The sequence below is a fragment of the Triticum urartu genome, chromosome 7A (assembly GCF_056163025.1).
Source record: "Triticum urartu cultivar PI428250 chromosome 7A, HENAU_Tu73, whole genome shotgun sequence".
NCBI lineage: Eukaryota > Viridiplantae > Streptophyta > Magnoliopsida > Poales > Poaceae > Triticum > Triticum urartu.
The window spans coordinates 33,513,980-33,658,158 of NC_141879.1; the positions used below are offsets into that span (position 1 = coordinate 33,513,980).

At 44.9% G+C, this 144,179-nt stretch overlaps 5 protein-coding genes, 1 long non-coding RNA gene and 2 pseudogenes across 25 annotated transcripts; 6 read left to right on the forward strand and 2 right to left on the reverse strand.

The window, feature by feature from the left end:
* Positions 1–21,139: 21,139 nt before the first annotated feature.
* Positions 21,140–37,412, forward strand: LOC125523325 (uncharacterized). Of its 20 annotated transcripts, XR_007290184.2 has the most exons (13): positions 21,140–21,625; positions 22,097–22,231; positions 22,447–22,539; positions 22,674–22,833; positions 23,735–23,868; positions 26,494–26,612; positions 26,731–26,885; positions 27,977–28,110; positions 28,185–28,275; positions 30,879–30,977; positions 31,491–31,576; positions 32,306–32,377; positions 32,446–37,412. It is a non-coding gene; the product is annotated as an uncharacterized LOC125523325 (long non-coding RNA). The 20 variants fall into 20 exon arrangements; XR_007290188.2 differs by having other exon boundaries at positions 28,185–31,576; positions 32,446–36,913; positions 37,042–37,412; XR_007290192.2 differs by having other exon boundaries at positions 28,185–31,576; positions 32,446–34,857; positions 36,914–37,412.
* A 24,891-nt stretch (positions 37,413–62,303) lies between these two features.
* LOC125518198 (chaperone protein ClpB1-like) lies at positions 62,304–64,795 on the forward strand (annotated as a pseudogene).
* A 1,660-nt stretch (positions 64,796–66,455) lies between these two features.
* Positions 66,456–68,459, forward strand: LOC125518200 (chaperone protein ClpB1-like). The gene is made up of 6 exons (XM_087531657.1): positions 66,456–66,870; positions 66,959–67,065; positions 67,169–67,506; positions 67,589–67,847; positions 67,923–68,120; positions 68,250–68,459. Exons 1-6 carry the CDS (start codon positions 66,456–66,458, stop codon positions 68,457–68,459), a joined length of 1,527 nt encoding a protein of 508 aa, XP_087387783.1.
* Positions 68,460–88,323: 19,864 nt separating this feature from the next.
* On the reverse strand, positions 88,324–88,866 carry LOC147957353 (uncharacterized). Its single transcript, XM_087531658.1, has one exon. It carries the CDS (start codon positions 88,864–88,866, stop codon positions 88,324–88,326), a length of 543 nt encoding a protein of 180 aa, XP_087387784.1.
* A 3,704-nt stretch (positions 88,867–92,570) lies between these two features.
* On the forward strand, positions 92,571–93,923 carry LOC125518206 (uncharacterized). Its single transcript, XM_048683127.1, has one exon. The coding sequence runs from the start codon at positions 92,571–92,573 to the stop codon at positions 93,921–93,923; it is 1,353 nt and encodes a 450-aa protein (XP_048539084.1).
* Positions 93,924–95,008: 1,085 nt separating this feature from the next.
* Positions 95,009–96,150, reverse strand: LOC125517948 (protein LATERAL BRANCHING OXIDOREDUCTASE 1-like; annotated as a pseudogene).
* A 36,294-nt stretch (positions 96,151–132,444) lies between these two features.
* LOC147957354 (chaperone protein dnaJ GFA2, mitochondrial-like) lies at positions 132,445–137,827 on the forward strand. The gene is made up of 17 exons (XM_087532456.1): positions 132,445–132,641; positions 132,715–132,789; positions 132,868–132,959; positions 133,552–133,635; positions 133,729–133,767; positions 134,039–134,161; positions 134,636–134,686; positions 134,764–134,851; positions 134,962–135,026; positions 135,121–135,195; positions 135,729–135,801; positions 135,892–135,983; positions 136,071–136,142; positions 136,521–136,577; positions 136,672–136,720; positions 137,216–137,282; positions 137,355–137,827. Exons 1-17 carry the CDS (start codon positions 132,527–132,529, stop codon positions 137,455–137,457), a joined length of 1,320 nt encoding a protein of 439 aa, XP_087388582.1. The 5' UTR covers positions 132,445–132,526; the 3' UTR covers positions 137,458–137,827.
* Positions 137,828–138,173: 346 nt separating this feature from the next.
* Positions 138,174–139,496, forward strand: LOC147957355 (folic acid binding / transferase). Its single transcript, XM_087532457.1, has 2 exons — positions 138,174–138,737; positions 138,845–139,496. Exons 1-2 carry the CDS (start codon positions 138,347–138,349, stop codon positions 139,369–139,371), a joined length of 918 nt encoding a protein of 305 aa, XP_087388583.1. The 5' UTR covers positions 138,174–138,346; the 3' UTR covers positions 139,372–139,496.
* Positions 139,497–144,179: the final 4,683 nt, after the last annotated feature.

The window sequence follows — 144,179 nt, forward strand, 5'->3', positions numbered from 1 at the left end:
CTGGCGGCCGAAGACCCTCCACGCCTTGTACGCGGCAATGCCCGCCGGCCTCTCCATGTCCTCGCCTGCGCCATGCTCTAAGCTAGTTTCTACCGGAATGAACCTCTCGTGCACTGCCCACAACACAGCAGCGGATTTCACGAGCGCATCAATCAACCAAATAAATAATCGTGGCACGAGTTTGGATTTCAAACGAACTACTCGGGACAGAAACCCATGGATTGGGCAAAGGCAAGACGAACCAAAACAACAAATCCACCGAGAGATTCCAGATCTTAATCGCGCATGCTCTAGCTAGCTAGTACCGGAATGAATCTCGTCATCCAGGATCCACTCCTTGCACAACCTCATGGCTTGCTCGACCGCTGCCTTGCTGAGCAGCTGGCGGCCGAAGACCCTCCACGCCTTGTACGCGGCAATGCCCGCCGGCCTCTCCATGTCCTCGCCTGCGCCATGCTCTAAGCTAGTTTCTACCGGAATGAACCTCTCGTGCACTGCCCACAACACAGCAGCGGATTTCACGAGCGCATCAATCAACCAAATAAATAATCGTGGCACGAGTTTGGATTTCAAACGAACTACTCGGGACAGAAACCCATGGATTGGGCAAAGGCAAGACGAACCAAAACAACAAATCCACCGAGAGATTCCAGATCTTAATCGCGCATGCTCTAGCTAGCTAGTACCGGAATGAATCTCGGCATCCAGGATCCACTCCTTGCACAACCTCATGGCTTGCTCGACCGCTGCCTTGCTGAGCAGCTGGCGGCCGAAGACCCTCCACGCCTTGTACGCGGCAATGCCCGCCGGCCTCTCCATGTCCTCGCCTGCGCCATGCTCTAAGCTAGTTTCTACCGGAATGAACCTCTCGTGCACTGCCCACAACACAGCAGCGGATTTCACGAGCGCATCAATCAACCAAATAAATAATCGTGGCACGAGTTTGGATTTCAAACGAACTACTCGGGACAGAAACCCATGGATTGGGCAAAGGCAAGACGAACCAAAACAACAAATCCACCGAGAGATTCCAGATCTTAATCGCGCATGCTCTAGCTAGCTAGTACCGGAATGAATCTCGTCATCCAGGATCCACTCCTTGCACAACCTCATGGCTTGCTCGACCGCTGCCTTGCTGAGCAGCTGGCGGCCGAAGACCCTCCACGCCTTGTACGCGGCAATGCCCGCCGCCCTCTCCATGTCCTCGCCTGCGCCATGCTCTAAGCTAGTTTCTACCGGAATGAACCTCTCGTGCACTGCCCACAACACAGCAGCGGATTTCACGAGCGCATCAATCAACCAAATAAATAATCGTGGCACGAGTTTGGATTTCAAACGAACTACTCGGGACAGAAACCCATGGATTGGGCAAAGGCAAGACGAACCAAAACAACAAATCCACCGAGAGATTCCAGATCTTAATCGCGCATGCTCTAGCTAGCTAGTACCGGAATGAATCTCGTCATCCAGGATCCACTCCTTGCACAACCTCATGGCTTGCTCGACCGCTGCCTTGCTGAGCAGCTGGCGGCCGAAGACCCTCCACGCCTTGTACGCGGCAATGCCCGCCGCCCTCTCCATGTCCTCGCCTGCGCCATGCTCTAAGCTAGTTTCTACCGGAATGAACCTCTCGTGCACTGCCCACAACACAGCAGCGGATTTCACGAGCGCATCAATCAACCAAATAAATAATCGTGGCACGAGTTTGGATTTCAAACGAACTACTCGGGACAGAAACCCATGGATTGGGCAAAGGCAAGACGAACCAAAACAACAAATCCACCGAGAGATTCCAGATCTTAATCGCGCATGCTCTAGCTAGCTAGTACCGGAATGAATCTCGTCATCCAGGATCCACTCCTTGCACAACCTCATGGCTTGCTCGACCGCTGCCTTGCTGAGCAGCTGGCGGCCGAAGACCCTCCACGCCTTGTACGCGGCAATGCCCGCCGCCCTCTCCATGTCCTCGCCTGCGCCATGCTCTAAGCTAGTTTCTACCGGAATGAACCTCTCGTGCACTGCCCACAACACAGCAGCGGATTTCACGAGCGCATCAATCAACCAAATAAATAATCGTGGCACGAGTTTGGATTTCAAACGAACTACTCGGGACAGAAACCCATGGATTGGGCAAAGGCAAGACGAACCAAAACAACAAATCCACCGAGAGATTCCAGATCTTAATCGCGCATGCTCTAGCTAGCTAGTACCGGAATGAATCTCGTCATCCAGGATCCACTCCTTGCACAACCTCATGGCTTGCTCGACCGCTGCCTTGCTGAGCAGCTGGCGGCCGAAGACCCTCCACGCCTTGTACGCGGCAATGCCCGCCGGCCTCTCCATGTCCTCGCCTGCGCCATGCTCTAAGCTAGTTTCTACCGGAATGAACCTCTCGTGCACTGCCCACAACACAGCAGCGGATTTCACGAGCGCATCAATCAACCAAATAAATAATCGTGGCACGAGTTTGGATTTCAAACGAACTACTCGGGACAGAAACCCATGGATTGGGCAAAGGCAAGACGAACCAAAACAACAAATCCACCGAGAGATTCCAGATCTTAATCGCGCATGCTCTAGCTAGCTAGTACCGGAATGAATCTCGTCATCCAGGATCCACTCCTTGCACAACCTCATGGCTTGCTCGACCGCTGCCTTGCTGAGCAGCTGGCGGCCGAAGACCCTCCACGCCTTGTACGCGGCAATGCCCGCCGGCCTCTCCATGTCCTCGCCTGCGCCATGCTCTAAGCTAGTTTCTACCGGAATGAACCTCTCGTGCACTGCCCACAACACAGCAGCGGATTTCAAGAGCGCATCAATCAACCAAATAAATAATCGTGGCACGAGTTTGGATTTCAAACGAACTACTCGGGACAGAAACCCATGGATTGGGCAAAGGCAAGACGAACCAAAACAACAAATCCACCGAGAGATTCCAGATCTTAATCGCGCATGCTCTAGCTAGCTAGTACCGGAATGAATCTCGTCATCCAGGATCCACTCCTTGCACAACCTCATGGCTTGCTCGACCGCTGCCTTGCTGAGCAGCTGGCGGCCGAAGACCCTCCACGCCTTGTACGCGGCAATGCCCGCCGGCCTCTCCATGTCCTCGCCTGCGCCATGCTCTAAGCTAGTTTCTACCGGAATGAACCTCTCGTGCACTGCCCACAACACAGCAGCGGATTTCACGAGCGCATCAATCAACCAAATAAATAATCGTGGCACGAGTTTGGATTTCAAACGAACTATTCGGGACAGAAACCCATGGATTGGGCAAAGGCAAGATGAACCAAAACAACAAATCCACCGAGAGATTCCAGATCTTAATCGCGCATGCTCTAGCTAGCTAGTACCGGAATGAATCTCGTCATCCAGAATCTCGCACTGCCCACAAATAAATAAAACGACACAGTAGCGGATTTAACGACCGCATCAATCATCATCCAGATAAATAAATCGTGACACGGGTTTGGAATTCCACCCAACTACTCGAGACAGACAGAAAACCGCAAAGGTGAGAGGAATCGAAACAATCAACCAACAGCGCGAGGAGCAGTGCTCCTCCTACTACTACGTAGCTAGATCCAACCGCCACGAATCCGGCAACCGAGAGAGCAAAACCACCAGAAAATCGAAACCAAGCGCGACTTAGAGAGCCTCTGTTCGTCGATCTCCATACGCGGGCGCAGCACCACCCGGATCCACGCACGCACGCGGATGAGAAGGGAGCGGTGCATCTACCTGCTGAGGCCTTTCGCCGCGGCGCAGGGCGGGCGTGGGCGTGGCCGCGGCCGCGCGGTGCAGGGGAGGGAGGGAGGGAGGGAGGGGAGGAGCGTGGTGAGGCCCGAGCGTGTGGCGTTGGGCGGAGCGTGTGACGGGCGAGGGTGCTGCCTTCCCGTGCGAGACGGGGGCCATTAAATAGAGGCCGTGGGCCTGCTCGCAGCCGACGGATCCGCCCCGATCGGACGGCTCTCCGCTGGCCGCCCAGCTGGCGTGACCCGACGGTGCACCGCAGCGAATCTAGTTGGATCTCCCGTCCCGCGCGGACGCCCCCATTCTCTCTCTTTTTTTTTCTTTTTTACTTTCGCTCATAATCATTACACTGTGCACTTCCTCATTTATTATAACCGGCTAAGCTAATTCATCCGTCATTCAAAACTACCAACATGGAATAAGTTGGAGGAACCTTTTCTTTGGATTAGGTTCCATATAGAGAAACAATAATAAAAGTTTACAATCCACTCAAAACTCTTTATTACATTCTTATTATGCACCAAGCTATTACTAGACAAAGGAACATATGTTTTAGCCTTGAGTTGGCTCTGGTTTTTAGGATTCTCGTATTCTCCAATTAATACGAATCGGACGCTGAGTTTTGCGGATTCGTATTGTTTACACAATCCTATATTTTGCATATACAACCCTATCATAATCATGTGTTTTTTTCCTATTAACTGTTTTTCAAATCAAGTGAACCAAAAGAGCCCCAAGTTTCCCATTTTCCTCATCCTCGCACGGCGTTCCCCGCTTCATAAACTGACGCCTCACTAGTTTTGATTTTTTTTCCGATATTATATATCATATACCTTCCTCGATTCACTCCTAAATCACGTGCCCCTCCCACCCCCACACACACCGCCCCTGGCTTGCACTACTTCACTCTTGCACTCCCTACCACGCCACTGCGCCAAGATCGCTCTCGTCTCGCACGCTAGAACTGCCGCCATGTTGCCCCGCTGTCGTTGCCACCTTCTTGGTTGACCTCATCGTCATGCCCAACAATTTTTAAGAATTGTTGTCCATGGGCTTGGTATAGGTTTTGTCGCTGGGTCATTGTCAGATTGCACATGATATGCACTTCCTAATTGTGTGTCAATTTGCATAATCTAGATTTATTCTACAACCGTCAATGAAACAACACATGATATATACGCACATCAAAGCATTTTTACATGCATGCACCCTTCCAACTACGCGTCATTGGGAACAATATATGTTCATCATGCGGGCATTGTCGAACTAGACATGATATGCAGTACAACACATGTGTGCACGCATGAACCATTTCAACGCCGCAGGCATAGGCATGCGTGCATGTACCCTTTAATTTCATCTCCCACTCATGCATGGGCATGCTTGCATGTGCCCCTTCAACTCCATTCCAACGGTCCTTGCATGCATAACTAATTTTGGATGCATAGTGGTATACGCTATTGTGAAAAGTAATGATGATTCAATAAATATGAATAGACTGTCACTGATTTAATGTACATGACTTTCTATAAAGTGTGTGGTGAAGTTGGTCTATATTTGACAAATAACTAACAAGTAAACTACTTGATAAACTAGGTAGAAGTTGTACAGTTGGATTTTTCATCAAAAATAGTTTCATCAGAGATCATATATTTTTAAATGCCATTTATTTTCTAGCATTTAAAAATAAATAATACTGAGTGGTTACATCTGAGAGATTTTTTTTTCAATATAAAAAATATCATCCAACTTTATGAACTAAAGTTAGATTTTTGCTTTTTCCCCGGAATAGCGTACGAGCAATTTACTAGTCTTCGATGAAATTTGAGAGAGAGAGAGAGAGAGAGAGAGAGAGAGTTGGTATCTAAATATATATTGCACAGAATAAAAACTCATTACTCATTACTTAAGATTTAAACAATGTTAGAAATATAATGAGACATGGGAAAACATAAGTCTTACAAAAAGGTTGAACATGACATAATTAAACAGCATGCGATTTAGTGAAATCCAAAATCCACTTAGAGTGAACTTCATGTTGCTTTGATGTTCGACGCATGGATTTCTCATTTTTCTTTACCCTCTTGTCTTTATTTTGTATTAACCTCCCTCCACCCTCTCATATAATCTACATTTATATTGTTCCAACGTCGACATATATCCGTTGTCGATGTTACACTTAAACAACTCAACGTAGCATAAGTAGTTTGTAAATACACGCTTCGTGGTGAATGTCAAGTTAGAGGAACATGCACTGGCAATATTATCTTTGGGCTACTAGTATCACCCTGAACACCAATGATCCACAACTTCGGTAGATGACATCAAGATCACCCCCAACATGGTGGATGGGTGAACCTACATAATATTACATCATTGTGCATCCATTGCTGGACCACACATGATATGCACAATAACGCAAGTATACATGCGTGCATGCATCAACCCAATTACGTATCAATGGGCACATAATAAGTTTATCGTGTGTCTATTGTTGGGCTACACATGATATGCATGTCATGTATACATGCATGCAAGCACCCTTCCAACTACGTGCCGACAGGCATCGTATAGGCTAATCGTATGTCCATTGTCGGACTACTCATAATACACACACGTTTCAATTGTTTATCAATGGGTATAGTATAGCTTTGTTGTGCAACTGTCGTCGGACTACACATGATATGACGTTGGGGCATGTGTGTCTATACATGCATGCACCCTTCCAACTACTTGTCGGCATGCAGTAGCTTTGTAGCTAATGCAACCAATGTTAGACGACATAGTATAGCTTCATTGTGCAGCCGTCGTCACCACACATAATATGCACACTAGTGCATGTATACAAGCATGCACCTTTCCAACCATATTATACCAGTTCACACCTAATTAGGACATGCACGTCCTAATTAGGTGTGAACCGGTATAATATGGTTTTGTAATGTAGCCGTAGACGAAACTAAAAATAGTGCTACTAAGAACAAAAAAGGAGGTGGTAAAAGGGCAAAGTCAAGCTCAGTTCTGAAAAGTCTGCATTGTTGCAAGTGTCCACATCTTGAAGCATCTAAGAATATGTGTCCTATATATACATGATAGCCTAGCAAAGAACACAAGAAGCAAAAGATGTCCTCTGTCGAAGAACACAAGAAGCAAACAGAAGCTGGATTGCACTCATGTGCCGAAAATGTGAGAGATGAATTGTTGCTTTTTGGAGCACTATGCATACGTGAACCTTGTTGTTTAGCTGATGCCACTACATGTTGCATTATACTATGTTGACTTGTGTAGGCCTTGCTTTTGGGTGGTTCATATACATATGTGAACCTAGCTATTTAGTTTAGATGATGGATTTGTACTCCTATGAACTAATTTACTGATATTTGGAACTATACTGCTAGTCTGATGCCATTATTGTGCATACTAATGTCAAAAATATTTGTGTAATTCTGTGTGATGTCGGATTACACATGCTATTCACATCCTACTTGCGTATCAATGGGCATATATAGTATAGCTTTGTTGTGCAACCCTCATCAGACTACACATTATATGCAAGCCACCGCATATATAAATGCATGCATCCTTCAGACTATGAGTTAGCCGACAGGATGTAGGTTTACCGTGTGGCCAGTATCGGATTACGTACTATAGTTTCATTGTGCAGTTGTGATTGTGCTACACATAATATGAACACTAGCACCTGTATACATGCATGCACTCTTCCAACTACGTGTTGATGGGCTTGGTATAGGTTCATCTAGTTGTCATTATCAAATTACACATGATATGCACATCCTAATTGTGTGTCAATTGGCATAGTCAAGCTATGTTCCGCCACCATCATGAGAACTACGCATGATATGCAAGTGAGTGCAAGTATACTTGCATTGATGCACCCTACCAACCATGTGTCAATGGGAAAAATTACTAGTTCATCATGCAACATTGTTGAACAACGCATGATATGGATGCCCGAATGCATGTCCACATGCACAATACAACACTTGTTGTGTATTCATTGTAGGACTACACATGATATGCACGTCAACACATTTATGCATGCATCTATACTTTCAACTATATATCGACAAGCATAGTATACCTTCAACATGAAGCTATCATCAGACTACACATGATATGCACTAGATGTTGGAAATATGCCCTAGAGGCAATAATAAATTGATTATTATTATATTTCCTTGTTCATGATAATCGTTTATTATCCATGCTATAATTGTATTGATAGGAAACTCAGATACATGTGTGGATACATAGACAACACCATGTCCCTAGTAAGCCTCTAGTTGACTAGCTCGTTGATCAATAGATGGTTACGGTTTCCTGACCATGGACATTGGATGTCATTGATAACGGGATCACATCATTAGGAGAATGATGTGATGGACAAGACCCAATCCTAAGCCTAGCAAAAGATCATGTAGTTCGTATGCTAAAGCTTTTCTAATGTCAAGTATCATTTCCTTAGACCATGAGATTGTGCAACTCCCGGATACCGTAGGAGTGCTTTGGGTGTACCAAACGTCACAATGTAACTGGGTGACTATAAAGGTGCACTACGGGTATCTCCGAAAGTGTCTGTTGGGTTGGCACGAATCGAGACTGGGATTTGTCACTCCGTGTAAACGGAGAGGTATCTCTGGGCCCACTCGGTAGGACATCATCATAATGTGCACAATGTGATCAAGGAGTTTATCACGGGATGATGTGTTACAGAACGAGTAAAGAGACTTGCCGGTAACGAGATTGAACAAGGTATCGGGATACCGACGATCGAATCTCGGGCAAGTATCGTACCGCTAGACAAAGGGAATTGTATACGGGATTGATTAAGTCCTTGACATCGTGGTTCATCCGATGAGATCATCGTGGAACATGTAGGATCCAACATGGGTATCCAGATCCCGCTGTTGGTTATTGACCGGAGAGTCATCTCGGTCATGTCTGCATGTCTCCCGAACCCGTAGGGTCTACACACTTAAGGTTCAGTGACGCTAGGGTTATAGAGATATTAGTATGCGGTAACCCGAAAGTTGTTCGGAGTCCCGGATGAGATCCCGGACGTCACGAGGAGTTTTGAAATGGTCCGGAGGTAAAGAATTATATATAGGAAGTGCTATTTCGGCCATCGGGACAAGTTTCGGGGTCACCGGTATTGTACCGGGACCATCGGAAGGGTCCCGGGGGTCCACCTGCCCCGGAGGGCCACATGGGCTGTAGGGGGTGCGCCTTGGCCTACATGGGCCAAGGGCACCAGCCCCTAGAGGCCCATGCGCCAAAGGGACAAGAGGAGGGGAGAGTCCTAAAGGGGGAAGGCACCTTCGAGGTGCCTTGGGGAGGATGGACTCCTCCCCCCCTTGGCCGCACCCTTCCTTGGAGGAAGGGGCAAGGCTGCGCCCTCCCCCTCTCCCTTGGCCCTATATATAGTGGGGGGAAGGGAGGGCAACCATACCTAAGCCCTGGCGCCTCCCTCTCCCTCCCATGACACATCTCCCTCCTCCCGCAGCGCTTGGCGAAGCCCTGTTGGAATCCCGCTACTTCCACCACCACGCCGTCGTGCTGCTGGATCTCCATCAACCTCTCCTTCCCCCTTGCTGGATCAAGAAGGAGGAGACGTCGCTGCTCCATACGTGTGTTGAACGCGGAGGTGCCGTCCGTTCGGCGCTAGGATCATCGGTGATTTGGATCACGACGAGTACGACTCCATCAACCCCGTTCTCTTGAACGCTTCCGCGCGCGATCTACAAGGGTATGTAGATCCACTCCTCCCTCGTTGCTAGATGACTCCATAGATAGATCTTGGTGACACGTAGGAAAATTTTGAATTTATGCTACGTTCCCCAACAGTGGCATCATGAGCTAGGTCTATGCGTAGTTTCTATGCACGAGTAGAACACAAAGTAGTTGTGGGAGTTGATTTTGTTCAATATGCTTACCGTTACTAGTTCAATCTTGATTCGGCGGCATTGTGGGATGAAGCGGCCTGGACCGACCTTACACGTACTCTTACATGAGACTGGTTCCACCGACTGACATCCACTAGTTGCATAAGGTGGCTAGCGGGTGTCTGTCTCTCCCACTTTAGTCGGATCGGATTCGATGAAAAGGGTCCTTATGAAGGGTAAATAGCAATTGGCATATCACGTTGTGGTTTTTGCGTAGGTAAGAAACGTTCTTGCTAGAAACCCATAGCAGCCACGTAAAACATGCAAACAACAATTAAAGGACGTCTAACTTGTTTTTGCAGGGTTTGCTATGTGATGTGATATGGCCAAAAGGATGTGATGAATGATATATGTGATGTATGAGATTGATCATGTTCTTGTAATAGGAATCACGACTTGCATGTCGATGAGTATGACAACCGGCAGGAGCCATAGGAGTTGTCTTAATTTATTTATGACCTGCGTGTCAACATAAACGTCATGTAATTACTTTACTTTATTGCTAACCGTTAGCTATAGTAGTAGAAGTAATAGTTGACGAGACAACTTCATGAAGACACGATGATAGAGATCATGATGATGGAGATCATGGTGTCATGCCGGTGACAATATGATCATGGAGCCCCAAGATGGAGATCAAAGGAGCTATATGATATTGGCCATATCATGTCACTATTATTTGATTGCATGTGATGTTTATCATGTTTATACATCTTATTTGCTTAGAACGACGGTAGTAAATAAGATGATCCCTCATTAAAATTTCAAGAAAGTGTTCCCCCTAACTATGCACCGTTGCGACAGTTCGTTGTTTCGAAGCACCACGTGATGATCGGGTGTGATAGATTCTAACGTTCACATACAACGGGTGTAAGACAGATTTACACACGCAAAACACTTAGGTTGAATTGACGAGCCTAGCATGTGTACAGACATGGCCTCGGAACACAAGAGACCGAAAGGTCGAGCATGAGTCGTATGGTAGATACGATCAACATGAAGATGTTCACTGATGTTGACTAGTCCGTCTCACGTGATGATCGGACACGGCCTAGTTGACTCGGATCATGTAATCACTTAGATGACTGGAGGGATGTCTATCTGAGTGGGAGTTCATAAGATGAACTTAATTATCCTGAACATAGTCAAAAGGTCTTCGCAAATTATGTCGTAGCTCGCGCTATAGTTCTACTGTTTAGATATGTTCCTAGAGAAAATTTAGTTGAAAGTTGATAGTAGCAATTATGCAGACTAGGTCCGTAAACCGAGGATTGTCCTCATTGCTTCATAGAAGGCTTATGTCCTTAATACACCGCTCAGTGTGCTGAACCTCGAACGTTGTCTGTGGATGTTGCGAACATCTGACATACACATTTTGATAACTACGTGATAGTTCAGTTAACCGGTTTAGAGTTGAGGCACCGAAGACATTTTGAAACGTCGCGAGACATATGAGATGTTTCGAGGGCTGAAATTGGGATTTCAGGCTCGTGCCCACGTCAAGAGGTATAAGACCTCCGACGATTTTCTTAGCCTGCAAACTAAGGGATAAAAGCTCAATTGTTGAGCTTGTGCTCAGATTGTCTGAGTACAACAATCATTTGAATCGAGTGGGAGTTGATCTTCCAGATAAGATAGTGATGTTTCTCCGAAGTCATTACCACCAAGCTGCTAGAGCTTCGTGATGAACTATAATATATCAGGGACATATATGATGATCCTTGAGATATTCGCGATGTTTGACACCAAAGTAGAAATCAAGAAGGAGCATCAATTGTTGATGGTTGGTGAAACCACTAGTTTCAAGAAGGGCAAGGGTAAGAAGGGATACTTCATGAAACAGCAATTCAGCTGCTGATCTAGTGAAGAGACCCAAGGTTGAACCCAAACCCGATACTAAGTGCTTCTGTAATAAGGGGAACAACCACTGGAGCAGAATTACCCTAGATACTTGGTAGATGAGAAGGCTGGCAAGGTCGATAGAAGTATATTGGATATACATTGTGTTAATGTGTACTTTACTAGTACTCCTAGTAGCACCAGGGTATTAGATACCGGTTCGGTTGCTAAGTGTTAGTAACTCAAAATAAAAGCTACGGAATAAACGGAGACTAGCTAAAGGTGAGATGACGATATGTGTTGGAAGTATTTCCAAGGTTTATCAAATATCGTACGCTCCCTCTACCATCGAGATTGGTATTAAAACCTAAATAATTGTTATTTGGTGTTTGCGTTGAGCATAGACATGACTGGATTATGTCTATCGCAATACGGTTATTCATTTAAGGAGAATAATGGTTACTCTGTTTATTTGAATAATACCTTCAATGGTCTTGCACCTAAAATGAATGGTTCATTGAATCTCGATCATAGTGATACACATGTTCATGCCAAAAGATATAAGATAGTAATGATAGTACCACCTACTTGTGGCACTGCCACGTAAGTCATATCGGTATAAAACGCATGAAGAAGCTCCATGTTGATGGATCTTTGGGCTCACTCGTTTTTGAAAAGTTTGAGGCATGCGAACCATGTCTATTGGTGTATATGCATGAAGAAACTCCATGCAAATGGAGCGTTTGGACTCACTTGATTTTGAATCACTTGAGACATGCAAATCATACCACATGGGCAAGATGACTGAAAGCCTCGTTTTCAGTAAAATGGAACTAGAAAGCAACTTGTTGGAAGTAATACATTTTGATGTGTGCAGTCCAATGAGTGCTGAGGCATGTAGTGGATATCGTTATGTTCTTACTTCACAGATGATTTGAGTAGATGTTGAGTATATTTACTTGATGAATCACGGGTCTGAATTATTGAAAGGTTCAAGTAATTTCAGGGTGAAGTTGAAAGATCGTCGTGACAAGAGGATAAAATATCTATGATATGATCATAGAGATGAATATCTGAATTACGAGTTTGGCACAAAATTAAGACATTGTGGAAATTGTTTCACAACTAATACAGCCTGGAACACCATAGTGTGATGGTGTGTCCGAACATCATAACTGCACCCTATTGGATATGAATGCATACCATGATGTCTCTTATCGAATTACCACGATAGTTTATGGGTTAGGCATTAGAGACAACCACATTCACTTTAAATAGGGCACCACGTAATTCCGATGAGATGACACCGTATGAACTATGGTTTAGAGAAACCTAAGCTGTCATTTCTTAAAAGTTTGGGGCTGCGACGCTTATGTGAAAAAGTTTCAGGCTGATAAGCTCGAACCCAAAGCGGATAAATGCATCTTCATAGGACACCCAAAACAGTTGGGTATACCTCCTGTCTCAGATCCGAAAGCAATAAGGGATTGTTTCTAGAATCGGGTCCTTTCACGAGGAAAAGTTTCTCTCGAAAGAATTGAGTGGGAGGATGGTGGAGACTTGATGAGGTTATTGAACCGTCTCTTCAACTAGTGTGTGGCAGAGCATAGGGAGTTGTTCCTGTGGCACCTACACCAATTGAAGTGGAAGCTTATGATAGTGATCATGAAACTTCAGATCAAGTCACTACCAAACCTCGTGGGATGACAAGGATGCATACTACTTCAGAGTGGTACGTAATGCTGTCTTGGAAGTCATGTTGCTAGACAACAATGAACCTATGAGCTATGGAGAAGCGATGGTGGGCCCGGATTCCGATAAATGGCTCGAGGCCATAAAATCCGAGAGAGGATCCATGTATGAAAACAAAGTGTAGACTTTGGCAGAACAGCTCGATGGTCGTAAGGCTGTTGAGTGCAGATGGATTTTAAAAGGAAGACGGACAATGATGGTAAATGTCACCATTAAGAAAGCTCGACTTGTCGTTAAGATGTTTTCCGACAAGTTCAAGGAGTTGACTACGATGAGACTTTCTCACTCGTAGCGATGCTAAGAGTCTGTTGGAATTATATTAGCGATTACTGCATTATTTATGAAATCTTGCAGATAGGATGTCAAAACATTGTTTCCTCGACGTTTTTTTAGGAAAGGTTGTATGTGATACAAACCGGAAGGTTTTGTCAATCCTGAAAGATGCTAATAAGTATGCAAAGCTCCAGCAATCCTTCTAGGGACTAGAGTAAGCATCTCGGAGTTGGAATGTATGCTTTGATAAGATGATCAAAGTTTTGGGTGTATACAAAGTTTATGAGAAACTTGTATTTCCAAAGGAGTGGGAGCACTATAGAATTTCTGATAAATATATGTTGACATATTGTTGATCAGAAATGACGTAGAATTTCTGGAAAGCATATAGGGTTATTTGGAAAGTATTTTTCAATGGAAAGCCTGGATTAAGCTACTTGAACATTGAGCATCAAGATCTATAAGGATAGATCAAAATTCTTAATGGTACTTTCAAATGAGCACATACCTTGACATGATCTTGAAGGTGTTCAAGATGGATCAGTCAAAGAAGGAGTTCTTGCCTGAGTTGTAAGGTATGAATTTAAGACTTAAAGCTCGACCACGGCAGAAGAAAGAGGAAGGACGAAGGTCGTTCCCTATGCTTTTATCATAGGCTCTCTACAGTATGCTATGCTGTGTACCGCACCTGAAGTGTGCCTTGCCATGAGTCAGTCAAGGGGTACAAGAGTGATCCAAGAATGGATCACAAGACAGCGGTCAAAGTTATCCTTAGTAACTAGTGGACTAAGGAATTTTCTCGATTATGGAGGTGGTAAAAGAGTTCGTCGCAAAGGGTTACGCCGATGCAAACTTTGACACTAATCCAGATTATTCTGAATAGTAAACTGGATTTGTATAGTAGAACAGTTGTTTGGAATAGCTCCAAATGTAGCGTAGTAGTTGCATCTACAAGATGACATAGAAATTTGCGAAGTACATACGGATCTGAATGTTGCAGACCCGTTGACTAAAACCTCTCTCACAAGCAAAACATGATCAAACCCAGAACTCATTGAGTCTTAATCACATGATGATGTGAACTAGTTTAGTGACACTAGTAAACTCTTTGGATGTTGGTCACATGGCGATGTGACCTATGAGTGTTAATCACATGACGATGTGAACTAGATTATTGACTCTAGTGCAAGTGGGAGACTGTTGGAAATATGCCCTAGAGGCAATAATAAATTGATTATTATTATATTTTCTTGTTCATGATAATCGTTTATTATCCATGCTATAATTTTATTGATAGGAAACTCAGATACATGTGTGGATACATAGACAACACCATGTCCCTAGTAAGCCTCTAGTTGACTAGCTCGTTGATCAATAGATGGTTACAGTTTCCTGACCATGGACATTGGATGTCATTGATAACGGGATCACATCATTAGGAGAATGATGTGATGGACAAGACCCGATCCTAAGCCTAGCAAAAGATCATGTAGTTCATATGCTAAAGCTTTTCTAATGTCAAGTATCATTTCCTTAGACCATGAGATTGTGCAACTCCCGAATACCGTAGGAGTGCTTTGGGTGTACCAAACGTCACAACGTAACTGGGTGACTATAAAGGTGCACTACGGGTATCTCCGAAAGTGTCTGTTGGGTTGGCACGAATCGAGACTGGGATTTGTCACTCCGTGTAAACGGAGAGGTATCTCTGGGCCCACTCGGTAGGACATCATCATAATGTGCACAATGTGATCAAGGAGTTTATCACGGGATGATGTGTTACGGAACGAGTAAAGAGACTTGCCGGTAACGAGATTGAATAAGGTATCGGGATACCGACGATCGAATCTCGGGCAAGTATCGTACCGCTAGACAGAGGGAATTGTATACGGGATTGATTAAGTCCTTGACATCGTGGTTCATCCGATGAGTTCATCGTGGAACATGTGGGAGCCAACATGGGTATCCAGATCCCGCTGTTGGTTATTGACCGGAGAGTCATCTCGGTCATGTCTGCATGTCTCCCGAACCCGTAGGGTCTACACACTTAAGGTTCAGTGACGTTAGGGTTATAGAGATATTAGTATGCGGTAACCCGAAAGTTGTTCGGAGTCCCGGATGAGATCCCGGACGTCACGAGGAGTTCCGGAATGGTCCGGAGGTAAAGAATTATATATAGGAAGTGCTATTTCGGCCATCGGGACAAGTTTCGGGGTCACCGGTATTGTACCGGGACCATCGAAAGGGTCCCGGGGGTCCACCGGGTGGGGCCACCTGCCCCGGGGGGGGCACATGGGCTGTAGGGGGTGCGCCTTGGCCTACATGGGCCAAGGGCACCAGCCCCTAGAGGCCCATGCGCCAAAGGGACAAGAGGAGGGGAGAGTCCTAAAGGGGGAAGGCACCTTCGAGGTGCCTTGGGGAGGATGGACTCCTCCCCCCCTTGGCCGCACCCTTCCTTGGAGGAAGGGGCAAGGCTGCGCCCTCCCCCTCTCCCTTGGCCCTATATATAGTGGGGGGAAGGGAGGGCAACCATACCTAAGCCCTGGCGCCTCCCTCTCCCTCCCATGACACATCTCCCTCCTCCCGCAGCGCTTGGCGAAGCCCTGTTGGAAATCCCGCTACTTCCACCACCACGCCGTCATGCTGCTGGATCTCCATCAACCTCTCCTTCCCCCTTGTTGGATCAAGAAGGAGGAGACGTCGCTGCTCCGTACGTGTGTTGAACGCGGAGGTGCCGTCCGTTCGGCGCTAGGATCATCGGTGATTTGGATCACGACGAGTATGACTCCATCAACCCCGTTCTCTTGAACGCTTCCGCGCGCGATCTACAAGGGTATGTAGATCCACTCCTCCCTCGTTGCTAGATGACTCCATAGATAGATCTTGGTGACACGTAGAAAAATTTTGAATTTATGCTACGTTCCCCAACACTAGAACACATGTGCGCATGCATGCATGCATGCATGCACCCTTCAGTAAACTAGACATGCATGTACCATTTCAGCTCACTTCCAACGGTCTTGCATGTATAATTATTTTTGGGTGCATAGTAGCACGCACTCTTGTGAAATGTAATAATTATTTAATAAATATCAGTAGACTGTCATCGATTAAATATACATGACTTCCTCTAATGTGTGTGGTAAATTTGATCTATATTTGATAAATAACTAACAATAGAAATGTACTGTTGGATTCTACATAGAAAATAGTTTCATCGGAGGTAATATATTTTAAATGCCATTTATTTTCTAACATTTATAAATAAAATAATAATAAAGGGTTATATCTAAGAGATTTATTTAGTATCTAAAATATCATCCAACTTTAACATGAAGTTATATTTTTGTTTGTTCCCGTAGCAGCGTACAAACAATAACTAGTCTTAGATGAAATTTAATATCTTTTGTATGGATTATGTTCCACAAGACATGTTGGAGGTTTGATTTCTAAATATACCTTGTATACAATATAATTTCGTTACTTAAGATTCAAACTATGTTAGAGATTTACTGAAATAGAAAAACATGAATTTTAACATAAAAAGTAAACATGATGTGATTTAGTGAAACTCAAAATCCACTTAGAGTGCACTGCATGTTTCCTTGATCTTCGAGCATGATTCCTATACCATTTTGTCTTTAATTTCTCTTAATCCCCCTCCACCAATATACATATTGTTTTTTTAGGAACATATACATATTGTTCTAGTGTCCAGAGAGATCGGTGTTGATGTTACAATTGCACAAGTCAGACAAAGCCTATGTAGTGTGTAGATACCCGCTCTTGGCCCAAATGCCAAGTTGGCAGAGCATGCAGTTACAACACCAATGATCTTCAACTTTGATAGTTTACATCGAAGCGACCTCCAGCATGGTGGTTGTGTGAATAGACATAATGTAGCTTCATTGTGCATCCATCATTGCTCCACACATGATATGCACGTCAACACTAGTACTGCCTGCATGCATCATTTCAGTTACGTGTCAATGGGCATAATGTAAATTTATCGTGTGTACAGATACACATGTCCCAATTGTGCGTCGATGAGCATACAATGTTGTTGTGCACTAGTCTTCAGACTACACATGATATGCATGGCATGTATACATGCATGCATGCATGCACCCTTCCAACTACGTGCCGATGGGCATAATATAGGTTCTTCGTGTGGACATTGTCGTACTACACCTGATATGCACGTTCCAATTGTGTGTCAATGGGCATAGTATATATTTATTGCGCAACCGCCTTTGGAGTACAAATTATATGCATGTCAACACATGTATATATGCATGCATGCACCCTTTGTCTGCGGACAGAGTAGAGTTTGTCGTCCGTCCATTGTCGGATGACATAATATAGTTTCTTGTACAACCATCGTCAGACTACACATGATATGCATGCTACCGTAGGTATACATGCATTCCTACCTCCAACTATGTGTCAACAGGCATACACAATCAAATTACACATTATATGCACATCCTAATTATGCGTTAATTGACATTTACATGTGAAATCATTCAATTGTATTATTTATCTGTGCACATCATGTTGTGTCTCATTTTATTGCATCTGTTTGCCTATTGCATTACTCTCATCATAGTTAAACCTGTGATTTCCCAAGCTAGTACTGTTATCAATGCTTTCATCGAAGAATATGCTTCAAACGAAGAAGATTGATTCAGCCCATTTCCTTCTTTACACTTTTCCGCTGCTGTCATTGGGGTCGGTTTCAAAACATTCAAAAGAATTTATTAATCTCCCATTCACCCCCCTTTGGTCGATATACTCTCGGTCCTAATAGGCAACAACAAGAGCCAAGAGGTAGCGGGAGCAGCAGCAAGCGGTGGTGGACCTTGAACAACGCGACATGGGCGGCGGCGGCGCCGTGACTGTCCACTCTGCCGCACGGGGAAAGCCAGAGGAGCGGCAGGTTAGGCATGCAGGGGAAGCTGAGCATGGCGTTGAATGTGGGGGAAGAAGAAAAAAAGTGAAAAAAATATGAGAGATTAACTGGTGGGCCTATCTTCCACCTAAGCATATTGTCCATGTAGGCATGCCAAATCAGCTTGACATGTGGGTCTCACTCGTCAGTTCCATTGTTAGACGCGGCTCAGTTTCGAATTAGTGTGATGTGTTTCTCACTTGTTGTAGGGTTGGTGGTTTTTTGTGGTTTTCGGCAAAAAAGTGGTAAAGGAGTAGCCTAGCCACAAATATGATGGTTTTAAGCAATTTAGGCCTTCCACTATGTAACTGATGCCCAATGCATTAAAATACTACTGGCTGGGCAGCGATGCCCTGAAGATTTTATTTGGCACCAGTCGCGCAATGTTGCATTAGTAGTCTGACAAAAAAAGGGACCCGGATGCTCTATTCACGTGAGTTTCCTCAGCCTAGTTAGATCTCTGCAGTGGGCCATGAGCTGATTGTTTATTGCTTTCTACATTTGGCACCGGCTGGGCGTCAGAACAGCTACTTGCTTTGGTTCCCTGAATTTTGTTATGGCATCTGCTGGAGTATGGAGGGCATTGGTGCCAAATAAACCAAAAGTAGATTTTGCACCGCTTTTGGCCTCCATAGTGGAGGGCCTTAGAGCATCTCTAGCAGACCCTATAAATCTCGCAAACCCGCATAAGTCCGGCGAGTATACGGGTTTGGCCCAATTTTCTAGCCAGAACAGAGCCCGTATACCCGTAAATTTTTTACCGCGGCCTGCTTCGGCGGTCGCCGCGAACCCGAGCGCGAGCGTCGTGTCCGCTCGGACGTCGTGAGGAAGCGCGGGGCCAAGAAGTGGACGAACCAGTGCCTCTCGCCGCCGTCGAGGTTCCTCCGTTGCGATACGGAGGAGTACGACTGTCAGCAGGCCGCGGGCTCCTCAGTCGCGGGGTCCTCCGCCACCGGCTCGAGGTCTGCCGCGTGGCTCACCCGTGCAGCGAGCTCTTCCTCTTTCGGCGCGAGGCTTCTCCCCGTGAAGAGGGAGTGGTCGGAGGAGCCGGAGGAGCCCGAGGAGATCGTGCGCCACGGCGTCATCGGGCCCGAGGACTTCGTCGCCGATGTCGACGCGGTCGCGGCCGCCATTGCCGAACGCAGCTTGCGCGAGGAGGCAGAGCGCCGGTGCCACGACGAGGAGCTCGAAGCCCTCGTGCTCCAGCAGGCGGTCGCGACGAACCTTGCTGCCAAGGAGAAGGACGATGAGTGGCGGCGCATCCGCGAGGAGCAGAGGAAGAAGTACATCGACCTCAGCAGCTCCGACGAGGAGGATTGAGCTCCTCCACCACGTCGTCCATGGCCGCGAGCTCGCCGCCGTGAGATCCCCACCCCCCTTAGGGCATCTCCAGCCGTTGGCCCCCCAGGAGGGGCAAAAAATCGCCCCCTGGGGGCGCGCCGGCGCAAAACCGCGCACTGGGGGCGTGATGCCCCCCAGTCGCGGCGCCCACGTGTTTTTAAAAAATTCAAATACGGCGCAAACAGGACTGAAATTTAACGCAAACATCGGCGAGTTCGTTCAAACTTAAACATATTTTACAAAAAAAGAAAAAAACTTGCGCGGGCTACCCCCGCCGTCTCCCTCGCCGCCCGCCCACGCGGTTTACATGCCGATCTCCGCACGCCGCGCCGCCCCGGTGGGTGGTGGTGGCACCGGCACGCCGCCGGCGCTGATCCTCCAAGCCCCGGGCACCCGCATGTCCGGCGGGACTGGGTACTCGGCCTCGAAAAGGAGGCGAGCCTCGTGCTCGTGGAGATGGCGGCGGCCGAAGCCGTTCGCCGCCGCGCCGTCGCCTGGGAAGCGCTCGGCCATGGGTTCTGGAGACGGCGAGAGAGAGGAGAGGGAGGAACGACGATGGCGAGAGAGGAGAGGGAGGAACGGCGACGGCGAGAGAGCACGAGTCGCCGAGTGCGCTGGGGCGCGTCTTATATAGCCCGAGGCGCCGCCCCGTGTGCGAGCCGCCGTGAGCATGCGTGGCGGGCGAGGGAGGGCGAGGGACGCACGTCATCCGGCCTTCACTGCGCCGCCCGTGAGCATCAATGGCGCAGGCTGACCGGTGCGGCAGCGCGGCAGCTTTGGCATTGATTCGCCGCGGGAAACGAGGCGATGAGGACGACGAAGGGGCGAGAAGAGGGTAGAGTCGCTGACGCGGCGGGCCCGCGGCTGTTTCGCGCCAAAACAGTTCGCCCCGGCGCCCCCGGGCGCCCCCATCGCGCCGGGTTCGGCCTGGGTCCGCCGGCACTGTTTTCGGCCCAAGCTGGCGAAAATCGGGCTCCTGGGGGCGCGACTGGGCCGTTTTTTCGACGGCGGCGCGAAAAAATCGCCTGGGGAGGCCTTCCTGGGGGCGCGGCTGGAGATGCCCTTAGTACTAGTAGTGAATGTAGTATGTAGTAAGAACTAGTGTTTGTAATGAATTAATCTTTGATCATGTAGTATATGCAGTATGTGATGAACTACTATGGTTGCAATTTCTCCGGCGAAACTTTTTTTCTTCAAATTATGCAGTTTCATATACGGTTTCTGTTCTGCCACGTACGTTTTTGATCCATAAACGAGATCTTCGTTGAAATGTAAACGGCTTATGCGGGTGGGGATTTTGCGGGGTCCGCTAGGATGCTCTTACTCGCACAGAGGACGTATAGCACTATAGCCTCTCCCCGAGCTCATCCCAGCCGTTTGATCAAATCCAACGGCCGTGGTCGCCCCAACGCGGAACACAAGTGAGCCCAAGGCCATTTTCTTTACGTCCCGATTTTTCCGTCCGTGACGCGACAGCGTGGCGGCGCGGCGCGGCGCACGGGACCCCATGGCGGCGGCGCGGCTCCGTTGGCCGGAGGAGCGTGCAGCGGACTCGCACCGTGCGCTGCTCCGTCGAACGGCGCCGACCACGTTGCACGCGCATGGGCTTGAGGTGCGGAGCGGTCGGGAGATGGCGGTGGCGCGGCGCCGTACTTGAGGAAGCTGACGACGACGTGAATGGCAAGGCCGCCCTTCGCGTCTCTGTCTGTAAAGGTTGCGGGTTGTGCGGAAACCATCGACGCGACGAGCGTAGGTGAGCATCCCGAGCCCTCTGCTCTGGTGAATTTTCATTCGGGTTCGGGATTTTGGGGGAAAACTAAGGTTAGGGTTTAGAAATTGGGGAAAACTTTTAGGGTTTCGTCAAATGTCGTGCAATTCCCGTCCTTCTACATTCTGTTGGAGCCCAACGGTGCCAATTTATCATGAACTTAATTCGGATTAAGAACATTCAAGCGGAAACAATTTATTCCTAAACATGATTAATTAGCTCTAACAGAGACTATTAGAGTTTAACTTGAGCATTAACTTTAACTAACATAATCATTAGTATTAACCGGGCAGAACCAATAAATGGAGCACAAAATTATCACTTGATTAGGTCTTAACCAGGAAGACCATTAGCATATATTTTACTGGTCAGTACAGCATGATTAGTAGAAAAAAATTAACCCCTAAAAAGATAAGTAGTTAACGTTGACCTTTATGAACAACTATGATTACCCAGACAGGTGTATCCGTCATTTGCCGCCGGATTCCTTCCGCCTCAGCCAGGACCTTGTGTGCCCTTCTCTGATGTTGTGAAATGTTAACTCATGCATGCCGACAGCCGCCACCATGCTCCAGCTGCCTCAGGCTTCAGGTAGCCTCTCTGTTCTTCTTTTTTCTCTACCTTACTTTGCACTTGCTCTGCTCTGACATTGTGTCAAGTAGATGATTATATTCTTAAAATTTTAACTTACCGATTGGAGTCTTCTTATACTATTTAATCTGAATGCTTGATTCTTCAGTTCGACTTCACCACAGAGATATATGCCTCGCATTTGTTACCATCATTTTGCCTGTGTGTCTTTTCAGGGTGATGAATTAGTCAAGCTATTAAATGGCAGCGACGTTCCTCACACACGCTTCCAATGCAGAATTGCTGGCAGGGCCATCATCACCTATGTCGTAAGTATTTCTTGCATCCACTATAAGTTGCTCAAACATTAGCTATTAATGATGAATAGGGATTTTTTCTCTCCTTTTTTGGTTAGTTGACTTGATTCAGATGGACTCAAGAATTGTGTGCTTTCACGGTATAGATGAACTGCTACTACAAGCCCTCAAGAGGAGGAGGTGAAGATGGAGCGCAATGGTGGCGGTCTTGGCCTTGCTCTCGCTATTATGGCTGCCATCTGGCTTCTCTGCCGCATCGTTGTTTTTGCCAGCAGCGGCGGCTCTTTGCTGTCGATTGATCGCATGGTAACTCCACTTCATTCCCAGATGTTCTTGCTCAGTTCAGTATGTCCTCACAAGCAGCAATGATTGTGATGTTGTTTTGTGGCTCTGCCTGCCTTCCTGTTTAGATTTGAACTTACAACACATGAAATTAATACTGTTTTGTTTGTTCATGAGCAAACAATAGGATTTGGTTGCAGATTTGTTTTCCTTTATTTTGTTCAATAGTTTTGGGTCAAGATTCAAGGATTGGGATGGATAAGAGTCTGCTGTTTCAGGATTCTGTATGTGAAAAATGAGATTTTATGGTAATTCATTTGTCAGTCTGAATGCGGATGTTCAATAATAAAATGTTAGATATGAAAAATCTTTCATTAGATAGTACAGTTTGTGAATTAAATGAACACCCGATGTTACAGTGTGAACTAGCTAATGTCATAAGCCGTGCGTTAAAATAGAGTTCTGAACTTATGTGTATATAGCACAGAGAACATATAAAGTTATGAACACTGCTTAGTTCAACTGGTTCCTAAACTAATCAGTAAGTTTATCCAGGGATTTACATGTCTTCCTTTTAGATTGATTTAAATTGATGACAACAGAATGTCCTTTTTGTTTTTTCTCTTCCTTGTGCATACCTTCAGAAGATAAAAAATACACCCGTGGCTGGCGTTTGAATTGCCTTCATGTCATTCTTACAAATGATGCTCCTGCTTCATAGTCATGTTTGTACAATAACTCTTTAGTCAAGCTCATATTACTGACAACTTTACATCATGTCCCTAAAATCTTCTGTTTATCCCATGGGAATCTTTTGCATCATGTATGTTCCAGAATAGGCATCTGGACTTGTGATTTTTTTGAATCTGGTTTTAGTGATGACTTTCACCATCAGCCGTTTAATTGCTCTGCTAAGTTTCCTCAGCGGCATTCAAGGAGATGCCTGGTGGCAGTTGTTGCCGATGCAGCTATGCGCCATTGTCCTTTCATTGCTCCATGTTGATGGGCCCTCAGAGGTGGCCAATTGTGGGTGACAGGTGGCCATAAGCACAATAGAAGGTGAGCATTGCATGATTGATTGAGTATTCATTGATGGATTTGATTGTTTCTTTCTGGAACCTTCAGTGATTGTTAACCACGATCAGTTTTTGAGTATCAGTGGCTGGTAGATTTTTGTTGGTAGCTTTCACAATTGAATAAGTATTGTTATTCTGTATGCTTACACTTATCCATGAGCATTAATAACTTAGAAATAGTTATGATACTACTAAATTCTCTGTTCAAATTAAACTTTATCATAGATAGATGAAAGATGATCTGATTTGACATGGTATCATTATTTTTATGGCAGTATGATTATTCATCTAAGTTGAGTACCAAAATTGACATACTATAAGCATCCTTAAGAGCCTGATTCTTTGGAATCACAACGTTTCAAAAAATGCATAGGTATTGTTTGTCCATTCGTTGTGCATTATACCATTCACTTGCTGACTAGCCATTCATTTTGCATATAATCTATTGGTTGCTTCACTTGAGTAAACAAGACTCTCAAGGGTTTTTCTCTCAGATCTACATTTCCCTAATAGTTCTATGTATTTCATACAGTCGAGTATACCAATTCTCAATAAAAATCATGGAACCTTCTAGCTAATTATTGATTCCAGGGTCCCTTTTTCTTATAACTGTTACTCTTCCATGTTGTTTCCAACAACAAAGTACTTTTTTGGCGGAAAGAGGAAAATTAGGATTTCAATGCAGCCTACATTGTTCAACCTGTTTTTCTTCTAAAAGCAGTAATTTACATTGCATTTACAAACTTGCGGGCCCAGTTTAGGGTAACCGAGGACAACTTTTTTTAAAAGATTATGTTGTCTTTTAAAACTGAAGTTCCTACTGCATTTTTTATGATACAAATAGAATACCTTGATAGCTGGCCGGCGATGGAAATGGATTGTTCTCCCTTTGTCCAGTGCAAATGAAGCTTTTACAGGAAGTGCATAGTATCTACAGGAGATCAGAGGTGTCGACGATTCTATTTCCAAGACAGAATTTCCCTACTAAAATTATAACCATAGTTCTTTTGTTTATTTGAATTGATAAATAGTCCTTGAAGCGCAGAAGCCTAGAGTATGTTTCAATCACACAGTGTTTCGTTCTGAAAAGAATTTCAAACTGCAGCCCGTATATGCTTTGATGAAGGATTTGACACAATTTTTTTCAAATATAATCTGCAGTTATCATGTTGCATAAATTGTCTGAATTTGAGTTTAAACGTCAGCATGAGATTGCTGGGTATATGTACGAGACCATTTACTGTACTAAAACTACATGCGTCCTATTGCCTCCCCTTGGCATGTTATGCTCTAATGTATGTGTTATAGGAGAATGAATTATTGCAAGATTTAGCAAAATCGAGACACAATGGTTTCTACAAGAAGGCAACATAAGGACTTTTCTGAAGCCCTAGTCAAAAAGTTAAGCGAAACCTCAATTGGTAAGAGGAGTAAACACCTCTTCTTTAGCCATTCAAAACATCGAATTGGTTGGCTCGCGCAAAATTTGGACGAGATTTGTCACGGGCGTGGCGTGTGCCCTGCTTTTTCAGTGCTTTTAATTGTCTGTAATTGGAGATGATTAGGAGACAGGACCTTACCAATGAGGAGAAGGTTTTTTGCTCATCTTTATCATCCTCGTCATCTGGCACACCATGTTTCTCATCCTCTCCTGCTGCCTAGTTAAGCTTCCTGAATTTCGTTCTAACTTCTTCATCGGCAACCTTCCCTTTTCCTGCAACTCCTTGACCCTTCCATACTGCCTCCGATGTCCACACATTTTCCCTCCGCCAGCCATCTCCCTCAACTGTGGTGTACAGTCAAATGCTGGTCCTGCTGCCAGACTCTGACTGGGAATACAACCAGAGGTGGGCAGGTTCACTAATGGGCTACCCTGAACCGCCCCGAATTGTTCGCTCTTGCCAGTGAATGCCAACCGGAAGACAAATCCTTAGTCCTCACCCCCGAATTAAGCAGAGTAGGAAGCTATCTGTGATTTGGATTCCAGTTGATCCAAGCGCAAACGGGATCTGCCCCTAGAGGATTGGTAGGTTGCCCCCAGGTGGAAGTGAGGTGGACGCCGGTGGTGAGGTGCTCAGGAATAGGTGGATTTGGTGGAAAGCTCTAGATCGTCCTCGTGTCCGTCCCAAGATTTCGGTCAACCTTGGTCAAAGCATTCCATCCTCTCTGATCATTGACTATCCCAGCTGTGTTCTATTAAGTGTGAAATTATATCCTTTATATGCAATGAATCCGACCGATGCATTTTGTTACTTTTGGGGCGAGATCATGAAATTTGCCTGTTTGCAGCTATATACATGCTAAGATGTGTATTGCATTTTTATTTCAAAGGGAACAGGCCAAACCAAGCTGCACATTTATATTTGTATAAATGTTTGAAATCAATCTCGGGGAACTTTAGTTTTGTGTGGAAACCTAGAAAGGTATCTTTGGCGCCTGCCAAGCTATCAACTGACAAGAGGTTGCCCATGCTCTTGATAATGAAATATTATTTGCCAGCATAGGTTCTTTTAATTATCAGAAGAGGGTTCTAATTGTTGTTAGTGTGGGGGTGGGGGTGCATTTGTAATGGTTCATTATTTATAGAAGGGGTTAAATTGCTTTGTAGGCACCACGCAGAGCTAGAAGAGGATGCTGGCCGGCAGACCACCTCTCTTGCCGTCAAGGGCACCATTCAGCCGCCTTTTTTTTTTTTTTTTGCTTCAGAGGCTTCTTGTGCTGCTACAGGTTTCTGTTTCTTATCCACTCTCCCATTGCAGTGTAGGTTCATGTTTCTGGATTTTTATTTCTTCCTTTCGGTGAGCGGGTGAGCTAATTTGGCTATTTTCCTCTTGGTATGTTGTAGTAACTGGATGCTTTAAAGGATTTGAATGGAGTTCATTCTAGGTGGGTGTGCAAATCAGCAGCCTGCTGCCATGTCTTTTCTTGCCGGAACCCCCCGCTGCTGGATGCTCCCCTCCCGTCCTGGCACGGCAAGGCACATCTGCCTCTTGTGTGAAGGTAACCAAAGGCCATCTTTGCCTCTTCTTCACCTTTCCTCTCTGTTTTTTGTTAGACTTGTCGTGGTTAGTGCATTTATCATTCCTTCCTATCAATTGATTGAACAGCTCTGGTACATGAGATTGCAGAGCAAACTCCATTTTTGTATTAATTAGAAACAAAAGATGCTTCTAATTTTCCTTTTTATTGTTTTGTCGGTTACAAAGGCGCTCAGATGTTCTGGTCGTCCTTTATGTTCAGATGGTCCGTTAATTTATACTTTCTTAAAGGTGCAGACAATGTAGTCGTATTTTTTTCCTTTTTCTGTTGCCATGGGAAAATAATATGCGAGGACAGAATACATAAAGCAATTCTGACAGTGTGAGCCATAATTATATAAGACAGAAAATTGAATATATTCCAACAATCATCACCATAGCAAAATAAAGCATCTCCTAGATTCAAAGAACCATGTGTAATCCCATTGTTGAACTTCATAAATCACAGGATTTTCTACAATCATCTGTGATGTAGTTCGCTGGTATATTTTAGCTGTGGGCACTGATTGAATGATGAGAGGCCAACCATGGTCTGCTTTCAGATGCTCACCAATTTCTCCTGTGTGTTGCACCTACAGAACTTTCCTCTAGTAACAGAAAGATCTGCATGCTATCCAACTGCCTCTGAAAGTGCTCTGCTTGAGAATTTGTTTTCTGGTAACTCTACTCTCTTCAGTCCAGATATTTTACTTAACTGACAAAATTGCCTTTTTAATTAAGGTTTCCTTGGAGGCAAGACTCCGAGGCTCATCAAGAAGTAGGAACATGAAAGCGAAGTTCTCCTGTTAGTGCCACGTTAACTAAGCCAAGCTGCACGCCGAGTTGTAAATTAGAGATCACAAACGCTGTAGCATTTACATATCCTTTTGCATTGTTTACTAGCCAACCAAGCGCACAAGTATTAAGCTAATGCAATTACATGTCAATATGCAAGTATGTCATGTCTTGAACCCTCTAGCAATATGTGGATTTTGCTATTATATAGTGAACTTGAACCTGCTACCTTGATTGTACCTATATCACATGATTGCTCCTCTGTTTGATGAGCCTCAGAGAGTCGCTGGGAGAAGACAACAAGGATGACTCTGTCCATATTCCAGGTCGCTCTTCCTGCCGTGCCCTGCCTCAGTTCACGTTTGCATCCTGAGGCGATTTCTGAGCTATCGGGTTCTTGATTTCGTGCACAGGTGGGGATTGCCTCAGTTCACGCTTGCATGCTTAGGCGATTTCTGAGCTTACGAGTTATTGATTTCGTGCGCAGGTGGGGATTGCGTTGCCCTGTGGAACGGGTTCCCGTACCTCCTCTGTGCCGAGGCTGGTTGCTACCCCTGCTCGTGGCCGGCGGCTGCAAGGTGAGTTGATTTGTTGGTTTGTTCATGGCCTGGTTCTACCTGGCTCCTATTGTTCTTCCCTTGTCTACTATTTCGATTGGTAGAGAGTTGTCTCGAGCATAAAACCAGGATAATCATTGAGAGACATACCATGGAGTGTTGATGGTGTAAATCTGGACAGTTGTGTCGTCTGAAACAAGAATTTGGCCACAAATCGTGTTGCTGCGAATCTCATCTTTCCTTTGTGAAGTCTGGTCATTCTTCCTCAAATTGGATTGTTCGCAATGTTCTGCAGCTAGGACTAGCTCGTGCAGGCTGACCCTTTGATTCTAGTAGGTGTTCAAATAGTGTCATATCTCATATGTCAATGGCTTCTAGGTGCAGACCCTCAGTATTAGGTGCTGTATGTAGGAATTGTACATCGATGGAAGTATATGATGGTGCAACTCGCATTTAGCCCATAAGCAGACCTTTAGAGTGTGATGTTTTATCTTATAGGCATTTATCAAAGCTAGCCCTGCTGCTTGGGTAAATTCCGAGTGTTACGTGAAGTACACTGGGGCTAGACACTGTTGATTTTTGCCTTACCCTGGTTTGCCGGTCTCTGTTTGCTTATCTGGTACAGTGTCACCGAAATATCCGACCCGAAGCCAACCTCTCCTTCTAGATGGCCCCAGTATCCACCGCTAATCTCTCATCTCACCTTTTCTCAGAGAGAGAGAGAGAGAGGGAGAGAGACGCCTCCACCGGTCGGAAGGCCGTTCGATGTCCGAGAGAAAGGGCGGAAGGCCGTTCCCCGGCCAACACAGATCCATCCCTCGCCGCTCTACAGCCGCCGTTTAATGCCCTCCCTATACCTTCCCGGTGGTGCCCAGCTGCTCCCCCCCTCCTCTTTCACCATCCTGGGCAAAAGGAGGCCCAGGCGCAGCAGTTGTGGCCGTGGTCTGGTCAAGATGGCGCCATGGTCCATGCTATGGACGAGGAGCTATGGGACGAGGCCGTCTCCCCTTCTCCTCTTTTGCGTGATTTGGGTCAGAAGCCTTTAATCTTCTCCGATTTGGTCGCTCCAATGGTCCAGCCTCTGCTTTGGTCGATCGTTTAGCTCATGACCCTGTGCTTTATTTTGTCTGTCCTCAAATTATGATTTTGTATCATATATGTGTCCTGCTTCCTTCAAAATTGTGGATTCCGAAATTTATGATTTATTTTCCGAATTTGATATTGTCGATGCTTATCGTCATCATCCAGTTGGATTAGGAACCGCGATGATGTCCAGTGCAGTTTCCGATTCATAATTTTATGATCTCTGTATATTCATGCGGTCATGCCTAAATCTGTATATTGTGCCATTGAACGTTTCACATTATTTCTATACCATGGGACAGTAGGAAACTAAGTGCACAAGTGGGAAGATTACTGCTCAGTATTGTAGCCTTTATGTATGTTTTAGTCATACTTTCCCAACAATGAAGTGAATGCTGATAATTCTGAAGTATATTAACTTCAATCTAAGGCTGGTTCCAGCATTAGGATAAAGAAATGCTCTGCAACAGATTGGTAATTGTGAATATACACTCGCTGGAAGATACCTTGAGAATTCATCATGTGTAGTGCTTTACTTTGTTGAGTCCACTTTTAGTTTAGCACTAATTAACTAACTCTTTGGTGCTCAGTTACCTCCGTGTAAATAGATATGGCTTCATCCTGTTAGCTGCTTTCCTGGGCGAATTGCTCCTTGTATTAGTTACATCATGTAACCTATACATCATAGTTCATTCTTGATTTTAGTTCAGTTTCTGGTTTCGTATTATGATGGTTTGACCTGCATCATGCCTTTATGAAATATGTACATGAGAATATGGATGTCATCTAATAAATTAAATTAGATTTTTATATGGAGTAATATTGGTACACTAAGCGTTATTGCTTGATAAAGAACTGTTGCATGTGGCGGAAGCTACAGCAATGCCACCATACTGTACATGGCTCAAATCTTGAAATTCTTGGCTGCGTGCCACACCTGGTCTTTAAAAATCATGTCTTAAGGTTGAGCAATTTCAGTTTGAGAAACCTACTTGGTGTTCTTGCATTTCCTGATATATTTGACAAACTTCTGTTGTGGCGAGTTTACGATGGGTTTCAATTTGGTGTAGTGATCAATCACTGATGTCATATATTTATAACAGAGGGGGGAAATGAATACTTATCAAAAAGTTCCTTTTGCATAAAGCAGTTTTTGGGAGATTTGGGAGTACAAATGCCTAATTCTAATCTATAGAGCCAACGAGACCCGTAAACATTCTCAAACTAATGTTTCATATTAAAAGACAAATTGATCGTGATTTCAGTCGAGTGTACATGTTGCACGAGAATGACATACTAAAATGTTGAGCAAACCGAGGCTGGTGGTTTCTATGCAAAACGAAGCTCTCCCCCTGAATCATTCTTTACTTCTATTTTCCTGTAGCAATTTTTGTACATGTATGTAGTTCCAAGGTGCAGATAGTTAGCATTTGGCTTTCTCTACTATCGTTTGTCTTTTTATATCTTACCCCATTTTACATCAGTAATTATAGGAGAAGTTTATCATTAAGAATCACACTAATTAATTGGGTTTACTTTAGGCACGATCACACAAGAAATCTATGTTGATTACAGGAAAGGCATGCTCATTTGTTCTCAGTACTGTTTTGATTTTTCTACAAACAATTGGCTTTGTACAGGTAATTGATATAACCTACACAATTGGGTTGTATAAGAATCAGGTTGCTACACTATACTCCAGTGCCTTTCTGTTCAATTTTCTGTTTGATTACTGCATCTTTCATCTTTTCTAATATTAGGCGATTATGCTGGGTCATTTGTGGCATGCTCTTCTCTCTTTGCATAGTGGAAATACTTTTTGATTACCATTAGAATAGGAGATCACGCAAAGATGTATGCCAAGTTCTTATTATCATCTAGCTATTGGTTCCTATCGATATTCATGTCAAATCTTGACAAGATATTTATTGTTGTGATTCAAGTAAGTAGGGGTGCAAATTTAAAGCCATCATCTGGCCCTCCTTAGTTCAAATAAATGAACTAAAATTTCAAGTTAAATCATGCATTATTTAAATAGTTTCTACTTTGAGCTCTTCAAATTTTATGGAGATACTCTCTCAAATTTTGTTGTGTCCAGCAAGAATGAAAAAAAAATGTTCTTAACTGCATTTTCTTCCTGCCTTTGATTTCAGACAATGTGCATATATATCTTAGGATTCTCGAACCAGTGACAATGTGGAAGGCACATCCTTCGGTGCTTAGATATGCAACTTTTGAGGTAATATTCACTTCGATATTTGTGGTTACTTTCTTTCTAATATAGACACAAATCACTATGTATCTTCAACGGTAATGTTGGAGGTTGAAAGCCTGAAACAAATGGCTTGAGCTTCTAGACTTTTAGTACTATAATTTGCAATTAAACTATATTCTACAAACTTAAATTGGTTGCAAAGATGCAATCGATTTAACTTAGATTGATCCATGTGTTTCCTTTACCCTGTTTTATAGTCAAAATTTCACCAAAATAATGTTAACATAATTACTGTGAAGTAGTCAAGCAGTGAGAACTCATATGACATAGCCATTACTACCTTTTCGCGTGTGCAAAATGTGATACAACTGTCCTTAAAACAGAAATTGGTAGCGAATATATGGCAAGTTTACCCTTGGATTGATTCATGTGTTCACTTTAGCTGTTCTCTAATGAAGATTTGCCGAACAAGAACTGGTGATTTATACGTATAAGGAATTATCATACAACTATTCTGAAATACCAAAATGCTGGGAATTTATCTTCCATTTTAGACCATTCCCCTGTTTAGTTTACTCTGCTCTGTACTGCAGAATTAAAAAAAGCGCAGTCTTCAGTGCCTTGTATGCTATAAACGTGCGATAGACCTATTCTGAAATCTTAAAAATGTGATCTAGCTATTCTGAAAACTTAAATTGGTGACAAAGATGCACTAGATTTAGCTTAGATTAATTCATGTGTTTCCTTTACCAGTCTCTGCAGTGAAGATTTCGCAGAACACGCATTAGGGATTATCGACATACAGAAAATTGTCACATCATTACTGTGAGTTAATCAGATCTTGAGAATTAATATAACACATCCATTGGTCTAGTTTAATGTTCATTTTGCAGAACTGCGGCAAAGATTAGCAGCGAGTGCGAGGACGTCGTCCGATGCTCGGGAAACGCTGCGGGAGTTCGCCTGTTCGGAGTTGTAGAGTGCAACCACGACCTCTTCCCTGCCAGCACCCGATCTAGCGTCGTTCGTCCCACGACGGCGAGATCCAGTTCCCCTGTGGCCTCTTCCTTCGGCCTTGGTTGACAAAAAGCAGTAAGAAATCCTCACATTTCCAAATTTCTTTGCTACAATTCAATTACCTCTTCTCACCGTGCAAATTTAAGAAACTCAACAACACATTCTGAAGTGTTGTTTGTTGATCAACTGGTTTAATCAGTGCTGGCTTTGCGAGACTGTTGTCGTGTGAAATTTTCAGAAGGAAAAAATGCCTGTAGATATTGCTCTTCAATCATATGACAATAAACATCAATCTTCTCTTTTCTATGCTGAATGGTCATTGCTGCTTGATTTAGTGCGTTGCTGTGCAGTAAATATCAAGGCTTAATTAGTATAAGACTAATAACAATGGAAGATCTAGAAGTTTCTATCTCTGAACTTGCAGAGTTCTCCGAGCTTAGGATAGCAAGACATTGTCGAGGTTCACAAAGAGTAAAAGGCGACCTTACATGAGCATAACAATAGCAGTACAAATGCCAAAAGAATTTGGCACACAAGTACATAGTTACCACAACAATATTAGTACATCATAAATGATTGCTACGTCATAAAACTCAGCGTCTAAGTTCCCCTCTCAGAACACACACAGTTATATTATCCAGCATATCACTTCAGGATGAACACACACAGGTTTGCTCAGTGTTATCCATCGGTTAGGGGCATGCATCCTTCTATTCTGTATCTTGATATACAGAAAGAAATACTATGTATTGTTTACTCTTACTGAATTGATAATGAGGTCTTAGCTGTAATGTTAATATCCGTGAAATCAATATCTAAGGTTGCTATTCTTAAGATTTAGTCGTTTCGTACTCCTAATTTTGCACTGGGATTTAATGAACATGAATGCAGAAAAGGTTAACATGCCTTGAACATCTTTATTTACTGAACAGAAATAGACAATTCAGTGTGAAAATTTGGATTTTGGAACACGCCTATGCTTGATAGGATTTGTGTATCTCACCCTTCCAATGAAATGAACTGTATGGCATCTAAATTTCGACCCTCCGCCGCTAGATCATTTGCTGTGAAGAACTCTCCAGTAAGCGATTGAAGTGTACACTGGATATTGGACTTCCAATTGCGTGATCCATATTGGTTGACTGAACACATAATTACCTTTTTTATGTCCTGCAAATATGTGGTGTTTTGCAGATTTATGTTAACACAAGCTCACACCATATATTTTCTATGTACCTCTGTATCCCAATGGAAAATGCATTCTACAGAGCACTGTAACTTGGCAGTGCTTATCTTTTCCTGATTGACACATGCATTTCTTGAGATGGACCAAAGCAGAACCTTGATTCCGTATAGTTTGCTTGCATTCAGCTAACTTAATAGCAGCGAACTATCAAATGATTTCTGAACAATAGTTATTTGATATAATTTTTGTTTTCTATCACCAATAATGGTTGCTCCTCCGATGCATGTAGGCTATATCATCATTCAAGGAGATTGTGGCAAAATGAAGTGCGATGCTAGAAACTTTCTCGTGATACAAAAAACTCTGAATCGTGGCATTGTGTAGTGAAAATATGAAGAGGCTGGTACCATTATTAGTTTTTTACTGACCAGAAAATTGTACTACCTCCGTAAACTAATATAAGAGCGTTTAGAATACTAAAGTAGTAATCTAAACACTCTTATATTAGTTTACAGAGGGAGTACTATGTATCTTCTAGGATTGTTCTTGATGCATATTTTGCTCAAGTTAAGTCTTTATACCATATGAATGGTTCTGCACACTCTCGCTGCTATATCACTAAAATTATTTTTCCGTGTAAATCATTGGTCACACTTTTCTCATAATTCTACTCAGGTCAAAATGTCGTAGAAATTGTGTTTTCTGGTGTTTACGAGCAAGGATGTCAGCATTGTGGGTTGGGGCATGGTTGGGCTTTGTCTTGGCGGAGTGGCTATATACTTTAGAGTTGTGTTGAGGGATTTTTTTGCATTAGCAATTAATAACTCAAGTATATTTTTAAAGATGTTTCTTGCTTGGTGCTCTTCTTTGGTTTCTGATCAGTTTGTGCCTGTTGTGTAGTGTGTAGGCTATGTTCTATTGGTTTGGACTGCCTTGAATTGTTTGTTATCGGATAGAAAATGCAACTCAGTACTCCATTATGTGTCACAACAGGTTTGGTATAGACGTTTCAGGCTGACTCCTTACTTTTGCTTGCTCGAAGTTTAAGGTGCATGCCACTTAATTTTCTTCACGGGAGGAGGGTTGGCCAGAAGTAGGTGAGGTACAAAAGTAGGCTCCATCCCTGTTACATCTGTTCAGACTACTGAATTTGGTTCCCTTACTCATTTCAGTTTCACTTGGTGTATGTGAAGCAATGCAATTTACTTCCATTGCTGCCATCTTGCTTTTCGTGAGTTAATTCTGTACAATTAGTCAACATTGTAGACGGTGGCCTGATAGAGCGTTTTCTGTAATGCATGGTTAAATAGCTTTTAGGTTGATTTGATAAGACAACTTTTTCTAATGTCAGGCTTAGTTTACTTTTTGTAAGAGTAGGTTTGAACCATGTAAATATGCTTTAACAACTGAAATTTTGACACATGACATGTTTTTATTTGTTATATTTTAAGCTTGAAACTCAAATCTCAGCTATTCCCTAAATATTTAAATACTGAACCTTTTGTTTTCTACACTGCCATGGTCTCCGTGGTATTATTTTGATAGCCTCACAACCACTAATTGCTATTATATGAAATGATAAATTAATGTGGGCAGTCATGACTATTTTATACATCGATGGTCTAAACTAGAAATGTTTGACTGCGCGTTACACATCAAGGAGGGGGTATTCATGTGTGTGGTCTGCAGTGGTATATCAGTTAAAGATGTGCTAATTTTGTTGTTAATGCTTTGACATGCTATGAAAGTTTTCTGTATGGCAAAGGACGTGTTCCTTACTTTCTCCTGTGTATTTATTTCAGAAGTTCTTCGAGCATTTGTTTTTAACTTGTAGCTTATATTGACAGCCATGGTTGTGTGCCTTGGTAGATTGAAGTAGTGGCATGTAACTGATTTCACATTCTTCTATGAATAATACCCGGACTGCTCTGTGCTAGATACATCCGCTTGAGTGACAATTAGTTCCGGACGGAGGGAGTATGTTTTTTGAAGACTGCTCTGTCTTTTTTCCTTCTAGTTACTGGCCATAAGCCCTTAGCTAATGCCAACTCTGCTGTAACATGCCTATTGACCACCAGAAACCACTTTGTTTTCTGTGTATGCTGGCCATTTCAGTGTACTTGTTTGATATGCTGCCAACAACTTTTCCCTTTCTTCTTTCTTACTCCCTCGGTCCCATAATGTAGTGCACATTGGTTTTCCTGAAAGTCAAGCTTCAAAAACATTGACCAAATTATTGAGAAAAATCTAATATGTTTCATGAAAATATATATCAAATATATACACATGAAAATATATTTCATGATGAATCAATTGCTTTTGATTTCGTATTTTGGATGTTGATAATTTGTTTCTGTATATTTGGTCAAAGTTTACAAGGTTTGACTTAAAAAAATTCTAATATGTACTATATTTTGGGACAGAGGGAGTGCTATTTAGTTATTTCCTCGAGCAAATCGATGCTTATTTATGCTAATGCATATGTTGTTTTAGTTCTAGTTGTGTGCATGGCATATTGTTTTTCTAGAAGATGCAGTTCTGAATTTTCTCATGGGTCTATGAATCTATTATTGCATGAACTGGTGATATGCGGTCAAGTTGACTGACACCATTTGGCATTTCTAGTGCTTGAGTTGACAAATTCGATGTAATCAAATAGTGTCCCTAGAACTTAAAAAGTCATCTATTTATCTAGTGTAAGTGTTGTCCTTTCCTTTTTATGTGCCGGAATTCTTCTACATTCTGAGCATCAACACACTTTTAGATAGTACACTGGCACTGCTGCACTGGTGATTCTATCTTCTTTAATACTCCCTCTCTTCACTTTTATAAGACGTTTTAGACAGTTTAGACAGCACCCAAAACAGTCCAATGCCAGCTCTGAAACGTCTTATAAAAAAGAACGGAGGGAGTATGTGATTTATGCTTCTGAAAGTGTCCACTAGGTTTTATTGCTTGATGAATTGAGTGTTGTTTTTTGAGGAATTGACTGTTGTATTTGCTTATAGGTGCAATATTTTGTATCAAATTTACCTTTAACAATCTGTTACTAACCTTGGTTTTCCTTTGTCTCTGTCTCTTTTTTCGTCCCCTCCAATGATGGTGCCTGGACTATGACCTCTGCCTTTTCATGTTTGATTTTCCTCTGCTGCTGCTAGGTATTGTTTTGGCTTTTGTTTATACAGGGTGCATACTCACATAATGCTCCTTGCTCTGAAACATTTAGTTTGACGGCCATATTCTGTTTGTACATGCAATTATTTCTAATATGTAAGCATATTTGTAGGATCATACAGTGGCAGACTACGCACTCTCTATAGTTAGTATATTTACTTACAGTCTTGGATACACTAAATGAGAACAAAGTTTGGATGTGTCATTGTCTGCACTCATATAGTTTCCTGATGAATATGACGGAGCTACATCTCTTTGACTGAAGAAAATGAGGACCAAGCTCTCAAGACAGTTTTGTGTCTTCCACAGCAGGGCAATTGCCTGAAAGAACCATAACGTCAGTCCATGCATTCAGTTGTCTGTGCAGCAGCCTGCCAGCTGTCATTTGATTTGTAATAACATTAATGTGGTCATGTAGGTTACACATGTACTAAGAACTGGTTGACTATGTATGACCATCAGGTGAACTAATATTTCCTATTATTTGTTCATTTCAGCCGTTTCACTTTCGTTTGTTACATGTATGTACAGGTACAATGTCATTGTCATATTAATACTATCGACGTGTGTTTGGTTCGCTCTCCGGTAACGTATTCGTTCTGGTAAAGAGAAGCACCGGTTTCCAATGTTTTCTCACTGAATACATGTTTTGTTTCCAATGTTTTCTCACCGAATACATGTTTTGTTTGGTTGAGCGTCCAACCTCCGTTTTCCTAATCAGCTTCGGTCCGGCTGTTTTCGGTTTTGCGAAGCCACGCGTCGTATGTGTCTACCATGTGCCATGTACATTTGTGCACGTCGTAAAACCTCGATAGAAGCAAAGAACTTTGCCAAAAAAGAAAAAGAAAAATCACATATATTCATTACCCAAGGTGGCTGAATATCGACAGAAATAACCCCGCTAGCGCAGTGTATAGTAAAATGTGTCAACCCACTTCTCCTTTGTCGTCCACGGAAATCATACTTATCTGAACTTAGTTGCATTTAAAAAAAAAGGGGTAAACAGGCGCTCCACCTTTTGCATACCATTTCAGTCTGAAACTTATGCACATACGAAGCGGTTTCTGGATGGCTAGCTCCACTAAAGAATATGCCCTGTTAAGATTTAGTTGGTGGTTCACCTGCAAAAAAACAGAAGGATTTAGTTGGCGGTTTCCCTAAAAATACAATTTAGTTAGTGGTTCTCATAATCAGCAAATTCATTTTGTTGCAATGATGCTTTCTTTCCCTTTTATTGTGCACAATAGGTAGACGTAAGTCGCCTGAATTTATAATATGGGCCAGTCGAATTTCAAGTGAAGGAATTAATAGCCGGAGAGAAGGAAAGAAGGAAGGAGCTCCCCGGAGGAAAGTAAGGAGCTCGCCGAAGAAGTCTCTGGGTCTATCTTAGGAACTGGCGGTCCATGGGGGCGGTCAGGGAAGAAGCCGTCGGGAGGTTGAAGAAATGATTCGGCTGTTCATTTTGTATTGGATGCTAGGAAAGAATCCACTGGGTTAGTTTAAGGTTTTAGTCGACTTACACCTAGCCACTTCCTTTATTGTGTTTCTGTGTCACTCTGCCTTTTTTCTCAGCAACGGACCTCCCATCAATTTTCACTAAGGGCGTGTTTGGTTGCCCGCATGCAGCCCAACCCGGCCCGCGCGGGATGTGCGCGGCCTGTTTGGTTGCCTGGGCTGCATGCGGTTTGAGGCCCGCACGGACCTTAAAGCAGCCCGCAGCCTGGCCCGGCGGAAGCTGCCGAATCGGCAGTTTCTCCCGAGCCTGGCCGGGCGCGGCCACGCGCACGAGGCAGTTGCACGCCTCGGGCAGCGCGGGAGACGGAGGCGACGTCTCGTTACTCGCCCCCCACTCTCCTGTCACCGCCCAGACGCACTGTTCCCACCGCTCCCTCTCTCTCCCTCACCGCCCCTCCCTCTCCTCTTCTTCGATGGCTCCGCCACGCCCACCGCCGCGTCGCCCTCTGACCGCCGTCGACCAGCGCATCGCCAGCATCCAGGAGCGCTGGCTGGCCGGACTCCAGAACTCGGGCCGCGACCTGGCGTCGGCGCTGCGAACACCGTCCCCCATCTGCTGCCGGCCACCACGAGCGCCGGCCAATGCAGTGCCGGCCGCTCCTGCTCCGCCGCCGATTTCGGACCACGTGGTCCTGGGCTCGGCGCCGGCGCCGTCGACAGAGCCGCCCCTTCTTGGGACACCATTGGGCACGGGAGTTTTCTTGACCCCCGTCCAAGGGTTTTCTCCTGTCGGCGGGCCGTCCTTCTCGACCTCCGGCGTGGCGTTCAGCACAGGGCCGATGCTGCAGGCCGTCGCCGAGGCCGGCTCCTCCTCTGCTCCACCACCTCTCTCCTTCCCGTCGGGGTTTTCACGCCGGCCTCGGTTCGCCGCGGCTGCGCGTGCTCCGGTGAGTCAAACCCCCTCAATGCTTGCTCCTAGATGTAGATTAGGGGTTAATTTCTTAGGCATGTGCTAGTAGTTAGTGGATTCGATCCCAATCGAATCCAATCGGGCTGATCTGTTCTTGTTTTGTACAGTGTGTGTGCTAGGATAATTTTCTTGTGCTACGGCTTGTGTGTCCTAAGATTTGTGTGCATGCTAGTAGCTGTGTTCATGCTAGAATCATGTTCATGTTGACTGATGAATGTTATACTGATGGCATGTTCATGTTGACTGATGAATGCTAGAATCATGTTGACTGATGGCATGTTCATGTTTCATGTTGCTAACATGCATGCTGAAGCTAGGGTTTGTGCCATCAGTGGACTTGCCCAATTGAATGTTATACGTGCATGTAGTAGGACCATTTTAGGATGGTGCCAAATCTGCATGGCTGCACATGGGTGCTATTGGCACTTCCTGTTGCTATTTTTAGATGTTTCCATGTTTAGGATAGTGCAGTGATGAGTGCCAGTTGCAGCAAAGAAGATGCCACTGATCAGTGGACTTGCCCAACAGCAAGTCAACTGATCAGTGGCATTTGCCCAACAACAAGTGTCATTGATAAGTGGCATTTTCCCATAGGCAAATGCCACTTATCAATGGCACTTGCTGTTGGGCAAAATGCCACTTATCAATGGCACTTGCTATTGGGCAAGTCCACCGATCAGTGTCATTGATCAGTGCCATTTGCCTAACAGCAAGTGCCATTGATAAGTGGCATATGCTCAAAGAGTTTGTGCACTGATCAGTGGCATTTGCTCTTGGGCAAATGTCTTTGATCAGTGCCATTTTGCAAAGAGTTTGTGCACTAATACTTGTCATCTTAACTGAAAAGATATTGAAGACTGACTGGGATGTGGCGGGAGGAGGAGCTCAGGTGGTGGCCGGAGCTGAGCGCGCCGAGGATTTCATCCCCACGAACAGGTGGCTCAGGACGGTGGACCTGCCTGGCAGGATCGCCTTCATGAGCGTGCCTCGTTCAAGAGGACGATCTCCGAGGCAGGGCCACGAGGAGGGGGCCAGGGAGCCGCTGCGCTTCTACCAGCAGATCAAGGACAACGAGGACCTCGCCATGCTCGACGTCCCTCCCAAGTTCATGGAGGTGATGAACACCTGGCTGGTCATCAAGCGGCTCCCGCGCGTGGTCAGGCTGTCGGCGAACAAGCGGTGCGTGTTCTGGGTGCAGGTCCAGAACTTCGAGGGGCACATGATGCTTGGTCGGGGCTGGAACTACTTCTGCCGCCGCCACCGGATCGTCCCCGGCGACCTCGTCGTTGTGCGCATCTCAGGACTCGGACTGAAGGTTTAGATCTACAACCACGACTCCTCGATCATGTGCAGGTTTCGTTGCAGCAGGCACAACTGCCATGGTGACATCGAGCATGCTATGTAGTTAAGTTAAGTAAGGTGTTAGTGGAGAACTTTTATGGTGTGTGGCGAGACTTGTGCTGGGAACTTGTTCATATTTTAGCCAGGAGCAGCACCCTGGCACGGAGCAGGGAAGGAGGATGCCCCTGCTGTTAATCTAGACTTATGCTATGTAGTTAAGTAGTTTGCTGTCATTTCCTTGCTTGCTGTGTTAAGTTTGCTATCATTACATTGCTTGCTTTGTTTGATCTTGCTATTGTGTTGTTGCTGTTGTGTTGATCATGTGTGGTGGTAAGGCCACCACATTTGAATGGGGTGAGCAGAACACAAACGCTGTTTGCAACCAAACAGCTGAAGTTTGCATCTGCTCACACCCTAAGCACAAAAACGGCAACCAAACAGCAAGGGGGTAAGTGCCTCTCCACGCGATGCAGGCAACCAAACATGTTGCATCTGCTGCATATGAGGCTGCATTTCATCAACCAGGCTGGCTGGAGATGGACATGCAATGCAACTACTGTTGCAAACTGCAACCAAACACGCCCTAAAGAATCTGCCAAAGTCTACACAGTACCAACAAACAGTAGAGAAAGAAACAAGTTTACTAAAAATCAGTCGTCTATTTTCGTTTTCAATTTGGCTTCAGGTCGTTTTTCCAGTCGTCCGATTTTGTTCTAAGATCCATGTTGGTCTGGTGATCTATTCGGGCCCGCTTTGTCTCAATTTTCTTTTGAATACAGTACAGATGCAAGCACTTTGTCTCAATTGGTCTCAATGGATCTCGTTATTTTCGCACCCGATACGCTCTGTTTTTTCGAGGTCTCTTGGAGGCTCCGATCTCTTCAAATCCACGCAGGAGGCGACGAGCTCCGGGCGACGGCGGCCTCCTGTTCTTCTCTCCATTTGCTACCCCTCTCCTCCAGCATGTGCTTCCCTTCCATGGCGCCTTCTCTCTCTCTCCCCCCCCCTCCCATGGGGCCCCTCTCTCCCTTCTTCCTATGGCGCCTCATACCTCTGTATTTTGGTGTCTGTCCCTCTCTTTAGAACCATAGAACGCAAGCATGTCTCGAATCCTAATTCTGTCTATCTTTTTCTAGGTTAATTCGGGTTCAGTTTTGCAGAACTGCAGCAATAAGTCCTACCTAATCCATTTCTACTGTTACAGGTTGATTGGAGTTCAGTTTTGCAAGTCTGCGGCAGTCAATTAAAAAAAAGGTGACACCAATGCTATGTGATGTGACATTTTGTGCTACCATATACTCAATTTTTTTAATGTGGAAGTTATGTTATCTTGTAAAGATAGTATAATACATATACTAGGTACTAGATGTTTTGTTTTGATTCATGGTGTCCATGAATGTTGTAGTCTTGTGTGACATTCTGCACATATGAAATCTACAGCAATTTGGTATAAGCAGTACCCTGAATCACATAATGTGAGGTGTTCCCTCTTATTTTATTATCTCCCTATACCTTTCCCAAGTTTTTTTGGTCATAAGTCCTTGTTTCTCGGTCATTAAGCTTGTAAGTGAATGTGCATGTCAGTGTTTGTTGCTTTCTTAGACCAATTTTTTCAATAATCAGAAAGTTTAATTTGCAGCTTTATATAGCTTAAGTTGTAGTCTAATACATCCCATCTTTTTTTGGTATCTACCGTTTTCTTCAGTATTTTGTCTTTCACTTTAGCGTATCACTTTATTTTACATTCTCTCACTCTTAAGTCTATGCTTCTTCTTCCTTCAGTCTCCAAGTCGTCTTTTCTAAGTTATCGGTCCTTAGTTATCTTCATTCCTTAGTCTTCTTGGTATTCTTCTCAGCCTTCTCATTCTTCATTCACCACTCATCAGTCTCCATGTTTTATTATTTCGTAGTGCTTTTAGTCATCAACCTCCATGTAATCTCTATTTTCAGCCTTAGTAGTTGTCAATATCATCATGTATCAGTCATCCTCATTGTTTCATTCTTCAGTTATCATTTAAAATTAATTTGCCTTGCTATTTATTTTCCAGTTTCCATATCATTCTTCATCTATCAGTCCAGTTAATTATTCTCCATGTTGATTTCAGATTTCAATGATTACTCTTCATTTTTTCAGTTTGTCCATGATAATTTTGGCGAGGACGCGTCGGAGGTTGGGCTGCTGGAGCAGGAAGCTGCTTCTCATGCATAGTAAGTAGTGTCTCATGGCTGCTTAGTTAGTGATTTCTTAGTACTCCTTTCTTAGTTAGTGATTGCTTAGTCCTCATTTCTTGTCTCATGGCTGCACACATCTTCTAGTTTACGCAAACTTATCCAAATAATCCAATCAACCCAGTCAATATTAGCTCTACGAATCTGTCCCTAATATGACAGGTTGGCTGTGGCATCTATCATATTATTATATATGGTTACTTGTATCCAGTGGCGGTGCCAGAAATCCAATCATGTGTGGTCAACTAAATGTTGTGTAGTCAGATGAACGCATTTATAAGATTTTTTGGCATGATTTTTACTTGATTTGTTATGTTAATGCAAAACGCGGTGTAGTCAACTGACTACCTAGCTGAAGTGTGGCTTCGCCACTACTTGTATCATGTTGGTACTATAGCAAATAGCAAATCTTGGATCTTCCACTAGTATATCTAAGCACAACTGCACAAGCCAAGATGAACAAGATAGGAGGTAGTGTCTACGAGTAACTAGAGAGTGACCACTAGTATATCAGTCTTGAGGTCAAGTCATTAGTTTTTTCCTTATTAGTGTGTCTTCAACAATTTTGTCTTCACAATGTTGGCTTAGTTATATGGTTACTCACTCTGTCATTGGTCTTCAACAGTCTTGTATTCCATCATTTCTTCGCTATTCAGTTTTGAGTTAAATTTTCAGTCCTTCACTCATTGATATCATCTCAACATATAAGTATCTACTCATTTTCTTCGATTTTTTAGCACCAGTCTTGAAGTTAAGTCATTAGTATTTTTCCTTATTAGTATGTCTTCAACAGTTTTGTCTGCACAATGTAGGCTTAGTTATGTGGCTACACACTCTGTCATTAGTCTTCATTTTTTGCAATAAGTCTCTACTCATTTTCTTAGTTTTGGCATCAGTATTGAAGTTCAGTCATTAGTTTTTCCTTATTAGCGTGTCCTCTATAGTTTTGTCTTCAGAATGTAGGCTTAGTTATGAGGTTTTGGTTCAGGCTTCGGTCATTTTAACCCAGGAGTGGGCACCGTCTGCATCAGTATTCTTAGTTAGGCATGTTTCAAAAGTTTTGTCTGGTTTTAGACCGACCTTTCTGGTTTTTCACCATGCGCGCAACAAGGAATGCATGCAATAGGATGATGGTTATCATCGGTGTCATCTAAAGAGAAGCTTTGAGGTCAATAAGGGTGGTGCTAGTTGTACTTGGCCATTGTGTTTTCACCATATGTAACCATATCCCCCTTAGTTTGTACTACTCTTATTTTGATGTTGTTTGACACCTTATTCACACTTTTCTTAAGTGAATGATATATTTCATGTGCCTGTACGCACCTCTGTGGCTTGTAGCCACTCAAACCTCTTTTCAAAATAGTATCAACTATGAGTATGGGTGGCCAGTTATCAGCGTTTCTCTTTGTGTGCGTGCGTCTTTTTTGTGCTTTTCCTGCTTCCTGATGTTACAGTGATGTTTATCAAAATATCGGAAGGAGGTTTGATCCTTTATCCCCTATGTATTATCTCCCTCAGTGTTTCTATTTGCTATTACACATCATAGTTGATTTTGAAAACAACCTCTCATCCTTTTCAATGTTCTTTCTTTGGAAGAGATCATTAAACTTTTCCAATGGAAGAACAAGGGACTAAAGTTTTGCTGATGAATTTATTTTTTTGTCTTAGATTTATTTATTTTTGCATTCTTTTTGTATACACTAAGTCCCCCTTTTTTCTCTACTACATTTTGTATATACTAAGCAAAATCAAATATGTACCATGCATAGGTGCGGTAGAAAATTGCGTAGATGGGTCAGTTTTTCAGTCAACAAACATAAAAAAAATGCAGCTGCCTCTAACACCCAAGAGGACTTCTTTTTGGAGTGGCCCAAGGACATTGGATGGGGGTAGTCCAGCCATGCGGTAAGGTGGGGGTGCGATTTGTGAGAGCAACTAGTTGACGAGCGCACCTTTGGGAGCCTGCCAACACTCACTTGGGGGTGGGCTGAGAGTGTGCCAAGTTGTGTGCTCTCAGCCGCCGCCACGTGTCACGCTCTAGGTGCTCCCTCGTGATTTTTTTAAACTTCTCGCACGCGTTTTCGGCTTTTAGACGGGTTTCCCCCTTATTTTTGGCCTTTTGGTTTTCCACCGGTCTTTCTTAGCTTTTTGACAAAATAAATTCAAACTTTTTTTATTTTTGCGTGATAATACGTGTTTTTTTCTTCCACGAGAGGCATGGTTTTGCTTCGGCGAGAAGCACGAATTTGCTTTCGCAAGAGGCACGGCCGTGCCTCTCGGAAACGAAAAAAATGTTTTTTTTCTTCTGCCAGAGGCACGGTTTTGCTTCCACGAGTGGCATGGCCGTGCCTCTCAGAAACAGAAAAATTGCATTTTTTTCTCCTTCCGTGAGAGGCATGGCCGTGCTTCTTAAGTATTTCAAAGGCTTCTACGCAATCATCATAAAAGACAAATGGAAGATCTTTTTGAAGGAGATTAGTTAGCAGCATAGAAATCTTAGAGAAATTTTTAATGAATCTTCTATAGAAACCAACATGACCAGGAAACCTCTTATACCTTTAATATCTTTAGGACATGGCATTTTGTCAATTGCAACAACTTTAGCTGTATCTACCTCAATACCTTGTTCAGAAATTTTATGCCCAAGTACTATACCTTCATTCACCATAAAGTGGCACTTCTCCCAATTCAAGACAAGATTAGTTTCTTCACAACTCTACAAAGCTCGATCAAGGTTGCTTAAGTAATTATCAAAAGAAGTCCCATGAATGGAAAAATCATCCATGAATACCTCAACAATCTTTTCACAAAAATCATAGTCATACATCTTTGAAAGATAGCAGGTGCATTACATAAACCAAAAGGCATACATCTATAAGCATAAGTTCCAAAAGAACGAGTACAAGTAGTTTTCTCTTGATCTTCTTTTGACACATGCATTTGAGAAAACCAGAATATCCATCAAGAAAACAAAAGTGTGTATGCTTAGATAATATTTCTAACATTTGATTAATAAAAGGCAAGTGGTAATGATCTTTTCTAGTAGCTTTGTTTAATTACCTGAAATAAATTACCATCCTATAACCAGTTACAACTCTTTGTGGGATAAGTTCATTTTTATCATTAGAAACGATGGTTATACCTCCTTTCTTAGGAACACAATGAACATGAGTTAACCATCTACTATCAGCAATATGATAAATTATACCTGCCTCTAGAAGCTTTAATATTTCAGTTCTTACCACATCCTTCATCTTAGGATTCAGACGACATTGGTGATCAACGACGGGTTTAACATCAGGCTCCATATTAATCTTGTGCCGACATAAAGTGGCACTAATTAATGCCCTTAAGATCATCAAAAGTATATCCAATAGCAGCACGATGCTTCCTCAGAGTTTGAAGTAATATCTTTTCTTCATGCTCTGAAAGGTTAGCACCAAGAATAACATGATATCTTCTTCTCATCAAGATAAGTATATTTTAGTGTATCAGGTAGTTTCTTTAATTCAAACACAAGATCACTCCTAGGTGAGAGAGGAACTCCAAGAGTTTCAACAGGTAAATTATGTTTAAGGATAGGTGCTTGTTTAAAGAATATCTCATCTATTTAATTTCTTTCATTTTTATGCATATCAATTTCATGGTCTAGCAAATATTGTTCTAATGGATCAGTAGGAGGTACGGCCATAGAAGCAAGACCAATAATTTCATCTTTACTAGATAATTCCTTCTCATGTGGTTGTCTACTATACTTAGAGAAATTAAACTCATGAGATACATCACCAAACTTAACTCTAACCTTTTCTTTAACACAATCAATTTCAACATTAACGGTATTTAAGAAAGCTAGGCCTACCAAATATAATGGGACGAGAATTATCTTGCTGTGAACCAAGTACTAAGAAATGAGTAGGGTATTTAATCTTACCACACAAGACTTCAACGTCTCGAACAATCCCAACCCGTGAAATAGTATCTCTATTTGCAAGCTTATAATAGCAACATGAATGTCTTCAATCTCAGCAGGTGCAATATCATCCATAATTTCTTGATATAAAGTAAATGGAATAGCACTCACGCTAGCACCCATATCACACAAACAATGATAGCAATGATCTCCAATTTTAACAGAAACAACAGGCATTCCAACTACTGGCTTATTATTATGTAGCATATCTCGCTCCTTTCTAGCAGGTTTAGCAATTCTAGTAGCTTCATCATAGAAGTAAATAACATGCCCATCAATATTATCAACCAAGAGATCCTTTACCATAGCAATATTAGGTTCCACACATATTTTTTCATAGGGTTTAGGTGTTCTAATATTAATTTTATTAACCATATTTGTAGCTTTAGCATGTTCCTTAATTAATCCTAACAGGAAAAGGTGGTTTCTCAATATAAGCAACACTAGACAACTGGATCAACAATATAAATAATCGTTGCATCTTTAACTATAACAGGTTCCTCTAACAATTCTTCAAATAGGTGGATGATATTTAAACCACTTCTCCTTAGGGAGATCAACATGAGTAGCAAATGATTCACAAAAGGAAGCTACTATCTCAGAGTCAAGTCCATATTCAGTATTAGTACTAAACTTCTGAAAAGCATCAGTTTCCATAAAAAAATTAGCACAATCAAACTCAAGTTTTATACCCGACTCTTCACCTTTGTCAAGTTCCAAATCTTCAAAGTTGCGTTTAATTCTTTCCAGAAGACCCCATTTTAACTCAATAGTTTTCTTCATAAAGGAACCAACAGAAGAAGAATCGAGTACAGATTGATCATTATGAGAAAGCCAATCATAAATTTTTGTATAATAATTTCTCTTGAGAGCTCATGATTGGGGCATGTATACATCATGTATTTAAGCCTCCCCAAGCTTGAGTGATACTTTCCCCTTTTATGAGGCAAAAAATTATATATATATAATTCCGATCACGATGAACCAGGTGCATAGGATAAAACTTTTGATGAAATTCCAATTTTAGCCGGTTCCAATCCCATGTTCCAATATCTTCCAATAGCCTATACCATGTCAATGCATTTCCCTCCAAAGATAAAGGGAATACTTTCTTCTTAACTCCATCGTCGGATAAACTGCAAGCTTAAACAATCCACAAATTTCATTCACATAGATTAAGTGCATATCAGGATGTATTGTTCCATCTCCTGCATAAGGATTAGCTAGCAGTTTCTCTAACATACCTGAGGGAATCTCATAATAAATATTTTCAGTAGGTTGAGGAGCAACTCTTATTGCTTCCGGTCGAGGTGAAGATACCCTGACCAAACCCTTCAACAGATTATTTTCCATTGTAACAAGTGACAGAAAATTTTAGCACGTAATATAAATGTTCCCTTACCAAATTTCACTTACCAAAGGTGCTGCACTCCCTGGCAATGGCGTCAGAAAAGAGTCTTGATGACCCACACGTATAGGGGGTCAATCGTAGTCCTTCCGATAAGTAAGAGTGTCGAACCCTATGAGGAGCAGAAGAAATTGACAAGCAGTTTTCAGCTAGGTATTCTCTGCAAGTGCTTTAAGTAGAAGTGATAGATAGTTTTGTAGCAAGATAATTCATAACAAGTAACAAGTAGCAATAGTAACAAAGGTTCAGCAAGGTGGCCCAATACTTTTTATAGAAAAGGACAAGCCTAAAAGTTCTCTTATATAAAGCAAAGCGTTCTCGAGGACACATGGGAATTGTTGTCTAGTCACTTTCATCATATTTAGTTGATTTATGGTTGTTACTTTAATAATTTGATATGTGGGCGGACCAGTGCTTGGTTGCTATTCTTACTTGAACAAGCAAACCACTTATGATTACCCCCTCTCTCAAGCATCTACAACTACGAAAGAATAATTAAGATAAATCTAACCATAGCATGGAACATATGGATCCAAATGAGCCCCTTCCGGAAAAACACATGAACTAGGGTTTAAGCTTATGTCACTCTAGCAACCCATCATCTACTTATTACTCAATAATGCCTTCCCTTGGGCCCAAGTATGGTGAAGTGTCATGTAGCCGACGTTCACATGACACCACTAAACGAAGCAACAACATACATATCATCAAAATATCGAACGAACTCCAACTTCACATGATTACTTATAACAAGACTTCTATGATGTCCCCAAGAACAAAATTAATTACTCGCAAATCATAATGTTCAAGTTCAGAGGGGTATCAAATATGCTTAAGGATTTGAACATTTAATCTTCCACCAAATAAAGCAACTAGCATCGACTACAAGGTGCAATCGACACTACTAGATACCCACAAGTACCAATCTGAGGTTTTGAGACAAAAATTGAATACAAGAGTTGAACTAGGGTTTGAGATGAGATGGTGCTAGTGAAGATGTTGATAAAGGTTGGTCCTCCCACAATGAGAGGATCATTGGTGATGTCAATGGCTTCGATTTCCTCCTCCCATAGGGAAGTATCCCTGGCGGAATCATTCTGCCAGAGAGCAAAAGTTCTCTTGCCCAGGTTCCGCCTTGAAACGGCAGCGCTTCATCCCAAAAGTATTCCTCTTATATTTTTGTAGGTCAAAACCCCTTATATAGTAGAAGATGGGCACTGGAGGCCAGCTGTGGGCCCCACTCTGGTATTTCTTTATATATTCAATAAAAAAGCATAGTAAAGTTTCAGGTCATTTGGAGTTTTTTAGAATAGCTATCTTTGCTGTAGCTTTTTCAGGTCCAGAATTCCAACTGCCGATAATCTCCCTCTCCATGTAAATCTTGCAAATTAACGGAGAAAAGGCATTAGAATTGCATCAGAAGGTGGAATAATGACCAAGCATAATATAAATAACAGTAGGAAATCATGATGCAAAATGGATGTATAAGTCACCTGTAAGAAGGTGATCATAATGACAACTTACAGGTTCATTGGAAAGTTTGACAAGTTGTAGGATAGCTCGAGAGTGGGATTTGCTCCTCCGTCGATGGAGATATATTCTTAGGGCCCTCCCAGGGTGACGACATCCATCATTGTCTGTCCAGACATAGGTGACTTCGTCACAGGGATGCCGGAGCACAATAGCGTGACAGAACAAAATCAGTAACGAGCATGGTGATAACTCAGGATGATACCGATGCATCCCGGGTTTTGTGAAGTATCGCAAAGCAAAGGGGACATCACATGATAACCAAAGGTTCACTCGAATATCATTCGAGTGCTGGGTTTTGTGAAGTATCGCAAAGCAAAGGGGACATCACATGATAACCAAAGGTTCACTCGAATATCATTCGAGTGCTCACAGGGACCGATATGGATGTCCACGGTGCCGCTGTCGGTAATTGAATGAAGGGGTTTCGTTCATGTGTGTGAGTTACCGAACCTACGGGGTCACAAGATTAAGGCAATCACGATTTGCTGAGTGTTATTAGGATGCGAGTGATGAGAATATATTTGTGGAATTGTTTCATTAATATGGAAAATAGCCCCGAGAGGATCCAGAAGCGTTTGGGGGTCACGGGAAGGGTTTCGATGAATATCGGGTAATACTGGGTATTACCAATAAATAACAGTCGAAAATGTTTTTGGGATGTTAAAAAATATATAAAATGGTATATTTAGAAATTTTTATATTTAATTTAATATCAACGGGCCTTAAAAGGCTAAGAAGTGGAAGGCAACTTGGGCCACAAGGGCCTAAGTGGGAGGCGCCCCCCTTCTCCTATGGAAGGAGGCCGAATTGGGGAAGGGGAAGAGTCCTACTCCTCCTCCCCCTGGCCATCGCAGCAAGGAGGAATCCTTTCTCCTTGGTGGTAGCCCTCCCTCTCCCCTCTAACCTATATATACTTGAGGTTTGCTGCTCTTTTGACACACAAGTTTTGGAGCCTCCTCTAGTTCCTCTAGTTCTAGTTGGTCCTAGTTGACTAATTAGAACTAGACTAATAATTCTCTAATCATCATAATTAGAACCCCGATGTGGTTCTAATCTCCTCCTTCTAATTCTCCGGTGACGATTAGCTCTGGACGACAAAGTGTTGCCAAATCATGAGTGCTGCACGCTTGCAACCAAGTAGAGAGGTCGTGCTTTCAACCTTCGGTTCGAGGGACTATTCGTGTGCAGTTCGCGGGATCGTTCATCGATGGTTCGAGGGACCAAGTACGACTTACACCGACACGTTCCTCTTCCGCTGCAACTCAGTGATGGTAACGATCGTGATCACAACCCGTTATGCATCTTCATATTTATCTTCGGTGTGCGTAGGCACGATTTTCTTTCTCTTCTACGTTTCCCAAAAGTCTTGCATGTAGCGCTTTCTTTAAAGCCACTAAGCTAGGCATAAAGTGTTCAAATAATTGATCCACCAGGATCCCAAGGAATATCAAAGCTAATTTTAATTAACAATGATTTATAATTTAGTAATGATCGCAAAGTAACATATAAGTTGTAACAACAAAGTGTAACTCCCTTCCTATGCAATGCCATGTTATAAGAGAACAATTCACACACACAAAGTAAAGGACAATACATAGTATAAGTAGGTTTTTAATGCAATTTTATTGTATTAGAAGCATAGAGGGGTGGATATGTGGTTCCTCTCTCATAATAATCGCAAGTAGGAGCAGCAAACACATGCATATTATATCCAATATAATTATCACATTCAACGGTAAAACACAACCCATCAATATAATAATCCTTAATAAGAACAAACTTCTCTGATATAGTGTAGTTGGGAGAATTCGAAAAGATAATAGGAATATCAAGTGTGGGTGCAATAGAAACAATTTAATTTTTCACACAAGAACTATAGCAAGTTCATCACTAGAAGCATCATTCATAGTGTCATCATGGCCATAATCATACCAAGAATCAAGTTCATCAAAAAGGGATATTTCAAATGAATCCAAGGGATCATAGCAATCATCCTCTAGTAATCATGGAGGGAAAATTAAACAATGTATAAGTTAAAGAGTTACTCTTATTAGAAGGTGGGCACGCGTAGCTAATCTGCTCTTCCTCCTTTTCTTCTTCGCTGTCCTCCTCAAATTTTTCATCTAATGAGCTCATGGTTTCATCAATTTATTCTTCCATAGAATCCTAGGAAATACTAGTATCTTCCAGTGCAGTAGACATTCTCTGAATAAATTCATTAATATGAGCATTGTATTCATAATTTTCATAGCAATATTTAAGTATACCAAGATTTTCAGATTTTTAAAGAGCATCATCATACTTTTCATATTTTTCAAGAAAATAAGCAATTTCATAAGCACCGTTGAAAGCAAAAAATTTGTCTATTTTCTCCATATCATAGTAATTATTTATTCCATTAGCATAAGAAGCCAAGGTTTCATTATCATTAAATTCACATTGGAAGGGAAGGTGTGGTGCCTCCATCTTGGAACAACAAGTATAATCATACATAGGGCATATATTCCAAGCATACCAACGCAACATTTTATTTGATCCCATCAGTGTTTCCCTTTTTGAGACAATCGTTAATCCTAAAGTATTTGTGCTGATCCAAAAGTGTATTGCATTATCATGTTGAACGGGGATTTACCAGGATTATCAAAGTATTATTTAATGTTTCACACATAACCAACATCGAGGGTCCTAGGAGGTTCCCCATCTGCATGAGTGGCAAGTACAACTAATTTTTTTTGGTGTTTCGTATTCCATACCAATAACTAAAGGTAGAGAACAATTTAGAACATAAAGTAAAATCTGCTTAGAGATAAAGAAAACAAGCACACATGAGAATATTCACCCCACGCTATTGCTCCTCGACAACTGTGCCAGAAAATGTCTTGATAACCCACAAGTATAGGGGATGTTGTAGCCCTTATGATAATAAGAGTGTCAAACCCAACGTCGAGCTAAATGTAAAATTCATATTCTCTCAAGTTCTATCGACCACCGATACAACTCTGTGCACGCTAACACTCGCTTTACCTAAAACAAGAATAAGACTACTTTGCAAGTGTAATTGGATAGGTTTGCAAAATAATTAAGAATGTGTAAATAAAAGTTAGGTGTTATTTTAAATAAAGAACAATATAGTAAATAACACGAGTTTGTAAAAGTGGTGGTAGGATGTGCAAAATTGTCCTTAGGCAATTGAATATGACACGATAGTGATACTTATCATACATATGAGGGAGAGGCTTAAGCTAACACACTTTCTGTACTTAGATCACATATTCTTATGATTGGAGCACTAGCAAGAATCCGCAACTAATAAATATTCATTAAGGTAAAACACAACCATAGAATTAAGTTAAAAGTCCCCTTTGATCCCATATGCAACTTAGTCTTCTAGTCACTCCAGCAACCCACTATAAGCAAATCATTAACATAGTGCAACACCCTACAGCGGGGATCCCATATGCTTGCGCGACATGGCGGGCACCATATAGGACATCATCAAAATGACGTACAACGCATATCAACCATACCATACCACAATTAGCCCACATGACAAAAATAAACTACTCAAACATAATAGAGGTGCAACACATCATTGGATAGTAATATATAGCATAAAGGCACCATGTTCAAGTAGGGGATTACAACAGGTTGCAGGAGAGTGGACCGCTGATTATAGAGGGAGGAAGGTGATGGAGGTGTGCTGAAGACGGCGGTGTTCTTGGAGATGATTGTCATCACGGTGGTTCCCCCAGCGGTGCTTTGGCACCACCGAGAGAGAGGGGGGGAGATCTCCCCTCCTTCTTCTTCTTGCTTGGCATTCCCCCTATATGGGAGAAGGGTTCCCCTCTGGTCCTTGCCACCATGTCTCCTGGAGGGTGGGAGCCCCTCCAATATTGGATTTCTCTCTCCATTTTCTTCTCTGTTTCCCCTAGGGTTTTCTGGACGAATACCGTTTATTAAGTGGGCAGAGTTACATAACTCTGATCGGGCTAAAATTTGAACACGATTTGTTTCTCATAATTATCTTCCTTGTGTCTGAAGGAAAGCTCTAGAAGCTTCACAGTGTGCCCACAAGCCTGGCCCCCACGCCCCTAGGGGGCACCCCCTAGGCTCTTGGAGCCCACGAGGGTCATCCTACGTTGATTCTTGCGCCCAGAATCATGTGCATTCCACAAAATGATCGTAAGTTTTCATCGTGTTTGGACCTTCCTAGATATGGATTTTCTGCGAAACCAAAAACATGCAAAAAAACATGAACTGGTACTGAACACTAGATTAGTAGTTTAGTCTAGAAAAATAATATATATTGTTTCCAAAAAATATGTAAAGTGGTATGATAATAGCATGAAACAATAAAAAATTATATATATGTCGGAGATGTATCAATGGTGTTCCGAGGGATGGTTCCAGGGGTTTACTGTTTATGGAAAACATGCAATGAACATGTGTCAGGTTACAAGAACAACTGCCACGGAGGGTTTAAGAGTAGACGGGCGACATATGGTGCTCACTCCAAGGCCGTCCTCAAGGAGGCATGCAATGTTGAAGTTTGCAATGCGGATCGACACTTTGGGCTGCAGAACTTCATCATCATCGTCCAGTTCATTGTGATTGTAGTGTTGTTTTGTTGGTGTGATCGTGTGTAAGATGTAGCCGATAAGCTCACAACGTAAGGTACAAGGTAACTACACCTCTCTGCCTGTATGCAACCGAACAACATGCACTAGTATGAGCACAGCGAGTGCGAGCAACCAAACACAGTGCATAGAGTCGTTGCTACGATGCAAGGAAAGGGGATGCTAGCAACCAATCAATATGCAGATGCTGGTTTTTTGCCCGCATTAGCTCAACCAGGCTCACTTGGGACAAGTATGCAAAGTGACAAAAAATCACGCGAGCAACCAAACGCGTCATAACAAGTCGAAGTGCCATGTTGGTCAACAAAGCACCAGTTCTCGCACTTCCTGACTTCACTCAGTTGTTCGTGGTGGGAGCAGATGTATGTCAGATGGTGCGTGCGCTGCCTTGTTCTAGAAAGATCATCGAGTGGCATATCTAGGTAAAGCATTATGCCGACATACGAAAAAGAGTGGTGGGCAAACCGTCGTGAAACGGGGAAGTGTGCGATAGTAGAGGACGAATCAACTTCAAGCAAGTACAATAGGAGTATGGTGTAAACCGAGTGTAGGACGACCACCAAGCTCACGTGGTGGCAAAACATAGCAGAGCAAGAGGCGCAATGCCTGTTTCCAGACGTGGTCGCAAGGACATGAAAGTTTAAGTCGAGCTGTGTTAATTTTGAATTAGGGTGAGACTATTGAAAATAATCCGCACTTCTGTATTTGATTTTTTTTGTGAAAATCCAGATCTATTATCAAAATTCACCGAAAGTACAAAGCATCTCAAACTTAATGGAAATTACATCGAAATTCCGAGACCACTGAACGATCACTACCGCCATCGGGACGTGACGTTGTCGTGGTTCCCCTACCAGAGCTGGTTTGGCCTTGTCGATGGCAATCGGGAAGTCTTCGTGCACGTGCCTCTAAGGGCCAGTGCCCTGGAGCCGTGGTCATCGCCGTTGAACTCTTGAATAGATCCAAATCGCCACAAGGCAAAAAACCCTAACCTCACCGTCCCAAGAGGACGACAAGAATCTATGCTGGATCTCGATCGACTATGTCCAAATGGACGAACGCGAGAAGGTTTGGAGTCCGAAATACCAACTCGAAGAAGAAGCTTCGTCATCCATCTGAGGGCCGCATTTACGAGGACTAGAAAACCCTAACGTAAACTACTAACTAGAGTAGAGACATCGGAATTCCCGTCCTTGCCTCCGTCCGCTGGAGAGGCAGGCAGAGGGGACGCGAATCTACGGGCTCGCCGGCGAAGCGTGGAGGGGAGAGTTTGCCCTAGCCGCCAAGGGACGGAGAAGGAGAAACTTGGTGGCAAGATGTATTTGAGTTTGTTTAGAGTTGATGAAAAATCCAGTTTCCATCAAGTCATGGCTTGCATGCGAGATACGTTTACGCGAGAGTCAAGAACTAGGAGTAGTTCGAGTCAACTTTTTTTTGCATGGTAATGCATGTCTCATTCATATCATAAATATTAAAGTACAAATCATGGAAAGACCGACATGAAAAAACTAAAAAGATAGCAGAACATCTCTCAGGTTGATACCAACGCCCATCACCTGCCTCCGGCATCACCATAGCAGCCACCGAAGAAAAGGATGACCGATCACCTCCTCGTCCGAGCTCAACGCGACTCCATCGCTGATATGCAGCTTTGCGGACCTCTAAGGTGGCTCACCAAAAGTGAAGCCTTGCCGTTGAACGAATTAGACCGGGGCAACACCCCGGACACATCATCAAACTCCAGATCTAGCACCCCACCACGACTAAGACACCGAAGGAGGAAACCATACCCGCCATCCACGAACCACGAACCCAGCATACGTTCCGTCTTCCAGCTGTCGTCGATGCACACCACAATCTGCATCCGCTCCTGAACTACCTCCCAAGCTCCACGCCGACGCTAGAGAAAACGCCGTCGCAACGGCGGAGCCCGTGGACATAGTCCACCACGAGAATGCCGCCATCTCTACGCCATCCTTACTTGAACATACTAGTTTCCAAATTCATCCCCAACCATAGGATTGATGGCCTCGTCAGGGAAGGATCCGAAGAATCTTTATTCAGCGCCGTGATCGTTGCCGCTGAAGCCAAGACGATGAACAACCTAAAAAACTAGACTACGAAAGAGTAAAAACGATCCATGCGCGTGGATCCGGCGACCCCCCTCACCACCGACTGTTGAACATATATGTGCATGTATCTGTTAGGATAATCTCCTACCGGCCCCGCCTCTAGTTTCCTTGTATAGATGAGGCTGAGGACTGCCCTTGTACCCATATATACGTGCACCGTGCACCGTGCACCCGATCAATATATCGAGAGTTGCTTTGCCTTCAACATGGTATCAGTTTCCCTTCCGATCCAACCCTAGCTTCTGCTCCTAGCCGCCGCCGCCGCAGCACATCGCTGCCACCGTCGCCATCTACCCGCGCCGCCGCCGCCATCTACCCGCGCCGCCACCGCATCTTCACCCCGCCGCCGCGTGCGCCTCCCCATCCCCATCCCTCTCCCTCTCCCGAGCCGCATCCTTCTCCCTCCCGAGCCGCCGCCACCACCCCTCTCCCTCCCGAGCCACCGCCACCCACCCGATCTCCCCATCTCCCAATCGCCCCTCCCACCCCAATCGCCACCTCCTACCCAGCCGCGCCGCAACCACCCTTCCTCGGTTGCCACGCCGCATCCATGGCCTCTCCCCATGCCGTCGCCTCCCTTCCCTCCAACCCCTTCGAAGGTCCGGCCCCTCCCCCGGTGGAAGTCATCCGCGATCTCGACATCTTCGCCTGCATGCCCGTCGTCCTTGACTACGCCAACTCCACCTACTACGCCTGTAAGACGTACTTCTCTCTCGTCTTCCGCGAGTACCACCTCATCGATCACGTCGATGGCTCTGTCGACTCCAACCTCATGTTCGCGGATGTCGACTGGCTGACCATCGACGCCACCATCACTCGCTGGCTGTACCAAACCATCTCCAAGGACATCTTCCACACCATCGTTTGCAACACCGATGACGCGCAGACGGTGTGGGCGAAGCTGAACGTGCTCTTCCTCGACAATGCCCTCCAGCGCCGCGTGTTTCTTCAGCAGAAATTTTTTGGCTGCCATCAGCTTGACTCGTCCATTGACGATTATTGCTGATGAACTTTGCGACCTCGGGGAGCGGGTCTCCGACGACCTCCTCCTCAGCATGCTAACCGCCGGTCTCAACGAGGAGTTCAGCAACGCGGCCTCCAACCTCACGTTCCTCCCGGACCCGACCTTTCCTCGGGTCGTGGCTTATCTTCGGTTGGAGGAGAGGAGGATGAAGATGGTGAAGTCCCGGGCCACGCACACGGCTCTCGCGGCGGGCACCTCCTGCTCCGCTCCTCCCACAGTGCTGCAGCCGCCGCGGCCTCCACCACCGCCGCTGACGTCGTACTTCCAGGCGCCACCGCCGCCCGTCTACCAGCCGCCGCCCCTGCCCCTAATCGTCGCCACGGGGGGCGCCGCGGCAAGAAGCAGCAGCAACAGCACGATGGCGGGGGGGGGGGGGGGGGGGGGCAGCCGTAGCAGCAGCAGCTACCCCCGCCCGCTGGGCCGCCGTGACCAACCCTTGGATGGGGGTGGTCCATGCGTACACGATGCCCGTGCCGCGGGCCCCCGTCCCGGCTGGGATCTTCGGCCCCCGCCCCGTTGCGCATCAGGCGCTGCTCGCCGCCCCGGGTGGCTACCCCGTCACGACACCTCCGTACGCTGCCACGGCCATGCCTGGCTACGCCGCCCCTCCGGCCGCGGCCGCCGCACTCCTGTCGGCCCCTTGGGATCCGGCTCTCCTTGCGGCGCTTCACTCCGCCCCTACACCCAACATGTACACCGGAGGCGGCGACTGGTATATGGACTCCGGGGCTACCACCCACATGACTTCCAACCCTGGTAACCTCAATTCCATATTTCCAGTTTCTACCGCATGTCGTATCACTGTTGGGGACGGGTCTTCCCTTCCCATTACTCATGTCGGGCATGGTTCCTTTCCATCTAACTCTACGCCTATTCATATGTCTAATGTCTTAGTTTCACCTGAGTTAGTCACTAATATTGTTTCCGTTCGCTCTCTTACACGTGAAAATCGTATAACTGTTGAATTTGACGAAGAGGGTTTTTCTGTCAAGGACGCCCGTACCCGTGCTCCATCGATGTGACAGCCCGGGCGGCCTCTACCCGGTGAACTCCACCGCCGCTTCCACATCCGCTTCGGTCGCTCTCTCCGCCACGGTGGACCTTTGGCATGCTCTGCTGGGACATCCGAACCCAGCCACCCTTCGTCACATTCTTAGGACTTTTTCATTCACGTGTAATAAAACCGATGATCACACTTGTCATGCTTGTCGTCTCGGCAAGCACGTCCATCTTCTGTTTAGCGCGTCCTCATTAGTGGCGTCGTATCCATTTGAGTTGATTCATAGTGATTTGTGGACATCTCCTATTGCCAGTAATACAGATTTTTTTATACTATATTGTCATACTTGATGATTTTTCGCACTAAGTGTGGACCTTCCTGTTGCGGAGAAAATCCGATGCACTCTCCGTTCTCACTACATTTTACTCCTATGTCGCTACGCAGTTTGGGCGTCCCATTCATGCCTTGTAGACTGACAATGGGAAGGAGTTCGACAACGTCGGGGTTCGCACTCTCCTTGCCACACAGGACACGATTTTTCGTCTCATCTGCCCATATACCTCACAACAAAATGGTTGCGCCGAACGGATCCTTCGCACCCTAAATGATTGTGTGCGCACTCTTCTCTTCCACGCTAATGTCCCGCCCCGGTTTTGGCCGGACGCTCTCTCCACCGCCTCTCTCCTCATCAACATTCGTTCGAGTCGTGCTCGTGGGAACTTTGCACCACATCATCTCCTCTTTGGTAGCCCACCTTCCTATGATGATCTTTGTGTTTTTGGGTGTCTCTATTATCCTAGCATCGCCTCCACTACTCCTCATAGACTCGCACCTCGCTCCGTGGCATGCATCTTTCTCGGATACCCACCAAACACCAAAGGTTATCGTTGCTATGATCCGGTTTCCCACCGAGTTTTCACTTCACGACACGTTTACTTTGATGAGAGGTCTTTTCCCTTTCACCAGGTACCGCCACCGGCCGACTCGCCATCGTCACCCGTGCCTATCGGTGCCCTTAGGGGAGGCCGCTCACTTGCGCTTGGGGCCCCTCCCGGCTTCAGGCCCCCTGCAGCGCGTGGGCCTCCCCTGGCTTCGGCCCCCCCGCCGCGCCTGGGCCTCGCTCTGGGTCCGCAGTGTCGGACCCGCCCCCCTGCTGGCAGCCACGGCACCTCCGACTCCCGTTGAGTCCGTAGCCCGGTCAGCGAGCGCATCCCATGTGCCTGACCTGGGCTCCTCGACGGCTTCCGCCGGCCCGGCTGCCTCCTCGCCGGCGGCCACGCTGCCCCCAACTCCCGTTGAGTCCGTAGCCCGGTCAGCGAGCGCATCCCCCGCGCCTGACCCTGGCTCCTCGACGGCTTCTTCGCCTGCCTCGTCGCCGGCCTCGTCCGCCTCATCAGCTGCGCCGCCGACCCCGCCGACCGCCCCGGACACCCGCATGGTCACTCGTGCTCGCGCCGTTATTCACCGGCCCAACACGCGTTATTCTGCGGATGAGTACCTCCTCGCTGCCTTGACGTCTGCGCCGTCACCTCTCCCGTCGTCCGCTCGAGCTGCACATCGCGATCTGCATTGGCTCGCGGCGATGCAGGAGGAGTTTGACGCGCTGGTGCGCAACCGCACCTGGCAGCTTGTCCCGAGGCCACCCCATGCCAATGTCATCTCTGGCAAGTGGGTCTTCCGGCATAAGACTCGCCCTGATGGGTCTCTCGAGCGCTATAAGGCTCGGTGGGTGGTCCGCGGGTTTCGGCAGCGCGCTGGAGTCGACTTCACCGACACATTTGCCCCGATTGTCAAACCAGGCACGATTCGCGTGGTCCTTCAGCTCGTGGTCTCTCGCGCCTGGCCGGTGCATCAGATGGATGTGTCAAATGCGTTCTTGCATGGCCATCTCTCGGAGCAGGTTTTCTGTCAGCAGTCGACCGACTTCGTCGACGCGGCTCAACTTGACCATGTGTGCCTACTCTCCCGCTCTTTGTACGGGTTGAAGCAAGCCCCTCGCGCCTGGTACCGGCGGATCGCCGGTTTTCTGCAGCAGCTCGGGTTCCGGGCTACTCGCTCCGACGCCTCGCTGTTTGTCTACCACCAGGCTCCGGCGACCGCTTACCTGCTCCTATATGTCGACGACATCATCCTGACGGCTTCCTCGTCCGAGCTCCTTCGCCATCATACTGCTCGCCTCAGCGCTGAGTTCGCCATTAAGGACCTTGGCTCGTTGCACTACTTCCTCGGCATTGAGGTGGTACGACGCGCCGATGGGTTCTTTCTTCACTAGCAGCAGTATGCACAGGACCTTCTAGAGCGGGCAGGCATGCTTAACCGCAAGCCTGTCCCCACGCCTATCGACACGAAGGCCAAGGTCTCTGTGCTCCACGGCTCACCCGCGCCAGATGCAGCGTTCTACCGCTCCATCGTCGGCGCTCTCCAATACTTGACACTCACTCGGCCGGACCTGCAGCCGTCCAGCAGGTGTGTCTCCACATGCACGCCCCTCGCGACACTCACTGGAACCTGGTGAAGCGGATTCTTCGGTACATCCGCGGCACCACGGCTCTGGGTCTTATGTTGACGGCCTCGCCCTCGACTGACCTGGTCGCCTACAGTGACGCCGATTGGGCTGCCTGCCCGGACACGTGCCGCTCGACTTCAGGCTATTTGCGTCTACCTGTAGCCCTCGCTCATATCGTGGTCGTCTAAACGACAACCCACGGTATCCCGCTCCAGTGCCGAGGCTGAGTATCGTGTTGTGGCCAATGCCGTCGCCGAGTGCTCGTGGCTCCGACAGCTTCTCTAGGAGTTGCTTCTTGATGTCCCGAAGGCCACCATTGTCTACTGTGACAATGTCTCTGCGGTCTACCTCTCCGCCAACCCCGTTCATCATCGTTGCACGAAGCACATTGAGCTCGATATTCACTTCATGCAAGAGCAGGTGGCTCTTGGGCGCGCCCGCGTTCTTCATGTTCCCACCGCTCAGCAGTTTGCCGATGTCATGATGAAGGGGTTACCGACGCCTACATTTGGGGAGTTCCGGTCTAGTCTATGCGTCACTGGTGACGTATCGACTCGGGGGGGGGGGGGGGGGGGTTGAACATATATGTGCATGTATTTGTTAGGATAATCTCCTACCGGCCCCGCCTCTAGTTTCCTTGTATAGATGAGGCTGAGGGCTGCCCTTGTACCCATATATACGTGCACCGTGCACCCGATCAATATATCGAGAGTTGCATTGCCTTCAACACCGATGACCGACGTTGCCGGCGGAGGGGAGCCGCCGGAGGACGGTGCTGGAAGATTGGCCTCCTGGCGACGGCTAGGGTTCCAAGCCGCCTGGACGGCGCTTTAGATTGCTATATAGGTTAGCTATATAGTTCGGTCCTATACTCTGTATATGTGATCAACTACGAAATACGAAATCAGAAGGAAATAAGAGCACAGGAGCGACACGTTCCGGTTGCAATAAATCGCTCCGTGTGGAATCGATCCAGCGGCATATATATCGATTGAATCGCTACGGAAGTATCGCCAGAAATAGGCCGCCGAGCTCTGCGTCAACACGTACGCCTACTCGGTTTGTGCGCACGGTGACATACATCGATCGGCAGCGCATTGACCTAATCGAAAAGAAGAATTATTCTTCCGCTGCGCTGCCTCTTCTTCTACTTCTTCGGCACGCCAAACATGGTGCAGGTGCAGCCGGACGACGTGGCCTTGATCGTTTCTTTCGCTGCTTTGCGCTGGTCGGCGTGGAGGTACTGCAGCGTCGACCCCACGGCTGATCTGCTGCCTCGGCGACCCTACAGACTGAGGACCTTGGACGCCGGCAGTGTTGATCCGGTCATCGGCCGCGACAACGAGATCGACCGCGTCATCTGCATCCTCTGCGGCCGGACCAAGAACTGTGCCGCGCTGGTCGGAGCCGCGGGAGTCGGCAAGACCGCCATCGTCGAGGGCCTCGCCAAACGGATCGCTGCCGGGACGGTACCTGACCTTCTCGTTGGAGCCCGCATCGGGGTGCTCGATGTCGGGGCGATGATCGCTGGGACCAACTTGCGCGGCATGTTCGAGCAGCGCTTGAAGGAGGCCATCAAGCAGGCCGAGGATGAAGGGGGCAAATTGATCCTCTTCATAGACGAGATGCATATGCTCATTGGCGCAGGCTATCAAAGCGGCACCACGGACGCCGCCAACATCATCAAGCCTGCGTTGGCCCGTGGTCGCCTCCGCTGCATTGGTGCTACCACCTATCAAGAGTATTACAGGTACGTTGAGCGGGATGCGGCGCTCGAGCGGCGGTTCCAAAAGGTTGAGGTCGGGGAGCCGAGCATGCGAACGACAGTTGCCATCCTGCGGGGGCTGAAGCACAAGTACCAAGAGCACCATGGCTTGAAAATTGACGAGGAGGCACTTGTTGCTGCTGTAGAGCTCGCTGCCCGTTATATTACTGGTAAGTTTGTCATATCGTCGAGAATTGATATGAATTAGTATTACTCTTGTAAATACGTGCATCTTGAAGAAAATTGTGGATTTTGTTTTGTTCCAGGTCGTAAATTTCCTGATAAAGCAATTGATCTCATGGACCAGGCATGCACTACCGTAAAGTTGCACGCCAGCAAACAAAGAGAAATAAATGCACCGGGCGAGCTAGTCGTTGGTCCAGCTGACGTCACGCAGGTCATTCCTAATCACATATTCTGAATACTTTCTATTATTTCATTATTATATGCTCTTAATTACCATTTTCTAATACTGTTTGAAGGTTGTGAGCCGATGGACTAGAATTCCTGTCACCACACTTGATCAAGGCGAGGAAAAGCTGGCCCATTTAATAGATAGATTGCATGAGCGGGTTGTTGGCCAGAATGAAGCAGTTAATTTGGTTGCGCAAGCACTGTTAAGTTCTGGGGTAGGTCTTGATAAATTTGATCAACCGATATGTTCTTTCCTCTTTTTGGGCTCGACCGGCGTTGGAAAGACAGAGCTTGCCAAAGCACTTGCCGAGAAGCTATTTAACAACGAGAAGATGTTAGTTCGCTTTGACATGTCCGAGTATGCTGATAGTGGATCGTTGTCGCATCTCATTGGAGGATCTCGAAGGTATAACTCGTACACTTTTTGCGTATGTGTTTCTTTTTGGCACTTCATCATCATGCCTCACGTCTTGGTTTCACTTACTAAAGCTATGAAGGAGAGGGACAACTCTCAGAGAAAGTCAGACGCCAACCATATAGTGTTATCCTTTTTGATGAGGTGGATAAGGCAAATTCCTCGATTATCAATGTTTTTACTCAACTCCTCGATGATGGTATGTTGATTGATGGAAAAGGACGGAATGTAGATTTCAAGAATACAATCATCATTATGACTTCAAATCTAGGATCAGAGCACCTGTCAAATGGACTGACCGGAGAAAGCACAATGGAAAATGCACGTGATCTTCTCATGAAAGAGGTCCGTATATCCCAAATTATCTCCCTTGTAATCTCATCGATGACTTTTCACAAAAAAATGCCATCAGTGAATGATAATCATATATAATACTTGTTCATGCAGGTTGAGAAATGCTTCAAGCCTAGTCTTATCAACAGACAGTGAAATTGCAATATTTGAACCGCTTTCACGCAACGAACTTAGGGAGATTGCAAATATCCAAATTAAGAGAATCGTTGCGATGATGGCTAATAAGGGATTTTCTTTATGTGTGACTGATGCCGCCTTGGAAGTAATTTTACCGGAATCACATGACACAGTAAGCATACCTTCTTCTATCTCCTTTTTATTTACGAGAAGCATAGCTTCTTATCACAATCACCACAAGATAAAGATCTAATATCCAGTTTTAAAAATGAAAAAAACTTATTGGAGGCTCTTTTGAGTAAATATGATGTAAACCATAGAGTAGCATCACATTATCATTCTCAGGCTAGTGGGCAAGTTGAATTGACTAATAAAGAAATTATATGTCTCCCTAACCCATCGTTCCTGAATGCTTATAGGGGTACGGCGCAAGGCCTTTAAAGAGGTGGATGCGGAAGCATGTGACAGCAATTCTTTCAAATATGTTGGTCAATGGGGAAGTGTGTAAGGGCTCAACGATCTCCATTGATGCTAGGGATGATAGGAGGGGGTTGAAGTATCAAGTCCTGAATGAGCAGGAGATGGGAGATCCGTGAGGGGAGATATATTGTTTTTTTTTTTGAAAAGGAGGTTGAACCACCTGGGGATAATGTTGTTTTTTATTGAAAAGAAGATATGTTGTAGAAGTCACTCCTATAACAAGACGAAAAAAGAAGATGAACATGAATATATAGCGGCAGCTGACATGTTGGACTAAATATGTGGGTTGTTACTGATCTACCCAGGTTTATAGTTTATTATGTTTGCTTTAGATTTATATTTCAGTAGACAGGAAATGATCAAATGCATGTTAACGGTTTTTTCTGTAAATAAAAATAGAAATTAAACCAATCAGTTAAGCCTCAGTTTGAGCTGACTCAACAACTCAATCCTTTTTGGGTGCATAATCGGGCAAGTATCTGCTGCCCATGGCGAAGTGGAAGCGTTTGTCCTTCACAAGCCACTGCTCCCAGGATCAAGTAACTAAAGTTTGCAGACCGACCTCCGCACGTGCTTGCTGACCCGGCGCAACAATACACCCTTTGGGCCAAGTGGCGGCATCTGGGTGGAAGATGAACGCCACGGTGCACCATACAGGAGCATCATCCGCCTTACGTGTATGACCGGGGAGGGAAGAAGAGGAAGCCCATTAGTTACCTAGGCTGAGGAGAAGCGTTGAACACTTTGTTTCAGTCCACATCTCTATTTATCTTTTGTCAGTCTACTATTGATCACGATGTGAACAAATCATGGATTAGAACGTGAGGATCAAGGCAAGAGTATTTCGTTAGTTTAAAGACGATATACATGTTAGCTCCGCCCTTGGCACCACAGATACTGCAAGGCATTTGAAAACGCCTAAGGTGTCGAACAAAAAGGTTCTTTTTTTGCAAGGAAGCACACGTACAAATAATTCATGATAGTTTGACGAGTACTTTAGCTCTCTATTTTTCAATTTGTTCCCTAATTAAGGTATTGTAGCAACTTTTAGTAAGACAAGTGTCACTTGTTACTAAAGAGTCAGGCAATGCTGTGTATTTTTGAGAAAAGCCAAGCAATGCCGTGTATTTTGAGAAAAGCCAAGCCATGCTGTTGATATGTGATTCTTAGGCAAGGAGACGATATGACGAACTACGACCTCAGTATGTGCATGGTAAATAGAAAAAGTCTCACAACCCTCGTGGAATAGTTCACACATCAGGCAAAACATCAAGAATAATATGACACAAATTGATTCCATAATATGATATGGTCATTTGTTGTCATGCCAGAGAAACAAAAAAATCTTGTTTGGGTTGCAGTTTTTTTTCTCGGTTTGTTATGAAAAAGTTAGGTCGAATAATCTCCCCTTGGAGCAGCGAAACTTTGACCACATGGTGCTACCTCCTATAAGAACTAACTAGCACATATGGCCGTGCGTTGCCACGGGAAAAAATAGTATGCATTTAAAGTTAGTGAGAATTATATGTGCAAACAAATCCCTGTGTGCACGTGAAAAAAGTTCATTTAGTTTCTCGGTTTCTCCGGGTGTGAAGTAATCAATCGCTAAACCCTGTGCGCATCCTCTGCCGCCGGACCAAGAACTGCGCCGCGCTCGTCGGAGCCGCGTGAGTCGGCAAGACGGCCATCGTCGAGGGCCTAGCCCAACACATTGCTGCCGGGACGGTCCCCGACCTTCTCGTTGGAGCGCGCGTTGGGGTGCTCGGTGTCGGGGCGATGATCGCCAGGACCACCCTGCGCGTCATGTTCAAGCAGCGCTTGAAGGAGGCCATCAAGCAGGCCGAGGACGAAGGCAGTAAATTGATCCTCTTCATCGACGAGATGCACATGCTCATTGGCGCAGGCGATCGAAGCGGCACCGCGGACACCGCCAACATCCTCAAGCCGGCGTTGACCCGTGGTCGCCTCTGCTGCATTGGTGCTACCACCTCTCAGGAGTATTACAGGTACATTGAGCAGGATGTGGCGTTCGAGCGGCGGTTCCAAAAGGTTGAAATCGGGGAGCCGAGCTTGCAAACGACCATTGCCATCCTGCGGGGGCTGAAGCAGAAGTACCAAGAGCACCATGGCGTGGAAATCGACGACGAGGCTCTTGTTGCCGCTGTAGAGCTTGCTGCCCGTTATATTACCGGTACGTTTGTGAAATCGTCGAGAAATTATTTGGTCTACTCTTTTAAATTGGTGCATCTTGAAGAAAATTGTGAACTTTTTTGTTCCAGGTCGCATATTTCCTGATAAAGCAATTGATCTCATGGACGAGGCGTGCACTGCGGTAAAGTTGCGTGTAAGCAAACAAAGAGAAATAAATGCACCGGGGGAGATACTGGTTGGTCCAGGCCATGTCACACAGGTCATTCATCTCATGTCTCAGTAGCTTCTACTATTTCATTATTATGCTCTTAGTTACCATTTTCTAATCTTGTATGAAGATTGTGAGCCGGTGGACTGGAATTCCTATCACTACACTTGATCAAGAGGAGGAAAAACTGACTTGTCTAATAGATAGACTTCATGAGCGAGTAGTTGGACAGAATGAAGCACTTAGTTTGGTTGCACAAGCAGTGCTACGTTCTAGGGTCGGCATTGATAAAGCAGGTCAACCGATATGTTCTTTCCTCTTTTTGGGCTCGATTGGTGTTGGAAAGACAGAACTTGCTAAAGCTCTTGCCGAGAAGCTATTTAGTAATGAGAAAATGTTAGTTCATTTTGACATGTCTGAATATGCTGAGAGTGGATCTTTGTCGCGTCTCATTGGAGGACCTCGAAGGTTTGACTTGTAAACTTGTTGCAAGTGTATTCTTTTTTATGCTTCATCATCATGTCTCACCTTTTAATTTAACTTCCTAAAGCTATGAAGAAGAGGGACAACTCACTGAGATTGTCAGGCGCCGGCCATATAGTGTTATCCTTTTTGACGAGGTGGATAAGGCAAACCCCTCAATACTCAAGGTTTTTGTTCAACTCCTCAATGATGGTATGTTGGTTGATGGCAAAGGACGAGATGTAGATTTCAAGAATACAATCATTATTATAAGCTCAAATCTAGGATCAGAGCACCTATCAGCTGAAGTGGCGATGGAAAATGCACGTGATCTTCTCATGAAAGAGGTATGTAAATCAGACCCATACTATCCCTTGTAAAGTCCTTAGTGATTGATCGTCATATAATACTTATTCATGCAGATTGAGAAATGCTTCAAGCCTGATCTTATCAACAGATTAAGCGAGATTGCGATATTTGAGCCGCTTTCACACAACAAATTGAGGGAAATTGTGAACATTCAAATGAAGAGTATTGTTGCCATGATGGCAAATAAATGTGTTTCTCTATCTGTGACAGATGCCGCCATGGAAGTCATTTTGTCGGAATCACACGATATGGTAAGCATAGCTACTTACTACAATCACACCACAAGAAAGATGTAATATCTAGTTTTTAACGGAAAATGTTTATTTCAGGACTTGTTTGTATGACTTGGTAACCCATGCATCCTTCTTGTATGCTCATAGGTGCACGGTGCGAGGAATATAAAGATGTGGGTACGAAAGCATGTGATGATAATTCTTTCAAATATGTTAGTTAATAGAGAAGCATGTAAAGGCTCAACGATCTCCATAGATGCCAGTGACGATGTACCAAGTATTGTAGAACAAGGAGATGGTAGATTTTCAAAGTATTGTACCAAGTATTGTAGAACCAGAAGTACCATTCTTATGTAGCGATGTGATTTTCAAAGTATCATGAAGAGTCTCAACTCCTATACAGAGGAGCCCGTGATGTATTTATTGATATGTGCGAGAGCCAAGTCTCGTGGGTTACAGATATACACGGGAGGAATAGAGAGATAAGAAGATAAACTGGAAAATCCCCAACTACCCCTAGTCTACATGTGTGACCACGGCCAAACAATGACTCGTGACATACATACGTGAGTTACATAATATTGACAACACTCACCCTTATCACAACTACACTAAGTTGAGATTACGTCTGAATTCTTTAAAGCTTCTAGTAGGCAATGCTTTTGTGAATCCATCTTCAAACTGATCCTTTGAAGGAATAAATCTGACCTCTAACTATTTATTTGCAACTCATTCTCTGGCAAAGTGAAAATCTATCTCAATATGCTAGGTCCTGGCATGGAAAACTGGGTTGGCAGACAAATAAGGAGCACCAAGGTTATCACACCAGAGACAAGGAGGTTGTGTTTGCACAATTCTAAGTTCTCTCAATATAGATTGGCCCCAAATAACTTCTGTTGTAGCATTTGCTAATTCTTTGGATTCTGCTTCTGTACCTGACCTGAAAATTGTTGCATGTTTCTTTGCACACCAAGAGATTAAATTTGATCCATAGAATATAGCAAACCCACTAGTGGACCTTCTATCATCCACATAGCCGGCCCAGTCAGCATCAGAAAATGTACTGATAATAGTAGATGATGATTTACTGAGTGTGAGACCAAGAGTCAACGTGCTCTTCACATACCCCGAAATTCGTTTGGCTGCTGTCCAATGAGATGTGATGGGTGCATGAAGAAACATACACGCTTTATTAACTGCAAATGAAATTCCAAGTCTAGTAAGGGTCAAGTACTGAAGACCACCAACTATGCTTCTATAGCTAGTGATATCCTCCTGATCCAGGAGTTCTCCCTCTGTAAGTGACAAAGAATCTGAACTAGACAATGGTGTTGGTGAAGGTTTTTAGTTTTGCATGCCAATCATGTTCAACAACTCAGTTGCATATTTGGCTTGAGATAGATGAAGGCCATTATTATTCTTAACCTCAATGCCCAAAAGTAAATGCAAATCTCCCAAATCCCTTAGAGCAAATTCAGAACCTAAACCCTTAAGAAACTTTCTTATTGCCTCATTAGATGAAGCAGTGACAATGATATCATCAGCATATATGAGAATAAAAATGGATATTTGCAGTTTGGTATAGATAAACAAGGCCCCAGAGCATGCTTTATAAATCTTTATATGGATGAAGCAGTGACAATGCTTGAAGATTCAAACTCAGCCTTGAATACCATGCTCTGGGGCCTTGTTTCAACCCATATAAAGATTTATGAAGCATGCAGACATGAAAAAGGTTTATTTTTATCTTCAAACACATGAGGTTGCTTGATGTACACATCTTCTTCTAGAACACCATGAAGAGACGCATTATGAACATCTAGCCGTCTAAGGCTCACTAGTAGAAAACAGGGCTATGGTCCAGGCCGGCTCAGCCCATTAGTCCCGGTTCAGTCTAGAACCGGGACTAATGTGAGCATTGGTCCCGGTTCGTGCGGCTAAGGCATTAGTCCCAGTTCATTTAGACCTTTTGGTCCCGGTTGGTGGGATGAACCGGGACCAATGGGCCTCGCTCCTGGCCCACAACCATTGGTCCCGGTTCGTGCCACAAACCGGGACTAAAGATTAGACCTTTAGTCCCGGTTTGAGGCACGAACCGGGACTAATGGGGATGAGACCTTTAGTCCTGGTTCGTGCCACGAACCGGTACTAAAGGTCCCATTTTCAAACTATAACACCCCCCCCCCTTGGATCGCCTTTTCAGTTTTAAAAAAAATAAAAGAAAATGATGGAAATGTCAAAAAAATAAAAGAAAATAAGTTTCCATGTGATATGTGGTCTAGTTGTTGGGAAAATTTTCAAATGTGAATTTTGACTTTATTTGCAAAATCTCTCTGGAATTTGTAAAATGGGCATAACTTTTGCATACGAACTCGGATTAAAAAGTTTTTTATATGAAAAATCATCTACTCGAAAAGTTACATCCGATGGAGACGGCCTATGGCCTGTTTGCAAATTTCTAGAATCCTCAAATTCCAAAAGGAAAAAAAGTTATGCTCAAATTTCAGTTTTTTTAAATTTTTAGTAAATCTGGTCAAACTATGGTCAAACTACTTATTCAAGAAGTATTAGTGTTACTAAATAATTATTCAAGAATATTAGTGTTATTAAATAATTATTTCATCTTTTTTGAATTTTGGTCAAATCTGGTCAAACTATGGTCAAACTGTGGTCAAACTATGGTCAAACTACTTATTCAAGAAATATTAGTGTTACTAAAAAATTATTGTTTTTTAGAACAATAGTTTTAAACTCAAACAGTGAAATATGTGACTTCATGCTCAAGCTAAATTCCTGAGGGTTAATAGGATTGACATCTTACTATTGTCAGGAAAACAACAAGTGCAGACTTGGAAACGAGGGAGAATAGAACCCGGAAGTTAAGCGTGCTCAGCCTAGAGTAGTGAGAGGATGGGTGACCGTTCGGGAAGTGAGATGATTTGGAATGATGAGGGGTGATTAGAGATTAAATTGAGCAGTGATGAGGGGTGATTAGAGATTAGAGGTTAAAATAATTCAGAAATTTGAAAATAAAAAAAATCAAAAAAAATTCAAAAAAAATTCAGAAAATTTCCTTCAGTACCGGTTGGTGTTACCAACCGGGACTAAAGGTGGACCGGCCACGTGGAGGGCCTTTAGTCCCGGTTCTGGATTGAACCGGGACTAAAGGGTCAGGGCATTAGTACCGACACTTTAGTCCCGATTCCAGAACCGGGACTAAAGGCCCTTACGAACCGAGACTAAAGGCCCTTTTTCTACCAGTGGCTCCATCCCCTGTACATAGCAATAGATGGCACAAGGAGAATAGTTGCGTTTTAATGACACGACTGAAAGTGTCCTCATAATCCAAGCCATACCTTTGCTTAAAGCCCTTTGCCACAAGCCTTGCCTTGTAGCGATCTATGGTGCCATCTGACTTCTTTTTAATGTGGTACACCCACTTGCAGTCAATCAAGTTGTAACCTTGTCAAGGAGGAACCAGATACCACATTTTATTTCATTGCAAGGCCATGTACTCATCATTCATAGATGTCTTCCACCTATTATTAGCAAGAGCATCTGATAGTTTAGTATGTTCACCTGCCATACAAGATAAACCATATTTGACAAAAAATATAATTAATTCTGGACATTACTCCCTTCTGTAGTTGTGTTCGCGGTGGTAGAGGAGGGTCCACGGGAGGGCTTGGTGTAGATGCTCCAGCTTGTGGAGGAGAAGATCCAGGTGCTGGCGTTGTCGACCCCGATCCCAGGGTAGATTCGTCCACAGAAGGGACCGACTAGGCTGGCACACGCCCCCATCCCAAGGGAGATACGGGCGCAGGATACATGTCCCAGTTCCAAGCACATGGGCCGCCTATCGCTAGGGCAGCTGTGTGACCAGGCAAGGATGGCTCCGAAAGCATGGCAATAGCGGGTTGGTGTGGTCGTTGTCGTTGCCTGCATGCACTAGTAGAAAACTGGGCATTGGTTTTTGCCAGATCAGAGCAACAGTCCCGGTCGACTTATGAACCGGGACTAATGCATGCATCAGTCCCGGTTCGAGCGGCAAGGACGCCGGCCGGGCCTCGGCAGGCACCAGTCCCGGTTCCAGCCACCAACTGGGACTAAAGGGCCTCCCTCCTCGCGCAACCCCTTTAGTCCCGGTTGGTGTTTGGAACTGGGACTAAAGGTCAGTCATTAGTCCCAGTTCTAAACACCAACCGAGACTAAAAAATGCCTATATATACCCCGCACCTGCCCGCCCTCTCCTCTGTTTATTTGGCCAGGCAGCGTGGTGGAGGTGTGTGTTACTCTATTCTCACCTTCTATGCACATGAGGTGTTCGGTGAAATGCTCGAGCCGCACTTAAGCTTTCTCCTCTCCAAGCTCCATTTCAAAGGTGAGGCAGATCACCGGAAGAAGCATGTCCTCTGTACTAGTGATGATATATTTGATATGGTAAAGGATTTAAGACCAATCTTTGGAAAGGGTCCTGGCGGACAATCTGTTCCGAATGACGCTGATGGACATGCACCCATGTGGAAGAGGAAATCTATATTTTGGGACCTATCCTATTGGAAAAACCAAGAGGTCCGCTCTGCAATCGAAGTGATGCACGTGATGAAGAATCTTTGCGTGAACCTCCTAGGCTTCTTGGGCGTGTATGGGAAGACAAAAGATACACCGAAGGCACGGGAGGACCAGCAATGTATGAATGAAAAGACGGCATGCACATCCAAAGCAGTATTAAGGTCCTGCCAGCTAAGCTCTTACCAAAGCAGGGAAGGAGATTTTTTTGAATGCTTGCTCAGTATCAAGGTCCCATCTGGCTTCTTGTCCAATATAAAAGGGAATAATAAATATGCTAGAGATAAAATTCCAGAACCTAAAGTCTCATCAGTGCCACGTGATTATGACACAACTGTTTCCGGTTGCATTGAGGAGGCTTCTACCAGAAAATGTTTGATTAGCCATTGTGAAGTTATGTGCATTCCTCAATGCAATTTCTCAGAAGGTAATCGATCCAGAAATCCTACGAAGGTTACAAAATGATTTGGTCTAGTGTCTTGTTAGTTTCAAGTTGGTGTTCCCACCATCCTTCTTCAATCTTATGATGCACGTCCTAGTTTACCTAGTTGACGAGATTGCCATTCTGGGTCCTGTATTTCTACACAACATGTTCCCCTTTGAGAGGTTCATGGGAGTCTTAAAGAAATATGTTCGTAACTATGCTAGCCTAGAAGGTAGAATCTCCAAGGGCCATGAAACATAGGAGGTAATTGCGTTTTGTGTTGACTTTATTCCTGACCTTAAGCCGATTGGTGTTCCTCAATTGCGGCATGATGGTAGACTAAGTGGAAAAGGCACGCTAGGAGCGGATTCAATAATATGTAGGGACGGGCATTCTTGGCGCAAGAACACTACACAGTTCCACAATATTCTGCCTTGGTGGCCTCGTATGTCAATGAACACAAGAATATTTTACGCTCCAAACACCCGGAGTAGTCTAATGACTGGATTACACGTGAACACATGAGAACTTTCGGCGGTTGGTTGTAGACACATCTCATGGGTAACAACACTGTTGGAGATGAGCTGTACTTGTTGGCCACGACACCATCTTCGACTGTATTGACTTTCTAAGGATACGAGATAAATGGGAATACATTTTACATGGTTGCCCAAGATAAAAAGAGCCCCCACCAAAACAATGGTGTCCGCTTTGATTCAGCAAACACCAATAGGGCAAAGGACACGTATTATGGGTACATAGGGGAGATATGGGAACTTTACTATGGACGTAATTTAAGCCCCCCTTGTTTCGGTGCATTGGTCAATCTGACAGGAGGCGGGGTACATGTAGACCCACAGTACGGAATGACAACAGTGGATCTCAACAATCTTAGGTACACAGACGAACCATTCGTCCTAGCCAATGATGTGTCACAAGTTTTCTATGTGAAGAACATGTCTATCAAACCGAGAAAAAAGAAAATATAAGGAAACCAATACATAATACGATGAGCCAAAGCACCACATAGTTCTTTCAGGGAAAATAAATATCGTGGGAGTGGAGGACAAGAAAGACATGTCTGAAGATTATGAAAAGTTTCATGAAATTCCTCCCTTCATAGTGAAGACTGACTCAAGCATCCTGTTAAGTGATGAAGATTATCCATGGTTAGGACGCAATAAGCAAGGGACACATGCACACGAAGAAAAAGTGAAGACTTTCTCTCTAGTGAAGACAAAAAATCAGTGAAGGAAATATGCCCTAGAGGCAATAATAAAGTTGTTATTTATATTTCCTTATATCATGATAAATGTCTATTATTCATGCTAGGGTTGTATTAACCAGAAACTTGATACATGTGTGGATACATGGACAAAACACAGTGTCCCTAGTAAGCCTGTACTAGACTAGCTCGTTAATCAAAGATGGTTAAGTTTCCTAAGCATAGACATGTGTTGTCATTTGATGAACGAGATCACATCGTTAGGAGAATGATGTGATGGACAAGACCCATCTGTTAGCTTAGCATAATGATCATTAAGTTTTATTGCTATTGCTTTCTTCATGACTTATACATATTGCTTTGACTATGAGATTATGCAACTCCCGGATACCAGAGGAATGCCTTGTGTGCTATCAAACATCATAACGTAACTGTGTGATTATAAATATATTCTACAGGTATCTTCGAAGCTGTTTTGTTGGGTTGGCATAGATCGAGATTAGGATTTGTCACTCCGAGTATCGGAGAGGTATCTCTGGGCCCTCTCGGTAATGCACATCATAATAAGCCTTGCAAGCAATGTGACTAATCACTACAAGAAACATGATAATACATGACGGTACTAGTCCGTCATGGATTACCCAGAAACTGTCATGTGTGCACATCCATGACGGATTACAAATCTGTCATGTATATCGCATCATAATTTGCCACCGCACCTTCCATGACGACTCTTGACCGTTGATAACCCACAAGTATAGGGGATCGCAACAGCTTTCGAGGGTAGAGTATTCAACCCAAATTTATTGATTCGACACAAGGGGAGCCAAAGAATATTCTCAAGTATTAGCAACTGAGTTGTCAATTCAGCCACACCTGGATAACTTAGTATCGCAGCAAGGTATTTAGTAGCACAGTAATATGATAGTAGTGGTAACGGTGACAAAAGAGTAATGAAAGTAAAAGCAATATTTTTGGTATTTTGTAGTGATTGTAACAGTAGCAACGGGAAAGTAAATAAGCGTAAACCAGTAGATGGAAAGCTCGTAGGCATCAGATCGGTGATGGATAATTATGCCGGATGCGGTTCATCATGTAATAGTCATAACCTAGGGTGACACAGAACTAGCTCCAATTCATCAATGTAATGTAGGCATGTATTCCAAATATAGTCATACGTGCTTATGGAAAAGAACTTGCATGACATCTTTTATCCTACCCTCCCGTGGCAGCGGGGTCCTAATGGAAACTAAGGGATATTAAGGCCTCCTTTTAATAGAGAACCGGAATAAAGCATTAGCACATAGTGAATACATGAACTCCTCAAACTATGGTCATCACCGGGAGTGGTCCCGATTATTGTCACTTCAGGGTTGCCGGATCATAACACATAGTAGGTGACTATAGACTTGCAAGATAGGATCAAGAACACACATATATTTATGAAAACATAATAGGCTCAGATCTGAAATCATGGCACTCGGGCCCTAGTGACAAGCATTAAGCATAGCAAAGTCATAGCAACATCAATCTCAGAACATAATGGATACTAGGGATCAAACCTTAACAAAACTAACTCGATTACATGATAAATCTCATCCAACCCATCACCATCCAGCAAGCCTATGATGGAATTACTCACGCACGGCGGTGAGCATCATGAAATTGGTGATGGAGGATGGTTGATGATGACGACGGCGACGAATCCCCCTTTCCGGAGCCCTGAACGGACTCCAGATCAGCCCTCCCTAGAGGTTTTAGGGCTTGGCGGCAGCTCCGTATCGTAAAACGCGATGATTTCTTCTTCTCTATTTTTTCCTCCCCGAAAGCAAATATATAGAGTTGGAGTTGGCGTCGGAAGGTCTCCAGATGGCCCACGAGGTAGGGGGCGCGCCCTAGGGGGGGCACCCTCGTGGACAGGGTGTGGGCCCCCTGGTCTTCATCTTTGGCGAGGATTTTTTATTATTTTTTATAAGATGTTCCGTAGAGTTTCAGGTCATTCCGAGAACTTTTGTTTTCTGCACATAAAACAACATCATGGCAATTCTGCTGAAAACAGTAGCAGTTCGGGTTAGTTCCATTCAAATCATGCAAGTTAGAGTTTAAAACAAGGGCAAAAGTGTTTGGAAAAGTAGATACGACGGAGACGTATCAACTCCCCCAAGCTTAAACCCTTGCTTGTCCTCAAGCAATTCGGTTGACAAATTGAAAGAGAAAGAAAGACTTTTACAAACTCTGTTTGCTCTTGTTGTTGTAAATATATCAAGCCAGCATTCAAGTTTTCAGCAAAGGTCATAACTAACCACATTTGCAATAATTCTCAGGTCTCATGTTTACTCATATCAATAGCATAATCAACTAGCGAGCGATAATAATAAATCTCGGATGACAACACTTTCTCAAAACAATCATAATATGATATAACAAGATGGTATCTCGCTAGCCCTTTCTGAGACCGCAAAACATAAATGCAGAGCACCTTTAAAGATCAAGGACTGACTAGACATTGTAATTCATGGTAAAAGAGATCCAATCATAGTCATACCCAATATAGATTAACAGTAATGAATGCAAATGACAGATGTGCTCTCCAGCTAGTGCTTTTTAATAAGAGGGTGATGACTCAACATAAAAGTAAATAGATAAGCCCTTCGCAGAGGGAAGCAGGGATTTGCAGAGGTGGCAGAGCTCGGTTTTGAAATAAATATAAATAATATTTTGAGCGGTATACTTTCATTGTCAACATAACAACTAAGAGATGGCGATATCTTCCATGCTACACACTTATAGGCGGTTCCCAAACAGAATGGTAAAGTTTATACTCCCACTCCACCAACAAGCATCAATCCATGGCTTGCTCGAAACAACGAGTGCCTCCAACAAACATCAGGTCCCAGGGGAAGTTTTGTTTGTAATTAATTTTGATTTAGTTTGCATAAAGCATGGGACTGGGCATCCCGGTGACCAGCCATTTTCTCGTGAGTGAGGAGTGGAGTCCACTCCTCTTGAGAATAACCCGCCTAACATGGAAGATAAGGGAAGCCCTAGTTGATACATGAGCTATTCGAGCATACAAAACAGAATGTTTATTTGAAGCTTTAGAGTTTGGCACATACAAATTTACTTGGAACGGCAGGTAGATACCGCATATAGGAAGGTATAGTGGACTCATATGGAATAACTTTAGGGTTTAAAGGATTGGATGCACAAGCAGTATTCCCGCTTAGTACAAGTGAAGGCTAGCAAAAGACTAGGAAGCGACCAACTAGAGAGCGACAACAACCATGTACATGCATTAAAATTAATAAACATTGGATGCAAGCATGAGTAGGATATAATCCACCATGAACATAACTATCGTGAAGGCTATGTTGATTTGTTTCAACTACATGCGCGAACATGTGCCAAGTCAAGTCACTTAAATCATTCAAAGGAGGATACCACCTCATCATACCACATCATAACCATTTCAATAGCATGTTGGCACGCAAGGTAAACCATTATAACTCATAGCTAATCAAGCATGGCACAAGTAACTATGATCTCTAATTGTCATTGCAAACATGTTTATTCATAATAAGCTGAATCAAGAACGATGAATTCACACTGGTAGAAAAAGGGCCTATAGTCCCGGTTCAATCCAGAACCGGGACTAAAGGCCCTCCACGTGGCCGGTCCACCTTTAGTCTCGGTTGGTAACACCAACCGGTACTAAAGGAATTTTCTGATTTTTTTTTGAAATTTTTTTGAAATTTTTTTATTTTCAAATTCCTGAATTATTTTAACCTCTAATCTCTAATCACCCCTCATCACTGCTCAATTTAATCTCTAATCACCCCTCATCATTCCAAATCATCTAAGTTCCCGGACAGTCTCCCATCCTCCCACTCCCCCAGCCAGAGCACGCTTAACTTCCGGGTTCTATTCTCCCTCGTTTCCAAGTCTGCACTCGTTGTTTTCCTGACAATAGTAAGATGTCAATCCTATTAACCCTCAGGAGTTTAGCTTGAGCATGAAGTCACACATTTCACTGTTTGAGTTTGAAACTATTGTTCTAAAAAACAATAATTTTTTAGTAACACTAATATTTCTTGAATAAGTAGTTTGACCATTGTTTGACCACAGTTTGACCATAGTTTGACCAGATTTGACCAAAATTCAAAAAGCTGAAATAATTATTTAATAACACCAATATTCTTGAATAATTATTTAGTAACAATAATACTTCTTGAATAAGTAGTTTGACCATAGTTTGACCAGATTTAATGAAAATTTAAAAAAACTGAAATTTGAGCATAACTTTTTTTCCTTTTGGAATTTGAGGATTCTACAAATATGCAAACAGGCCATAGGCCGTCTCCATCGGATGTAACTTTTCGAGTAGATGATTTTTCATATAAAAAACTTTTTAATCCGAGTTCGTATGCAAAAGTTATGCCCATTTTACAAATTCCAGAGAGATTTTGTAAATAAAGTCGAAATTCATATTTGTAAATTTTCCCAACAACTAGACCACATATCACATGGGAAACTTATTTTATTTTATTTTATTGACATTTCCATCATTTTCTTTTGTTTTTTCTAAAACTGAAAAGGCGGTCCACCAGGGGGGAGAGTTTGAAAATGGGACCTTTAGCACCGGTTGTGCCATGAACCGGTACTAATGCCTGAAAGCCCATTAGTCCCGGTTGGTGGCACCAACCGGTTCTAAAGGTCCTTTCACTTGCACGATCGAACGATGTGAATAATAATAAGAGTGTATGTGCATTGGACTAAGCTAGAATCTGCAAGCATTCAATAAATAGGGAAAGACAAGGCAATATGGGCTCTTGGTTAAATTAACAATAATGCATATAAGAGCCACTTCAACAATTTAATCATGGTCTTCTCCTATCGACCCCTAAAGAAAAGAAAAAAATAAAAACTATTTATACGAGAAAGCTCCCAACAAGTAAAAGAGAACGGGAAATATTTTTGGGTTTTCTTTTTAATTATTACTACTATAGCAAGAAAATAAACTACTACTATTTTTTTTTGATTTTTCTTAAGGTTTAGCAAACACACAAGAAGAAAGCAGGAAAAAGAAAATAAACAAGCATGGATATTACAGTGAAAGAGTATGAGCACTGACATCTAGCAATAAGTGTGTGTGAACATAAATGTAATGTCGGTGAGAAATACATACTCCCCCAAGCTTAGGCTTTTGGCCTAAGTTGGTCTATTGCCAGGGATGGCCTGGCGGATACCCGTAGGTGTAGCTGGGGTCGTACTGTGACGAAGAATAACTGGAGTCGTACTGTGATGAAGAGGACTCTGACTGCCACTGGCTGACAGCCATCTCCGGATCCCAAGAATAAACAGATTGTCATGGAGGCTCATCTTGTGGTTCCAGTTCCGGGGCTGGTGCAGGATTTCGGTAAGCTTGAACGGCAGCCCACGTAACGAGATAAGGTCCTTCAAAATTAATCAAGGAAGGAGCAGGCAAGGTAATAGTTTCAGGATGATGTTTATGAAAGAATAATTTATATTTGAGATCCCCTTCCCGACTCTTAACAATAAAATCATGCGCTAGCATACTCTTGTAATCTAAATAAGTATTAGGCAGCAATTTTTCTTCTTTCTCATGAAGCCTAAAGGAAATGTTAAAATGTGCAGCTAGGTGTGAAGCATAAATGCCTCCAAAGATGGGGCCCTTAGTACGGTTTAGACTTAACCGTCTAGCACTAATTCCGCCCATACTAACAGTGTTATCACGGTATAAACCATGGAACAAAATAATAATATCAGGAACGCTAAGGTTTCCACAGTTCCCACAACCAATCAAGCAACGACTAGCAAATATGGCAAAGTAGCGTAAAATAGGAAAATATATGCTAGTGATTGTTGCATCAGAAACCTTCCTGGTTTCTCCCACCGTGATGGTGTTAATAAATGCTTCCACATCTTTACGGGTTGGTTCATCTAAGGTACCCTCAGAGGGTATTTTGCAAACCTCGCAAAATTCAGCTAATGGCATTTTCTTAACAATGTCATACAAATGAAACTCTACTGAAGGAGGTGATTCCTTAGGGAAAAAGTAGAAGATTTGCACAAAGGTATTAGTGAGTAAGAGATATTGATGACGTTGGTCGTGGAGGAAGTCGGTGAGGCCCGCATTTTCAATCAATGAATAGAAATCCTCATAAATCCCGGCTTGTTTCAAGAAGTCATCGGAAGGCCATTCACACGGCCGGACCTCCGCGGTACGAGGCAAATTATATTTGGGCCTCTGTGCTTCTTCATTTTTCTTTTCCTTCGAGCTTCGGCTCGATGAGCCCCTCAAAAGTCTCTTCATTTTTTCTGAAATATTTTGAAATTTTTAGTAACTTCAAACAAAAGTGAACAAATCTCAATAAAACTGATAGCAACTACTCCTACAAGTGCCTAGAGCCTATATCAAGCATTAGAACTACTTGGCACCATATAAATTTGACATGCAAGCTCAAGAACATGGTCACCTATGCAGCACAAATTTGCAAAGAATAAAGCACTAGAACAAAAACTAATTGGACCAATGGAGGAGTCACATACCAAGGAACAATCTCCCCAAGCAGTTTTGTGAGAGGTGCTTTGAGCAAGGAGATCGAAAATCACAGCAAAGTGGGCTAGAACTCGTGCTTGAGCTGGTTTTTCGTGTTTTTGGGAGGAAGAAGAGGATGGGTGCAGGAATAAGTGGAGGAAGGCCACCGTGGGCCCACGAGGCAGGGGGCGCGCCCTCCACCCTAGTGACCAGGTGGCAGCTCCCCCCCGCGGTGATTTTTGCACTATAAATCCTCAAATATTCCCGAAAAAATCATATTAAATTGGCATGGCATTTAGAGGACTTTTATTTTCGGGATATTTTTATATTGCACGGATAAATCAGGAAACAGACAGAAAAAATACTATTTTTACTTTATTTCAACTAAATAACAGAAAGTATAAAGAGGGTACAGAAGGTTGTGCTTCTAGTTTCATCCATCTCATGCTCATCAAAAGGAATCCACTAACAAGGTTGATCAGGTCTTGTTAATAAACTCATTCCGAATAACATGAAACCGGAGAAATTTCGAATAATACTAAGTTACCTCAGCAGGGATATGCACATCCCCAATAATAAGTATATCATATTTCTTCTTGACAGTAGGAAGAGGAAATTCAAAACCTCCAAATATAATCGATGGAATTTTCCAATAGAGTTGATACTATGAACTTGAGGTTGTTTCCTCGGAAAGTGTACTGTATGCTCATTACCATTAACATGAAAAGTGACATTGCCTTTGGCGCAATCAATAACAGCCCCTGCAGTATTCAGAAAAGGTCTTCCAAGAATAATAGACATACTATCGTCCTCAGGAATATCAAGAATAACAAAGTCCGTTAAAATAGTAATGTTTGCAACCACAACAGGCACATCCTCACAAATACCGACAGGTATAGCAGTTGATTTATCAGCTATTTGCAAAGATATTTCAGTAGGTGTCAACTTATTCAAATCAAGTCTACGATATAAAGAAAGAGGCATAACACTAATACCGGCTCCAAGATCACATAAAGCAGTTTTAACATAATTTCTTTTAATGGAGCATGGTATAGTGGGTACTCCTGAATCTCCAAGTTTCTTTGGTATTCCACCTTTAAAAGTGTAATTAGCAAGCATGGTGGAAATTTCAGCTTCCGGTATCTTTCTTTTATTAGTAATGATATCCTTCATATACTTAGCATAAGGATTAGTTTTGAGCATATCAGTCAATCGCATACGCAGAAAGATAGGTCTAATCATTTCAGCAAAAGCGCTCAAAATCCTCATCATCCTTTTTCTTGGATGGTTTGGGAGGAAAAGCGCTCAAAAAGAGGCATCATCATGGCACTCGGGCCCTAGTTACAAGCATTAAGCATAGCAAAGTCATAGCAACATCAATCACAAAACATAATGGATACTAGGGATCAAACCTTAACAAAACTAACTCGATTACATGATAAATCTCATCCAACCCATCACCGTCCAGCAAGCCTACGATGGAATTACTCACGCACGGCGGTGAGCATCATGAAATTGGTGATGGAGGATGGTTGATGATGACGACGGCGATGAATCCCCCTCTCCGGAGCCCCGAACGGACTCCAGATCAGACCTCCCGAGAGGTTTTAGGGCTTGGCGGCGGCTCCGTATCATAAAACGCGATGATTTCTTGTTCTCTATTTTTTCCTCCCCGAAAGCAAATATATAGAGTTGGAGTTGGCGTCGGAAGGTCTCCAAGGGGCCCACGAGGTAGGGGGCGCGCCCTAGGGGGGGTACCCCCCACCCTCGTGGACAGGGTGTGGGTCCCCTGGTCTTCATCTTTGGCAAGGATTTATTATTATTTTTTATAAGATGTTCCGTGGAGTTTCAGGTCATTCCGAGAACTTTTGTTTTCTGCACATAAAACAACATCATGGCAATTCTGCTGAAAACAGCGTCAGTCCGGGTTAGTTCCATTCAAATCATGCAAGTTAGAGTCCAAAACAAGGGCAAAAATGTTTGGAAAAGTAGATACGATGGAGACGTATCAACCGTCATGGGTCTGCCATGGGCCCAAACTAGGCCCAAACCTTGGTGACGGAGCAAACTGTCACAGATTTTCATAATCTAAAAGCAAAGTGGAACTAGCAGGGCATCCACGTGGATCTGACGTGGCGACCAGCATGGCCCATGTACTAACCAGCCCAATTAAGGTTCTGGCCCAATAATTTCAATCATGCCAAACCCATTAGTTGTTTATTTTGGTCCTGCCCATTAGCTAGTCTATTTTTTTGAGTATAACCTGTTAGCCCCTTCTCTAGTCAAGCCCGTTTTCTTGATGTACTACAATTTATAACAAGAAAACCAAATTATATTCATCTAAAAAATAGCATTTGTATAAGGGAGCGTCCAAAGCGCGACACGTGGTAAATGGCTGAGAGCGCGCCAAGTGGCGCTGATCGTTGTGAGGCTCCCGAAGGAGCGCTCGTTAACTAGTTACTCCCAGCAACTTGAGCGAACGGTTGGTATATGTGGGAGCTCCTAATCCACGCTTTAAGCGCCGGTTGGCGCTCGCAAGCGACGGGAAGCGGGCCGGCCCAAAAAAGGAGCGCGCACAACAGGAAAAGTAAAATAAAGTTGGCGCTTGTGAGGAGACTCGATCCGGCAACCTTCTGTCTCGTATTACAACAAGCTAACCACTCAGCCACAACGACAGATCCGATAGGTTACATCACTTCTTTTCTTTATTAGGTTCTTCTTACCTTTTTTGTTTTTCCATTTTTCTTTTCTGTTTCTTATTTTTTTTCTTCCTCATATGATGAATTTTTCCAAACTCGTGAACTATTTTTCAAATCGATGAACTTTTCTAATTTTTGATTAAAAAAAGTTCATCGGATTTGAAAAAAGTTCACAAATTTGAAAAAGAAATTCACCGGATTTGAAAAAAGTTCATGGGATTATAGAAACAGTTCATCACATATGCAAAAGTTCATCGTTTCTGAAAAAAAAGGTTCATCAAACTTGAAAAAAGTTCATAAAAAATGATAAAAAGTTCATCCATTTTTAGAAAAGTTCATCGAATGTCAAAATAGTTCACCGAAATTGAAAAGAGTTCATGGATTTTCAAAAAAAATGAAAAAAGTTCATCAAATTTGAAAAGTAGTTCATTGAATTGAATGAAAAAATAATCAGTTTTGAGAAGAAGTTCATCGAAATTGAAAAGAGTTCATGAATTTTCAAAAAAAATCAAAAGAATTAGATAAAGTTCATCAAATTTGAAAAATAGTTCATTGAATTGAATGAAAAAAAATCAGTTTTGAGAAAGAGTTCATCGAAATTGAAAAGAGTTCATGCATTTTCAAAAAAAAATCAAAAGAATTAGAAAAAGTTTATCAAATTTGAAAAATAGTTCATTGAATTGAACAAAAAAAATCAGTTTTGAGAAAAAAAAACTCATCCGTTTTAAGAAAAGTTCACGAAATTGAAAGAAATCACCAAACCAGGAAAAAAGAAACAAAAAAATAAAAAAGAAAGAAAGAAAAAAGGAAAAAGGAAAGAGGAAATAAGAAATAAGAAACGTCGGAAGAATATATTAACACGTCGGGCGTGTTGGCGTGGTGGTTATTGCGGTGTGGTTCCATCTCTGTGGTCCCGTGTTCGATTTTCTTCACCTGCGCTGTTTGTGCTGCAGGAAAAGGGAGGTGAGATGGGCGGGTGCCAAATAACCCGCTCAACTCGACTGAGCAAAAGACAAATCAAATCTGACGATAACAACTCAACTGAGACAGCATCTAACCCATCCAAACAATCTAACCCGCTCAAGAGGTGTTTATTTGGGTTAGTTCTTCTCGGAATTACTAAAAAAGCATTTTTTTTCTCTAACTCTTCCCATAGCAGATCCCTCGCCACTTCCTCGAAACTTCTCGTCCTCTCCCTTCCTCCCTCTCGCACCGCCCGTGAAGAAGCCTTGCCGTATCCACGCTCCATCTAACCCTGACATTCAAACACCTCTTTGACTAGAGTTAGTTTATTTGGGTTAGTTCTTCTCGGAATTACTAAAAAAGCATTTTTTTTCTCTAACTCTCCCCATAGCAGATCCCTCGCCACTTCCTCGAAACTTCTCGTCCTCTCCCTTCCTCCCTCTCGCACCGCCCGTGAAGAAGCCTCGCCGTATCCACGCTCCATCTAACCCTGACATTCAAACACCTCTTTGACTAGAGTTAGTTTAGGGTAAGTTCAGGATTAGAATCTAACTCTAACCTCTAACTGAGTTAGAATATCCAAACAAGGCCAACGTGCTAATTCTATTTCAACCATCCCCCTTATGATTTCCTACAAGTCCTTAACAAGATTAGGGCGTTGAAAAGGTTTATACAACTTGGATCGATGTTGACCCAGTCCTGACGTCGAGTACTTCCGGTGATGGCGATACAGTCGACCACAAACGACGATGATGAACGATGCTGGCTGACGAACTCGACGAATTACTTTACGCAGAGATGGACCATAGTACAAAGCTAATCTCCTGCAATCGATCTATCTGGACGTGTATGTAGTACTAGTACGTACGAGCACCTCTAGCCAGAATATCAACTTGATCTAGCTAGCTCACGTAGATAGCACAACACACAAAAATTGATTGTTTGATGGCCGCAGGCTCCTGTCGAGCCTGTTGACTTTGTATTGATTTTCTCACGGTGGTACTTTTACAAGCAGGGTACACACATATATATATATATATAGTAAACCTAGCTATCGGCAATTCTACTCGGTTTGCTAATACTGGTCCTACTAGGATATATGCACGTAACCTACTCGTACATGGATTCCTATTCCTACTTGATCACGTGCACGTTCCGCGCATTAAATCGTGTTGAAGTCTAACAATCATCCTCCTAAATACGATGTGGTTGTGTCACGGCTTGGACGTTGATCCTTCTTACATCTTTAAGAACTTCTCTCGATTCAAAGCCTTGGTCAGGATGTCCGCCAACTGATCGTCGGTGCGAATATAGTTGACCTCTGTTTTACCTTCTTCTACGCTTTCTTTCATGTAGTGATATATCGTATCAATGTGCTTGCTCCTATCATGCCGCACTGGATTCTCGGGTAGAAAAGTTATAAATTCACTGTCAACGTTAAGCACCACTCGTTCCGGATCTCGATCCATGAGATCACCGTGTAGCCTCCTTAGCCACACACCTTGACACATTGCTTCATTTGAAGTCGATGTCACCACTTTATGTCTTCGTGATAGTCAGCTTACTATGCTTCCGCCAAGGAAATATGCCACGTCCGAGGTACTCTTATGGTCGTCAACAATCCCTTCCTTGTCACTACCACTGTAGCCGAGTAGTTTCACCATCTCCTTCTTGCTCAGCTCAAGACGAGGTTTCATTGAAGTGATAATGTGATTGCAATCTTTCATGCCATGGCTTTCAAGTACCTTCTTTGCATATACCTTCTGGCATAGTGTGACCCCCTTCGGCTTTTGATGTACCTCGATCCCGAGGTTGCAACTCAATAAACCTAGATTATCCATCTTGAAAAGCTCCTTCATTTGTAGCTTGAACGTTGCAATCACCTCTTCATCTGCTCTAGTTATCAACAGGTCGTCGACGTAGATGCCAACTAGTAGACAATCCCTTCCTTCACCTCTCTTGTACATTGCATACTCTAGTGGGGCTTTCTCAAATCCAAGAGAAATTAACGTCTGATCAAGTTTGATGTTCCACGCCCGAGAGCCTTGCCGTAGCCCGTACAAGACTTTGTGTAGCTTCAGTACCTTGTGCTCTTGTCCCTCTTTGATGAACCCCGGTGGTTGATTCACATACACGTCTCCTTCTAACTCGCCGTTCAAAAAAAAACGGATTGTAGATCCATTTGATGTATCTTCCATGATTCCTGAACCGCGAAAGCGATGAGTAATTCCATCGATTCCATCTTTGCAACGGGAATGAACACTTTTTCGAAGTCCACACTTTCCTCTTGCACGTACTCTTTGGCTACCAGCCTCGCTTTGTGCTTCATGGACCCATCGACATATTTCTTGATCATAAATTCCCACTTGAGATCCATGAATTTTTCATTGTTGGGAAGGTCCACAAGCTCCCATGCATTGTCGTTGTGGATCGAACTCAACTCTTCTTCCATAGCCTGACGCCAACACTTCTTTGTATTCGCATCCTTGAAATCTGCCGGTTCCTTGGCGCTCAGAAACCATCGCCCACTACTTTTCACCTTTTCCGGGTCAATCGTCCGAAAAGTTTTCTCCAGATACGGGTGCAACTTCGGTTGAAGCAACAATTATGCAGATGACAGTGTCCTTTCCTCCGGTACTTTCGGAGGCGACGCAGGTGCCGAAGAAGCCTCTTCCCCTGCGTACAATTTTCTTGACAACTGCGAGCCACCACTGATGCTCGCTTCTTGCCTGAGAGGCAGTGTACAGAACATACTTTTTGACTGGCCACCAAGTGATGCAAGTGCACCCCGTGGGCATGCAATTGGCGCTGCATCTTTGCCGCCATATTCTGGCCGTTCTGGCCTGCTCCTTTGCTTTGGTTGGCATAGACCACCATGTGAGCTAGCCACCCATCCTACTGCTAGGCTGCTTCGGTCGTCGGCCTCTAGCATGTCTGCACTTTGCTGCGTGCATGCATGCGAATTCCTTTGAGCCGGTGCTGTGTCACACGGTGGTTGGCTTCTAGTGCCACCAAAAAGAGCGACGTGCTCCCCTGGCCTATGACGTGTAGGGCACGTTACACCAGCGTCCTATACCTTTGTCGCTGTATACGTGTTCATCTTTGCACTAGCAAACTGTGCTTCGTGGACTTTCGACGCCATGTACACCTTTGTTTTCTCTGGACACGTCGTACGAAGACTGCTTCTCCATGGCCGAGCACACGCGGCAATTGCTGCATCCGCTCCAGCGAAATTAGCACTTATGCCCGTAACATCGACGTAAGCTTCGAAATCACCCCCATGTCCGTAGCGTCGACATGAGTTTCCGAACCATGATCTTGACAGTGAACTTTTTCTTCATGGAGCACGGCAATTTCTTTAGCCGACACTTGAAGAACTGGATCCACCTTGTCCACGAGTTCGCACAACATCATATCACTTTCATCACCTAACTGGGCCATGAGCGCCTTCTTCTTCGGGGTGTTCTTACACTCCGACTTGAAGTGTCCGAGCAGATTACAGTTGTGGCAGCGGATCTTCCTCTTGTCGAACTTTTTCTTCCCTGGCTTCTCCGACTGTTCGTCGGTGTCCTTTGCGGGACGGTACTTTCCGCCGCTACTGGACGCCTTGTCGAATTGTTCTCTTTGGAAACCATTGCCTCCCACTGAGCACGCGTAAGCATGAGGTACTCATCCTGTTTCGCGTCACCGTAACTCAACTTCATCCGCTCGTCATGCGCCTTGAAGCGACCAACCAGATCATCCAAAGTGAGAGTCTTGAGATCAACGCATTGCTCGATCGCTCACACAATCGGCATGTAGCACGGTGGAGCGGCACGTAGGAAACGCCGAACCACGGAGATGTCCTCCAACTTCTCTCTGAGACCGCGAATCCCGTTTACCATTGATGCAACCCTTGCGGCGAAGGCGTCCACCGTCTCGTCCTCTCCCATCTTCAGATTCTCGTAACTTTTCAACAAAGTTTGCAAGTTTGCCTCGCGCACACGCGAGTGCCCTAGATGCAATGTCTTGAGTGTGTCCCACGCCTCCGTTGCTGATGTCTTCGAGATAAGATGCTGATGCACGTCCACCGGCATCACCGAGCAGATGGGCGTGATAGCCTGGCGATCCTTCCGATACAAGGCTCTACCCTTCAGGTACTCGTCACCGCCGGGGTCGATGGCATCCCAGAGCTCATTGGCCTCGAGCGCCCACTCCATTATGGTCGCCCACACCACGAAGTTCCCACGGTCGAATCGTGGATACTCCAATCTCGCCGGAGCAGCAATTACTTTAGCCACACCGGAGTACTCCGCCAGCTGCTTGTTCTTCTCGTCGTCCGACATGACCTCCCGTTATTAGGAGATCAACCTTGCTCTAGATACCAATTGTTGGCCCAGTCCCGACGCCGAGTACCTCCGGCGACGGCGATACGATCGACCACAAACGACGATGATGAACGAAGCTGGCTGACGAACTCGACGTATTACTTTACGCAGAGATGGACCATAGTACAAAGCTAATCTCTTTTTTTCTACAAAGGGTGAATTTTATTACTCAAAATGAAGCATCAAGTGGATACAAACATAATGGGCGTACACCCAGCCTCTGCATAGCTAGGATGCACATAGCCAACACTAACACACACATACCTAAAACATGCCAGCAAAGAGCAAAGTCATACAAGACCAAAGCTAAAAAAGTGATCAAAACAACGATCGACAAAGTACTACAACAACCATATCCGCACCAACCATCTCTTTGACAACACAAGGACCATGAGATTCTTCAACAACAACGACGTCTTCAAGAAGGAAACAACGCCCATGCGCCACCATCACCGGATTCGACCATCAAATGTCAAATGCTAGGTTTTCACCCTAAAGAACAAGTCCGAGCATCCAAGCAATGCCTTCAACAAGGTAACGATGCGAAAGCATCATCATTGTCAGGTATACCAACTCTGGCCATACCTAGGGTTTTCACCCCGGAGCTCGAGACAAGGTACTCGAGAAGCACCACATCAAAGTCAACATGTGTTGTCGCCACCACTTTTTCGCGATTCCAGCAGCTACATGTGTTGGGCTAGAAATCACCCTCGTTACTGCACAACCATTCCCTCTGCGTCAAGTCGCCGTCCATAGATTGCATGCCATTGTCGAAGACTGACTGACTAACTGAAGTGAGAGACACTGAAACCCATAAAGAAGCCTTCTGCGTGCATCTCGCAATGTCGTCAGTATAAACGCCAACAGTAGTCACTGGATCTGGAGGAAGAAACCATCACAAAGACCTTTCGTGACCATCGCAATCCGCAGCGAGGGTGCCGCCATACTAGGCCAAAGTGACCACTAGACGGACCATCGCTGCGGCGGAGCACACTACACCAGACAGTCACCTCACAGGAGAGAGTGCCGCCCAGGCCCATCGGACGCCATGGCCGGATCTGAGAACGACACCTTGCAGCATTCATGCACCGTCATGGACATCATAGTCGGGTTGCGCGTGACCTCTGTCAAGCTGGTGCTCGTGGCGGCTGCAGCCAGCAAGAGCCGCTCCGAGGCGACACCACGCCCCGCGTGCACCAGATCGAAGCGAGCAGCACATCCCGCATCTGCTTGTGCTGCTTCTCCTGTACTGCTGCGTGAATCTGCTGGTCCAACAGCGCTATTTATTAGCGCTATGAACCGCCGCATCTACGCAGAGGCTGACGCGGTGCCGCCAGAGTTTCATCGTTGCTGTTGCTCACTTCTACTCGTCGCTGCGGAACTGCCGGGGCCCCGCCGCCACCGTCGACCGCACGGGTTTTGCCCGGCGGCGGCGAGGGAAGAGAGATCGGAAGGGAGGTCGCAAAAAACTGGATCGAGATCGCCTCCCGTGTCGCCCGTCCGGACAAAGCTAATCTCTTAGCAATCGATCTATCTGGACGTGTATGTAGTACTAGTATGTACGAGCACCTCTAGCCAGAATATCAACTTGATCTATAGCTAGCTCACGTAGATAGCACAACACACAAGAATCGATTGTTTGATGGCCGCAGGCTCCTGTCGAGCCTGTTGGTTTGCTAATACTGGTCCTACTAGGATATATGCACGTAACCTACTCGTACATGGATTCCTATTCCTACTTGACCACGTGCACGTTCCGCGCACTAAATTGTGTTTAAGTCTAACAATCACCCTCCTAAACACGATGTGGTCGTGTCACGGCTTGGACGTTGATCCTTCTTACAGCTTTGAGGTCAATAAGGGTGGTGCTAGTTGTACTTGGCCATTGTGTTTTCACCATATGTAACCATATCCCCCTTAGTTTGTACTACTCTTATTTTGATGTTGTTTGACACCTTATTCACACTTTTCTTAAGTGAATGATATATTTCATGCGCCTGTACGCACCTCTGTGGCTTGTAGCCACTCAAACCTCTTTTCAAAATAGTATCAACTATGAGTATGGGTGGCCAGTTATCAGCGTTTCTCTTTGTGTGCGTGCGTCTTTTTTGTGCTTTTCCTGCTTCCTGATGTTACAGTGATGTTTATCAAAATATCGAAAGGAGGTTTGATCCTTTATCCCCTATGTATTATCTCCCTCAGTGTTTCTTTTTGCTATTACACATCATAGTTGGTTTTGAAAACAACCTCTCATCCTTTTCAATGTTCTTTCTTTGGAAGAGATCATTAAACTTTTCCAATGGAAGAACAAGGGACTAAAGTTTTGCTGATGAATTTATTTTTTTGTCTTAGATTTATTTATTTTTGCATTCTTTTTGTATACACTAAGTCCCCCTTTTTTCTCTACTACATTTTGTATATACTAAGCAAAATCAAATATGTACCATGCATAGGTGCGGTAGAAAATTGCGTAGATGGGTCAGTTTTTCAGTCAACAAACATAAAAAAATGCAGCTGCCTCTAACACCCAAGAGAACTTCTTTTTGGAGTGGCCCAAGGACATTGGATGGGGGTAGTCCAACCATGCGGTAAGGTGGGGGTGCGATTTGTGAGAGCAACTAATTGACGAGCGCACCTTTGTGAGCCTGCCAACACACACTTGGGGGTGGGCTGAGAGTGTGCCAAGTTGTGTGCTCTCAGCCGCTGCCACGTGTCGCGCTCTAGGTGCTCCCTCGTGATTTTTTTAAACTTCTCGCACGCGTTTTCGGCTTTTAGACGGGTTTCCCCCTTATTTTCGGCTTTTTGGTTTTCCACCGGTCTTTCTTAGCTTTTTGACAAAATAAATTCAAACTTTTTTTATTTTTGCGTGATAATACGTGTTTTTTTCTTCCACGAGCGGCCGTGCGTCTCCCCCGTCAGGCTGTCCTCGGCAGGAACTCGGGACCTCCTCCTGACAGAGTCAAGGCCCTCCGAGGTCCAAGTCACTGTGCGGCGTGCACAGTAATCTCCCCGGCCTACTCTCTCTTCACGTCAATGCTCCTGTGCTCCGACCCTCCCCGACCCCTCCCAGCAAGCAGCAGAGTCTCTCGGGTTCGAGCTCCACCGGGCCGCCGGCGGCGGTGTCCATGTTCGTTGGGCGGTAATGCAACGGGGCAACGCACGTCCATGTTTGTTCCTATCCAAATATTACACGGTCGCATAATTCTTCCCTAACTTGCAGATGCTATCCAGGCCACATTATCCTTCCCTGACATGCAGATGCTATCTAAGCATTTGTGTTCTAACAGAAATAAATAACTTTTTTCATTAAATCAATAAGAGCAGCACAAAGTCTAGGTCCCTGTCTCGGTGGCAGACGGAAGGAGGAGAAGGATTGATATGTATGAAAATATTAATATTGAACTCTTAAAGTTAATATGGCCCCGTTGCAACGCACGGGCGTTCTTCTAGTGAACCTAGCTATCAGCAATTCTACTCGGTTTGCTAATACTGGTCCTACTAGGATATATGCAAGTAACCTACTCGTACATGGATTCCTATTCCTACTTGACCACGTGCACGTTCCGCGAACTAAATCGTGTTTAAGTCTAACAATCGAGACCCAACCCAATCGATCGCTAACAAGTTCGGTGCGCCGCGCCGGCCCTAGCTAGCGAAGATCAATGGAGGCGCTGCCGGACGACATCGTTGTGGAGATCCTGGTGCGCGTGACGGGCGTTGCCGCCCTCTTCCGCTGCGCCGCGACGTGCAATCGGTGGCGCCGCCTCATCGCCGACGCCTCTTTCCTCTTCCGCCTCTGGCCAGAGGGCGTGCCCCACTCGTCCTTCCTCCTCGGCTTCCTCGTCACACAACTGTCCCGTGAAGAACGACCAGCCAGAATCATCTCTGCGCCCGCGCCGTCGTTCGCCCTGGCGCCATGGTCGCCCCTCGGAGACCGCTACCGCTTCCTCGGGCATTACATCCACGGCCTCCCCAAGGATGGTCGCTTGCACACGGTGCCGCTCACCGCGCGTCGCGGCCTTCTTCTCAATCACATCGTCGAACTCGTCTACCCCAACAATATGACGACCGAGGGAAGCTTCAGTCTGGCATTGTGCGATCCGCTCGCGGGCGTAGGTCGCGAGCTCCCCCCGCTGAAGTACAATGGAAAATTCACGATGGTAGGGTATACCATCCTAACCGATCTGGATTGCTGCTCCGACAAACGGCGATGGCCAATCTACGAGGTCTCCTTCAAAGTGCTAATCATCAGTGTCGACGAAGGTCAGCCAGGGTACAATCTCCATGTGTTCATGCCCGCTGAGTGGAGCTGGAGCACGCCTAGACAGTTCTTTGGCACTCTGGAGCACGGCGTGCATGTGGCGCCCCAGCAGGCCAACGCCGTCGTGTGCCAAGGCGCGGCACACTGGCTTTTCAGGCGGACGTCAAGCTTTTACACGCTCAGTGTGTGCGCTAAGACTGCCCACATGTCCTTAACAAGGCTCCCAATCACGCCGAACCAAATCGACCTCAACTTGTATAGTGAACCAATGCTTAGTGTCACCAATGACGGGATGCTATCGTTACTTCGTTTGTATAGGAAATTCACCATGCTGGAGATCTGGACATGTCAAGGTGACTATAAAAGTGAGGATGACAACGTGGACCGCTGGTACCGCACAAAGATGATCAAGCTAAAACGACCCACGCAGATTAAGATCGACCTTGTGCGATGCGTGTGTATCGGAGAGATGAGTGGCAAACTGCTGGTCAATGACAATCAAGGTTGTGTGTACATTGCAGACCTCCAAACTGGTGCAATGGAGACGGTCACCGAGTGGTTTCGCAGCAGTGTCCAGAGTGCTATACCCTTTGAGATGGATTGGCCTGCCTACTTCATGTCTCAGTTGGCTGGTGGCAGGATCAAGCGGACTAAATTGGGAGGAGCTATACAGAAAATTGCGAAATCTTTCTGGGGACTAGTAGTTGTGTCAGTAATCTTTGGACCAATTGCTATGAGGTGGGCTTGGGCCTAGTAGGAGCTACAAGAATCTTAGGTTTTTGTGTGGCAGACTTGGTGAACACCTAAGTTAATATATTACGTACGGGTGCATTGGCTACAAACTTTTCCATTGACTTTTTTCATCAGATCAACAGCACGGAGTTGACATATTCAGATCAATTGCCTCTGCATTCTGTGTTCTGTTTTGATATGTGTTTATCAGGACTGCTTGGTGTGCTTGCTGAACCATTGATGTTCTATATTAAACAAATCGTAATGATGTTTTAAATGGGTGTTTAAGCTATGTGCATTTCCAGTTCTCCATTATCTAAGAAGTAAAGTTTCAGTTCTTTAAGATTAAGTATACAGTTAATTGTGATTATAACTGATAGTTCAACTGAACCTGCATGCTATATAACACTATATCCTGCATGCTGCTTAATTTGTTCACTATTTCATGGCTAAAGTAGAGATCAAGATAAAACTTGTAATGTACTTGACTATGAGAAAAGCATAGCTGAGTAAGCATTTGCAAGGTCCATCAAATTTGAAATATGAAAAAAGACTCGATAGCCGCCAATCCATGGATGAATTATTCGGTAATTAAAAAAATTACCTCCAGAAGAAAAATTACCCTTCCCAAAGGATGGATGCATCTCTGGGGTCGCCATGCATCAATTTACCAGCAAATACTCCACACACTTAAACCCAAGCGGATGGCCAACTTGAAATATACTACGTAGAGCTAACTACAATATTGCAAGGGACGCGGCTTGAGAGTTTCATAAGAAGAAAAAAAACTTAATTTTTCTAATCAGTCAATCAAAAGCTATTGGTTGTTGCAGGGGTCAGTCAGCTAGTTGGCTTGGATCTGTTTCAACTTAATTATAGACAACTGAAGCACATGACCAGCAATCCAAGCATCACAAAATTTTCATTTAGAACACATTAGTAATATTATAACTTTATTTTCTTATTAGCATGTAAAACATGCAAGAACTTGAAATGACATGTGTTGTTGAACAAAGGGAGTACTTAATACAAGTGACATTTAGAAATACACAATACAAACATTGGTCATAATTTGATCACATTTTTTCCATGATAGATACCACATAGTTATATCTGCAGTGTATCAATAACCATCGTTCCCTGAGAGAAATGTTCATACAGCCCGGCAATGTAGTCCTTGACCTTCACTTTCATGTACAGTGCTGGTCTCTTCTTATCGATCAGCTGAGCCCATGGCTCGATTTCTCTCTCATGGTCAACAGAATAGTCTACAGCTACTGATAGCCTCTCTTTCTTTGCATTTGTCACAACCTATGCACAGGGCTCTTGAAGAACCCATTGCTCATTATCTATTAAACAAAACATTTAACTCAATTAGTCCATGACCTTAGAAACTTTTGACAAAATGGTTTTTTAATCCGTAAACCCTGGCATTTAATTTTGATTGCTTTGTTCCATTATGGATATGCTAGCAAAGACTATAAATTTGTTATACCATGGAAGTATTTTTCATGGAAAACACAAACGGTTTCGTTCTGACCTGACCATACAAAATAGTACTTCTAGTTTATTAAAAAACGCACCTCAGTCTGATCTCCTATAATGACCAGCAGTGTGTGAGGTATGATCGGTACATCCCACCACACCCCATCTCTTAGACCTTGCAAGCCACCGACGCTGTCATCGACCATGAGAGGAGAATGGTTCCATCGCAGTGAGGCTTGAGACCAAATACAAGCTCTGGCCTTGGACACTCTGGGTAGTAGCTGCATCTCACGTTAGTTTCAGCCTTCTCCCCGAGCTGGTCCACAAAGTAGTCGTCATCGTCAAACTGCAGTAGCTTCGCCATTGCCCGGAGCAGATCGTCCTTCACTCCCCCACATTTTTTGTGAAGTTGTGCAGAATATCCCTGCAAAGAAAAAAATATATGAGCTTATGATACATAAACCCCAAGCCTGGAAATGTGGAAAGTGATATCTCTGATCAATAGGTGACTTGAAGTTTTCAGGATGTGTTGGCCAGAGGGCGATGCGTCGCTCATCCTCGGGCTCCACCTTGAGGTAGAGGCAGTCAGGCCAGTCTAGGATCTGGTCCGGCGACCTCACCCGGTCGTTCCCGTACCCCTCAAACTGGAATTGCTCACCGCCGATTAGGTTGGTGTACCTTTTCTTGTCTTCGAGTGGCTGCTTGAAAAACTCCCTCGAAGCAATCATCGTGCCATCCATCAAGCTGGTCTCTACACCATGGTTACTGAGCTGCATGCAGGTACATATATATAAGCAAGATGAATATGAACGTTTGATCTTGTACTAAAATTGTGGAGTACTACTAAGTGTTGGAAATATGAGTAATTTACCAAATGATTTTATTAACAGAAATATTAGATAAAGCATGACTAATATAGCCGTGATAAAGCAAGTCATGCAACCTGACGGAGAAAAAGTAAATAGCATTTGCATATATGAACTTGAACTGAACACATCTAGGACAGACACTAGATCATGTTGCATATATGGAGTAGAACCTAACACATGTAGGGCAAGTACTAGTACGAGAAACTGTGGCAGGACATCTGACAGAAAGAAGAAGAACACATACGGGACAACAGAAGCAGAAGCACTGGACTTGGGGTCGACATCCTCTCCAGCCATGTCGTTGCTGAGGTAGTCGACGTCGGGGAAGAAGTCGTCGTCGGGGAAGTAGTCGTCGGAGTCCGTGATGAAGAAGCCAGTAGTCGCACATAGCGCTCCCCAAAAACCTTATCACCCTTCTCACGTACAGGACTCCAAAGGTGCGGTCTCGGAGGCCTACTGTCCCGACATGCGGTACACGCCGCAAGCCGGGATGAGGAAGATAGCAGCAGCTCAGAGATGGAACTGATGGCGAGGGAAGGAGTAGTTCTGGTGCGTCTCTCTGGGAGGAGCAACCTCCCTTTTATAGGCGCAAGAGAAGGAGGCGAGAGGGCAGCGACGGGAGGCGAAACGAAGAGACGGAGGCGAAGCGAACAGCCAGCAGCCGAAGGGCTGCACCATTCGCATTCGAACTCCACTTTTGAAAAAAAAATTATCTTCCGTGTGACCTTTCGTATACCCGTAGTGCGTGGCAAAAATTTAGATATCGGCTCGGCACATTCCCGCAACCCGCGGCGCGGCGCGGCGCGTCATGACGAGGCGAGGCGAGGCGTGGCGTGGCGAGGCGGGCGGCGAAGGAGGAGCGCGCGTGGATATCCCTCTTGTTCTCATGCTCGTACTGAAGGAAATATGCCCTAGAGGCAATAATAAAGTTATTATTTATTTCCTTATATCATGATAAATGTTTATTATTCATGCTAGAATTGGATTAACCGAAAACATAATACATGTGTGAATACATAGACAAACAGAGTGTCACTAGTATGCCTCTACTTGACTAGCTCGTTAATCAAAGATGGTTATGTTTCCTAACCATGAACAAAGAGTTGTTATTTGATTAACGAGGTCACATCATTAGTTGAATGATCTGATTGACATGACCCATTCCATTAGCTTAGCACCCGATCGTTTAGTATGTTGCTATTGCTTTCTTCATGACTTATACATGTTCCTATGACTATGAGATTATGCAACTCCCGTTTGCCGGAGGAACACTTTGTGTGCTACCAAATGTCACAACGTAACTGGGTGATTATAAAGGAGCTCTACAGGTGTCTTCAATGGTAGATGTTGGGTTGGCGTATTTCGAGATTAGGATTTGTCACTCCGATTGTCGGAGAGGTATCTCTGGGCCCTCTCGGTAATGCACATCACATAAGCCTTGCAAGCATTGCAACTAATGAGTTAGTTGCGGGATGATGTATTACGGAACGAGTAAAGAGACTTGCCGGTAACGAGATTGAACTAGGTATTGGATACCGACGATCGAATCTCGGGCAAGTAACATACCGATGACAAAGGGAACAACGTATGTTGTTATGCGGTCTGACCGATAAAGATCTTCGTAGAATATGTAGGAGCCAATATGGGCATCCAGGTCCCGCTATTGGTTATTGACCGGAGATGTGTCTCAGTCATGTCTACATTGTTCTCGAACCGTAGGGTCCGCACGCTTAACGTTACGATGACAGTTATTATGAGTTTATGCATTTTTTATGTACCGAAGTTAGTTCGGAGTCCCGGATGTGATCACGGACATGACGAGGAGTCTCAAAATGATCGAGACATAAAGATTGATATATTGGAAGCCTATGTTTGGATATCGGAAGTGTTCCGGGTGAAATCGGGATTTTACCGGAGTACCGGGAGGTTACCGGAACCCCCCGGGAGCCATATGGGCCTTATTGGGCTTTAGTGGAAAGGTGAAAGGGGCAGCCCAAGGTGGGCTGCGCGCCTCCCCCCTCCCCTAGTCCTATTAGGACAAGGAGAGGTGGCCGGCCCCTCTCTCTCTCTTCCCCCTCGGGGAATCCTATTCCAACTAGGATTGGGAGTAGGACTCCTCCTGCGCCCTCCTCCTGGCCGGACGCACCCTCCCCCTTGGCTCCTTTATATACGGAGGCAGGGGGCACCTCTAGACACACAAGTTGATCCTTGAGATCGTTCCTTAGCCGTGTGCGGTGCCCCCTGCCACCATATTCCACCTCGATCATATTGTAGCGGTGCTTAGGCGAAGCCCTGCGATGGTAGAACATCAAGATCGTCACCACACCGTCGTGCTGACGGAACTCTTGCCCGACGCTTTGCTGGATCGGAGCCCGGGGATCGTCATCGAGCTGTACGTGTGCTAAGAACTCGGAGGTGCCGGAGTAACGGTGCTTGGATCGGTCGGATCGGGAAGGCGTACGACTACTTCCTCTACGTTGCGTCAACGCTTCCGCAGTCGGTCTGCGTGGGTACGTAGACAACACTCTCCCCTCTCGTTGCTATGCATCACCATGATCTTGCGTGTGCGTAGGAAAATTTTGAAATTACTACGTTCCCCAACACGTACAAGTGGGGAAAGAACCTCCCTTATAAGGAGGTCCAACTCCCACTAAACTAGCAATGTGGGACTAAACTTTAGTAGTATCCCTTGCCTTGCACAAATGGCCTAAGTGGGCCTCTAGGATTTATTAGGAATTTCTGAAATAGTTATTGGGCTGCCCAAAAGAAGACTAAATTCCAGGAATCCCCCACTAGATCCCAGAGGCACACAGAAATTTGCCTTTGGTTCCAAAACACTGTTTTATATACCGGTACTGCAGTGGAGACTGTTAAGTTGAACTTCCACCTAGAACTCTATGCTACACTAGTAAGCAACTTGAACAGTGGACTGGGCCTTGAACTGCAAGTTTTCTGCGAATCTAACTTCACATAAAGCCTTGACCGATACGTGGCTACCGTGGGTCTTCCCCGCGGGTGGAGCTTATGCGTCATACTCTGTGACCTTTCATGAGTTTACTAGAGAGAACCCTACTCTCATAGATTGCGACGTTTGACAATCAGACTCATATAGGTGTGTTCTTCAAAAGATGTTCTGCAGGATAACATCTTTGCTTAAATAAGCCACTTAGAACACATTAAGATATACATCAACCTGCCATGCAGATTAGGAGAGTATTGCATCTTCATGGAGTGGTATTGTGAATAGTAAGGATACTCTCCTCTCAGTTGACCAACAGCTTGTCTTCCACATCTAATTCACGGGATCTCCGATCACAAAGAATAGGTTACCACTATGAACAACTCATATTGTGGGTCTCATACCCATCTCCCTCGATGCATTATCTATCACATTACGTGATAGACCCTTAGTAAAAGGATCTGCCAGATTTTTAGACGTTTGGATATAATCCAATGCAATAACTCTGGAGTTTTTCATTTTCCTGACAGACTTTAACCTTCTCTGAACGTGTCTTGATGACTTCATGTTATCCTTTGAGCTGCTCACTTTCGTGATCACAGTTTGATTGTCGCAGTTCATAAGGATACCCGGTACAGGTTTCTCAACAACCGGCAAGTCATTCAAGAGCCGACGAAGCCAATCTGCTTCGACCGTAGCTGTATCTAGTGTTGTGAGTTCTGCTTTCATTGTTGACCTCGTTAAGATGGTCTGCTTGCAAGACTTCCAAGAAACAGTGCCACCTCCATGAGTGAATACATGACCGCTCGTGGCCTTTATCTCATCAGCATTTGAGATCCAGTTTGAGTCACTATACCCTTCAAGCACCTTTGGGTGCCCGGTGTAGTGAATTCCATAATTCACAGTGCCTTTCAAATAATGCAAAACTCTTTCTAGAGCTTTCCAATGCACATCTCCTGGTTTTGAGACAAACCGACTCAGTTTGCTAACAGCAAAAGAGATGCCAGGTCTTGTAGCACTGGCTAAGTACATAAGCGAGCCAATAATCTAAGAATACTTCAATTGGTCTCTAGCAATTCTTCGATTCTTTCGAAGTAACACACTTGCATCATAAGGTGTTGTGGAGGGCTTGCAGTCATTATAGCCAAAGCGACTCAAGATCTTTTCCACATAGTGAGATTGAAGCAATGTAATCCCACCATCATCGTCTCTCAACAACTTAATGTTCAGAATGACATCAGCCACTCCTAAATCCTTCATCTCAAAACAGCGAGATAAGAAATTCTTAACCTCCTTAATAACATTCAGATTTGTTCCAAAAATCAGTATGTCGTCAACATACAAGCAAAGGATAACTCCCTTGCCCCCACCATGGCGATAGTACACACATTTGTCAGCTTCGTTTACAACAAAGCATGCGGCTGTTAAAGTTCTTTCAAACTTCTCATGCCACTGTTTAGGTGCTTGCTTGAGTCCATACAAAGACTTCAGCAACTTGCACACTTTTCCTTCCTAACCATCTAGTACAAACCCATCTGGTTGTTCCATATAGATTTCCTCGTCCAACTCTCCATTTAGGAAAGGAGTCTTAACATCCATTTGATGAACGAGAAGACCATGCGAGGCAGCTAGTGAAAGTAGAACTCGAATAGTGGTCAGTCGAGCCACGGGTGAGTAAGTATCAAAGAAGTCTTCACCTTCCTTTTGGGTATATCCCTTAGCCACGAGCCGAGCCTTGTACTTTTCAATAGTACCATCAGGCCTAAGCTTCTTCTTGAATACCTATTTGCATCCTATAGGTTTGCGCCCATAAGGACGATCAGTTATCTCCCAAGTTTCATTCGCCAAGATGGAATCCATCTCGCTACGAACCGCTTCCTTCCAGTAGTCAGCATCTTCAGATGCATAGGCCTCTGAAATAGAACTGGGAGTGTCATCTATGAGGTACACAAGAAAATCATCACCTAAGGACTTTGCAGTCCTCTGTCTCTTGCTCCTAATAGAAACTTCATTGTTCTCCTCCACAGGACTTTCAAAGTGTTCCATCGAAATTGTAGGTTCGGTAATTGAACTGGTTCCGGATTCGATGAACTAGGCATCTCATGATTAGATGAGGTAGCCATATCCTTCATGGGAAAGATATCTTCAAAGAAAGTCGCATCATTCGACTCCATGATCGTACCGACATGCATGTCAGGTACCTCAGATTTTACAACCAAGAATCTATAGCCAATGCTATGAAAAGCATATCCTAGGAAAACACAATCCACAGTCTTTGGTCCATGCTTCCGCTTCTTTGGAATTGGAACATTGACTTTCGCCAAACAACCCCATGTTCGTAGATAAGAGAGTTTTAACCTTTTCTTCTCCCATTCCTCGAATGGAGTTATCTCTTTGTTCTTTGTGGGAACTCGGTTTAGGACATGGCATGCCGTCAATATCGCCTCCCCCCACCATGCCTTGGAGAGACCCGATGTGTCTAACATGGAGTTAACCAAATCAGTTAGAGTACGGTTCTTTCTTTCGGCTACCCCATTTGACTGAGGTGAATAGGGAGGCGTCCTCTCATGGATTATACCATGTTCCACACAAAAACATCAAATTCATTGGAAAAATACTCTCCACCATGGTCGGACCTAAGCCTCTTGATTTTTTGATCAAGTTGGTTTTCCACTTCAGCTTTATAGATCTTGAAAAAGTTCAAAGCCTCATCCTTAGATTTCAGAAGATACACACAACAGTATCTAGTGGAGTCATCGATTAACGTCATGAAATATTTCTTTCCACCTTTTGTCAAAACACCATTCATTTCACATAGATCTGAATGTATGAGCTCTAGTGGTGCAAGATTTCTCGTTTCTGCAGTCGTGTGAGACTTACGAGGTTGCTTAGTGAGGGAGTCCTGGATTAGGGGGTATCCGGACAGCCGGATTATATCCTTCGGCCGGACTGTTGGACTATGAAGATACAAGATTGAAGACTTTGTTCCGTGTCCGAGTGGGACTCTACTTGACGTGGAAGGCAAGCTAGGCAATACGGATATGTATATCTCCTCCTTTGTAACCAACCTTGTGTAACCCTAGCCCCCTCCGGTGTCTATATAAACCGGAGGGTTTTAGTCCGTAGGACAACATACAATCATACTATAGGCTAGCTTCTTGGGTTTAGCCTCTCCGATCTCGTGGTAGATCAACTCTTGTAATACTCATATCATCAAGAATAAATCAAGCAGGACGTAGGGTTTTACCTCCATCAAGAGGGCCTGAACCTGGGTAAAACATCGTGTCCCCTGCCTCCTGTTACCATCCGCCTTAGACGCACAGTTCGGGACCCCCTACCCGAGATCCGCCGGTTTTGACACCGACATTGGTGCTTTCATTGAGAGGTCATCTGTGACCTCGCCTTAAGGAAGGATGCCTCATCTCGTTGTTAAAAACAACATTACCACCGGGAGAGCTCTGGTTGTCGGCCAAACTCTCCGGCTAGGCAGTTTCGTCATGACCGCCTGTTCGGCCGCTGCACCGATGATGACTTCTCGGGTCATCAAAAACAGCCTCCACGTCGGCTCGGGATTCGCCGAGCAGATGGATCCAATGGAGCTCTCTTCCCTAAACAAACTCTTGGATCGCATCGCCGCCTTGGGAGTCGCTACGGACTATGATCGGATTGGGCTTAAACCCGATCGAAGGGAGATTAACTCTCTGCCGTTCACCCATCATGTTGCGGTGGTGGAGGAACAATGCGGCGATTCTTCCTCTATCTTGAGGAATAACTATGTCCGAATTCCTGAGCTCTCCGAGCCGGATACCCGTTTACGGGAGGACATCACCCAAACACTGAACCTAGAGTCAGGCAGCGGGCCAGACTCATCGGGCAACATACCGGAATCCGTACTTCCAAGATCGGAAACCCCTCGGCCCCTGGGTCTCAGATCAGGTAGGGGTCCGGACTCAAATCCACCCACCCACCCAGACATAAATGATCTTTCCCACATCAGGCAAGAGCCCCATGAAACAGTACATCATTATTGGGCCAGATTCCTCCTTGTGATGAACAAGGTTAAGGACTGCCGCGAGGAAGACGCAGTCTCACTTTTCTGCAATAACTACACGGACAAGGGAATCCTTAACACCATAAGTCGTCGTGACATATCACGCTTCGCCGACTTGGTGTCCATAGTACGAAAGTACTGTGCGATGGAAAGTGCCTGGAAAACCAAAACGAAATTTTGGGATAATCCGGCTCCGAATATGCACCCAGTTCGAGGTAAAAGGGTGCACTATCATAAGACACCCGAGTTCATTACAAAGAAGCAAAAACCCTCTATAGGGCATGGAACCGTATTGGAGGGATGGCTTAACGGACCTTGCAAAATCCATAGCACAGCGGATACAATACCAACGCACAACCTTAGAGCATGTTGGATACTCGAGCAGGTGGCCAAAAGTGGTGAGGATCTTCTTATCCCAAATGCCACAGAGCACCATCCCGTGGATAACAATACGGTATTAACAGTCTTCGAGACCTTCGCGTCAAATAATAGGCGCAAGCGAACACTCCGTAGCATTGCCGAAATCTGCCACGTAGTAGCAATAAATCCATGGAGTGACACGGCTATTACCTTCAATGCCAGTGATGAACCTAAATTCCGAACAGCCCGAGCACCAGCCGCACTGGTCCTCAGTCCAATCATGGACGGCTTTTGACTCACCAAAGTACTCATGGACGGCGGCAGCGGATTAAACCTCATCTATGAGGAAACTCTTCAAAAAATGGAAATAGACTGGAACCGCATTGAGCAAAGTAGCACAACCTTCAGAGGAATCATACCTAGTCGGGAAGCACGATGCGCTGGGAAAATCACACTAGATGTGGTATTCGGTATGCCAGAGAACTATAGGTCCGAAGAAATTACATTTCAAGTGGCCCCGTTCAGCAGTGGATACCACGCCCTTTTAGGACGTGAGGCGTTCACGATCTTCCAAGCCGTGGCCATTATGGGTACATGAAGCTCAAAATGCCCGGGCCCAACGGAATCATCACTCTCGCCAGTGATCCAGACACAGCACTCCGTGCTGAAAACAAAACAGCCGCACTGGCCCTCGAGGCATTATCTGAAGCCCTCTTGGCCGAGGAATTAACCACGCTATGCTCCACAGTGGACAGGGACGACGTGATACTCGACAAGAGATCCAAGTCCACCTCTTTTAAACCAGCGGATGAAATAGTCAAATTCCAGGTCCACCCAACGGACCCTACAAAAACAGCCTCCATCGGGGCACAGTTAAACCCCGCCGTGGACGCTGCACTACGAGAGTTCCTGCGCGAGAATTGGGACATATTCGCCTGGCATCCCTTAGACATGCCAGGAATCCCACGTAGGCTGGCCGAGCATAGCCTCAATATCCTAAAGGGATTCAAGCCGGTCAAGCAGGCTCTTCGGCGTTTCTCCGAACCTAAGAGACAGGCCATGGGAGAGGAACTAGCCAAGTTATTGGAGGCCGGATTCATCAGAGAAATAAAACACCCGGACTGGCTAGCAAACCTGGTGATGGTACCAAAGAAGGATAAATCCTGGCGCCTTTGTGTTGATTTCAAGGACCTCAATAAAGCTTGCCCAAAGGATCCCTTCCCCCTCCCCCGCATTGATCAAATTATTGATGCTACCGCAGGACACGAGTCATTGTATTTCCTCGACGCATACTCCGGTTACCACCAAATCAAGATGGCGGAGTTCGACCAAGCCGCGACGGCATTCATCACACCATACGGTCCCTTCTGTTTCAACACAATGCCTTTTGGGCTCAAAAACACCGGCGCAACATATCAGTGCATGATTCAGACATGTCTGGAGAAACAAATCGGCAAAACAGTAGAGGCATACATAGATGATGTGGTCGTCAAAACCAAACACGTCGACTCTCTGATAGATGACTTGAGGCTCACATTCGACAACCTCCGAACGTACGACATCAAGCTCAATCCGGAAAAATGCGTTTTTGGCGTACCAGCTGCAAAGCTCCTGGGTTTCATTGTCTCCAGTAGAGGTATTGAAGCTAATCCATCCAAAATCTGAGCTTTGTCACAGTTCGCTACCCCAATAGACCTTAAAAAAATCCAGAAGTTAACTGGATGTGTGGCGGCTCTAAGCCGCTTTATTTCCCGCTTAGGAGAAAAGGCATTACCCCTTTATCGCCTCCTTCGGCGCACCGAACACTTCGAGTGGAAGGACGCTGCCATAGCCGGATTGGAAGAAATAAAAGCCATACTGGCAACCAACACAATCCTGGCCGCGCCAAACATCGGCGAACCAATGCTATTATACATTGCGGCAACTCATCAAGTTGTAAGTGCGGTGCTCGTCGTCGAACGAGAAGCGGACGGACATAAATTCCCTCTTCAAAAGCCGGTATATTATGTATCCACTGTCCTCACTCTATGCAAATCACGGTACCCACATTATCAAAAGATAGCCTATGCGGTATTCATGGCATCCCGGAAACTGTGACACTACTTTCAAGAGTGTTCAATTACAGTAGTCTTGGAGGTGCCACTCAATGATATTATAAACAACCGCGATTCCACGGGCCGGATTACCAAATGGGCCATTGAGCTCCTCCCGTTCGACATAACATACAAACCTTGGCGAGCCATTAAATCGCAAGTATTGGCCGACTTTGTCGCCAAATGGACGGAAGCCGAACTCCCTAAAGAGTACGACGCATACTCCAATTGGATTATGCACTTCGACGGCTCCAAAATGCTGGCTGGACTGGGGGCTGGCGTCGTCCTGACGTCCCCAACCGGAGATACAGTTCAATACGTACTGCAGATACTGTATACAGACTCCAACAATGCAGCCGAATACGAAGCCCTGTTACATGGTCTTCGGATGGCAGTTTCCATGGGCATTTAGCGCCTGGAGGTGCATGGGGATTCGAACCTCGCAATATCCCAAATAAATGGAGACTTTGATGCCAAGGATCCGAAGATGGCGGCCTATCGTAACGCCGTCCTAAAGATGTCAGCTCGGTTCGAGGGGCTCGAATTTCACCATGTGGCTCGGGAAAACAATCAGGCGGCGGATATCCTCGCCCGCATCGGCACAAAACGCGATGCGGACCCCCCCCCCCCCAACATCTTTTTAGAGAGGTTGTTTAAGCCATCCGTGGTATGGGAGGGGGACACCGACAATATTAGTCCGGACCCGGCCACAACACTCGATACCGAACACTCTGACATAATCGGAGGCTCTGCCACCGAAACAACACCGTCAGCCCACATAATAATGGCCATCATAGCCCCATGGACAGAACCATTCCTGGCCTACCTAACTAGGCAGGAACTTCCGGAGGACCAAAATGAGGCACGCTGCATAGTGCGGCGATCTAAGGCCTACAGGGTCCATGAGGGAGAACTGTATAAAAAAGCACTACCGGAGTCCTTCAAAGGTGCATCTCCGAAGAGGAAGGGCGGAACCTTTTGGCAGAAATCCACGCCGGACTCGGCGGCCACCACGCCGCAGCCCGGGCTCTTGTAAGCAAGGCCTTCCGTACAGGATTCTATTGGCCGACGGCCCGGGCAGACGCACAAGACTTGGTCCAACGCTGCGCTGGTTGCCAGCTTTTTGCAAATCAAAGCCACATGCCACCCACCGCCCTCCAAACAATCCCCATTACGTGGCCCTTCATGGTCTGGGGGCTTGGCATGGTTGGACCCTTTAAAGGGGGAACCCACAAGAAAAAAATACTTACTGGTCATGATGGATAAATTCACCAAATGGATAGAAGCCAAACCTGTTGAAACAGACCAATCCGGAACGGTGATAGACTTCATATCTGGGGTCGTATACCGTTATGGCGTCCCCCACAACATCATCACTGACAACGGCACGAACTTCACGGCCGATGAGGTAAAACTCTGGTGTAGCAAAATGGGCATCAAGCTCGATTATGCTTCAGTCTATCACCCACAAACCAATGGCCAAGTTGAGTGAGCAAACGGTCTTATAATGAACGGCATTAAACCGAGATTAGTGCGGTCCTTAACAGAGTCTAGCACGCACTGGGTAGAGGAGCTCAACTCCGTACTCTAGGGGCTGCGGACCATGCCGAATCGTAGTACCGGATATACACGCTTCTTTATGGTGTACGGCGCAGATGCAGTCTTACCCTGTGCCATAATTCATGACTCACCTCGAGTGCGCATGTACGAAGAAAGAGAAGCCGAGCTCGATCGGCAGGATAGTCTGGACACCCTGGAGGAGGAGCGCGACGTGGCAAAAGCCCTTCCGCATTTTATCAGCAACAGGCTCGCAGATACCAAAGCAGATAAGTATGGGCCAAGACTTATAACATTGGCGAACTAGTTCTACGCCTGCCGGATAAGAAAAAGAACAAGCTTGAGCCCAAATGGGAAGGTCCCTTCATTATTGACCAAGTTCTGACCGGTGGAGCATACCTTCTGCGGCATGCATCAAATAATCAACTCGAGCCGAACCCATGGAACGCGGCCAGGCTCCGAAGATTCTACGCCTAGCGCCGGACTCTATGTTCGTCTCCTTCCTCTGTCCATTTCTTGCATATACATTATCTGTCTTGTTTTTCTTTCTTTCTTTCTTTTATTCTTTCTCTAGGCCTTCAAGGGTCAACTTGTGCCTCGCTTGCACATTATAGATGCGCTAGCCGCGCTCATCATACCCGGGGGCTTCTTTCACAGAAGCTCAATTATTTATCTGGGCCTCATGCCCCGCACATGTGTTATACTTCCACATGTACCTTTTTTCGTCATTATATGCATCGATATGACTTAAGTTTTGGCCAAGCTGGGTTGTCTGGCTCTTGTATTTATGCCCTACATTCCCGTTAATTCGGCTAGGGCATAAGGGGAGCACCTCTACGATTGTTACTGCCGGGTCAGTCGGATGTGTACCTCAGACTGGGTGAAGCCGAAAGCTAGCGTTCTTAAGGGAATATTCGGTCGGTGAACAAAAGATGATTTTTATTTATTTTCCATATGCGCCCCCAGATGTTTTTCCTGCGTTTCCTATCGCAGTCCGGACATGCACTTTAGGGCATGCGTACCCAGGGAAATGAAACCTTAACGGAACTATTCTCACTGGAAGATGTTTCTTACTACCCATGTAATATAACATAACTAGTTGGGCACTTGTCTGTTCAAGCACTAATGACCCCTACGCCTGGTCTCCACGCATACCCTGGTTCTTATATAACTGAGCAGGTATTCGGATACACTCCGGACTATCGGGTCCTGAGGTTGAAGCGAAAAGGTCCACCATGACAAATAATCTACAATCCGGCTAGAAGGCATTATACACGTCACTTTAATTACATAGTCATGCAGACTGACTAAATTCCTCTTCTATACCATCCAACAGGCGGTCTAGCCTACAATCCTATTGGGAATACTTTGAGGCTAATTCTACTTGCCCATAAACTAAGCTAACGGGGATCTCTTTTCCGTCGGGTCCCACAGGTCCGACCTCGGCCATGTGATTTGGGTCAGCCTTGGTATACCGCCTCTTCACCATGGCCCAGGCCTCCCTGGCACCTTGATGGCAGGACGATATCTTCCATAATCGGAAGCGCCGCCGTGCTCCCTTGAGCTTCTCCGTAAGATCTGCAACGCCTTCTAGCAGGGAGACGGATGGCCACAAGGCCTGGGCAACACCTTGCATCACCTGCCGAAATTGTTCGTGCAGTTGTGAGAGCTCAGATAGAAGATCACCCACTGTTATTCGGCTTCTTCGCCGAACTCCTTCAAAAGGATTCGTTCAAGCACTTACTGAAAATGCCGCGTCGAAGCCGCTTTTTTCTCCTTCTCGGAGTCTGCAAGCTGGGCTCGAACGTCTTTTAGTTCCACGCTCAGCTTGGTATTGGCGTCTTGGAGATTGTTTTTCTCCCGCCTGACCTCAGTCAGCACGCGTTCGCCAGCCTTTAGCTGTCGCACGGCATGCTGGTCCTCTGGATTTTCTCCGGATTCATCTGCATCATCTATTGTTAGATCTGCAGCCACGCCGCACACTATATGGTAACCATCATTATTCAAAGTAAATGTTACTAGCTGGGGACTTTTTCAGTTCCTTCAATGCGGCAACATCGGCCCGCAGTTGGGTCTTGCATTCCTCCAGCTCCTGTGACAGCCGAGTATTCTTCTCTGTAAGAACCTGCACAATAAAGATGATCCTTAAATCAGTTCTGCTAACTGTTTCAAGTCTCAGGGGCTACTGATACATATAATCGTCAGATTTACATACCCGTACATCCTTTACATACTGATTCGTGGCTCTGGCTAGACCATCTTGAGCAGCACGGAGGTACGCCTCTCCAGAATTGAAGGCATCAAATGCCTCTGGTGAAAAATAAGCGTCACGGGGTACGGCCCGGCGGCGCCTATGATTCATGGCGCTTTCCACTTCTGAATTTGTGGCGGATAATCTATCCGCATCCTCTGTAGGGGGATTATCCGGCGCCCGCCCCATATCGGCTTCCGCCTCTATGTCCGGTCCTGGCGCCCGACTGGTGGAAGCATGATTAGCAACATCGCCGGACATATTCCGGCGAGCGTTTTTTCTGTTAAAGAAACACGGGCGTCATTACATTTCAAAAAAGACGACAACCACGGAGCGGGGTTTCTGTTATACCTTTGCGCCGGCGTCTCCGTCCTGACCACCTTCCTTTTTGGCCTGCCCGGCCTCGGTGCCTCTTGTTGGTGAGTTGCTGCGGGTTCGGCAGGGCGTCCCGAATGCCTTCCCTGTAAAAACGCCATATGTATATGGTAGGTGAAGTGTCTAAAAGGGATCCTAGTTTTTGGAGTTGGGATTTTGGTTTTTCTTACGTGCGATGCAGGAAGCAGTCCGGGATAGTCGGTCGTAATGGCCACCATGGCATCATCACAACTTAGTTGACAGAACTTCCGGTCTATCAGCTCCACGAATATGACCGGATCTTCTTCGAGTCCGGGATCGAGAGCCCGGTCAGGGTCCTCTGGTTGTGGAGTTGGGCTGCTGACCTCCCTTATGGCTTTTCGCAGTTCCTGCCGCAAAATGGCAAGGTAAGTGCCCACGATAAAGAATGCGGGAAGAATGGGAGTAAGGAGATATAACTCACCCAGCTTGGAGGGTTGTACATAGAGAATCCATCCCGCGGCTTGATGCGGAGGAACTCCTCTTCCTCTCCCTTGAACAGTTCGGATAAAATTTTGGCCAAAGCGGCAGCGTTGTCCGGACCTTTACGCCCGCAACTGGTGGCGTCATCTTCCCCGTTAAAACACCACAAGGGGTGCCCTCGATATTGAAGTGGTTGCACTCCCCGCATTATGCATATTGACATAACTTCGATTACTGCCAATCCTGATTGAGCTAGTGCTTTAATCCGGTTCATCAGGTAAAGGACTTCTCCATTGTCTTCCTCCTGGGGGCTCCGTGGGCGCCAACTTCGGCATTTCTTCAGAGGAGCATTGCTGAACTCAGAAAGACCCTGCCGAACAGGGTCTGGAAGGGGAACGTTCTCCATATAAAACCATCCCGAAGGCCAGTCTTCGGTCGACTTCTTCGGGGTACCGGACAGGTATCCGGTTCCGGCGATGCGCCATATTTCGGCTCTGCCCACTTGATAAAGTGATCCCTTCTGTGTGCGAGGGACGAGGCAAAATAACCTTTTCCACAGCTCGAAATGAGCCTCACGGTCCAGGAACAACTCGCAGAGGGCAACATAGCCGGCGATGTGTAAGATGGAAGTAAGGGGTGAAATTATGCAGTTGGAGACCGTAAAACTCCAGGAGCCCGCGGAGGAACGGATGAATCGGAAATCCGAGTCCCCTCAATAGATAGGGGACAAGGCATACCCGCTCCCCCGTAGAGGGGCTGGGGAAGCTCTCCGCTTGCTCCCCGCCATTGTAGGTGGCGAGCCCGGCTCGGACGGGCACCATATATGCCGGAGGGAGAAATCCCTTAGTCTGCAGTTCGTCTAATCGACTGTGTGGGACTGAACACCTCTCCCAATCACCGGGCTTAGGGCTACGGGGGCGGGAGGAGGAGCTGCGAAGGTCGGCCATGCTGGAATGGATCTTTCCGAAACGCGCTCTGATGGATTCTTGTTGGGGGGAGGATGGTATGGATCGGATCTAAGAATTGAAGGAAATATGCCCTAGAGGCAATAATAAAGTTATTATTTATTTCCTTATATCATGATAAATGTTTATTATTCATGCTATAATTGTATTAACCGGAAACATAATACATGTGTGAATACATAGACAAACAGAGTGTCGCTAGTATGCCTCTACTTGACTAGCTCGTTAATCAAAGATGGTTATGTTTCCTAACCATGGACAAAGAGTTGTTATTTGATTAACGGGATCACATCATTAGTTGAATGATCTGATTGACATGACCCATTCCATTAGCTTAGCACCCGATCGTTTAGTATGTTGCTATTGCTTTCTTCATGACTTATACATGTTCCTATGACTATGAGATTATGCAACTCCCGTTTGCCGGGGGAACACTTTGTGTGCTACCAAACGTCACAACGTAACTGGGTGATTATAAAGGAGCTCTACAGGTGTCTCCAAAGGTACATGTTGGGTTGGCGTATTTCGAGATTAGGATTTGTCACTCCGAATGTCGGAGAGGTATCTCTGGGCCCTCTCGGTAATGCACATCACATAAGCCTTGCAAGCATTACAACTAATGTGTTAGTTGTGAGATGATGTATTATGGAACGAGTAAAGAGACTTGCCGATAACGAGATTGAACTAGGTATTGGATACCGACAATCGAATCTCAGGCAAGTAACATACCGATGACAAAGGGAACAACGTATGTTGTTATGCGGTCTGACCGATAAAGATCTTTGTAGAATATGTAGGAGCCAATATGGGCATCCAGGTCCCGCTATTGGTTATTGACCGGAGACGTATCTCGGTCATGTCTACATTGTTCTCGAACCGTAGGGTCCGCACGCTTAACGTTACGATGACAGTTATTATGAGTTTATGTATTTTGATGTACCGAAGGTTGTTCGGAGTCCCGGATGTGATCATGGACATGACGAGGAGTCTCGAAATGGTCGAGACATAAAGATCGATATATTGGATGACTATATTCGGACACCGGAATTGTTCCGGGTGATTTCGGATAAAACCGGAGTGCTGGAGGGGTTACCGGAACCCCCCGGGGAAGTAATGGGCCTTATTGGGCCTGAGGGGAGAGAGAGGGCAGCAGCCCAGGAGGTGGCGCGCCCCCCCCCCTCATGGGGAGTCCGAATAGGACTAGGAGGGGGGGTGCGGCCCCCCTTTCCCTCTCCCTCTCCCTCTCTTTCCTTCCCCCTCCCTATTCCTAGTTGGACTAGGAAAGGGGAGTCCTACTCCCACTAGGAGGAGGACTCCCCCCCTCTCCTTGGCGCACCTCTTCGTGATCGTTCCTTAGCCGTGTGCGGTGCCCCCCTCCATCATATTCCACCTCGGTCATATTGTAGCAGTGCTTAGGCGAAGCCCTGCGACGGTTGAACATCAAGATCGTCACCATGCCGTCAGCGAAACTCCTCCCCGAAGCTTTGCTGGATCGGAGCCCGGGGTGCGTCATCGAGCTGTACGTGTGTCAAGAACTCGGAGGTGCCGGAGTAACGGTGCTTGGATCGGTTGGACCGGGAAGACGTACGACTACTTCCTCTACGTTGCGTCAACGCTTCCGCTTCGGTCTACGAGGGTATGTAGACAACACTCTCCCGTCTCATTGATATGCATCACCATGATCTTGCGTGTGCGTAGGAAATTTTTTGAAATTACTACATTCCCCAACAGTGGTATCAGAGCCAGGTTTTATGCGTTGATGTAATATGCACGAGTAGAACACAAGTGAGTTGTGGGCGATATAAGTCATACTGCTTACCAGCATGTCACACTTTGGTTCGGCGGTATTGTTGGATGAAGCGGCCCAGACCGACATTACGCGTATGCTTACGCGAGACCGGTTCTCCCGACGTGCTTTGCACATAGGTGGCTTGCGGGTGACTGTTTCTCCAACTTTAGTTGAACCAAGTGTGGCTACGCCCGGTCCTTGCGAAGGTTAAAACGGCATCAACTTGACAAACTATCGTTGTGGTTTTGATGCGTAGGTAAGATTGGTTCTTGCTTAAGCCCGTAGCAGCCACGTAAAACTTGCAACAAACAAAGTAGAGGACGTCTAACTTGTTTTTGCAGGGCATGTTGTGATGTGATATGGTCAAGACATGATGCTAAATTTTATTGTATGAGATGATCATGTTTTGTAACCGAGTTATCGGCAACTGGCAGGAGCCATATGGTTGTCGCTTTATTGTATGCAGTGCAATCGCGTTGTAATGCTTTACTTTATCACTAAGCGGTAGCGATAGTCGTGGAAGCATAATATTGGCGAAACGACAACGATGCTACGATGGAGATCAAGGTGTCGCGCCGGTGACGATGGTGATCATGACGGTGCTTCGGAGATGGAGATCACAGGCACAAGATGATGATGGCCATATCATATCACTTATATTGATTGCATGTGATGTTTATCTTTTATGCATCTTATCTTGCTTTGATTGACGGTAGCATTATAAGATGATCTCTCACTAAAATTATCAAGAAGTGTTCTCCCTGAGTATGCACCGTTGCGAAAGTTCTTCGTGCTGAGACACCACGTGGTGATCGGGTGTGATAGGCTCTACGTTCAAATACAACGGGTGCAAAACAGTTGCACACGCGGAATACTCAGGTTATACTTGACGAGCCAAGCATATACAGATATGGCCTCGGAACACGGAGACTGAAAGGTCGAGCGTGAATCATATTGTTGGAAATATGCCCTAGAGGCAATAATAAATTGATTATTATTATATTTCCTTGTTCATGATAATCGTTTATTATCCATGCTAGAATTGTATTGATAGGAAACTCAGATACATGTGTGGATACATAGACAACACCATGTCCCTAGTAAGCCTCTAGTTGACTAGCTCGTTGATCAATAGATGGTTACGGTTTCCTGACCATGGACATTGGATGTCGTTGATAACGGGATCACATCATTAGGAGAATGATGTGATGGACAAGACCCAATCCTAAGCATAGCACTAGATCGTGTAGTTCGTATGCTAAAGCTTTTCTAATGTCAAATATCATTTCCTTGGACCATGAGATTGTGCAACTCCCGGATACCGTAGGAATACTTTGGGTGTACCAAACGTCACAACGTAACTGGTTGACTATAAAGGTGCACTACGGGTGTCTCCGAAAGTGTCTGTTGGGTTGGCACGAATCGAGACTGGGATTTGTCACTTCGTATAAACGGAGAGGTATCTCTGGGCCCACTCGGTAGGACATCATCATAATGTGCACAATGTGATCAAGGAGTTGATCATGGGATGATGTGTTACGGAACGAGTAAACATACTTGCCGGTAACAAGATTGAACAAGGTATCGGGATACCGACGATCGAATCTCGGGCAAGTATCGTACCGCTAGACAAAGGGAATTGTATACGGGATTGATTAAGTCCTTGACATCGTGGTTCATCCGATGAGATCATCGTGGAACATGTGGGAGCCAACATGGGTATCCAGATCCCGCTGTTGGTTATTGACCGGAGAGTCATCTCGGTCATGTCTGCATGTCTCCCGAACCCGTAGGGTCTACACACTTAAGGTTCAGTGATGCTAGGGTTATAGAGATATTAGTATGCGGTAACCCGAAAGTTGTTCGGAGTCCCGGATGAGATCCCGGACGTCACGAGGAGTTCCGGAATGGTCCAGAGGTAAAGAATTATATATAGGAAGTGCTATTTCGGCCATCGGGACAAGTTTCGGGGTCACCGGTATTGTACCGGGACCACCGGAAGGGTCCCGGGGGTCCACCGGGTGGGGCCACCTGCCCCGGGGGGCCACATGGGCTGTAGGGGGTGCGCCTTGGCCTACATGGGCCAAGGGCACCAGCCCCAAGAGGCCCATGCGCCAAGAATCAAGGGAGAGGAAGTCCTAAAGGGGGAAGGCACCTCCGAGGTGCCTTGGGGAGGAGGGACTCCTCCCTTGGCCGCACCCTTCCTTGGAGGAAGGGCCAAGGCTGCGCCCCCCCTCTCCCTTGGCCCTATATATAGTGAGGGTAAGGGAGGGCAACCATACCTAAGGCCTGGCGCCTCCCTCTCCCTCCCATGACACATCTCCCTCCTCCCGTAGCGCTTAGCGAAGCCCTATTGGAATCCCGCTACTTCCACCACCACGCCGTTGTGCTGCTGGATCTCCATTAACCTCTCCTCCCCCCTTGCTGGATCAAGAAGGAGGAGACATCGCTGCTCCGTACGTGTGTTGAACGCGGAGGTGCCGTCCGTTCGGCGCTAGGATCATCGGTGATTTGGATCACGACGAGTACGACTCCATCAACCCCGTTCTCTTGAATGCTTCCGCGCGCGATCTACAAGGGTATGTAGATCCACTCCTCCCTCATTGCTAGATGACTCCATAGATAGATCTTGGTGACACGTAGGAAAAAATTTGAATTTCTGCTACGTTACCCAACAGTGGCATCATGAGCTAGGTCTATGCGTAGTTACTATGCACGAGTAGAACACAAAGTAGTTGTGGGCGTTGATTTTGTTCAATATGCTTGCCGTTACTAGTCTTATCTTGATTCGGCGGCATCGTGGGATGAAGCAGCCCGGACCAACCTTACACGTATGCTTACATGAGACCGGTTCCACCGACTGACATGCACTAGTTGCATTAGGTGGCTGGCGGGTGTCTGTCTCTCCCACTTTAGTCGGATCGGATTCGATGAAAAGGGTCCTTATGAAGGGTAAATAGCAATTGGCATATCACGTTGTGGTTTTTGCGTAGGTAAGAAACGTTCTTGCTAGAAACCCATAGCAGCCACGTAAAACATGCAAACAACAATTAGAGGACGTCTAACTTGTTTTTGTAGGGTATGCTATGTGATGTGATATGGCCAAAAGGATGTGATGAATGATATATGTGATGTATGAGATTGATCATGTTCTTGTAATAGGAATCACGACTTGCATGTCGATGAGTATGACAACCGGCAGGAGCCATAGGAGTTGTCTTAATTTATTTATGACCTGCGTGTCAACATAAACGTCATGTAATTACTTTACTTTATTACTAACCGTTAGCTATAGTAGTAGAAGTAATAGTTGGCGAGACAACTTCATGAAGACACGATGATGGAGATCATGGTGTCATGCCGGTGACGATGATGATCATGGAGCCCCGAAGATGGAGATCAAAAGGAGCAATATGATATTGGCCATATCATGTCACTATTTGATTGCATGTGATGTTTATCATGTTTTTGCATCTTATTTGCTTAGATCGACGGTAGTAAATAAGATGATCCCTCATTAAAATTTCAAGAAAGTGTTCCCCCTAACTGTGCACCGTTGCGAAAGTTCGTCGTTTCGAAGCACCACGTGATGATCGGGTGTGATAGATTCTTACGTTCACATACAACGGGTGTAAGACAGATTTACACACGCGAAACACTTAGGTTGACTTGACGATCCTAGCATGTGTACAAACATGGCCTCGGAACACAGAAGACCGAAAGGTCGAGCATGAGTCGTATGGTAGATACGATCAACATGAAGATGTTCACCGATGTTGACTAGTCCGTCTCACGTGATGATCGGACACGGCCTAGTTAACTCGGATCATGTAATCACTTAGATGACTAGAGGGATGTCTATCTGAGTGGGAGTTCATAAGATGAACTTAATTATCCTGAACGTAGTCAAAAGATCTTCGCAAATTATGTCGTAGCTCGCGCTTCAGTTCTATTGTTTAGATATGTTCCTAGAGAAAATTTAGTTGAAAGTTGATAGTAGCAATTATGCGGACTAGGTCCGTAAACTGAGGATTGTCCTCATTACTTCATAGAAGGCTTATGTCCTTAATGCACCGCTCAGTGTGCTGAACCTCGAACGTTGTCTGTGGATGTTGCGAACATCTGACATACACAATTTGATAACTACGTGATAGTTCAGTTAAACGGCTTAGAGTTGAGGCACCGAAGACATTTTGAAACGTCGCGAAACATATGAGATGTTTCGAGGGCTGAAATTGGGATTTCAGGCTCGTGCCCACGTCAAGAGGTATAAGACCTCCGACGATTTGCTTAGCCTGCAAACTAAGGAGAAAAGCTCAATTGTTGAGCTTGTGCTCAGATTGTCTGAGTACAACAATCGCTTGAATCAAGTGGGAGTTGATCTTCCAGATGAGATAGTGATGTTTCTCCAAAGTCATTGCGACCAAGCTACTAGAGCTTCGTGATGAACTATAATATATCAGGGACATATATGATGATCCTTGAGATATTCGCAATGTTTGACACCGCGAAAGTAGAAATCAAGAAGGAGCATCAATTTTTGATGGTTGGTGAAACCACTAGTTTCAAGAAGGGCAAGGGCACGAAGGGATACTTCATGAAACGGCAATTCAGCTGCTGCTCTAGTGAAGAAACCCAAGGTTGAACCCAAACCCGAGACTGAGTGCTTCTGTAATAAGGGGAACAGCCACTGGAGCAGAATTACCCTAGATACTTGGTAGATGAGAAGGCTGGCAAGGTCGATAGAAGTATATTGGATATACATTGTGTTGATGTGTACTTTACTAGTACTCCTAGTAGCACCAGGATATTAGATACCGGTTCGGTTGCTAAGTGTTAGTAACTCGAAATAAAAGCTACAGAATAAACGGAGACTAGCTGAAAGGTGAGATGACGATATGTGTTGGAAGTATTTCCAAGGTTGATCAAATATCGTACGCTCCCTCTACCATCGAGATTGGTGTTTGCGTTGAGCATAGACATGATTGGATTATGTCTATCGCAATACGGTTATTCATTTAAGGAGAATAATGGTTACTCTGTTTATTTGAATAATACCTTCAATGGCCTTACACCTAAAATGAATGGTTTATTGAATCTCGATCGTAGTGATACACATGTTCATGCCAAAAGATAGTAATGATAGTACCACCTACTTGTGGCACTGCCACATAAGTCATATCGGTATAAAACGCATGAAGAAGCTCCATGTTGATGGATCTTTGGGCTCACTCGTTTTGAAAAGTTTGAGACATGCGAACCATGTCTATTGGTGTATATGCATGAAGAAACTCCATGCAAATGGACCGTTTGAACTCACTTGATCTTGAATCACTTGAGACATGCAAATCATACCACATGGGCAAGATGACTGAAATCCTCGGTTTCAGTAAAATGGAACTAGAAAGCAACTTGTTGGAAGAAATACATTTTGATGTGTGCAGTCCAATGAGTGCTGAGGCGTGTAGTGGATATCGTTATGTTCTTACTTCACAGATGATTTGAGTAGATGTTGAGTACATTTACTTGATAAATCACGAGTCTGAATTATTGAAAGGTTCAAATAATTTCAGGGTGAAGTTGAAAGATCGTCGTGACAAGAGGATAAAATATCTATGATATGATCATAGAGATGAATATCTGAATTACGAGTTTGGCACAGAATTAAGACATTGTGGAAATTGTTTCACAACTAATACAGCCTGGAACACCATAGTGTGATGGTGTGTCCGAACATCATAACTGCACCCTATTGGATATGATGTATACCATGATGTCTCTTATCGAATTACCACGATAGTGTATGGGTTAGGCATTAGAGACAACCACATTCACTTTAAATAGGGCACCACGTAATTCCGATGAGATGACACCGTATGAACTATGGTTTAAGGAAACCTAAGCTGTCATTTCTTAAAAGTTTGGGGCTGCGACACTTATGTGAAAAAGTTTCAGGCTAATAAGCTCGAACCCAAAGAGGATAAATGCATCTTCATAGGACACCCAAAACAGTTGGGTATACCTCCTGTCTCAGATTCGAAAGCAATAAGGGATTGTTTCTAGAATCGGGTCCTTTCTCGAGGAAAAGTTTCTCACGAAAGAATTGAGTGGGAGGATGGTGAAGACTTGATGAGGTTATTAAACCGTCTCTTCAACTAGGGTGTGGCAGGGCACAGGAAGTTGTTCCTATGGCACCTACACCAATTGAAGTGGAAGCTTATGATAGTGATCATGAAACTTCGGATCAAGTCACTACCAAACCTCGTGGGATGACAAGGATGCGTACTACTTCAGAGTGGTACGTAATCCTGTCTTGGAAGTCATGTTGCTAGACAACAATGAACCTACAAGCTATGGAGAAGCGGTGGTGGGCCTGGATTCCGATAAATGGCTCGAGGCCATAAAATCCGAGAGAGGATCCATGTATGGAAACAAAGTGTAGACTTTGGCAGAACAACTCGATGGTCGTAAGGCTGTTGAGTGCAGATGGATTTTAAAAGGAAGACGGACAATGATGCTAAATGTCATCATTAAGAAAGCTCGACTTGTCGTTAAGAAGTTTCCCGACAAGTTCAAGGAGTTGACTACGATGAGACTTTCTCACTCGTAGCGATGCTAAGATTCTGTTGGGATTATATTAGCGATTACTGCATTATTTATGAAATCTTGCAGATAGGATGTCAAAACATTGTTTCCTCAACGATTTTCTTGAGGAAAGGTTGTATGTGATACAACCGGAAGGTTTTGTCAATCCTGAAAGATGCTAATAAGTATGCAAAGCTCCAGCAATCCTTCTAAGGACTGGAGTAAGCATCTCGGAGTTGGAATGTACGCTTTGATGAGATGATCAAAGATTTTGGGTTTATACAAAGTTTATGAGAAACTTGTATTTCCAAAGAAGTGAGTGGGAGCACTATAGAATTTCTGATGAGTATATGTTGTTGACATATTGTTGATCAGAAGTGACGTAGAATTTCTGGAAAGCATATAGGGTTATTTGGAAAGTGTTTTTCAATGGAAAGCCTGGATTAAGCTACTTGAGCATTGAGCATCAAGATCTATAAGGATAGATCAAAACGCTTAAATGGTACTTTCAAATGAGCACATTCCTTGACATGATTTTGAAGGTGTTCAAGATGAATCAGTCAAAGAAGGAGTTCTTGCCTGAGTTGTAAGGTATGAAGTTAAGACTTAAAGCTCGACCACGGCAGAATAGAGAGAAAGGACGAAGGCCGTCCCCTATGCTTAAGACATAGGCTCTACAGTATGCTATGCTGTGTACCGCACCTGAAGTGTGCCTTGCCATGAGTCAGTCAAGGGGTACAAGAGTGATCCAAGAATGGATCACAGGACAGCGGTCAAAGTTATCCTTAGTAACTAGTGGACTAAGGAATTTTCTCAATTATGGAGGTGGCAAAAGAGTTCATCGTAAAGGGTTACGTCGATGCAAGCTTAACACCTATCCGGATAGCTCTGAGTAGAGATACCGGATACGTATAATGGAGCAACAATTTAGAATAGCTCCAAGTGGAACAGTTGTTTGGAATAGCTCCAAATGTAGCGTAGTAGTTGCATCTACAAGATGACATAGAAATTTGCGAAGTACATACGGATCTGAATGTTGCAGACCCGTTGACTAAAACCTCTCTCACAAGCAAAACATGATCAAACCCAGAACTCATTGAGTCTTAATCACATGATGATGTGAACTAGTTTAGTGACACTAGTAAACTCTTTGGATGTTGGTCACATGGCGATGTGACCTGTGAGTGTTAATCACATGATGATGTGAACTAGATTATTGACTCTAGTGCAAGTGGGAGACTGTTGGAAATATGCCCTAGAGGCAATAATAAATTGATTATTATTATATTTCCTTGTTCATGATAATCGTTTATTATCCATGCTAGAATTGTATTGATAGGAAACTCAGATACATGTGTGGATAAATAGACAACACCATGTCCCTAGTAAGCCTCTAGTTGACTAGCTCGTTGATCAATAGATGGTTACGGTTTCCTGACCATGGACATTGGATGTCGTTGATAACGGGATCACATCATTAGGAGAATGATGTGATGGACAAGACCCAATCCTAAGCATAGCACTAGATCGTGTAGTTCGTATGCTAAAGCTTTTCTAATGTCAAGTATCATTTCCTTGGACCATGACATTGTGCAACTCCCGGATACCGTAGGAATACTTTGGGTGTACCAAACGTCACAACGTAACTGGGTGACTATAAAGGTGCACTACGGGTGTCTCCGAAAGTGTCTGTTGGGTTGGCACGAATCGAGACTGGGATTTGTCACTCCGTATAAACGGAGAGGTATCTCTGGGCCCACTCGGTAGGACATCATCATAATGTGCACAATGTGATCAAGGAGTTGATCACGGGATGATGTGTTACGGAACAAGTAAAGAGACTTGCCGGTAACAAGATTGAACAAGGTATCGGGATACCGACGATCGAATCTCGGGCAAGTATCGTACCGCTAGACAAAGGGAATTGTATACGTGATTGATTAAGTCCTTGACATCGTGGTTCATCCGATGAGATCATCATGGAACATGTGGGAGCCAACATGGGTATCCAAATCCCGCTGTTGGTTATTGACCGGAGAGTCATCTCGGTCATGTCTGCATGTCTCCCGAACCCGTGGGGTCTACACACTTAAGGTTCGGTGACGCTAGGGTTATAGAGATATTAGTATGCGGTAACCCGAAAGTTGTTCGGAGTCCCGGATGAGATCCCGGACGTCACGAGGAGTTCCGGAATGGTCCGGAGGTAAAGAATTATATATAGGAAGTGCTATTTCGGCCATCGGGACAAGTTTCAGGGTCACCGGTATTGTACCGGGACCACCAGAAGGGTCCCGGGGGTCCACCGGGTGGGGCCACCTGCCCCGGGGGGCCACATGGGCTGTAGGGGGTGTGCCTTGGCCTACATGGGCCAAGGGCACCAGCCCCAAGAGGCCCATGTGCCAAGAATCAAGGGAGAGGAAGAGTCCTAAAGGGGGAAGGCACCTCCGAGGTGCCTTGGGGAGGAGGGACTCCTCCCTTGGCCGCACCCTTCCTTGGAGGAAGGGCCAAGGCTACGCCCCCCCTCTCCCTTGGCCCTATATATAGTGGGGGGAAGGGAGGGCAACCATACCTAAGGCCTGGCGCCTCCCTCTCCCTCCCGTGACACATCTCCCTCCTCCCGCAGCGCTTAGCGAAGCCCTATTGGAATCCCGCTACTTCCACCACCACGCCGTTGTGCTGCTGGATCTCCATTAAACTCTCCTCCCCCCTTGCTGGATCAAGAAGGAGGAGACATCGCTGCTCCGTACGTGTGTTGAACGCGGAGGTGCCGTCCGTTCGGCGCTAGGATCATCGGTGATTTGGATCACGACGAGTACGACTCCATCAACCCCATTCTCTTGAATGCTTCCGCGCGCGATCTACAAGGGTATGTAGATCCACTCCTCCCTCGTTGCTAGATGACTCCATAGATAGATCTTGGTGACATGTAGGAAAAAATTTGAATTTCTGCTACGTTACCCAACACATATAGTAGATATGATCAACATAGTGATGTTCACCAATGAAACTACTCCATCTCACGTGATGATCAGACATGGTTTAGTTGATTTGGATCACGTGATCACTTAGAGGATTAGAGGGATGTCTATCTAAGTGGGAGTTCTTAAGTAATATGATTAAATTGAACTTAAATTTATCATGAACTTAGTCCTGGTAGTATTTTGCAAATCATGTTGTAGATCAATAGCTCGCGTTGTTGCTTCCCTGTGTTTATTTTGATATGCTCCTAGAGAAAATTGTGTTGAAAATGTTAGGAGCAATGATGCGGATTGGATCCGTTATCTGAGGTTTATCCTCATTGCTGCACAGAAGAATTATGTCCTTGATGCACTGCTAGGTGACAGACCTATTGCAGGAGCAGATGCAGACGTTATGAACGTTTGGCTAGCTCAATATGATGACTACTTGATAGTTTAGTGCACCATGCTTAACGGCTTAGAATCGGGACTTCAAAGACGTTTTGAACGTCATGGACCATATGAGATGTTCCAGGAGTTGAAGTTAATATTTCAAGCAAATACCCGAGTTGAGAGATATGAAGTCTCCAACAAGTTCTATAGCTAAAAGATGGAGGAGAATCGCTCAAGCAGTGAGCATGTGCTCAGATTATCTGGGTACTACAATCGCTTGAATCAAGTGGGAGTTAATCTTCCAGATAAAATAGTGATTGACAGAATTCTCTAGTCACCATCACCAAGTTAGTAGAACTTCGTGATGAACTATAATATGCAAGGGATAACGGAAACGATTCCCAAGCTCTTCGTAATGCTGAAATTGACGAAGGTAGAAATCGAGAAAAACATCAAGTGTTGATGGTAGACAAGACCACTAGTTTCAAGAAAAGGGCAGAGGGAAGAAGGGGAACTTCAAGAAGAACAGCAAGCAAGTTGCTGCTCAAGTGAAGAAGCCCAAGTCTGGTCCTAAGCCTAAGACTAAGTGCTTCTGCTGCAAAGGGACTGGTCACTGGAAGCGGAACTACCCCAAGTATTTGGCGGATAAGAAGGATGGCAAAGTGAACAAAAGTATATTTGATATACATGTTATTGATGTGTACTTTACTAGTGTTTATGGCAACCCCTCAGTATTTGATACTGGATCAGTTGCTAAGAGTAGTAACTCGAAACAGGAGTTGCAGAATAAACAGAGACTAGTTAAGGGTGAAGTGACGATGTGTGTTGGAAGTAGTTCCAAGATTGATATGATCATCATCGCACACTCCCCTATACTTTCGGGATTAGTGTTGAACCTAAACAAGTGTTATTTGGTTTTTGCGTTGAGCATGAATATGATTTGATCATGTTTATTGCAGTACGGTTATTCATTAAAGTCAGAGAATAATTGTTGTTCTGTTTACATGAATAAAACCTTCGATGGTCATACACCCAATGAAACAAGTTCGTTGGATCTCGATCGTAGTGATACACATATTCATAATATTGAAACCAAAAGATGCAAAGTTAATAATGATAGTGCAACTTATTTGTGGCACTGCCGTTAAGTCATATTGGTGTAAAGCGCATGAAGAAACTCCATACTGATGGGCTTTTGGAATCACTTGATTATGAATCACTTGATGCTTGCGAACCATGCCTTATGGTCAAGATGACTAAAACGCCGTTCTCCGGAACAATGAAGCAAGCAACAGATTTGTTGGAAATCATACATACTGATGTATGTGGTCCGATGAATATTAAGGCTTGCAGCAGGTATCATTATTTTCTGACCTTCACAGATGATTTGAGCAGATATGGGGATATCTACTTGATGAAACATAAGTCTGAAACATTTGAACAGTTCAAAGAATTTCAGAGTGAAGTGGAAAATCATCGTGACAAGAAAATAAAAGTTTCTACGATATGATCGCAGAGGTAAAATATTTGAGTTACGAGTTTGGCCTTCAATTAAAACAATGTGAAATAGTTTCACTACTCACGCCACCTGGAACACCATAGTGTAATGGTGTGTTCGAACGTCATAACTGTACTTTATTAGATATAGTGCGATCTATGATGTCTCTTACCGATCTACCACTATCGTTTTGGGGTTATGCATTAGAGACAGCTGCATTCACGTTAAATAGGGCACCATCTAAATCCGATGAGACGACACCGTGTGAACTATGGTTTGGCAAGAAACCTAAGCTGTCGTTTCTTAAAGTTTGGAGTTGCGATGCTTATGTGAAAAAGTTTCATCTTGATAAGCTCAAACTCAAATCGGAGAAATATGTCTTCATAGGATACCTAAAGGAGACAGTTGGGTACACCTTCTATCACAGATCCGAAGGCAAGACATTCGTTGCTAAGAATGGATCCTTTCTAGAGAAGGAGTTTCTCTCGAAAGAAGTGAGTGGGAGGAAAGTAGAAAACTTGATAAGGTGATTGTACCTTCTCCCTTATTGGAAAATAGTTCATCACAGAAATCTATTCCTGTGACTACTACACCAATTAGTGAGGAAGCTAATGATGATGATCATGTAACTTCAGATCAAGTTACTATCGAATCTCGTAGGTAAACCAGAGTGAGATCCGCACCAGAGTGGTACGGTAATCCTATTATGGAGGTCATGTTACTTGACCATGACGAACCTACGAACTATGAGGAAGCGATGATGAGCCCAGATTCCGATAAATGGCTTGAGGCCATGAAATCTGAGATAGGATCCATGTATGAGAACAAAGTGTGGACTTTGGTGGACTTGCCCGAGGATCGGCAAGCCATTGATAATAAATGGATCTTCAAGAGGAAGACGGACACGGATAGTAGTGTTACTATCTACAAAGCTAGAATTATCGCAAAAGGTTTTCGACAAGTTCAAGGTGTTGACTACGATGAGAGTTTCTCACTCGTATCTATGCTTAAGTCTGTCCAAACCATGTTAGCAATTGCCGCATTTTATGAAATCTGGCAAATGGATAAACAAAACTGCATTCCTTAATGGATTTATTAAAGAAGAGTTGTATGTGATGCAACAAGATGGTTTTGTCAATCCTAAAGGTGCTAAGAAAATATGCAAGCTCCAGCGATCCATTTATGGACTGGTGCAAGCATCTCGGAGTTGGAATATACGCTTTGATAAGTTGATCAAAGCATATAGTTTTATACAGACTTGCGGTGAAGTCTGTATTTACAAGAAAGTGAGTGGGAGCATTACAACATTTCTGATAAGTATATGTGAATGACATATTGTTGATCGGAAATAATGTAGAATTATTCTGCAAAGCATAAAGGAGTGTTTGAAAGGAGTTTTTCAAAGAAAGACCTCGATGAAGCTGCTTACATATTGAGTATCAAGATCTATAGAGATAGATCAAGACGCTTGATAAGTTTTTTCAATGAGTACATACCTTGACAAGATTTTGAAGTAGTTCAAAATGGAACAGTCAAAAGAAAAAGTTTCTTGCCTATGTTACAAGGTGTGAAGTTGAGTAAGACTCAAAGCCTGACCACTGCAGAAGATAGAAAGAGAATGAAAGTCATTCCCTATGCCTCAGTCATAGGTTCTATAAAGTATGCCATGCTGTGTGCCAGATCTATTGTATACCATACACTATGTTAAGAGAGGGAGTACAATAGTGATCTAGGAGTAGATCAATGGACAGCGGTTAAAATTATCCTTACTGGAATAAGGATATGTTTCTCGATTACGGAGGTGACAAAAGGTTCGTCGTAAAGGGTTACGTCGATGCAAGTTTTGACACTGATCCAGATGACTCTAAGTCTCAATCTAGATATATATTGAAAGTGGGAGCAATTAGCTAGAGTAGCTCCATGCAGAGCATTGTTGACATAGAAATTTGCAACATACATGCGGATCTGAATGTGGCAGACCCATTGACTAAACTTCTCTCACAAGCAAAACATGATCACTTTTTGGGTCTTAATCACATAGCGATGTGAACTAGATTATTGAATCTAGTAAACCCTTTGGGTGTTAGTCACATGGAGATGTGAACCAATAACATAAAGATGTGAACTATTGATGTTAAATCACATGGCGATATGATCTAGATTATTGACTCTAGTGCAAGTGGGAGACTGAAGGAAATGTGCCCTAGAGGCAATAATAAAGTTATTATTTATTTCCTTATATCATGATAAATGTTTATTATTCATGCTAGAATTGTATTAACCGGAAACATAATACATGTGTGAATACATAGACAAACAGAGTGTCGCTAGTATGCCTCTACTTGACTAGCTCGTTAATCAAAGATGGTTATGTTTCCTAACCATGGACAAAGAGTTGTTATTTGATTAACGGGATCACATCATTAGTTGAATGATCTGATTGACATGACCCATTCCATTAGCTTAGCACCCGATCGTTTAGTATGTTGCTATTGCTTTCTTCATGACTTATACATGTTCCTATGACTATGAGATTATGCAACTCCCGTTTGCCGGAGGAACACTTTGTGTGCTACCAAACGTCACAACGTAACTGGGTGATTATAAAGGAGCTCTACAGGTGTCTCCAAAGGTACATGTTGGGTTGGCGTATTTCGAGATTAGGATTTGTCACTCCGAATGTCGGAGAGGTATCTCTGGGCCCTCTCGGTAATGCACATCACATAAGCCTTGCAAGCATTACAACTAATGTGTTAGTTGTGAGATGATGTATTATGGAACGAGTAAAGAGACTTGCCGATAACGAGATTGAACTAGGTATTGGATACCGACAATCGAATCTCAGGCAAGTAACATACCGATGACAAAGGGAACAACGTATGTTGTTATGCGGTCTGACCGATAAAGATCTTTGTAGAATATGTAGGAGCCAATATGGGCATCCAGGTCCCGCTATTGGTTATTGACCGGAGACGTATCTCGGTCATGTCTACATTGTTCTCGAACCGTAGGGTCCACACGCTTAACGTTACGATGACAGTTATTATGAGTTTATGTATTTTGATGTACCGAAGGTTGTTCGGAGTCCCGGATGTGATCATGGACATGACGAGGAGTCTCGAAATGGTCGAGACATAAAGATCGATATATTGGACGACTATATTCGGACACCGGAATTGTTCCGGGTGATTTCGGATAAAACCGGAGTGCCGGAGGGGTTACCGGAACCCCCTGGGGAAGTAATGGGCCTTATTGGGCCTGAGGGGAGAGAGAGGGCAGCAACCCAGGAGGTGGCGCGCCCCCCTCATGGGGAGTCCGAATAGGACTAGGAGGGGGGGCGCGGCCCCCCTTTCCCTCTCCCTCTCCCTCTCTTTCCTTCCCCCTCCCTATTCCTAGTTGGACTAGGAAAGGGGAGTCCTACTCCCACTAGGAGGAGGACTCCCCCCCTCTCCTTGGCGCATCCAAGGGCCGGCCGGCCTCCCCCTTGCTCCTTTATATACAGGGGCAGGGGGGCACCCTAGAACACACAAGTTGATCTTCGTGATCGTTCCTTAGCCGTGTGCGGTGCCCCCCTCCATCATATTCCACCTCGGTCATATCGTAGCAGTGCTTAGGCGAAGCCCTGTGACGGTTGAACATCAAGATCGTCACCATGCTGTCAGCGAAACTCCTCCCCGAAGCTTTGCTGGATTGGAGCCCGGGGCACGTCATCGAGCTGTACATGTGTCAAGAACTCGGAGGTGCCGGAGTAACGGTGCTTGGATCGGTTGGACCGGGAAGACGTACGACTACTTCCTCTACGTTGCGTCAACACTTCCGCTTCGGTCTATGAGGGTACATAGACAACACTCTCCCCTCTCGTTGCTATGCATCACCATGATCTTGCGTGTGCGTAGGAATTTTTTTGAAATTACTACGTTCCCCAACAAGAATCTCCATCCCTTTAATAGACAATTTATTTATCTGGCTAGAGGGGCGAATGTAAAAACGCCCCGGCGCCTCGTATTCCTTCGACGCGTGGGAGATAGCCCTTATTGGGCATAGAAGCCAAGAGGTTCAACATTTATGAGGCCAGACACTGCTTACGAACATTCGAAATTTGGAGAAGAACCCGCCTTGCAATGCCGAAGACAACACTGCGCCGGACTCATCGTCATTGAAGCCTGGTTCGGGGCTACTGAGGGAGTCCTGGATTAGGGGGTATCCGGATAGCCGGATTATATCCTTCGGCCGGACTGTTGGATTATGAAGATACAAGATTGAAGACTTCGTCCCGTGTCCGGGTGAGACTCTACTTGACGTGGAAGGCAAGCTAGGTAATACGGATATGTATATCTCCTCCTTTGTAACCAACCTTGTGTAACCCTAGCCCCCTCCGGTGTCTATATAAACCGGAGGGTTTTAGTCCGTAGGACAACATACAATCATACCATAGGCTAGCTTCTTGGGTTTAGCCTCTCCAATCTCGTGGTAGATCAACTCTTGTCATACTCATATCATCAAGAATAAATCAAGCAGGACGTAGGGTTTTACCTCCATCAAGAGGGCCCGAACCTGGGTAAAACATCGTGTCCCCTGCCTCATGTTACCATCCGCCTTAGACGCACAGTTCGGGACCCCCTATCCGAGATCCGCCGGTTTTGACACCGACACTTAGCTTGCACACACACTTGACACTTAGATCCCTTGACAGTGGTGAAACTAGGGATTAGGTTCAACTTCGCTAGTCGCGACATGCAACCAAAGTTAACATGACAAAGACGTGAATGCCACACATTGGATTCACTATTGTTGCAAATATGATTGACAACTTTATTGCAAACGTCTGATAAGGATAAGCGAAACAGACCTCCTGACTCATAGCCTTTACCAACAAAGGTTCCATACTTGGATATTACAAATTTATTCGACTCAAAGACAAGCTTGTAGCCATCTCTACACAGAAGAGATCCGCTAACAAGATTTTTATTGACGGAGGGGAAATAATGCATGTTCTTCAGCCGCACGATCTTCCCCGAAGTAAACTTCAGATCGACCATGCTAACACCACGAATATAAGCACTTGAACCGTTGCCCATCAGCACGGTTGAAGTCCCTGCGGTCTGTAAGACGAAAACATGGAAATATCACCGCATACATGCACATTAGCACCCGTGTCAATCAACCAATCAGGAGAATGACATACTGAAAGAATAGTGGGAAATATACCATACCCAGCATCCTTCATGTCAGTGTCTCCAATGACAACATTAGCGGTCTTGCCGCCTTTCCCAGGATGACGCTTGTCATAGCGATTAGGGCAACTAGGAGCCCAACGATCAAGATCCCCACACACATGACAATCACCTTTCTTCTTGTCATTCTTCTTGAAGTTCGCATGTTGCACAACCTTGTTCTTCCTATCAAACTTTGCTTTACCATCAAACTTGCCCTTGTTCTTGAACTGGTGGGACTGGAAGTTCTTCTTCTGTACCAGATTGGCACTAGATCCTCCCTCAATACCTCGAGCACGTGTGTCCTTTGCTCTCGCCTTTTCTTCCACATCAAGAGTACCAATGAGAGCCGGGACGGAAAACTCCTACCTCCTATGCTTCAGCAAGGTAGCAAAGTTCCTCCACGAAGGAGGAAGCTTAGTGATGATACCTCCGGCAACAAACTTGTCCGGTAGCATACAACTGAAGTGCTCAAGTTCTCTAGCAAATGACCGTATCTCATGAGCTTGCTCAACCACGGAGCGCTCTTCAGTCATCCTGTAATCATAGAATTGCTCCATGATGTACAGCTCAGTGCCAGCATCCGAGACCCCAAACTTGGCCTCGAGTGCATCCCACATATCTTTTCCATTATCAATTGACGCATAAGCATCAACTATGTTCTCACCAAGAACACTCAAGAGAGCAGCCTTAAACAGAGTATCCATTTTCTGAAAAGCTTGTGCCTGTTGAGCATCAAGCTCTCCTTCAGGTTTGCCAAGAGTGGCGTCGTAGCAACTCATGGTTTGAAACCATAAGACTGCTCTCACGCACCACCTCTTATAGTGGATACCCTCAAACATAGGAGGTCTCATGGAAGCAGCAAAACCACTTGGGGTAAATTGCCTATAATAAGGTTTTTGGATTGTTGGAAATATGAGCAATTTACCAAATGATTTTATTAACAGAAATATTAGATAAAGCATGATTAATATAGTCGTGATAAAGCAAGTCATGCAACCCGACGGAGAAAAAGTAAATAGCATTTGCATATATGAACTTGAACTAAACACATCTAGGACAGACACTAGATCATGTTGCATATATGGAGTAGAAACTAACACATGTAGGGCAAGTACTAGTACGAGAAACTGTGGTAGGACATCTGACAGAAAGAAGAAGAACACATACGGGACAGCAGCAGCAGAAGCGCTGGACTTGGGGTCGACATCCTCTCCAGCCATGTCGTTGCTGAGGTAGTCGACATCGGGGAAGAAGTCGTCGTCGGGGAAGTAGTCGTCGGAGTCCGTGATGAAGAAGCCAGTAGTCGCGCAGAGCACTCCCCAAAAACCTTATCACCCTTCTCCCGTATAGGACTCGAAATGTGCGGTCTCGGAGGCCTACTGTCCCGACATGCGGTGCACGCCGCAAGCCGGGATGAGGAAGACAACAGCAGCTCAGAGATGGAACCGATGATGAGGGAAGGAATAGTTCTGGTGCGTCTCTCTGGGAGGAGCGACCTCCCTTTTATAGGCGCAAGAGAAGGAGGCGAGAGGGCAGCGACGGGAGGCGAAACGAACAGCCAGTCGGCTGCACCGTTCGCATTCGAACTCCACTTTCCGTGTGACCTTTCGTATACCCGTAGTGCATGGCAAAAAATTTAGATATTGGCTCGGCTCATTCCCGCAACCCGCAGCGCACGTGGATATCCCTCTTGTTCTCATACTCGTACAAGTGGGGAAAGAACCTTCCTTATAAGGAGGTCCAACTCCCACTAAACTAGCAATGTGGGACTAAACTAATTTAGTAGTATCCCTTGACTTGCACAAATGGGCTAAGTGAGCCTCTAGGATTTATTAGGAATTTCTGAAATAATTATTGGGCTGCCCAAAATAGACTAAATTCCAGCAACAAGGCCATGGAACTAGCAAGAAGCTGAAGAGCCATGTATTGTAAAAAATAGATTTTGACATAATCTTAAGTACTATGGAATACCGATTCCATATAAGCAATGCCCAAAGCACGGACCACTGATCTATTGTTTAAAACACCATGTGGTTGATTTACCCCATCACTTTTGCTTTTAGAATAATTCCAGTGAGTGCAAAACCTTTTTATTCAACCATTTTTTTCCTTTTGTAAAAGTAGAGATAAAGGCAAAGAGCGGCGCAAACCGTCATCTCCTCCTCAAGACCGCAAAGGACAAGGTCACAGTTGATGAATCCGGATATCTTGAAGTCAGATTCCGCTGTCTGCCATGTCGGAGATGGCATGAGTTCGTCGGTGAAAAGCTAGAGGGTGGAGTGGAGTGAGGTGGATTGGCTCGGGTTTAGTCCAAAGTGGGGATGGGGATGAATTTATGTGAGGGAGGGTGGGCCATAGTGACATCTCGAAGTCAGATTCCATTGTCTGTCATGTCGGTCTGAACATGTGGACTGCTTTCAGACATCCGTTTGAGTGGCAATTTACGTCCGGACAATGACTGGGAGGCCGTTGTGTGGGGGGGGGGGGGATTCATGGCTTGTAGATGCTCTTACGTCCATAGTTTAATTGTCAAAAAAAGAAAAAGAGACCGAAGCATCCACCATTTCAGGCTACAAACGCCTCGGCATGGGCCAGCCAGCTATCCCCCACTCGTGCTTGCAGAACACGGCAGGCCCAACGGGCCGCGAGGTAGAAGAATGCGGGCCAGCGAAGCGAGCAGCGCATTCCAGAACGTTCCCCTACCTTGCGCCCTCCCCCCCTCCCCTCCCCCTTAACCCCGAGGCGGCGACGCCGACGGCCACCGACCTCGCCCCCACGACCATGCGGCTCCCCGGCGGCGCCCGCCTCGCTCTCCTCCTCGCCCGCCGCTCCCTTTCCACCGCCGCCGCCTCCTCCGCCCGCTCCTCCTCCCTCCACGCCTCCCGCGCGCACAGAGGTGAGTCCGCCGCTCCCGATTTCCCGGAGTCCGCCGCCCCCCTGATTAACTGACCCTTGGTGCTTGCGCGCAGCTAGATGGGGCGACGCGGCCTGCGCGCCGCCCTCCTGGAGGCCGCCCTTCTCCTCGCCGAGCAGGTTCTTCCACGGTGAGGGCGATGGGCGGTTGTGGTTCTCGTTTGTTCCCGGTTGGGTGAGCTTTCCCTGATGTCTGTGGCTGCGTGCAGGGACCAGGCCTGTGGCGGTGAGGGACTACTACGACGTGCTCGGTGTGAGGAAGGACGCCGGCCAGGGCGAGATCAAGAAGGCGTATTACGCGGTATGGCTCAGTACAACTGGGTGTGGCACTTGTACTGTAATCCTAGTGTTGTCTAAGACTGAACTTGAAGGCTGCTTGTGGGTAGTTACTTTAGTTGGTAGATGCTCCAGGCGAAATACACACATTATGCGCTAAATGTGGTGGCAAAAGCTTGTGCTTAGAAATCGAATCATCGCTCACCTGTTATTAGTTCATCATGTGTTTTATGCGCAGAAATCAGATCACCATTCACCTGTTATTGGTGGTAATATTGTCTGAGTTTTGTGTTGTCAAAACTTGTTCAGGTCTCTGCTGAACAACCTGAAAAAACACTTCCAAAAATGTTTCGGAAAATAAGAATTACATGGACTCTTTAAGCATACAGGATTTCAGAAGTAAAGGGCCTTAGGATGTTTGATATTTGTGGAGGGGCTGGTGTCTCCTTGGTGCCTAATTACAAAGTAATCACAAGTTATTATATCATATCTGTGGCAATTGAGTTATCTTTTCTTTATTATAGGCTACACTGTAAGATAGTTCATACTTTCAATGGCATGCAATTTGTTATTTACCTCACCATCTTATATTTTCTACTCTTGATTTCTTCTAAAAGCTTGCGAAGAAGCTCCATCCAGATACAAATAAAGGCGATGCCGATGCAGAAAAAAAGTTTCAAGAGGTTCAGAAAGCTTATGAGGTACTTGTTTTTTGTTCAGCGTGGATGCTCAATTTCAAGGTATACAGCTTTGAATAGTATTGATACATATATTTTTTCGCTTCTTCTCTGTAGACTTTGAAGGATGAAGAAAAAAAAGCGGTCTATGATCAGGTACAATTTAATTCCTCTGATTATACACGTCTACGTTCCTTTGACTGCCAATGGTTTTTTTTTGTATGTTCATGATGTACAAATAATTAATTGCTTGAAAATTATGATAAATAGACAGAAATACTACTTGACTAATTGTCTAATTTTTGTTTGCCTACACTATTTGCAACAGTCATCAAACAATTAAAACACCAACCTTTTATCTGGAAAGCTTGGCCAGAATCTCATGCTAACATGGAATCTACATTGATAACTTTGCCTGATTTTACAGGTTGGCCCTGATCAATATGAGAGGGCTGCTGCTGGAGGTGGTGGAGCTGGTGGATTCGAAGGCGGTTTTGGAAATCCTTTTGAGGATATTTTCAACGCTGGTCGTACTGGCGGAATGAATGATGTATGTCATCTTCTGAGTTATTAATCTTGTCTACTGTTTTTATTTTAGGTCCCAGTTTGGTGGTTTTGCTTCTTTTCAAATCTCACGTTTTTAGCATTATTATGTATGTTTCTGACTCAGCAGAAATAGTATCGTGTGGAAAATCTTTTCATCTTCGCAATTTTCAGTTTCCGGAGCTACTTTGAGCTAAGCATCTGCATTTGTGTGTTAACCATTACACACTAGATAGCCCCTTATATGGCTGGTTCTTTTGTGATGCTCTCCTAAAGCACCAGCCATACCCTCTTATGTCACAGATGGTTTCTCTCTCTCTCTCTCTCTCTCTCTCTCATCGAGTTAGCTTGCTAAGCATATAGGAATATTTCTCGATCCGTTTCTACATTGAACAGATGAATTTTCTGTTGCTTTATGTATTCAAATCTCATGAATCTAGCATATCTAATCTGATCTCTGCTGTCTTTGTTTGCTGTGAAGTTCCTCCGGAACATCTTCAAAGATAGAGAATCTGGTGGACAGGACGTTAAGGTTATTTCTAGATTTAATTTTCTTTGACCGTCATAGCTCTGCTCTTTGAATTGCAATTACATGTAATCCTTTTGCAGGTTAAGCTTGAGTTGTCATTTATGGAAGCAGTTGAAGGATGCAAAAAGACAATCAACTTCCAGACTTTAGTAACATGCGAAACCTGCAGTATGTATACGCACGTGTATTTTACTATTTACCAACTGCATTTTTTTGGTAACTAAATGTCGTCTTTGAATCACATTTTCCCTTTTCTGATAACATCATGCTTCTTCTAGATGGAGCTGGTGTACCTGCGGGAACCAAACCCGAAACTTGTCTAGCTTGCAGGGGTTCTGGATATGTTAGTTCGTCCTCCAGCATATTCTATTTAGTTATCAAGATGCCTTTGATCAATATACTTAGTGTCTTATTTGTTTTTCATCTAATGCTGGCAGATGGTTCTGCAAACTGGTCCCTTCAGAATGCAATCAACATGCACGCAGTGTGGTGGATCTGGCAAGACTGTAAAGGTGAGATATCACTTTGTAATACCAACTATCAGCTTTCCGATGTAGCACATTTGCTGTACCAAGCCTCCAATTAATCATTTGGAAAGTTGACCATTCGTTAAGGTTCTAGGCTAGAGAAGCTTCTTATTTGAACAAATATCTGCGTACTTATTAACATGTATATTGATTTATTTTCAACCAGATGACCAGAATAAATGGAATGAGCAAATATCTGCTTACTTTTTGGTACCTACAAATATCTACATCAACATCATAGTGAACAAATATCTGTGTACTTTTTAGTGTGTACTGATTTGTTACCAACCAGGTGACTAGAATAAATGTCATGTGAGACTGTGCATCTGCATCTTCCTATCATACATTACTGTTTATAATGTGAATGTTGCTTCCTATCATACATTTACTGGTTAATGTGAAGACTGATGATTATGAAGCCCTTTGTCTTGCCATATTTGTCTGCAATGTACATTATGCACAATGAGTATTTCTAATTACTTGATGTGAGCTGAAGATTACCATGCCTGTGTTGTTAGGATTTCTGCAAGTCGTGCAGGGGGAAGAAGGTTGTGCCAGGAATAAAAACAGTCTCTATTGATATAGCGCCTGGTAAGCTTCCAAGTTTTTGACATCGCTTGTACCCACATGATGTTCTTCTGTGTTTACTATATGTCTTTGGACATGATTCTGCATGTGCAGGTACGGATGATGAGGATGTCATGAAAGTGCTTAGATCAGGTCAAGCAGATCCAGACGGTCTTCGTGCTGGTGACCTTTATGTAGCCATTAAGGTCAGTCGTCTTCTCGTTTGGAATTTCTGTTGTCAGCTGATGGCTGAAGATGGGCACTTGACCTTTGTAATGCTATTCTCGTTCCAGGTTCGTGAGGATCCAGTATTCCGGAGAGAGAAAGGTGATATCCATGTAGATGCTGTCTTAAATGTGACTCAGGTAATTGTTGCATGTTCCAGTCTCTGTGTGGTATACCATTTTTATTTGTCAGGGGACAGTTAAAGGAAAGTGGTAAAATTGATCCCCCTTCTTCGAAATTGTTCCTCTGTGCGCTAGCATGAAAGCTCTGTTCTAAGCCACTGATTGATAGGAATACGAATCCTGATCGTGTTGGCTGAATTTGATCTTATAGGATACTAATGCTATTAGCTTCCCCATGTCCTTTGAATGAGCAAGTACCAATCCTTCCTCGCATTAATCACAACAGCTCATGTTACGAGTAGTTCTGTGCCGAGTCACTTGTGACATTGCAGTGGCACTTGAAATGTGAGGTTGTATAATTGTTCTCATGAGACATTAATTCATGTCATTTTATAGGCAATTCTGGGAGGTACTGTTCAAGTGCCAACTCTCGCTGGAGATGTTGTTCTAAAGGTATGCCCAAAAAGGTCTATCTTAATTGTGCAAGGTTTTAGTTGTTTATTAAGTGGCAAACTATCCATCGGTCTCATGTACCTTCTTGTTGTAGGTTAAGCCTGGTACTCAACCTGGTCAGAAGGTTGTTCTGAGAGGAAAAGGTAAATTGCATTGGACTGTTTATCTTTTGCTCGTGGTTCATTTTATCTTAGGTGCATATACGGTGACATAGTTTATAGTTGGTGCTTTTATGTTGAAGTACATCTTGTGTTTGCTAGGTATAACTACTACTAGTTGCTAAGATCTACTCTTTTCTTCGGAACAATTGAAAAGTAGGCATTTGCCAAACTGTATCTGGGTTTAAGTCTTCAAGTGAAGCAATAAGGATATGAATAAGCAACGAAGAGACAAAGTTTGTAGCACCTCCAAAATTGTCTCCTTTTGCCTTCCTGTATATTAGATTGCCAGGAGTAAGATCTGAAAGAAAATGCCAGGATTCGTTTTTAGCTGGCATCTAGGTGAACATTCAGCTTGAACGACCACATAAATGACTTATGTATGGCATCACATTTTCAGATACTAATAATGATTATAGGAAAACGGAATAACTGATGCATTTCTTTTGCCTATATAATAATAAACATCGTGTCCTGCAGGAATCAAGACGAGAAACTCGTATTCATATGGAGACCAATATGTCCATTTCAATGTCAAAATCCCTGTGTAAGTTGCCTGCAAAACTTGTGTACAATGCCCTGTGCCGTCACAGGTAGTTCTCACACATATTTCCTGCAGGAATTTGACGCAGAAACAGCGCATGCTTCTTGAGGAGTTCGAGAAGGAAGAGAAGGGCGAGGACGACAAGGACGCGAAAAAGGCTGCTGGTGCATCAGGATAGCCGGTCTTAGGAGCCAAGCCGCCCAGCATTTCATGGGCGGTTTAGCTCATCACACACCACAAGATAGAGTAGGATGCTGCCTGGAATTCACAGGTTTAAGTTATATAGTTAGGTTGCATGGAATTCGCATGGCAACACATAGATCTTGGTTTCGAGTTATTGTAGCTGGGAAATAATGCTACACCCTGCCGCCTGGCACGTATTCTTCTCCCAAGAGTGAGGCATGACGGTTGGCGGCATCTTGTATTGTATAATTGATCTTGTTATGTTTTAGAGACACACTGAACACACGGTGCCACTGTCTTATTCATGTCGCTGGTCAGAAGATTTTGTCATTGGGAACAATTTTGCTAGCTCTGTTTTCACTGTTTTTGAGAGTTTTGATTTAGGACAGTGTTTGCTGGGCCGAACGCAAATGCTGGTGTTCGGCCTTATGGTTCTGTTCTTCTGGAACTTGCTTGGTCTTCTGTAAAATCATTTTTTGTTGGCTGCATTTTCATGGATAAGATGTCATGTGTAATTCAAAGTTTTGCCAATTTGCAGTAGTAATTGTGCCTTTTCATATTGCAATTGAGCAATGTTGAGATGAGCAACATTGTTTCAAAAATAAAAAAATTTGTTGAGATGAGCAACATGAACAGGCCTTGTTGTTGCAATCGTTGTAATGGCTGCATTCTCATGGATATTAATGCTCCTGACTGCACTTTCTTGTAATTCAGCGAGAGCAATTTTGAGAACCTATTCTGTGGCTGGGACGATGGACGCTTGTTCACCTCTCTCGCTGCCCAACTCTGTCCACAGCCTCATCTTCTCCTCCTTGTACGAGAATAATTTTGGTTTCCTTTTTGGTTGGTGGTTGCATCTGGATGCGGCGGCCGCGTAGAGGAGGATGCTGAGGCCGATGCTGGCGTGCTGCAAGCTCTACGTCTCCGAGGGCCGGAGCGCGGCGGCCCTGCGCGCCGTCGAGCAGGCGGCACGCCGGCACCACCCGGCCGTAGCCCTCGTCAACACCTTCGCCGACGACGCCTACAACCGGGTCGGCTACACGCTCGTCTCCCGCCTCCCGGACCCCGTCGCGCCCGCCGCGCCGCTGCGGCGCGCCGTGTTCGGCATGGTCGAGGCCGCGCTCGGGGCCATCGACCTCGGCGCCCACGCCGGCGCGCACCCGCGGCTCGGCGCCGTCGACCACGTCTGCTTCCACCCCCTCGCCGGGGCCGCCCTCCGCGACGTCGCCGCGCTCGCCGCCGCCGTGGCCGCTGACATCGGCGACGGGCTCCGAGGTAAACCAGTCTCCTCCGTCTCTCGTTCTTGTTCCCCTCTGCTTGCCACTCCGTGCGGCGTGCTGATGCTCAGATTCGTTTCTTGCGACGACGGTGTCGGTCCGCAGTGCCGACGTACCTCTACGGCGCGGCGCACCGGGAGGGCCGGAAGCTGGCGGCCATCAGGAGGCAGCTAGGCTACTTCAAGCCCCAGAGCAGCGCCGAGTGGCACGGGCCGCTCCCGGTCGCGGCCGACACGACGGCGCTGCCAGTCGCGCCCGACGCCGGCCCGGACGCGGCGTCGGCGTCCAAGGGCGTGCTGGTGCTCGGGGCGACGGCCTGGGTGGACAACTACAACGTCCCGGTGCGCACCGCCGACGTGGAGGCCGTGCGGCGGGTCGCGCGCCGGGTCAGCGAGCGCGGCGGCGGGCTCCGGTCCGTGCAGGCGATGGGGCTCGCGCACGGCGACGGCGGCGCCGAGGTCGCGTGCAACCTGCTCGACCTCGGGAGCGTGGGCGCCGAGGAGGTGCAGGGCATGGTGGAGCGGCTCGCGGGTGAGGAAGGGCTCGCCGTCGGTGAGGGGTACTTCACGGATTTCTCCCAGGAGAAGATCGTCGAGCTCTACATGGAGAAATCAGCTCAGGCTGAGGCTTAATTTAATCTCAAGGTCAAGTGAAATCGGCTCTTGTTTGTTGAAATATAATCCTAACCGATCAAGAATGAGTACTTAACATTGTTCATGTGAAGCAAATGCATTGTACTCTATGCATTTTCCACAGAGTTTGTCTTCTCCATGCCCCGTCTTGACGCCGAGCATTTTGTGGCACGCTATATTTTCAACCGCAACCCGCCAATAAACCGCTGTCGAGGCCTGTTGCTGCCCAACTCGTCCTCAACGGCATCTCCGACCCACTGTCGACGCCATGACACCCATCACGCCCGTTGATCTTGTAAGGGCATGTACAACGGCATCTAGTCAGCCGTCCGTAATACAAGCCACATAGGAAAATAAGCAATAATGATAAACATAATTACACGCTGATTAGGACTTCCTCCATGTACTAACCAATCATAAACTTGCCCCCCTCCTGATTTCCAGGGGGATGGGCCGCATCCTCACCTATTGACCAATCAAATTAATCCTCTTTGTAAAAACTTGTAACTCGTTTGTACGTGTAGCATTACTCAAAAATAAATGATGTGGGGGAGAAAGAAAGGGAGAAACGCTGGAGCCTGTCTGTAGAATTATTGACGGTCCACTCCCATGTAAATCGCTGCTTCTACACTGCTGCTTTCGTCGCTGTCGTGGGCTGATAGATCACATATATATGGGCCCATTGTTTACAAGCGGTTGGAGTGTTTACAGCAGACGCCCCACTATACTTTTATTCTTAACGGTGTCTATAGATGATGTATACGTATGCTGCAGAAAGCAGGCGTCGACACTGATGTACATGCCCTAAAAGGAATAAAGAGGGATTGATGGAATATCCTTGCCTCCCTTGCACACTAGCGCCCCACTGCCTCCCTAGCCCCCGCCGAGGCGACTACCTCGCCGAGCCGAGTTTGTCGCTTCTGTTCATAGTATACATGACACAACCTCCCAACCATCTCCACGATACTAGCCCGAGGATCAAGGGGGGGGGGGGGGGGGGGGGGGTGCTTGGAGATGTATGCCAAGCTCTCGGCCTCCTCCTCGCTGGTCGCCACCCCATGCTGGCCACCTCTGCCAACCGAGCCAATATGTGGTGGGGCCCGTTGCCGCGGTGAAGGCGATCTTGGAATTGACTCGTCACGCGTCCATGCCTCCTCCGCGCCTCCCCTTTGTCCTCCGTGACCTCCCCCGTGCATCATGCGTCGGTTGCCGCATGCCATAAGGTGCTCAAGACATTATTCCAGAACTATTCCCCCCCCCCCCCCCCCCCTTTTTTGTTTTTTTCCTCAATTGATGCAGCAAATTCGTTGGCAACAAAGCTCATATTTAACTCCGACGCAATCCACAGATGAAGAGGATTGTGGAAGAGTTTTTCAACGACTCCTCGTGTGAGGAATACGAAGTTGCCGATGGCAGTGATCAATTGAGATGGAAAGGAGAATGAGAGACGTGGTTCTCAACCAGGCCGTGGTTGCATTTTTTTGCCATAGGGCAGAAGGACGTCCAAACTTGTCATGAATTATTTACAGACAGTCTGGTGTATTCGTAGAACCTTTTTAGACAACGGTTCCGGATATACAGAGATCTCTTCGTCGTGCACATTGTACGAGTATATGATTTGCATGTGTATGATCATTGGCTCACGCTCATGAGGGATTCAGTTAGAGCAATCGTTCAAGTCCTTTGTACAAGTGTACCACAACAATTAATGTGCTTGGATTTTCAATTAGAAAAAAAATCATTCCACGTCAACGTCCAAAGAGTTCATAGCGAATTAGTTTTTGTACGAAACTTGCTTAGGCACACTCTAGTCAGTAGTCACGTCATCCTTGAGTCTCTTGCGACATTGCCAACATCTTAGTTGTTAGCTCAAAGTTCATATTTGTATATTTCAAGCTGTCCATCTCAGGTTTAAATTGGGAATGTTTCCTGGTAGACCAATGCATGGGAGTAGTATGCCATTTTCTTTTGACAGTCGCTAGAAAACCGAAAACCACTGCCTTTTGAGGAAGGTCAAGGGCAACTCCCTGCTTGACATGTAGGGTGAATGGGAGGGGCTCACAGGAGGAGTGGGATTGACTTTTTCTCGAACAGAAACAACTTATGCAAATCGTTCAAATTACAAACTTTCTTTCATGCTAGCTCCTATGTCGACAAGTTTTAGTGAACCATTATGATGTTATTTCTCTGGTGGAGTTGTGTAACGTGTCAGGCGCCAAAACAATTCAAAAAATTCTCTGAATTTATTATGCAATAAAGATGTGTGTGTGTGTGTGTGTGTGTGTGTCTGTGAAATTGCTCTAAAATACTATTTTCTTTACGAAGGTGCAAACAAGCAATTCATATTGCGGTAGTATCTCAGCATATATTTTGTCTGAAGCCCTGTTGGTTATGATGTTTCCTTTCTTTATCTTCTCTCTATATTAGTGTTCTCATTTTAATAAATTATGCTCTAATAATTTTTTAGTTGCATGGTCTCCTTTCCACTGAGATGAACAAAGTACTTTTTTTATCATCTAATTAAATACTAAGATCACCTACAAAACTGGATTTTCTAACTCTCTTTATTCTGACTTTGCCTCCGTCTCTTTTGAGCTCTTTGTCGCACAATAATATCCTGCGCCAACGTGCAGGGTATTATCTAGTACACCCTAAAAGGAAGGCTGGAGGTGTTATCACACGGTCGAACTACAATCACATGATGGTTAGCACATAACTGTGCCGCTAAGTTCGCCTCCCTCATGGTGTAAGACATTTCAAAACCTAAGAACCGGATAAAATGTGCTCATCAATCTGAAGAATGCCCATGTTTTTTTTCTGAAAAGGAGGTTGAAACCTCGGTCTCTGCATCATGATGATTTCTAACCCCTATTTCTTCGGAGACTTCTACATACTAACCAGCACTTGGCCATCCGTTTCAACATGGATCTGTTGCCACACTTCTGTAGCTGCATTTGTTACACCATCTCTGAAGGCGAGTGTTCCGCTGTTTGAACGTTTTCACATTCCGCTGCAGTGGCAAGGGCAAACTCACCATCGGATCTTCCATCAAAGGACGCACCAAAACTGATTTTATTCATACCCATCACTGGATCATACTATTTTGTAGTTTTTTGGGCCAAAACTACGAGCATTGGCACTAAGAGAACATTACTGATGCACACCATCCTTCACCCAGGTACAGACATGCTGAGGTGTGATACCTTTAGTACCATAGAACAGATTACTTCGACAAGTCCATAAGGTCCAGATTGTGCACGTTATACCCCCCCCCCCCCCCCCCCCCCAACCCCCACACACACATGTACACGCCGAAACATATATGCAGTAAACAAACTTGATTTTATTTTTGAAATACTCTGCTGTTTTTCTAGATTTTTTCCCAATGAGGTGTAGGTGAGTTCAGGCTAATATCCGTGCCGCCTTTCTTGTTTGTTCCAAAGTCCAAACTAATGTACAATAACTCAAGAGTCAGAATCATTTTTGGTACTGATCAAACTAATATTTGATGATCGTCATACTAATTCTCAATTAAACTTTAATTCTGATGTGTCTTTTTACCGCTTACTGTAGGGCAAAACGCCCCACAACATCTCATTTTATTTCAAAGAGAACACGATACAGTATGTACATGCCCTAAGGCAAAGGAGAAATAAAATAAGTACAGAAAACTACCAGACTCACCTCAGGGTGGTAAAAAGGAAACCCACCTAACTAGCTCCTCTCTATATCTCTGCTAATTCGATGAGCTAGAAGAGAAATGTCATGAATGAAAGCATCCCTCCATCTGTTGAAGCTAGGCTTTTCATTCCTGAAGACTCTAGCACTCCTTATGATCCAGATATCCCAACATGTAGTGAACACCACCACCGTGAAGAAAGGTTTAGCAAAATTCCTTCCGGGCGCCAAAGCATTGTCCCTCATATCCACTCCCTATGGCCAATCAATCTGCAAGTAATTCCAAACTCTGCAACTGAAGTTGCACATGAAGAAAAGACGATCCCTGTCTTCCTTGGTGTGAGTTGGACTCAGAACACATGTATCAGGATCAGAGACATTCCAATGCCTTCTTGCAAGTAGATCTTGACTGTTCAATCTATCCATCACAATCATCAACGAAAAGACCTTGATCTTCATGGTACAACAACTAGCCCAAATCCAGTTGCGGACGTAATCGTGATTAGTAGTTAAGCACTGACCACGTCCTTGCTGACGACGCACGACAGTATGAAATTGACGTACAAGCTGGTCATGTGCGCCAGTTGTCAATAATTAACTTGGAACGGATCTAAGCCAGCTAGCTGCTGGAATTAGGACTGACCCTTGCAACAACAAAGCGCTATTGACTGACCGATTAGAAGAACTCATTCCACGTCGGCGCCCAAAGCAAGTGTTCATACGAAATTAAGTTTTTCCTTGCAAAAATCCTGACTCGCGTCCTTGGGTCTCTTACAATACTGTTAGCTCATAGTTCATAGATGGTATATACACAAGAGAATTCCTTATTTAACATTGTCTTAAAATTTGTTGCCCTATTTAACACCGAAAAACTTTTCCTTCCTTATTTAACATAGAGTCTAAATTTTATGTCTTTTATAACACTTTCGTCCATTTTAAGCCATAACGGTGTTAAATGACACAGGACAAGACCTATTTGCCCTTCATGTGATATTTGACCAAACTTTATATGTATGTGTGTATCCGGCCGACTCGTTTTGCGTTGGCCTTGGTCCCAACCTCGACCTCCGACCTTGATGGCGTTATAGCCGGGTGTTTTCCAGCGTACAGGCATACGAGGCTAGCTCGAA

Coding starts and splice junctions, on each gene's coding strand:
- LOC125518200 (XM_087531657.1), top strand. CDS start 66,456: ATGATCGCCAGGACCACCCTGCGCGTCATGTTCAAGCAGCGCTTGAAG. Junction 67,066..67,168: donor ATGCACCGGGGGAGATACTG/GTTGGTCCAGGC, acceptor TCTTGTATGAAG/ATTGTGAGCCGGTGGACTGG. Junction 68,121..68,249: donor TGTCGGAATCACACGATATG/GTAAGCATAGCT, acceptor GTATGCTCATAG/GTGCACGGTGCGAGGAATAT.
- LOC147957353 (XM_087531658.1), bottom strand. CDS start 88,866: ATGTCGGACGACGAGAAGAACAAGCAGCTGGCGGAGTACTCCGGTGTG.
- LOC125518206 (XM_048683127.1), top strand. CDS start 92,571: ATGGAGGCGCTGCCGGACGACATCGTTGTGGAGATCCTGGTGCGCGTG.
- LOC147957354 (XM_087532456.1), top strand. CDS start 132,527: ATGCGGCTCCCCGGCGGCGCCCGCCTCGCTCTCCTCCTCGCCCGCCGC. Junction 133,768..134,038: donor AAAAAGCGGTCTATGATCAG/GTACAATTTAAT, acceptor CTGATTTTACAG/GTTGGCCCTGATCAATATGA. Junction 137,283..137,354: donor TTCAATGTCAAAATCCCTGT/GTAAGTTGCCTG, acceptor TATTTCCTGCAG/GAATTTGACGCAGAAACAGC.
- LOC147957355 (XM_087532457.1), top strand. CDS start 138,347: ATGCTGAGGCCGATGCTGGCGTGCTGCAAGCTCTACGTCTCCGAGGGC. Junction 138,738..138,844: donor CATCGGCGACGGGCTCCGAG/GTAAACCAGTCT, acceptor GTCGGTCCGCAG/TGCCGACGTACCTCTACGGC.